Source organism: Rhinolophus sinicus, chromosome 12 (assembly GCF_057876585.1).
Source record: "Rhinolophus sinicus isolate RSI-liver-muscle chromosome 12, RSI-T2T, whole genome shotgun sequence".
Taxonomy (NCBI): domain Eukaryota; kingdom Metazoa; phylum Chordata; class Mammalia; order Chiroptera; family Rhinolophidae; genus Rhinolophus; species Rhinolophus sinicus.
Genome location: NC_142512.1, coordinates 30,163,788 through 30,307,594, shown reverse-complemented (window position 1 = coordinate 30,307,594; position 143,807 = coordinate 30,163,788). Strand labels below are relative to the sequence as shown.

Sequence of the window (143,807 nt, the reverse complement as noted above, 5' to 3'; positions counted from 1 at the left end):
TTTGTCCCTTTGCTCCCCTTGTCCTGGGTTCCACCTCTGTTCAATCCCTGACACATATTTCAATCATTTCATTCCACTGCTTCTGATGACTCTGGGATTGGAGAACGGGGTAAGACGCAGATGTTTGAATCCTGCCAAATGGACTCCGTTTAGCAAACCTCCCGTGTGTTACAAAGACCTACAAACCACAGACCTTCTCCGAAGATTTAACACTTAGAAATTGCATTTATCTTCTTGTAAGAGAGACCTGATCAATGAGGCCTAAACAAGATAGAGATTTATATCTCACTCATGTGAAAGAAAGAAAGAATCCAGAATAAGGCAGCCCAGAGCTGCTCTAGTAGCTTCCAGGCTCCTTCCATGCTTCTGGTCTACCATCCTCAGCATGTGGTTCCCATTGGTGAGGTGGCTTCATTACGGCTTCTGGACGTCCAGTCATCGTGCTTGCACGCCAAGCAGCAGGAAATAGAAACAGCCAAAGTGCTTACCCTTACATCTCATTGACCACACGGAGCTGCAGGGAGACTGGAAACTAGTGTGTCAGCTGGACATGTTGTACAGGTTCCTGACACTAAGGATGAAGAGTAGAATGGACAGTGAGCAGACAAATGGGAGGGTCTTCTACAGAGGCAGTCAGAACAGTGGTCTAGAGAGGAAGCACTGAAATTAGATGTCATAGGTTCAAATCTTTTGCTCAACTAATCATCAGCCTTGGCAGGTTACCTAATCTCTGTTGTCCTTCCCTGTTCTCATGTATATCATGGGAGTCACCTCATCATTGGCAATAGCGTTAGTGGTTGATTGTTGGGAGGCTCCCGTGCTCTGGTGCATGGTCAGCGCTCGCCAAATGCTGGTTATTGTTATTCCTTGGCTTGTAGTTACATTATCGACACCCTGACTCTTACCCTGGATGGTATGCCCCTTGCCCATCCAACCACAGAAGAAGAACTGGGCTTTGGATCAGCTGAGGGAGAGGAAGGTACAGAAGAGTTGCAGTGCATCTCTGTAATTTCCCACTCCCAGGGTCAAAGGAACTCAAGTTATTTGGAGTGTCCCTTCATTTTCCTCTCTGTCCTCCCACAACAAGGTACGAGCTGCAAGGAGTACAGAGGAGGTCATACCGAATGACGCCTCTCATCCTTTCTACCCAAGTTCAGTACTGAAACTGTCAACCCTCCTACCTAGTGCTCAAGCCCCTAATGGTGCATAACCCCATTCCAGGATCTCGGGGGCATCTGCCTGACCCTTGTTCCAAGGAATTTACAGTCTAGGACAGGGGTCAGAAAACTAAAGCCTGCAGGCTATATCCAGCCTGACGATTGTTTTGATAAATAAAGTTTTATTGGCACACAGTCACATTCATTTCCTGACATGTTGTCTGTGGCTGCCTTTGCACTACAACAGCAGAGTAGAGTAGCTGCAACAGACATACAGTGGCCCACGAGCCTAAACTACTTCCTATCTGGCCATTCACAGAAAACGTTTTCCAACCTCTACTCTAGGAGGAAAAAAGGAACTTATTTTTGAATATAGCAGCAGGTATACATAATCAAATAGTACTTTGAATAAGTATATGTAAAGATACAAAAAAGGTGGGAAAGAACTTAAAGCCAACAGGTAGCACTGGGTATCTACACGGAAATGGGGAGAAGACAAGTGAGGGTACGGTCAAAGACAATGTCACATATGGTCAACGCCTGATCTGTGACATTGTGTTTCCTAAGGAGAATAGACTTGAGCAGTTAAAAACTAATTTTGAACACGGTGTATTGATTGCTGGAAAGAGTGTGACATGTTTAACACTTTTATAGATTCCTAATAAAGTCTAAATTTATATAACCCTTTTGGAAAGCAATTTGGAAAAATATATCAAGACCCTTCAACATGTTTGTACTCTTGGCCTCATAATTCCACTTCTGGGAATCCATCCTAAGGCCATAAACGAAAGAGTCAGAAATCTTTATGCTCAAATATGTCCATTGTAATATGACTGATAGTAGCAAAAAGCTAGAGCCATTTAGATAGTCAGTCATATCAGAGATAAATTATGATACAGCCACATGATTGAATATTATATAGTAATTAAAATTATGCTCACAAAAAGTTTGTAATTTCAGAAAAATCTAAATGAATGAATAAGATACAAAGTTCAGTGCAGTTACATCAAAGCTGTATATAAAAAAAATTTAACATTACCACCTGGGCATATCCAAATGTCACAGCAGTTATTTTTGAAGGAGTGGCTTATTCATGTTTCTATTCTTCATATATATATATATATATTCACACACACATACACACTCACATATACCGGGGGTGCCAAAAAAATGTATACCAGTGGACACTTTGGTCAGCATTGCTCAAGCAGTAGCTCGCCATAATCAGAAGGGTCTGGACACTGATGGTAACCTCTTTGAGCACCTCTTGTAATTGCAGAAGTCAAACGTGACTTGTATTCCTCTTTTGTTATATACTGAGTATTACAATTAATACAATTTTTTTCCTTTCTTAAAGTGTGTATACATTTTTTGGGCACCCTCCATATATAGATGACAGATAGATAGATAGATAGATAGATAGATAGATAGATAGATAGATAGATACACACACATTAGAACATGTTGGTTTTATTTTCATAATGGGAGCATGTATATCTTCTTAAACTATAGGGGCTTTTGAAAGGTTCATGGTTAGCCAAGTGCATCAGAGATTCCATGGGAGCAGAGAGGAGGAGCTGGGAGTTAACGTCCTTATTTCTGTGGAGTCAGGAAAGCAAAGCAGAGGAAGGGCAGGGGTTTACACTCCACTCTACCCGACTGAAGCATGCTCTGTGTCGGCAGTGGGACAGGTGTCCCTTCCCTGCCCCCTGCTCTGCTGCTGAGGACCTGATGGGCAGAGGTTTCCGTTCCCTCCAGGAGCTGGAGTCGGGCTCATCAGTATCACATTGGTGGGTGTCAGCAGAGAGGGAAGGAAGAGAGTGTCAGGATGGACAGGAAGCCGGGTGGGGGTGGGGGAGAGTCCATTCATTTGCCCTCCAGGGGCCTCTGGGTGCCTGAGATCCCTGCCTTCTGAACATTTTCCTCTGGCTCAGACCCACCGTCCAGTTCTGAAAACTCCCTCGTGTTTTGTTTACATTTAGCAGTTACGATATCTGTTTGGGCTTCTCTTCCCTGATCCTAAAAAAAGACAAAATAATACCAAAGCTGGATCCTCAGCCCATGCAGTGTTTTAGGAAGTCCCCAAGGGACCACGACTTCTTGAAGGCAGGCAATTAGGCACTAATATGGGAAACTCTTCAGAAAATAGCTTCGAACTGGGTTGCTTCTGCAAATCAAAGCCCATCAATTTTGGAATCAGCTACAACAGGCGTGGTTCTGACTTAGCTCCATGACCTTGGGCAAGATACCTACACTTTCTGAGCCCTGTTTCCTTCATCTGTAGCTTAGAGTAAGAGATGGCCTTCTAATGAGTGTTGTAAATATCAGAAATAATTTTTTTAATGTGCCCTACGCAATGATTGGCACATAGTAGGTGCTCATAAAAGGTTATTCTCATTTATCAAATTACATATTCTGGGCACTCTGAAGATGTTAGGGACAGTGCCCTGGAATCAGGCACTAAATCTAGAAATGATGGTTAGTCCTGTATCTTTACCAAAGCAAAAAAGAAATCGCTACTTCTCTTAATAATGTCTGATGTACTCAGCCTTCAAGAAGCAACTCAAATCCAGTCCTTCCTCCCACCTGCCCCAGTGCAGCCCTTCCTGACCACACAGGTCTGCAGCAGTCCCCTCTCCCCTGGACCAGAAGAGCAATTACTGTCAGAGCCATTCATCTGGTAATTAATCACATAGGGACCTGTGACATCTCTTCTACTGTGGTTGAAACTGTTACTTACACCGTTCCCGCTGTACTGCACTTCCCATGTGTTCACATCTCATCTCTTCAACTAGATTCCACGCCCCTCAAGGGTGAGGCTGCTTCCTCTGTTTCTGCTCTATTTCTCTCTTCAGTAGGCAATTGATACTTGACGCACATCGGAGTTTTGAGTTTCTTTAGGTCTAGCCCACAGAAAGCACAGCTATACTTCGCTGGTGCGAGGCAGAATATTTGTAACTCTAAACACATCAGAACAGCTCTGGGACAGGCCGCTTCCAAAAGGGAAATGCAAAGAATCTGCAGCAGGAGGGGGCTTCCTATGTCCCTCAAAGTGTGGCTTCTCTGATTCTGAACAGAAGGGAGGTGAGGGGTGGGGAAAGCCAGTGATGCGAAATCAAGGGCTAGATTTGTGCCTGGGGTGATGGCAGGACACTGGTTGCTTCCTGCCACCCACCACTTCTTCTGGGAGTCCCCAGGAGCCACTGCCCTGGAGAAGCTGGACTTAATCAGTGAGCATAGGGGCAAAGGAGCCACGCAGCCAAGCCAAATCTGGAATCATTTAGGACAGGGAGTATCCGGTACCTCCTCCTCCCTCTCATCTTTGTTCTCTGGTCTGGGTTTGGGGGTCCCATAGAGGGCTAAGGAGTGCGTGCTCCCAGCGGGAGCAGCTGTGTCCCCGCCCTCCCTCTGCGGCCTGGGGCGCCTCTGGTCAGGACAGGAACAGTCACATGCAGCTGACAGCTGTGGTGGCGCCAGGACTCAGGCGCCCACCACCTGGCTTCTTTTTTTATTCTGGCCCTCCTCTGGGCTGGCTGCTCCTCCCCTGCCACCCGAGCAGCAAATGGCCAGTGGGGTCCTCAGAGAAGGAGGGGAGGAGGGTGCGGAAGGGTTAACAGCACCTGCTCCCTTTCCACCCTTCTTCTCGTGACATTTTACTTCAAAGTTACAGGAGGTGCTTCCCGTCCTTTGTTGGATCCCTGCAGACATGGGACTCCGTTTTTCCCAACTGGGAATTCATATTTCAGCGTTTCTGATGGTTGGGATCTCAGAAAGGACCTCGGGAAGGAAAGCTGATATTTGCTGAATGCCTGCCAAGCACCAGGTGCACACCATTCCGTGCGCTGGCCGGACACCGGTTAGCTGGTCTGGTCCTCTCCGCTCCGCAAATATTTTGACATCATCAGCCACTAGTCAAGGGCCAGCACGTCTATCCCACCCCTTCACCAGGGCAGAGGTTTTACACGAACCTCCATAGAGAGGTTCTTCTGCTCCTGTGAAAGCTTTGCAATACGCTCTGACTGGGAATTGAGCAGTGGAGGGGGAAAACCCGGTTGGTAGCCGGCGGTGGGTGAAGGAGTCCTGTTTTCCTCTCTGCACCTCTGCGATCCGGAGCTGTGGCGGGTCCGTCCGCCTCCTGTGACAGGAGAGCGCCCCCTGCTGCTCGAGTCCCGTCGGTGCCGCGCAGCCCGACGCTGGGCGTGCATCAGGGCTGTGTCCCCGCAGAGCCGTCATTCGGGAGTGGCACCGCCGGCCTGGCAGGATCCGCTTCTCTGTCAGCCTGGCCGAGGAGGATACAACCTCACTGCACGACATCCGCCTGTGGCGGCCTAGGGCCTGGACCAGCCCCTCCTGGGGAGGCAGTTCTCTAGGGCGGCCTGGTTAGGAGTGTAGGACCTGGTTCCGAATCTGGCTGCACAACGCCCTGCCTGCCTGACCCTGGGCATATGGTTTTAACCGCTGAAGCCTCAGTTTCTTCATCACTAAAGTGAGTTCATCAGTAGTATGTATATCACAGAGCTGCTTTGAGGAGATAATTCATGTAAAGCACATAGCAAGCTTTCAATAATAATAACTATTATTATTATTGATCCAGCTGACACCTCTACAACTAAGTGATAAGAGAATAACTGACAAGATCCCACGGACAAAAGCCAGGGGATTTGTTTTTTCAAAGCGTTTTCATCATTAAATGGATCTGATCCAGTTCCATGGGCATATTTGAGAAAAACAACTTTGCCTAAAGGAGAAATAAATGCCAGAGACAGTCACAGAAACATCAACCACAAGCAATTACTAAACACATTGATCAACGCTCCAAGCTGTGCAATAAAGAAAGTGGAGAAGAGTTATGTTTAGGGAGACTCTGGGCTGCATTATCAATTTTTCCCACTTTGCGGGATTATATCCATTAACTACAAACATGCTGAAACATCGCCTAGTAAAAAAAAAAAAAAAATGACTCCACTTCCCCCTTCACCCCAAATTTCTTTCTTTCCCTATATAGTCCATTTCTTGAAGTTTGCTCAGCAACTCCACTTCTCCTCTGTTAGCTCTTTAGCTCTTGAACCCACTCAATCAGGTGTTTGTGCCCATCACTCACTCCACTTTACCTGCCCTTGTCATGGTCACCAGTGACCTGCACACAGCTCATCCAGGGGTCCATTCTCAGACCTCATCATTCCACCCATTAGCAACACTGACGTAATTGATGGACCGCTCCCTCCTCCTTGGAACACTTTCTTCCTCCCACTCACTCCTGGTTCTCCTCCTACCTCGCTGGCCTGTCCTTCTCATTCACCTCTGGCTGGATGCTCATCTTCTCAGTCGGACACTTATTAATGGCAGGATGTCCTGGGCTCAGTGTCCAGGTCTCCTTACTTACACTTACTCTCTAGGTGACTTCCACCATCCCCAGACTTTAACTACAATTCGCTGATGACGCCGGCAGCTGTGTCTCTAGCTCTCCCTCTTCCTGAACTCCAGACTTGCACATCCAGCTGCCTTTTCACCATCTCCACATGGAGGTCCTACAGCCATCTACCAGGACGTGTCCAAATGGAGCTCTTGATTTCTTCTTCTCCCTCTTTCCCACCTAAATAAAGGACAACTTCACACTTCAGTTGCTCGGGTCCACCACTGTGGTCATCCTCATTGCCTCTCTGTCTTTCACACCCTACATCGGGCCATCAGCAAATCCAGTCTTACCTTCAAGAGGCATCCAGAATCTGACTGCTTCTTGAATTCTCCACTGCTACCTCCAGTCCAAGCCACTATCACCTCCTGGCTGGTCTCCCAGTTTCTATTCATGCTCCCCTGCAGCCATTTCCACATAGCAGCAGATAGCTTTTTATAATAAAAGTTAAGTCATGCTAACTCCTTCGCTGAAAAATCTCCAAAGGTTTCCCTTCTCACTAAGAATAGAATACAAGGGTCTACAAGACCACACATAATCTTGCCCTACCTCCATGTTTACTTCACTCAGGCCACACTGGCCTTCTTTCTCTTGCTGGAGAGTGCTGAGCATGATTCTGCCTCAGGGCCTTTGCACTCTCTTCCTGGAATGCTCTGACCCCAAGCCACCATGGATCTCCTTCCCTCCCATCATTCAGTCTCTACTTGTGTCTGCTTACCTTAACAGCGAGGCCTTCCCTAACCACTCTATACAAAATAGAAACCTCACCCAACCTTGATGTATTCATAGCATTTATCGCCACTTGACATATACATTTAATAGTTATTTTCTGTCATCTCCAACTAGATCCTAAGCTCCATGGAACAAAGACTTTGTTTTGTTCACTGCTATCTCCCCACTTTCCAGTACAATGCCCAGCACATAGTAGCTGCTTAGTAAATATGTGTTGATTGCAGGAATAAATTGGTCCACACCAGCTATCCCTTCACATGACTGGAAGGCAAAAAATCCAAGGTTAATCTCAGCACCGATTTCAGAGATGTAGTCATGGCTCTGGGCTTTGCCTGTCACCAAAAACCTCTATCTAGAACACGAGCAATAATGTCTCAATCTTCTCAGTCTCAAAAATATTGATTATGTAAGGCTTGAAGAATTTGAGAAAATACGGCCTCTTCCACTTCTGAGTTGGCCAGTTAATTTCTTTTTTCTTTTCCATCATAAGAACAGAGCCAAACTTATTAAATAATCCACCCTAGATTTTCCCTCTACTATATCATGTCATCAGTCTCTATCATTCATTGTTCTAATGATACAGTCAAAGAAAAGAACATTTAGGGTAATGCTTCAGAGTGGTTTACCCACTCTGGCTTCAAGTGGAAATTCCTCTCCTTGGCTGTGACTTTATTCTTTCATTCAACTAACATTTGGCCAGATGGATGACTATATAAACTCATAATTACCAACAGTGTGTAAAATACTAAATATAAGTATTTACCGAGTGTAAGAAAATCTAAAGAAAGATTGCTCTGGAGAGGGGGAAGAGCATATAAAAGATGGTTGGCTCAACAGGTGGGAAGTTAAGGCAATAGTCTAGGCAAGACTCAGGTAGAGCCGTGGTGGGTGGTGGGACCGGTGCTGTGAGATGGACTGGACTTAAGAGAGATTAGAGGAGTCACAGGAGGGGAAGGAGAGGTGCAAGTCGAGGGAGACTTCCAGATTTAAGGCCTTGATGGCTGGGCACCCAGATATATCGTTTGCCATTCCTTCTTCTTGTCTCTTCCATACCTTCAGGCTCCAGTTCATCTAATTGTCCCCAGTTTATTCACAGATGCCATCGGTCAGCCTCATCACATACCCTCTCCATGCCTCAGTTTCCTCATCCATGAATGAGGCCAATAATGGTCATTCTCACATGCTTATAGTGAAGAATAAACAGTAAACCCATGGAAAGTGATTCGGACAGTACCTGGGACACAATAAGCCCTCAGGAAATGTTAGCTGCGGTCATCACCATCACTGTTGTGCCATCGTCACTGTCATTCTTACCATGATCATCACCGTCATTTATTTCCCAGCCTCCTACCCTGAGCCACCCTGCTCCTTTCTATTCCCAGGAGCTATCACTATGTTCCTGGGCCTTCTTCCCTAGGCCAATGCTTCAATTTTCTGGTGTTTTCAAGACCCCCGAATTTCTGGCCTGGAGGAATTTTTTTGCCACAAGGCCTTAACTCACTCTCCAAGTAAGTCAAATTAAAATGGAGAATCCCTCCCTCAAACCCATAGCATCCCCTTCCTCCTGCATCCACAGCTGCTCTCCCCCTCCCCTGGGCAGAACTGGGCAGAACAAAACAATATCAGGACAGACACTCCATCCCCAAGGTGGGCCTCTGCCAACCACCTGACTGGCTCCGATTGAAACCTGCTTGTTTCTTTTTCCGCTCTCTAAATGCTCACAGATGTCTGTCTGCTTTCCTCTATTATGTGCCTCCCAAAAGAAGGGGGCAGATCAGATACTTGTAAATATTTTAATCTCTCTTTTCCTTTCTCTCTTGTATCAAAAGAAGCAGGGGGTGAGTGAGGGGATGTTTTTCTCCCTTGGGGGAGTTGAAGTTGGCAAAGCCTAAAAACAACTTCATTTCCTATCCATGGTGAATTAGCTGACCAGGGAACCAGCGTGAGCTCTTAATTCTTGCTGGGTGCTAATCCCTCCCACTTCACCAGACTCTGAGAGGTGTCAGAAGGAACCAGAACTAGGGAGTCACCAATGTGGCCTCAGACTAAGTGCGGACTGGGCAGGGTCCAGAGTGGGCAGTGATTTCTGAATTGCTGCAGGACCTTTGGATAAGGAAAGCGCCCCCAGGAGGAAAGGGCAAGAATGACCACTGGTGACCTAAGACGAGATTGGGAGAACAGGGACATACTGCAGAGGAGACTGCTTTTGCACACATTTCAGGAAGGACAGGGAGGCTTGAAACAGGAGGGGATATTGTCACAGGTGTCAGACCTTTAAAGTTGGTATCTGAGCAGGAAAATATTTACTCTAGAAGGTGTGGGGCAATGTCACTCAAAATTTAAAGGCTCAAATCAGGATTCCTGTGGGAGTGTAAATTCATGCAAAATCTTTGAAAAGCAAATGGGCTAAATGAGTTAAGAATCATAAAAATATCCATCATCTTTGACTCAGAAATGGGATTTCTGGGGTTGGATTCTAAGGAAATTGTTCCAAATACAAAAAAAGATGTTTGCTATGGTGTTATTTATACACGTACTAGCAAAAATGGAAACATCCCGTCTGCCCATTTATAGGGGTAGAGGCAGAGAAATCACGAGCGTCATCTGTGGGAACCATCTGGCAGCATGCCTCTTAGGAAGAGCATGTGATAACATGGAGGCGTTTTATAACAAAGTTGAAAATGACAGTGATACAAAAATTTGTGTGTCCTAGACTTTCCACTATTGGCACAAGATGATCGGGACTGTGAATTTAAAAAAAAACTTGGAATAAAATAGGCATAAATGTATTAATGTTTGTGTTTGGGTGATGGGACCATGGCTAGGATTTTTTCCCTTTTTTGTTGTTTTTTTTCTTTTATGCATTTTTCAAGAATTTATTTTCCATTTTTAAAGTAGAAAATAATTATTGGTTTTCAAATTAGAAAATCCATCAAGAGTTTTTGCTTTAACAGCTAATTGAAAAGTTTTGCATGGAAGTACATTTTTTACATGGAAGAATTTTTTCCATTCCATTTACAATCTAGTGGTGCTAAAATTCTGCCACTCCAAGCATATTAACGCATCTTTGTTCCCTCAAAATGCCCACGTTCCCTTAGCTTTCATCTCCAAGCAAGGAGGATACTGGGTGGGGCAGAGGCAGCTGTGGCATACACAAAAAGACCCAAAGGAAGTTCAGATAAAATCTTCCACTGAATGACCTGATATTCCTAAACACCACATTCTCCTGGTCAGATCTTCCAGAAGTACCTGCCTTCTGTGTTCTGGGAGAGCAATCTGTAGAATGCAGATATGGCAGGACAGCAGACGTGGAGAAGGAGGAGGTTCTGAGTATGCGAGATCATTCCCTTCAGACCCCTGGGCTGAGAACAGCAGGACAAGCCTGGACTGGGCTTTCTGTGATACCACTAACAAGTCCCCTCCCAGCAGCCCCTGCAAAAAGTAGGAACACAGTCAGAAAGGACTGGTGCTCACCACCTTGAATCCTAAAGACAGCAAGCTGCTGTCAGGGAATAACTAGGTGGATGTGAGACAGGAAGCTCCAACGGTGCCACCCGAGCCCCTGGTTTGAGTTCCTGTTTCAGATGGCTGACACCCTTGTGTCAAAGAAGAATCAGCAAGTCACCCAGAAACCCGGATGAGTGAGCTCCTGGAAGTGAGGATTGTTGTTTAAAGGGCATTTTTTGCATCCTGCCTGAGATAGCCTGTAAAACTTATCCCTTAATTATTACTGTTCTGCTTATGAAAATGAAAGGGATTGGTTGATAAATACACAAGAAAACAAATAAACTAAAAGGAGGCCATGGGCATGGCAAAAGCCCTTCACTTTGTCAGAGACAGCCCTGGTTTATCAGCCTCTAGGAGGCTTGGAGGGCCCTGGGTCTTTGAACCCCCTGACTTTCTCCCCATCCACACCCCTCCCATACTGAACACCCATCCCATCTCTGCCCATGTACCTTTTGTTCAACCAATCAAAGAGATGGATTAAAAAACAAAACTTATAAGAAAACATTTCAGAGTATAATAAACCCCATATATCCTTTCCCCAGATTCAATAATTGTCTCCTCATGGCCAATCTTGTTTCAACTGCATTCCCACCATTTCCTTCTTTCCCATCAATTATTTTGAAGCAGATCCCAAATATTACATTATTTCATCCATAAAGAGTTCAGTGGATATATATGACATTTTAAAAGCATTGTCACTATACCACGCTCAACCTCAAAAAAGTTATTAATTCCTCAACATCATCAAATATCTAGTCAGTATATAACTTTTCTTGATTATCTCATACATTTTTTGTTTGTTTGTTTATTTGAATCAGGATCCAAATAAGGTCCTTATAATTGTGATAGATTGCCATGTCTTAAGACAAAGAACTAAATTCTGAACTCTGAAACCACAAAATCCAAATTTAGGGCAGGTAGCAGAATGGCAGCCTTAACAGGTACCAGTCATCAAAGCCAAGCATTCATTCATTTACTCATTCAACACATATGTGTCAAGAACCTTCAGTGTACCAGGCCTGTGTGCTATCTTGGGCTATGATCATTCCTACGGTTTGTACCATAAAGGCAGACTGGTGAGGAGGGCAGGCATTGATCAAATGATCACACAAGTAAATGTAACATTTAAAAGATTGAGAAGTGCTATGAAGAAAGGTGTTATAGGCATCAATAACACAGAATTTACATAACTTTAAAGCACACAATTAGGATAAAGAGGTTGAAGTGCTGGGGAATCAGATTTTGGCACAGTAAAGGGAGGAATTCAAAACTTACTAAGCATGAAAATAAGCAGGAACATATGATCCATAATGAAGAGAAAAATCAAGCAAGCACCAGAAACAGATCCAGAAATGACACAGATGACAGAATTAGTAGGCAGGGTGTTAAAATAGCTATTACTCTATATGTTCAAAAGGTAGAGAAAAATGTGGTCACGCTAAAGATAGATATGGAAAATCTAAAAAAAGACCCAAGTCAAACTTCTAGAGATGAAAAATACATCTGAAGTCAAAAATACTCTGGGTGGGATTATTGCAGAGGAAAAGATTAATGAACTTGAAGATATAGCAATAAAAAGAATCCAAAGTGAAACAAAGAGGGGAAAAAAAGATTTAAAAAAAAAAAAAAGACCAAAACTTTGAACTAGATGGGTACCAGTGAGCTGTGACACTACATCAAACATATGTGTAACTGGAATCCAAGAAAGAGAGGAGCGAGAGGAAGGGACAAAATTTGAAGTAATTATGGCCAAAATTTTTCAAAATTTGATGAAAAGAATAAACCCACAGATTCAAGAAGCTCAATGACCCCCAAAACAAGGAACTTGAAGAACACTACATCAAGCCATATTATGATCACATTACTTAAAACCAGTACTAAAGAAAAAAATCTTTTTGATGCTGTTATAGATGTTTTTAAAGATTTCAGTTTCCAATTGTTTGTTGCTAGTATATAGAAATATAATTTATTTTTGTACATAATAGACCTTGTATCTTGAAACCTTTCTAAATTCACTTATTAGTTCTCAAAACTTTCCTTAGGATTTTCTACATAAAAATCATGTCATCCGTGAACAAAGATCTGTATGCATCTGTATGCATGTTTTTCCTCTTGTTTGTTTGCTTTGCCTTATCACACCTGCTAGAACCTTCAGTACAATGTTGAATAAATGTGGTGAGAGCATTCATCCTTGCCTTTATCCCATTCTTAGGGAGAAAGTATTCAATATTTCACTATTAAGTATGATATTAGCAACAAGTTTTTCTTAGGTGCCTTTTATCAAGTTGAGCAAATTTCCTTCTGTTCATAGTTTGCTGGAAGTATCTATCATAAATGGGAAAATTTTATCAAAATTTTTCTACTCAGATAACCATGTAGCTTTTCTCCTTTACTCTGTTAGTAAGGTTAATTACATTAATTGATTTTCAAATACTAAACCAACCATGGATTCCTGGTATAAGCTCTACTATCCACTAGGTCATGATGTATTATTCTTTTTATATATTTCTGGATTTGATTTCTTACTGTTTTGTTAAGAATTTTTGCACCTATGTTCACAAAGGTTGCTGCTCTATAGTTTTCTTTCCTTGTAATGTCTTTGTATTGGGTATCAGGTAATGTATCTTCATAAAGTGAGCTGTGAAGTCTTCTCTATATTTGAAAAAAACTTTGTGTAAGATTAGTATGATTTCTTCCTTGAAGTCTGATATAATTCACCAATGAAGCTGTGTGGGCCTTGAGTTTTCATTATAGGAAGGTTTTCCTAATTTTAAATTTAACTTCTTTAATAGAAGTTAGGTTATTTGAATTTTCTATTTATTTTTGAGTTGATTTTGGTACTTTGCGTCTTTGTAAATCTGTCTTAAGTTGTTGAATTTATTGGCAAAAAGTTGTTTATCTTATTTCCTTATTACCCTTTTAATGTCTGCAGTCTGTATAATGATGTCCCCTCTTTCATTTTTTTATTGGTAATTTGTGTCTTCTCAATCTTTCCTTGATCATTCTAGCTAGAGGTTTATCACTTTTATTCATTATTTTTTAAATGTCTTTTGTTTCCATTAATTTTCTCTACCATTTGTTTTCTATTGCATTTATTTCTGCACTCATCTTTATAATTTCTTCCTTTTACTTATTTTGAGTTTATTTAGCTTTTCTTTTTCTTCTTCTTAAAGTGGAGCCTTAAGTTATTCATTTTAAACCTTTCCTATTTTCTACATAAGCTATATTTTAGTTATATCCTAAGTATCCTGACATGTTGCTTTCATTATCACCCACTTCAAAATATTTGTGATTTCTTCTTTGACCCAAGGATTATCTAATTGTTGTTTAATTATCAAATGTTAGGGAGATATTTTGGATTCCTCCTTATTTTTGGAATCTACATTAATTTCATCATGGTCAGAGAACATACTCTATATTGTATCAATCCCTTCAAAATCATTGATTCTTGTGTTATTACCCAGTATATGGTCTGTTTTGATAAAGATCCCTGTGCACTTGAAACAAGGATCAATTCTGCCGTCGTTCAGGATAGTGTTCTATAAATATCAATTATGTTGTCAATTGGTTGACAGATTGTTCAAGTTTCTAGAGCCTTACTGATTTTCTGTCCATTTTTTCTATCAACTACTGATCGTTGCTGATTATCAGTTCTGTGAGTTTTGGGTTCATGTATTTTGCAACTCTGTTGCTAAATGCATTCAGATTTAGAATTGTTAATGTCTTCTGCGTTTAAGCTATGTTTTCTCCATACAGCTGAAGCAAAAAAAAAAAAAGCACCAAAATACCTATGATTGCATTTTTTTCATAAATTCAGATTTTTAAATAGTAATAGAGATGAGCAAAAACAGAGATTAAAAAAAAAAAAACATAATCCCACCTCTAGAGAGATAAGCAGCATCACCATTTTAGAATATGTTTAGTTTGTCCATGAATATTGTAACATCCTTTTATAAGCAAATAATCATGAACATTTTTCTGTCATTATTGTTATTCAACATTATTTTTAGTGGCCATATAATATTCCATTGTGAAATAATGAAACTAACTTCACATTATACTTACATTTATCTCTTTAATTTTAATCTTATAGATATCCATTCATTGGAATCTTCTTTTCAACTTTTTTTCCCTTTTGTTCTATTACCTTTCCTCTCAGTTTAGGGTAATCTACAAATTTACTTGGATGAGCTCCATCTGCCTCTAAGATGTAGATATAAATGTTTCATAATACGGGAGCCCTGTGGTCTACTCCTAGAGTTATTTCCAACCAACAGTCATTCATTTCATACTCTCCTCCTGAAATGTGTGTTCAACCAGCTCTGCATCCACCTAAATGAACTATCTCCTCCAACACCATTCTAAATACCTCGTTGTGGGAAGTTAATTGTTTTCACCAATTTTTTCTTAAGGTTGAGTAAGCCCTTATAGAGCTGTTTGTACCATACTTGGCATCCGTAAAGGACTCCACTGAAACCCCTCCTAGATCCTCCTGGATCCCTTTCACCAGCTCTATATGCCCACTGCCCACTCTGGGTACTTCGCTGCTAGCAGTTTGCATTGACGACTTTCAGAGGATTGACCTAGGACACCAAAGCTGTTTCACTCTGGGAACCTTACACTTTCCCCTGGGCAGCCTATAGACAGTAACTGACTAGTTTGAGAACACAAGAGCCCAACAACTTTGATTCAAGGTGGTAAGCTCTGAAGTGTAATTTAGGCCCCAGAGCTCCCCACTAGATCAGGCTGAGTGTGGGACCTGAAATCTGACTTTCACTTCGTTTCCCATCCCTCTCCTGCTCTCCCATTCCCCTACAGATTTCTTCTAAGAGCAGTTCCTTTGTAAGTCATTTTGCACCTGAAGCCTTGGCCCAAGCGCTTCTTTTGGCAGAACCCAACCTAAGACAGCATCTAAATCCCACTTAAAGTATTACTCAAGGTAGATTCCTCCCCAAGTCTCATCCACATTGCTATCTTCCACCTTCCAAACCCCAAAACACTGGTGTGCCAAACTTGGAACAACTTGACATCTGAACATCTATGCTTGTACTAAAAGAAAACTAGGGGTTTTTATTCACTTTACAAAAGAATTCACAACAGGGCTCTCAATATAGGGAACTCTACTTGTGCTGTTTAAAATCAAATTACAAAATTTTACCCCCAAAAAATTGACCTGGAGCAACTTTTCCAGAAATAACACATCCTATATAAAGCAGTGCCCCAAATAGCAACCTAATAGTTGAGGCTTTGAAATCCCTCTCTGTGAAAGTGGATTTCTCCTGGGGCCACCTAATAAATTTCTGACTCTTTTCCTCAGCCCCCTCGGTCAAACCCTGAAGGGAGTTGCCATGGTGACTGTGGGACAGTGACCTCTGGGGTAGCTCAGGCTCAGAAGAAAGGGTTTCCACCAGCCAAGACTAGGAAGCTGGGAGCTGAGATGCAAATGGCATTCTCCTTGGTCAGTCAGGCAGATATTTAACTAGTCGAGCCTTGGAGACGTAAAGAAGGTGCTCAAACAACTTCAGGTGCCCGGGCGCTGACACCAGGCTCACCCTGCTATTCAAGAGTAAAAACATTCACAATACACTTTACCCTGAGCCTGGTTTAGACAGATTCGTGCACCCAAAGAAAGGCCATCCCCCAGGGAGGCCGGTTGGGACTGAATGGCTCTAATTAATTTATTATTAGAGTTCACTGATATAAAGAGAGGGTCACTACATATGCAAATGATTCTGTTTTTATACCAAGATCTAAACGTACTTAACGAAGGAAATGAAAGCTATCTCACGTTTGTTTAATTAGCTCATTTGAATAGAAGAGAAGCCAGGGAGGGACAAATAGGCCTGAACTCAGGAACTCACCCACAGGGATCATTCCTCACCCCCTTAACACAGAGACCCTGCTGAACTCTTCCTCAGTACTTTTTTTGAAATGTTATTAATATGTGCAATTACAAAAATAGCTTGTGCTCATTGTAACAAGTCAAACAATACAGAATTTTTCAGTTACCATCTCCTCTCCAATTCCAGTCAATTGAGTAATCAATGTTAACTTCCTAAACGGTATATAGCCTTCTATACCTTTCTTTTTGATCATTTATATATACAAACCATTCTCCATTACGTCTCCCCTGCCCCTTCACATGCTTTAACATTGCTCCAGCTACTTAACATTATACCATCATATCATGGGGATTCTTCCAGGTCAACATATATGGATTAAATTCATCCTTTAATACCTCCATAATATTCTATAATATTCTATTCCATAACATTCTCTGGTAGTATAATTTATTCAACATTATCCTATTGATTGGCAGTTGTGACTGGATTCAGCTTTTGCTACTATAATTGGGGTCAATCTTGTAAATATATATACATATATTTATTGTATATATGTATATGTACACATATATAGTATTATATATCGTATTGTGTCTATATCACATATGTGTGTATACTGATGTTATTATTTCTATAGGATGAATTTTCAAAATTGGAATCAAAGAATGTGTTCATTTTTACGTCTAACAGCTACGTTGAGATTACTTTCCCAAAATGGTTTAGCAATTCACGTACCTATTAGTAATATACAACAGTCCCTGTTTACCCACACACTTGACAACACTGAATATTATCAGTCTTTAATTTTTGCCAATCTGATGAGTGGAAATAGTATTAATTGTTGTTTGATTTGTTTGATTTTTCATTTCCCTGACTACAAGTAGAGTTGAGTGTCTTTTCATATGCTTATCAGCCATTCATATTCTCTCATCTGTAAAATGCTTGTTCATATCCTTTGTCCATTTATTTTTTAAGATTTTATTGGAGAAGAGGAACAGGACATTATTGGGGAACAGTGTGTTTTTTCCCAGGATCCATCAGCTCCAAATCAAGTTGTTGTCCTTTCAATCTTAGTTGTGGAGGGCGCAGCTCAGCTCCAAGTCCAGTTGCCGTTTTCAGTCTAGTTGCAGGGGGGACAGCCCACCCTCCCATGTGGGAGTCCAACCGGCAGCCTTGTTGTTGAGAGCACGCTCTTAACCAACTGAGCCATCGGCTGCCCCTCCAGAAACTCAGCAGCAGCTTGTTGTCTTCAATCTAGTTGTGGAGGGCGCAGCTCACTGGCCCCATGTGGGAATCGAACTGGCAACCCTGTTGTTCAGAGCTCACGCTATAACCAACTAAGCTATCTGGCCCTCCCTCCATTTTTTTTTTTTTTTTAATATTTGTCTTTTCCTTATCAGGTTATATGTTAAGGATAATATTTATTGTTTGTCATTGGTATTACCATTAGTTTTTTGACTTAGTGGGTCTTGGTCATTTTTATCCTTTCCCTGTCAGTTTCACTTGTGAATGTCAGTTTCACTATTTTTTTCCAAGTAAATGGGCAAATGTGTGAAACTAGGAAAAAGCACCAGTGACTCTAGAACAGAGAGGAGATTCAAATGAGCAGAACAGCGAGTTTGTGCTGGGCAGCTGGGAAAACGAAGTTGGACAGCATTTAGCATCTGTAATACTCTTGTATCTGGTAGAGAGAGAGATAGCAGCTTTTCTAGAATTCATTCAATCTCTTTCTTCTGCTTTAAATGTTCCTCCTCCTCTTGGAATAGAATCCGTCTCCCACACCCCTTTATCTAGCTCATGCCTGCTCATCCCTGAGAACTCAGCTCAAACATCACCTACCATGAAAGCCTTCCTTGATTCACCCACAAGATGACCTAGAAGGCCCTCCTATATATAATTCTATTCTAGCTCTTGTCACACCATATCATAACCCACTGGCTTGCCTGTCAGTCTCCCCCTCCAGATGAGTGCTCCTTCAGAATAGGACTCCCTTTGGGGCACATGTCTATTCCCAAGGTCTAGCACTTTTGCCAGTGTTCCATTTGTTTAAAGAATGGCTGGAAGAATTTAGAAAACTTTTCTTTGGCACCACTGTGCCAGGTGTTATGGGAGTGACAGGAGATGTATAACGTGATTTCTGGTATCAGAGTGATTAAAAACTAACTGAGACATAAGAACACACTAAAATCAAGACAATATCGCATGAGAGCAATTTGTTAGTACACTTAAGTAGAACACTGTGTAATTGAGAATAGAAGCCCCGGGTAATGGGGGGCAGGGAGGAGTCATAGAGGACATGGGACTTGATCTAGATTGTTTGATGGGTGAATGGGATTTGGGCAGGGAGTGAGATGAAACAAGGGCAACCAGGTAGGGACAGCAATGGGCAAAGGTGTGGGACTTGAAAAGAGCATATGGTGATTATGAAACAGCAGAGAGGCTAAAGTGACCAGAACAGAGAGTTTGTGCTGGAAGCAGGAGGAAAATAAAGTGGGACAGCATCTAGCTTCCCAGCAAGGAATTTCTGGATTATCATGAACATGCATGCTGCCTCCCCAGATCTGGCTGGCTGATTACGCTACTCCGTCATGTGCTCTAAAGCTGTGTTCACACATGAGGTCTGACAACTAAGTTCGCGAACTCATCCTAGCAAAAGTGCTACATACCTCATTGCCGAATATCACTATGGTCACCTTCGAAGTACTCCCCTTGGGAAGCTATGCACTGACGCCAGCGCCTAGTCCACCCTTCAAAGCAATTCTGGAACTCTTTTTCTGGAATGGCCATGAGAGTTGTCCTCATATTACCCTTGATGTCCTGAATGTCATCAAAATGTCTTTCTTTCAATATTTTCTTTATTTTGGGGTAAAGAAAGAAGTCATTTGGGGCCAGATCAGGTGAGTAGGGAGGGTGTTCCAATGCAGTTATTTGTTTACTGGCTAAAAACTCCCTCACAGACGGTGCCGTGTGAGCTGGTGCATTGTCGTGATGCAAGAGCCATGAATTGTTGGTGAAAAGTTCAGGTCATTTTCATCTAACTTTTTCACACAGCCTTTTCAGCACTTCCAAATAGTAAACTTGGTTAATTATTTGTCTAGATGGTACAAATTCATAATGAATAATCCCTCTGATAGCAAAAAAGTTTAGCAATATCATTGCAACAAAGTTTGCGAATTTAATTGTCAGACCTCTCTCTGTCTCACTAAATTGTAAGCTCTTGGTCTGGAGTATGGTTTGCAGAATAATTCCCGCCCACGACCAAAAGACGTCCATATCCTAATCCCCACGTGAATATGTCATATCACATGGCAAAGGGGAGCTAAGGTTGCTAATCAACTGATCTTAAAAGAGAGACATTACAATGATATATCTGATAAAGGATTAATATCCAAAATTTATAAAAAACTCATTCAACTCAACATCAAAAAAACAAACAACCCAATTAAAAAATGGGCAGAGGACATGAACAGACATTTTTCTAAAGAGGACATACAGATGGCAAACAGACATATGAAAAAATGTTCAACCTCATTAATCATTAGAGAAATGCAAATAAAAACCACAATGAGATATCACCTCATTCCAGTCAGAATGGCTATCATCAATAAATCAGCAAACAACAAGTGCTGGTGAGGATGTGGAGAAAAGGGATCTCTCCTGCACTGCTGGTGGGATTGCAGATTGGTGCAGCCACTATGGAAATCAGCATAGAGGTATCTCAAAATACTGGAAATGGAACTACCTTATAATCCAGCAATTCCACTCTTAGGTATCTATCCAGAGAAATCCAAAACACTAATTAGAAAAAATTTATGCACCCCTGTATTTATTGCAGCACTATACACAATAGCCAGGACATGGAAACAACCAAAATGCCCATTGGTAGACGACTGGATTAAGAAACTGTGGTACATTTATGCAATGGAGTACTACGCAGCCATAAAGAAGAATGAAATCTCACCATTTGCAACAATATGGATGGACCTAGAGAACATTATGCTAAGTGAAATAAGTCAGACGGAGAAAGACAAATACCATATGATCTTACTTATATGTGGAATCTAAAGAATAGAATAAAATGAACAAACTAATGAGAAACCGTCTCAGAGACATAGAGGAAACACTGAGGGTTGCTAGACGGGAGGGGGGTAGGGATGAGGGAGAAAGTGAGGGGATTAGAAAGCACAATCGGTAACCACAGATTGTCACTGGGATACAAAAGACAGTTTGGGGAATATAATCAATAACGTTGTAGAGATTTTATAGGGTATCCGATGGACACTTGTCTTATTAGGGAGACCACTTCATGGACAATGTAGATGCCTGACCACTGCAGTGCACACCTGAAGCTGAAGCTGAATAATAATGAATGTCAACTATAATTTAATACATAGATAGTCACAGGATGTGGAGTACAGCATAAGGAATAGAGTCAGTGGAACTGTAACAGCTATGTACGATGTCAGTAGACTGGGGAAGGAGGTTATCACTTTGTGAGGGATATAAATGTCTAACTATTACATTGTTTTGTACACTTGAAGCTAAGAAAGGAAGAAAGGAAGGAAGGGAGGGAGGGAGGAAGGAGGGAGGGAGGGAGGGAGGAAGGAAGGAAGGAAGGAAGGAAGGAAGGAAGGAAGGAAGGAAGGAAGGAAGGAAAAAGAAAAGGCGAAAACAATTGAATAAAAAATAGACAAAGTACATAAAGAGTTCACAGAGGAAAATACAGATTGGTTTACCATTCCATGGAGTTGCCCAATCTTGCTTAAAATAAAGATATAGAAGATAAAACACCAGAATATCAGAGTTCAAATTGGTTCAGAGTACGCAAAGTCAGTAAGCGTATAAAACATGCAGTGTTTCAAAGAGCAGTTGAGAGAAAGGATTGAAAATGGAATATATGTTATCGGAACCCCAATGTTTTCCCTTGGCTCCACCTGCCTGAGCACAGGCCCCCAAAAAATGCACAAGAAGGAGTTTGTATACAGAAAGATAAAGTAGTTTGATATTCAATTGGGGCAATACAAAGACGGAGAGAGTTTGCTCTAAATAAACCGATACCCCATGGCATATGGGGTACAGATTCTACCGGGCAAAATCATAAAAGAAAACGACAACAAAAAACAGGGACATTATCCTGTATTACCTTGGTGGGTCCAGTATCATCACATGGGTCCTTAACAGAAGAACAGAGAGGCAGAAGAGAGTCACAGGGAGCTGTGACTATGGAAGAAGGTCAGAGTGAGGCAAGGTGAGAAGGATTCGGCTCACCATGGCTAGCTTTGAAGATGGAGGAAGAAAGCAATAAGCCAAGTTCTGCGGGCAGGCTCTAGATGCTGGAAAAGGCAAGGAAACAGTTTCTCCCCTAGAGTTTCCAGAATGGAACACAGCTCTGCTGATATACTGACTTTTAGCCCAGTTAGACCCGTTCTAGACTTCTGACCTCCAGTTTTATCAGATAATAAATACGTATTTTTTAAGCCACTAAATTGAAGATGATTTGTTACAGCACAATTGGAAACTAACATAGGAGAGACCGTGTTTATATACACACTAAACCTAGCTCCATCTATTAAGGTGCTCAGTCATTGCTTACTTAGTAAAATTGCATAAAGAATTCCTCATGACCTAGCATCCCTCCCAGAAAACACAAAGCAAACTCTGTCAATGTCCAGAGGCTCAGGGCCACATGCTGTAAGTTTGCTCCCAGCACAGATTTTGCTTTTGCTAGAATAAATAACACCAGAGTAAACATCTTTCTTGTTTTTGAAGCAATTCGCTTATCCTAAGCAGAATTCCTGGGTCAAAGGTGATGGGCCATTTTTTATGGCTCTTGGTTCATTTAGCCAGCTTACTTTCCAGAGAGTTCGAGCTAATTTACACGCCCAGTGAGCCCAGCAGGCCCTCTGGCACACACCCCCCTCCCCTCCCACACACACACAATAAACTTTTTCCTGCTCTGATATCAACTATACAAGTTCTGGCCCCTGAGACTCGATGGGACCTCCCACAATGAGCAGGGATCCTGACCATTTTGCTATGGTGGCTTCATGGTGGCAAGAGCAACTTCTCCACAGTCAAGAGGAACATTCCTCAGAGATAATGCTGGTCCAGGAGGAAGGAACCTGACACATCCCTGGTTTATTTTTAGTCAGCAATTACAATGAGAGATTTAAAAAAAAAACAAAAAACACAGTTACAAGAAATGATCTGCCTGTGTTCAGGAAGCTGGTAATTTTCCAGTGTCCCCAAATCGGTAGCCTGGGAATTATAGCAGGCTGACACCAAGGGAAAAGCTGGTTGATTTAAAGGTCTGGTTCTTTATTCCCTTTTTGCACTATAGTGGCCATTGTTTTGTTTTTGTTTTTAACGAGTCTTTTGCTGATTCTGCGACTAAGAGCATCGTGGAAGCAAGAATAAGATTATTCGTTGTTGCACCTGCTTCCAGCCCACAGGACAGAGGCAGATCTGCCGGCTACATCTTCCTGTAGGAATGACTATCTTCCACTTTGGGGGAAGAAAAAAAACCACGTGACAACTTTGCTCGCCTCTGCCTCCTCACTCACAAAAGTCTTACTGGGCTTACATGTGGGGAATATTGTTCAAGCATGAGGAGGTGACGAGGTCGGGGTGGGGCCAACAGGGCCTCCCAAAGAGTTTGGAATTAGAGACTCCTGGGAAAGTGGGCCATGTCTGTCTCAGCCTCTCTAAGGCGGTCTGGTGGCTCTTCCCTCCCGTTTTGCTCTTCTCCCTCTGCCCTTTTCAACCCACCCAGCCCCTATTACGGATGTGTCCTTGCGAAATAGGGCCATGAGAAATGTCCTACTGTACCCACAGGCACAGTCGGGGACTCTGTCTGGCACAAAGACCCCTTGTCTTTGGCTGCACAAGAATGGGAAAAGCCTTTGGAGACCGTCATTGTAGTCCCGGCTCCTCCCCAGACTTCCCTCATGACTTTAGGCCTTCAGTCTCCCGGTCCTCAGGTTTCCTTTCTGTGAAATGGCCAAACAATCTTGCTTCTTAGGGAGAAAGCACACGGTGTGCCTCAGGAGAAAAGAGCAACGTATATTTATAAATCCATCACTGAGGTGGCAGCTGAAACAGCTGACAGGGCAAAGCCTGACCCAGTCAGGGCCTGGACCTTCCATGGGGCCTGCTTCCCCGCTGCCTCCCACCCACACCCTGACAAAACAGGGCCAACCTCCAGCTTCCCAAGGGGGCCCCAGGCGACTTTCCAGCTCATGAATTTCCTTGGGCACTTTGAGGCTCCCCTAGGAGGATTCTTGAGACCACAGCAGGAAATGAGGAACATATTTTTAAATCAGAAGGGGAAGCAATGTCTTTGTGTCAGATAAGTGGTCTGGATCCAGGACGGAGAGACTGGCGCATTTCTCCTCACAGACAGCAGGTGCTCTTCTAGATGTGGTTATGGCAACAAAATAAATGATGGATAATTGCTTTTGTGACAACTTGCCAATTAAATTAGACTCAGCAGAATAACATAATGACAATTTGTTATGCTCCGGTGGGCACTAACATACCAATCATAATTAAATGCTATGACTGAAATAGAATACGGCTTGACGCAGGAATATATAACCCCAATTCCCTCTCCGTGAAACATTATAGGTTGAGGCTTGATTTTAATTTCGGGAAGATAATGGCATTAGTGCGTATGTGAGTGGGTTTGTGGAGAGGCCTGTGGTGAGGGGAGATAGGCCTGAGTGGGAAGACTAGGCCTGTGAGGAAATGCCCTGGGGGCTGAACTCCAAGGTTGTGGGGAACAGCTGAGGAGCCCCTGGTTGTGAAGACAGTGCTTCCTGGGCTGTGCCTGGTCCTGTCAGCCCAGCTGGGGAGGGAAAGCAGGAAGCTTTTGTCATGGCTTCTGCAGTAACAGGGCCTTTGCTGCGGCATCTCCAAGGTCTCCACACCAGAATGTTCCAGGGGCATGATCTTGAATGAGAAGCCTGAGCTCACACTTCATGATCAAGGGGCGTTGAAAGCCTACTTCGTGCCAAGCAGGTACTTGGTGCTCTTCAACCATATGGCATTTCCTCCTTATAACCCTTCACGAACGTGAGGAACCAGCCTCAGAGATAAGGGACCAACTAAAAATCACAGTCAATTCAAACCCAGATTGTCTGCCTTCAAAGCCCCTTTCTCTATGTGTTCACCATGCTCTTCTCCCCCCACACTTGCTGACGGCATGAGGCAGTTATGTCAATAAACATGAGGGAAGGAAACATGGGGAGAAGCATAGACGCAGGCACAGTGAAGGTGAAATGTCTGCCCACTCCACATCCACTCTCCTGGTCACGGCTGATTGGGCCAGGAGGGAACAGCTGACCCCACGTAGGCCAATCAGATTCTCCCTCTGGGAACTTTGCAAGTGGGCTACTTCATTTCCATAAAATGGTCATAAACATACCCATCTGTCTCAGTCCACTTGAGCTGTTATAACAGAATACAATAGACTGGTTGGCTTATAAACAACAGAAATTTATTTCTCACAGTTCTGGAGGCTGGGAAGTCCAAGATCAACACGCCAGTAGATTCAGTGTCTGGTGAGACCTGCCTCATAGACATCTGTCTTCTTGAACTTCTGCCTCACATGGCAAAAGGGCAAGGGGGCCTTCTGGGGTCTCTTATAAGAGCATTCCACCCTCATGACCTAATCATCTCCCAAAGGTCCCACATCCTAATACCATTCCATTGGGGATTTGGATTTCAGCAAATTAATTTGGGGGGGACACAAACCTTCAGTCCATAACAATATCAATTTTACAAGAGCTTCTCTATATTATAATAGATGCAGCACATAAAGGCTACATCTCAACTAACAAAAATTTGACCTAAACTGGATATTCTGATAATAATAAGTATCAATTATATATTAAGGTTTTAATATCTTTATTGATGTGTTAATCCCAAACCATTCCATAAAAGATTGGAGGTGGCTTTTTAAAAATCAAGTAACATGGTTTCTTTTAAAGTTTAGCAAGGGGTTCTGCAGAAATAGAAAGGATGACTGAGATTTCTCTCTTTGTCTCTTAAAAAACTTTACTGAGCTTTTTTTAATGTAATAATGCAAACACAAATCATATAATACTGAAATGTTTAAAATAAAAATCCACCCTCATCAATCCCACTCCCCAACCGTGACTACCGACATTAACTTAGTGTATATCCTTCGAGCCTTTCTTCCCGGCCTGCACCACCCTTTGAATGTTTACATGGACCCAATGTATTTATGGATATGATGATTGGATATTTGGGATTTGCTTCAAATAATCCACAGGTCGGGGAGGCAAATGAATGGGATGGAAAAAAAAATAGCCAAGAGTTAAAAATTGTTGCAACCAGTTGATGGGACTATAGGGCTTTATCACACTATACTCTCTACTTTCAATGTGATTGGAATTTTCTACTGTAATAGCTTAAAATTCTAAATACTGTTTTTCCTTTTTTAATGTTTAAAAAATGGAATCATGGTTTCTGTAATATTCTCCAATTTGCTTGTTTCTTTAACAGCTTGTTGGGAACATTGCTCCAAGTCTGTACAACATAGCTCTGTTCTTTCTGACAGGTTTCCATTAAAAAGATACTCCGAAAGTTTTCCAAACTCTCTTACACTAATGGATTATTTGCAGTGTTTTTCTATGACAAATAACGCTCAGTAAACACACTTAAGCAGGCATCTGTTCTCTCCTGAAGGAGGGTTTCCGTATAAATTCCTACATAATTTCTGGGTCAAAGGGCAAATGTGCTTTAAATTGGGCTGATATTGCCTAACTCTTCAAAAATGTTATAGCAAGGTTCAGTTTCAACTGTGCATGCCTTTTTATTTGTATCCTTCCAAACACTGAGTACAAGCGGGTTAACTTTTGCTAATTTTGACAGGGAGAACACATCTCATTTTGTTTTATGTTGTTGTAGTTGTCTCTGAGGATGTGCATGTTTTCATGCTCTGTATGCCAGGTGTATTTCTTCCTCAGTGAATTGCCAGTTCATCGTCCTTGCTCATTTGTCCATAGTATTTCTCTTTCTTACTGATTTTTAGCAGCTCTTTGTATATTATAGATGTTATCCTTTGTCGAGTATATACGTTTAACATATTTTCTTCTATTCTTTAACTTTCACTCATGGTATCTTTCACCATACAGTAGTTGTTTTATGTTGTCATAATTTTCCCTGCTTTCTTCTGGGTTTCATGTCATGTTCAAAAAGGCCCTATATTTTCTTCTAGTACTCACATAGTTTTATTTTTATATTTTTAATCCATTTGGAATTTATGTGGGATATGGTAACAGAAAGAAAATTAAATCTGAATTTTCCCAAAAATTCACAAACTATTCCCAACAGTTTATTTAATAATCCATCCTCTTACTCACTGATGTGAAATGTTACGTTTGCCATATACAGTAAGTGTGCACTTGACGTAGTCAATAGGTTCTGCCACTTTAAGTGAAATGACATATAATGAAACCAATTTTACCATGGGCTAATTGATATAAAGAAGAGTTAAGTTTCTACATCATCTCATGATGAAACAACATTGTATGAAATAACATTATTCGAGGACCTGCTGCACTGAATGCCTATACATACACAGGTTTTTTTCTAGACTCCCTGTTGTATTCTCCTAATCTGATTTCCTACTTATCTACCTGTATCATGCTATTTTAATTACTGTTGCTTTATAATACATTTGACCGCTAGTCAATATATAACATTCTGATATTTCAAAATTTTATTGGCTATTCTCACATTTATCCTTCCAGGTGAACTTTATTACCAAATTGTTAACTTAAAAATAAAAACTGCAACGAGATCCGATTCAAATTGCCTGAACTATTGGGAACAAGTTGGAAAGGACGGTCCAAGACTCTGAGTGAAAGGGAAAAACAAAAACTATCCACGGAAGCCCATACAGACCCAGGATGCCACAGCCAGAATCCAACAGGCTCAGTATCAGCCCTAGAATAATACTGACCCGTGCCCATGTCCCCCTCCACTCAGCCTGCTCTGTATTCAACGCCTGCTTTTTATTCCTAGTGGGCTCCCACTCTGATTCCTTCTTATATGTGCATTCTGTGTTTGTCTGGCCTTCCAACCACCTTCTATTCTCCTAACATGGCATGGCTGGTCTCTCACTTAACCTTTCTGTAATCTGCTCCCTCATGCAAGCGAGTGGTCCCACCCCCTGAAGCTGGTCCCCCTGAAGATGGCCAGTAGGATCAGGATTGGACAATGTCTTCAATGCCATAATAACAGAAGGAAGCTTAGGGATCTTCTAGCTCAAACTCCTTCCTTTGATTTTATTTCCATAACACAGAGATCATGAGGAAAGGTGTTTTGAATTTTTTTTTAGCAATAGTAACAGGTAACACCTTTCATCAGTGTCCACCCTTCCCTGTATCCTGCAGAAAAATGTAAAGGAAACATTCCAGAACTATGTTGTCCAAGATTCCACCAGTTCCAGAAAGAGATTATCTTCATGTTGACTGGGAAGGTTATCCCCGTCAACTTGAAATTTCTACCATCTTCTGACATTAGATTCCCATGTTTGACAGCACCAGGCCTAAGGTGAGATAAGTGCCAAATTTGTATTTGGCTGACCTTGAAAGTGAGTGACTCCTTAAACTGGGGCTCTAGGTACCTCGTTTTCGTCTCCCTAGGTCCAGCACTGGAGTTTGATCCTTTGTGGTCCTCTGCCCAGACTACCTTTGCACTCATTCCAGCTGCTGGGACTATCAGCTGATGCTGGCTCACAGCTACGTCCCTCACTGGGAATTACTCTGGCCATAAGAAACTGCCTTGTCCAACATTACATGCCTGGGGGCAGCCTATCACCAAGGACTGGATGAGGCAGGGATGTAAATGCCCAGCCTCCTTGTCTCAATTTGGAAGAGCTCTACAGAGCTATGCCAGCTACAGAGCTCAAAAGCCTGAGTCCCTCCCACCAATCAAGAAGCACATGCTTGGTAGGCCTGTCAGGTTCTGGAGGAAGCACTTTGGAACACTACTCTGACCCATTTCCCTGCTAACATAGAAGGCTGTCAGCTTTGAGTAGGACCCACAGCAGGAAGGGGCTCCAATCAGGCTCAGGCAGCCATACCTCCTATGCTGTATGACCCGGCAGGCTTCACAGAACTAGATGTATCTATAGTGGGAAAAGATACAACATGGAGTTTCTGGCAAGTCCCAGGAAGAGAATAATATTGTCAATCCCTATGGTTCTGAAACAAGGCATGACATCTGCAAGAAAAACTACACGCCAATTAAAAAGCAGCTCCAAATGCTGCAGGACCCTGGTCCAGACGAAGTTTCTGACTGAGTGACACCAAGTGACCAGGCAACCAAAGTTGCCCACCATGAGCTGAGTTTTGCTGGATCTACCCAAAGGGCAGGCAGGTCCACCATAAGACGGAGGTAGTACATTCAGGATCAGCATGACTAAGCTGCAGAAACAGGTAGCCCAGACTCCCATGTCACACACCAGTGTTACCTTGGCCCCTCTCCTCAGCTCACACCTGTGGCTGCATGAGGGGTCCCTTGTGACCAACTAACAGAGGAGAAAACATTTCAAGCCAAGGTCATAGATGGGTCACCTCAGTACATGTCAGTGTGAGCCACAGCTGTTGGTATTCAGAGAGGCGAGGAAAGAATATGTTTGGCACCCACCAGGGCATTTATTGGTGTTTTCATACTCAGTTTTAATGATAAATGGACAAGTACAGCATCCAAGGCTTGAAAAGAACATGGTGACTAAAAGGTCAGAAGCCTCAGGAATGAGAGTCTGAGTCATTCCACCAAACCAGCCACTTAGACCAGCAGAGATGCTAGCCAAGGGTAAGAAGGAAAAGGGGCATATTGAGTAGCAGAGTATTGAGATCAAATGAGTATAAGGGGCTGTGGTTTGTCCCACTAACTCTTCTCTTGTCAGTTTCCCTAGGAAACAATCTACAATCCTAAAGAAGCCATGAGATGGGGCAACCTTACTATGAGAAGCAAGTGAATCTAAGCAGCTCAGAGGATGGTCTGTCATGGATACTATCCCCTGAGCTCCCACTCTTTGGGGCCGCCCAATACCAGCTGCTGACAGTTCAGAGCTTCCTCCCTCACTGGAAATTGCTTTTACCCAAGGTATATCCTCTCCCAGGGACAGCCCTGGCCTTTGATTGGCTGATGAGGGGATGAAAAGGTCCAGACCCCTCACCTTGAGACAATTTTGAAGGGCCATCCCACTTGCAGAGCTCCCTGTACAATTAGCTGAGGTCTCCATGGCAACCACATTGGGAGACATCTTTTCCCTCTGCCTTGTCCTGCCTTCCTCGCCCCTTTACAGACATATCTCCCCAAAATGCTCCTAATTAAAGTTTTGCATGCAGCTCTCCATCTCAGAGTCTACTTCCAGGGACCCCAACCTAAGGTATCCCCCAAGCTCAGGACAAGATATTGAGAAACTCAAATGATGCTGGCTCAAGGGACCATCAACAGTCGCACAGCGACCTACTGATCAATAGTTAAGCCTTAGATCGATCTTCAGGTTGGTTGTTTCCAACCTGTCCCCTCTCATCAGGGATCAAGGAAATTACCCAAAGAAAGAGAAACACAGCTTAAACCACACTCCATTTGTGACTTCTACTCATGTGCCCTTTTTCCTCACTTAAAATCATAGGATTTGGGAAAGTTTTAAATAATAATTGTAAAACCTTTAGCAAGACAAGGGCAAATCCAGGGACCTCTGCTAGGGAACACGAATAAGCTTATCCTTCAGAAGGGAAAGGAAGGGAGATTAGCATTTCTGATGTCTACAGGGTGTTCAGTGTTACACAGGAATATTTTTAGTCAATGACAGAGAAAAATGTAGAAAACAGGCTGATTGATTGACAGACAACGCAATTTTTAATCTGGACATCTTTAATAAATTCTGCAATGTAGCATTATCCATCTCTTCTCACCTGGATTTCTACCCTTCACAAGGAAACGGCCTTGATTTTAGAGGCCAGAATACGTAGCTTCTTTATCAAAAGACTCACTGTAAATAGCCAAGGCCCCACAGCCCTGAGTCAGTCCCCAGGAGCCACGTCTCATCAACTTTTCATGGTAAGAGACTTTTTCTGACTAGTCACACATAGGGAATCAATCTCTTTACAAAAAGCCTTCCTAGAGTTAAATGCAAGCAAAATGCAAATGCCAACTTCACCTGGATGCTGTAATGCTGTTCCAAGAAGCTAAGGTCACAAAGGCAAGTTTCATGCATTGGCCCAATACAAAGCTCTTTCTTTCCATCTAGGATCTCTTTCGACTCTGACAAACCCTTGAAGCAGGTGCAGTGCTATTCTTATCCCCATTTTGCAGATGAGTAAATGGAGGCTCTGAGAAGTTATGTAATTTGCCCAAGATTACAAAATGTTGTTAAGTGTCAGAGCTGGAACTACAACCCAGTCTATTTGAGGGAGAGCCTGTGTTTTTAACTATGATATTATACTCCAGTATCCTAAGGATTTTTAGCAATGTATCTATTCATCATAGTATCATAGCCACTTACATTTCAGATTTTAACACTTACGTATCAAATTTAATATTATACAGAGGGTGCCAAAAAAATGTATGCACATTTTAAAAAAGGAAAACTATATTAAAATTGTAATAATACATACCGATAACAAAAGACGAATACAAGTCACGTTTGACTTCTGCAATTACAAGAGGTGCTCCAAATGGTTACCATCAGCATCCAGACACTTCTGATTACGGTGAACTACTGCTTGAGCAATAGTTGCCATTGTTTTGGCATCCTCAGTATTTTCTATGACAATTTAAAAATGTGAAGCTCTATGCCCTGCTCCCTTTTTGCAGGATAGTGGTGTGGCATATTGCCTGCTGTCTATTTTCAAGACTTTTCAGTCAATTTGTCTAATGGTATTTCTTACTTCCATATTAATAATCAAATTCAAATTATAATTTTTTAAAGCCACAAACAAAAGCCCAAAGGAAGTTCTATGTTTGATATGCTTTGCTGAAAACAAACATATTGAGGGCAGGACAATGTCTTTTCTAGTTTGCCTAATACCAAGCCAAGTGAGATTTCCATAAGGAATTCTGCTGCCCAGAATGTCTTTCTTATTTGAGGGACAGGAGGGTGGAGTCGGAGGGGAGAACGGGGGCTAAATCACTGCGTATTTGTCCTATAACAGCTTCTTTTTTTATTCTTTTCTGTTCTCAAAAGATAGTTTCAAGCTTATCTTTCATTTGTTTAAACGTAAGAAACAAAAGTCGTTTATTGTCTGTAGTCTAATGGTTTCAATATCTAAAGTCTTTATAGATCTGCTTGTATTGCCTGTTTTTTTGCCGGTTCTCCTCACGGAGTTGGGTTTCTTTGTGTGCCTGTGTGCCTGGGTTATCATTGACCATAACCCAGTATTTAAAAAATTCTTTATAGGAAAACTATGAGGCCTCATGCAAAAGTGCCTATAACCCAGAGATCTTCTTCCCTAATGTGTTGGAGCCATATCAGTCTGGGCCAACCTTAAACCAAATTCCAGGCCTGGGATTTCCTGAACTGTGACAATCTGGGTAATTGGAACCCGGGTTGTAATTCTGCATGAAGACTGCTCCACTGCCGGGTCACCCTCCCCTGAGAATGGGGTCACCCTCATCTGGGGATCCCAGCTTACTGTGGAGAGGGCCTCCTCTCCTTGGGCTGGCTCCTGGCTTCCATTCTGTTGTCTCTGCCCAGTGGGCTACAGGTCCTGCAGGATCAGTAGCCCCCAGGGCAAAAGTGGCCCCAGGGTTCATTCACCTCTCTGTTTCCTAGTCTTGCATCTCTGTTGACCTAGTCATTTTTCTGCTGTCTTGTCAGCAATTGAATACTATTTAAGAAGATTTCAAAAAATATTTTATGCAGCTTTAATCGTTATCTCCGGGATAGCTGGTTAGCTCAGTTGGTTAGAGTGCGGTGCTCTTAACAAGGTTGCCGGTTCGATCCCCACCTGGGCCACTGTGAGCTGCATCCTCCACAACTAGATTGAAACAACTACGCGACTAGGAGCTGATGGGTCCTGGAAAAACACACTTAAATAAATAAAAGTTTTAAACAAAATAGTTGTCTCCAGTGGGAGAATTGGCTCAAAGAGTTTAGCCCGCCATTGCTAGGAAGTCTCATCCTATAAGCTTCTCAAGAAATAATCGACTCAGACCAAATTTGGGACTCCACTAATACCTGAAGTGTGATTTTTGTGTCTTAAAACCATACAATCAATTTTTCCACAAACACATCTTCAACTGTGCTCAGTGAGGTCTGCAGTTCACAGAAGCACTGGTTTAAGGTCCTCAAAGGAATGGGGGCTCTGGGGGTGGGAAGGGAAGAGTCACCCCAGCTTCAGGCTCACTGGCTCTGCCATTGAGCAACTGTGCAACCTTGGGCAATAATGCCAGCTCTTGGCTGGTTTTCTCATCTGGAAAATGAGAATAATAATAATAATAATGATGCCGATCTCACAATGTTGTCATATGTATTAAATGAGATTAAATAATACACGCGAAGCCTTTAGCACAATGTTAAGTGTCTGATAAACATGATGACGATGATTATCCCGAAGATGCTGATGTCCTCACACACCCACCGGCCCCCCACACACACACGTGAACACAGATCTAGTCGAGTTAACGGCCTTAGTTAATGATGATTTGAATAAATCACTCAAGTCTGATGGTTCAGTTGCTAAGGACATCATTCTGAAGGCCTTAAAGACAGGCCTCCTGGATTTGATCTCCCTTCACTTGTCCTGTGACTACACACTGAAAGGATGACAATAATTCAGGTGTGGACAAGGCCTGGAGATCCCCCTGCAGCCGCATAGCCAGTGGTGCGGTTGCGATAAAGCAGAGACTGTTTGAAAATCATCAAAAATTCTCTCAGGAAGCCCAATTATATTTTTACATCAAGAATCAAAATGCTGGTGCCGCCGCCTGCAGCCTATCATTCACGAACCTTTTATCCTGTAATTAAGCCAGATCTGCTGCTGGGCTAATTCTTCCCTGAATGACACCACCCTTTGAGCCAGCCCGTATGTCAGCAGAAGACTTCACTCTGATGATCTATTACACCAATACATCACCGCAGTGAGCTGCCTCCTTAATGATTTATCCATAACACATCATCAGAGTGAGGCACACTCATAATATATTGCTCAATAAGTCCATGGGGGCCAAGGGGAAAGCCACAAGCAGTGGCTGAGTCCATGCCTTACATGGTTGGTGTCAGCGCGTGAGGCCCATGCTGCGCTCTCCCTTCCTACACAAATGTTTATATAGGTGGGAGGGCTCTCCTGCCAATAGGCTTTTAAAACATAAAGAACCACGACCTTAAGAAAGGCCTATAAATCCAAAACAGAAAAGACCCTTCTTGTGTAGTGGGGTCTACCCCTCGAAGCCTGTCAAATAGGTAGAAAGCATTTCTTTAAGTTCTTACTTAGCAGAAGGTCAGGGCCACTGCACTGCATGACTCAAAGGGGTGCCATCACATTGTAGTCTGTGCAAATGGTGCCCCCTAGAGTTGTGCAACGTGCCATCTGAGTCACCTCACCGAGTAGCAGGCCTGTAGGAGGCCCTGGTTAAGAACATAGACTCCAGCATCAGACCACCTCGTTGGGATCAAGGTTCTGGGAATAATGGTCCTATTCCATGGGGTTGCTGTGAGATTGGACAAGATACTGTATGTAGAACACCTATCACATAGGAAGCACTCAGCAAGTGTTAGCCACGACTAACAGCAACCTGCACAAATCCTGAGAGTCAGGAAACCTGTAGGACCAGGGCTGGCATAGCAGGCAGCCCCTGTGTATTTTGCTCTTCATTCCGTGGACCCTAATTTTGGGGTATTTAAATCCTGCTTCATTCATAAGAAAAAGGAAAGTGAATAGACCAAAGAATGCTTAGAGAAATACGTACTAGGATAAAAATAAATAGCTGGGGACATTTGCGCAAAGGGAAAGAAAGATCAAAGAAAGTTTAAGCAAAAGTAATACACAAAAACACCCCCAAGAATGGGCCAGGGTGGGAGCAATGGGCACACTTCTGCACCCAGGCGGGAGTATAAATCAGCACAACCATTCTAGAAAGCAACTTGGCATCACCCAGAACGCTAAGGATGGGTGCACCCTACAACCCCACAATCCCACTCCTAGGTGTATGCCCTTGCTTGGAGGAACTCTTTCCTGTACGCATGCACAAAGAAATAGGTATAATAATGTTCTCTGCACACAACATCCCAGAGACAGCAAAAAACTGGAAACTTAAATGCCCACCAACAGGTTGATAAATATATAACAATGATAGCCAGCTCTTAAATAGCATACACAATAAACCAGGCATATTTTACATGTTTTACGTCTATGAAGTCATGTAATCTTTACATCAACTCTATGAGGTGCGTGCTGTCATCAGTCCCATTTTAGAAATGAGAAAACTGAGGCACGGAGAGGTTAAGTAATCTGCCCAATGTCACAGAACTAGTAAGTGTCAGAGCTAGGGTTTGAGCCCTGGCACTCTGCCCGAGGGCGATGCTCTTAAACACTACCTAATTATTTGTTTAATCTTATAGTAGAATACGATACAGCAGTGAAAAATGAATTAACTAGAGTTGCATGTGTCAAACACAGATAAGCTCTAAGTAAAATTCTTGAGTAAAAAGAACAAATTACAGAGGGATACAAATAGTATGAAATCACTTATACGATGTTTTAAGACATGCAAAACAATGTACTGTACATTTGTTATAGATGCAAACATTTGGAGGAAAATTACTGTTTTTTAAATGGGAAGGATAAACACCAAGTCCAGGCAGATATTTACCACAGGGGCGGGAAAGAGGGAAAATGCGATCGGGGCTGGGTACACAGAGGGCTCCATTTGTATTAAGTTTTACATCTGACATTGGGTGGTGAGTATGTGGATGTTTGTGCTATATTCTCGGTAATGTCCGTATTCTCTGTAATGAACTATTTCACAATAATCACAGCGAATGCCATCATAATCGCCTATATCAGAGCTGCACATGACTGTAAATTTAACTCTGAATTTCCTCACAGCCAAAGCTAAGAGAGAAGTTAAGATACCAGATTTGCCAAGACCATGAAAGTAAACCATCCCAGTTGCTCAGAAGTAGCACAGGTTTTCTTTGAATTAAGATGTGAAAGAGGAGCGGCCAGATGGCTCGGTTAGTTAGGGCGTGAGCTCTTACCAACAAGGTTGCCGGTTCAATTCCCTCATGGGATGGTGGGCTGCGCCCCCTGCAACTAAAGATTGAAAATGGTGACTGGACTTGGAGCGGAGGACTTGGAGCTGATGGGCCCTGGAAAAACACACTGTTCCCCAATATTACCCCCAACCCTCCCCAAAAAACGATATGAAAGAAACCTCTCCCATGGTCTCCATAGTGGGAAAGGTGGTTAACAGCATTCCTACAGGAAAAATAAAATAAAAAGGGAGCATCACACAACCACTTGCGAGCATCTCCCAATGCATGCCAGTGGCTTACTGTCACAGCAGAACTCAGAAGAAGCTTCTCTATGAGGGGTGCTCCTCTATGGCCAGTGTCTGAGACATTTTCAGAGGACTGTGTGAAGCAAGAGGAAAGCAGGCCGATAGATCCTGGGGCTGGTGCCTGGAGAGGCATGAGGTGACCTGAACTCTGGGCAGGAGGCCCGCAAACTCCTGCTCCTGGTCTGGGGCCCAGAGCTGTGGACACACCTTCAAAACCCTCTCCAGGCTTAGAAGATGGAGCAGTTCTGGCCCTGGGATCAGCAGGCACCCGGCCTCTGTCCCGTGCTGCTTCTGATTTCTCTGCCCGGACCCTGTGTCCCTCCTCGGCTGTCGATTCAAACGTTTGGTTGTTATCCTCATCTTACCAAGTAGGGAGCCAAGAGGTAGTTCATGGAACAAGAAATGGAGGCGTATTTTATGTAATTGTGATGTGTAATAAGAAATGTATGTTGGTCTCTGCCCCCAACTCCTGACACAGGGCTCCTGAAACCCTTGCAGGTGCTGGGAGAGCAGCGCACCTGGACAGGGCGTAGGAGCCCCGCGCCCATGCCCACATACCTTGCCTTACACATCTCTTCCCTCTGGGCGTTCATGTATAGCTTTTATAATATCCTTTAATAAACTGATAAACATAAGTGGTTCCCTGAGTTCTGGGAGCTGCTCTAGCAAATTAATCGAAACCAAGGAGGGGTTGTTGGAACCTCTGATCTATACAGCCAGTCAGTCAGAAGCCTCGCGACTGGCATCTAAAGTGTGTGTGTGTGTGTGTGTGTGTGTGTGTGTGTGTGTGTGTGTGTGTATTTGGGGGTGGGGCGCTGTCTTGTGGGACTGAGCCCTTAACCTATGGGACCTGACATTATCTCCAGGTAGATAGGGTCAGAACTGAATTAAATGTAGGATACCCAGCTGGTGTCACAGAGAATTGCTTGCTGTGGGGAAAACGCCCCCCCCACACAGACACACACACATACACATTTGGTGACTGGAAGGAAAGTGTTTTATGTTAGTAAAGGAGACTCACAGGGAAGAAACACGCAGTAGGGAAGGACTGGATTCTTCCTACATAGAAGGTAGAAAATCGAGTTTTTCCCTTGTAGTAATGCTCCAAAGGCAGAGGAACCGTATTAGTTTCCTAGGGTTGCCATAACAAATTACCACAAATTGAGTGGCTTAAAACAACAGTAATTTATTCTTTCACAGTTCTGGAGGCCAGAAGTCTGAAATCAGGATTATCAGATCGACTATTGTGGGATCACAGTGCTTATGCTCAAAAGTAACCCTGATTTTACTTAATAATGCCACATTTACATAACTTTTATTATAGTATATTATAATTGTTCTATTTTATTAGTAGTAGGTGTTGTTAATATCTTACTGTGCCTAATTTATAAGTTAAACTTTGTCATGGGTATGTATATATAGGAGAAAACAGAGCATATATAGGGTTTGATACTATCTGTGGTTTCAGGCATCCACTGGGGGTCTCAGAATGTACCCCCGCATACAAGGGGGAGCTTCTGTAGCTGTTCAGTCCAATCTCTTCCTTTAGCTGTCCTCCCTCTTTGTGTGTGTCTGCTTCCAAATCTCTCTCCCTACAAGGACTCTAGTCATTGGATTGAGGGCCCATCTTAATCCAGGATGACCTCATCTTAATTTGATGACATCTGCAAAGACCCGATTGCCAAATAAGGTCACGTTCACAGGCACTGGCCATTAGAACTTCAACATATCTTTTGGGGGGACACAATTCAACCCCAAACAGAACCTTAGTTAAGTGTTGTTACACACAAAGGCATTCAGGTGGAAATATACCACCATGGAAGGAAGGAAGAATGTAAGTTAGCCAAACCCTCATCTACCATAGCAGAAAGCCAAGAGACAATGACTGCTGTTGGTAAAGCAAGCAGCGGTGGTATAAACTGCTTATTTGTGTGAAGGTAACCACCAGAAGCACCAAAAACAGAAATGATTAACAGTGGCTGGCCCCAGGGACAGGCTTGGGGTAGGAGGAGGTGGAAAGCCTGTTCAGGAGACTATGGGGAAATTTGAATATGGACTGGTATTAGGGGATAGTAAAGAATTACTGTTAATTACCATTTTGGGAGGCTTAGTAACGGTATTGTGTTGATGTATAAGAAGGTTTTCTTTTTCAGAGAAGTCATGTCTGGACTTGCTTTATAATCCTTTAGGAAAAACATAGATGAGCAAATACGGCAAAATATTAATAATGGGTAAGTCTACATAATGAACCTCTAGAGGATCATTCTATCCTACCTTTAGGAGTGTTTCCATAATTAAAGTTTAAAACATGAGAAGATTTTAAATAAGTATGCAATAAGTCTTGGAATGTGCTTATTCTCCCCATCTTTGCAGCTCTTCTTGGACTTGTAGACCCAAAGAATAGGACTTCGGAGGTCTTACAGGTCAAGCCCCTTATTTTATAAATGGCTAGAAAGATGTAACGGCGTTCCAAGTCACGTGACCGATTAGCTGGAGCCGGGCTGGGGTCTCCAGGAGTCTTGCCAGTGCTGCATCTCCTGTCCCATGCCATTGTCTGCCTCAGTGTGGGGCTAAAAGAGTTATTTTTAAATGTCAGTAAGCGATGATGGAACACTCAGTTCTTTTTTGTTTAATGCAGACATTGCCTATGGGTCACTGAGTTCTCATGTATAAGCAATCTTGATTATACCCTGAAAGTTTTATTCTGTTCAACGTGACAGTGAAGTACATTGAAGTCCTTTAGATCTTAAAATAACCCCTTTGGGGCTTAGCAAGGCATGTGTTAGCTGAGCAGTAAGCATCTGTCATCTATCTTTCATTAATATTAATTACAAGTGGCCGACAACTCAGGGGAACTAAGTCCTGCAGATGAGATGTTCCTAAATTTGACCTTCTTGGCTTTACAGGTATTCAAAGTGGTTCTTTTAAGAAGCCAGTCGAGGCACTTCAATAATCAAAAGGAAAGGAATAAATCTTGAGAACATGCTGTATTGGAGGTGAGTTGCCCAGAAAACCAGGAGAGACACGGCTGCAGGACCCAAGGCACACATTCCGGTATTCTGATGTCCTTTGTCTGCCTGCAGCTCAGGTTACGAGACCCCTCCCACCCATCTGGCCGGTCTCACACGGCCCCTTTCTCTTCTCTCACATCCCAAAGTGGGAAAGTTAGGGATGTGGCAGGGTTGCCAAAGATGGGTTTTGTCTTGTGAGGATTTGAATTGGAACTTTTCTGGGAGTAAGATGACTGCCTCTTGTTCTAACCTCAAGAGCCCCGTGAGTGTGGCTAGACAGGGAAACCAGGAGACAGGGCTCAGGTACACTCACTGAGGTGAGCCAGACTTCGACAGGGCACGGAGCCCTCCCTCTGCTCAGTCTGAAAAGGGGGACCCTGCCGGTGCTGAGTCCAGCAGCAGTGGAAACACAAGCCAGTATCCCTTGAGCTATATCCATAGGAGGCCAGAAGTCTTGAGGAACCAAAGTGACATATACGCAAGGGCAGGGGAATGGGTCCCAAGGGGAAGCCAGGCCTGAGGAAGAGGATAAGCTCCAGGAGGGTGAGAGGCCATGACCCGCTGCTGAGATGGAGCAGGGCCATTTCACCTCACCTGGCGGGAGTCAAGGGAAGCTGGTAATAAAGTTCAGGACTGTCCTCTCTTCGTGTTTTATATTCAAGAGATAATCCTGAGCATGCTTAGGGTTTAAACTGGGCACCCCAGGAGCGGGATTGAAAAACAACCCGGCATTTCCTGCAGAATTCGGTGGCAGGCAGAGACTAGACCAGTCATCTCGGCTACTGCACCTCTCCTGAGTCCACAGCCCCTGGCCCTGCTCTCCTTCTAGGGGAAGCCGAGCACCGGCAGCTCCACAGCCATTCTCTTCATCCCTACATCTTTATTTTGAGTAACTGTAGAAGGCTTGAGAGTTTATAAAGTTCTGCCACAAACAACCAGCATCTCATTTGGGTTCTGCACCCCAAAACGTACTTGCTGCGGATTATTTATCCCCGTGTTTTAGATGGGAAAAATCACTCCTTTGTTTATTCATTCACTCAACAAATACAATTTCAAAGATCTATTAGGCTTCAGACTCTGTGCTGGGACTCAGTGTGGCTCAGAAGGGTTAAGGGACTTGCCCAAAGCCATGGTCAGACAGGCAATGGCCACGCCAGGATCTGAATCCGGTTCTTTCAACTGAGACCTAGAGGGGAAAGCGGCCAGATCTCTTCCTCCGTAACGTGCCTGGCTGGCAGCCTCTGCTCTTCTGCTCTCTGGCCCAGCATTCCAGAAGCAGAGGGGTCCCACTGCCTACCTGCAGACCGACCAGGGTCAAATGGAGTGAGAACATACAGGACAGTAGGAAAGACATGAACAGATCTTTCTGGCCCTCCAGACCTCTCTCCCATCCCACTCGCCATTTCAGCCCTGGGATCCCCACTGCCTTTTACTAGGAAGACCAGAGTTCCAGAAACTCCTGCCTCAAATGCTGGGCAACTCAAGAGCCCCAGGAACAAGGTCTCTGATGTTGGACCCGTTTTCTTTGTTGGATCTCTAGGTATTGACCCTCTGGCTTCCCTCCACAATCTGGAGCACAGAGGGGAGAAAGGAGAAAAATTTATCTCAAGGAGGGCAGGGGGAGCATCAATAAGGAAGGAAAGAGACAGAAGCAATGTCATTAAGATACTGGTTTCTACACACACACACACACACACACGCACACACACGCACACAATCTGCCTCAGAAATAACTATCAATAAATAAAAGCAAGTTTTTCAGTGAAAGCTACCAGCACTGGTAAGTTCCACTAATGAACAACTTCCCAAGACGTTCTTTGGTTTCCTCCTTTGTCTTTTTTTTTTTTTTTTTAATAATTGATTGATTGACTGATTTGGTGCTAGAAGGTTTGAAGAACAGAAAGGAGAAACTGCTAGGGGAAGGGATTGAAAAAGATAAGCGGTTAAACAAGCGGCTGGTGAAAAGGTACACAATGCCATGTGTACGTTTCTTCTCCATTTTAATCTAATGCACATTCGTCTCCGCCCCCGTGCGAATCAACAGCTGCCGAGCGCCTCCCCAGCACTGAGGGCAGAGGTGCCAAGAACTTGGTTCATGCTCTCATTGAAGCCATATAGCTATGAGGAGGTAGATGTTAGTATTCTAGTTTTACAGATAAGGAAATTGAGGCTCAAGTTATTCACTAACTCACCTGATGTCACGAGACAAAGCAACTGATCAGAGTTTCAAACCCAGGTCTGTCTCTCCAAGACCTGGGTTTTTTCCACTACTCCCCACTGCCTCCCTGCCCGCACTGTTCTCTCCGTCTCCACAGCAAATTCACAGATGTGTCATTGACGGGAGAAGGTAAGAAAACACTGCTCTGGGCAGAGTCTCCAGGGGCTCAGCACAGTTAGCTCCTTTCTCTCCTGCTATTATGGTGTAAACAGTGCTGGTTCCACCACCACCTCCCCGTTCTAACCCCTGCCTTTGTCATTTGTCCTGCGGCCTAACTGCTTCCATCTTCACCCTATCCCCAGCACCCCAGGACCTCAGCTTCCAAAAATCTCAGCCAGAACATTATTTTACAAGGGCACTCGCCAACCTTGAAAGGCAAGGTACCCAGAGGCAAAGAAATAAAATTATTGTGGTTGAACAGCACGAGAGTGCAGCGCCATCTAGTGGTGCTGGGGCCAATGGTCCCAGGCGGTGACATTTTCAAACAATCAATATCTCATCATTAACCATAATCACAACGTGATGTTTACTTTTGGAGAAATGGTCAGTAGCGAGGGATGCACATGCACTTTTCTGCATGTTTCAGAGGTCTGCGATCCTAAATGCCACAATGACTATTAAACAGTGTCCTGCCCATGAGCAAACAGGAGGGAGAAGGGATTGATTGTATATCTTTTTCATCTAAGCTGCTCACCAAAAACAAAGCATCTGTGGAAGCCACTGACCTTTCACTAACTGCTGGAAGGAAAATGCTTGATAAATAATAAAGAGACCACTACTGGATGTTGCTTAGAACCATCTTTTAATTAAAAGAACTGAGCCACTAGAAGGTCAGGTGACTGACATTTAAGTTCCAGTCCAAGAAAAGCATCCATCGGGGGCAAAACTAGACTCAAAATGTAATTTCATTGTCAGCTAGAATTCAACAAAAATCCTCTCTCTGTAATCTGCACAGATGGAGGGAGGCCAGTGGCAGCAACATTTTACAGGGGACATAACACTTAACTTCCTGCCTCCTTTGCCTTCCCCTAGCAACCTTCTCATTTTCGTGCTGCAGCAATAACCACTTGTCTGGCTCAGCATCTCCACAGAAACTGTTCCAGTACTGGAATCATCCAATCAGAGACCTGCCTACCACACTGAGCGCTACCCTAGGAGTGACATGAAAGCCATTTCCTGTCTTTTCCACAGGAGAGCAGGTGCCCTTCCTCCACCAGCCAAGGTGACCTCCACCAAGTTGCTCACTGAACCTGCTCAGGCATCCATCTCACTGAGTACCGTCAAAGACCCAAAACACATGACTAACCCGGCCAGCCAGTCCTCCACCTTTTGGCTGTTCTGGAATAGCGCTCAGGAACATAGAAACCAGAAACAAAAGAATAACATCACCATCCCCACACATACCCACCCAACTCACCTTCCCTCGTTCCTAGCTCCTCAGTCCTCTGGCTGAGGCCAGCTTGCTTACACTGTTGGAGCCGTGTCATATACCCTAGCTCCTATGTAGTCAGGAAAACGGCCAGCTCAGTTCTGAGTCAGGCTTGGTCATAGCTGAGAGCCAAGAAGGATGGATGAGGCCGCACAATTCTGGTGTGCCTTGTCTGGATTCCCAAGACAAGAGGCAGGTACCAGTGCTAGCCTCAGAGAAAATCTTATCATCCCACTGGAATGACTCTGTTTAAAAAAAAGAATCCATTGAACATTTTTAAGTGGCGAGCCATCATTTATTTAGAGAATCATTTTAACAAAATTAAGAATTGCTTGGAGGCACAGATTTTCTGTAATACCACTTTCATTATCCAAGAACACAACACTAAATATTATACAAAATTACAAGAAGAAGTGGGCTTGCCTTTTAAGGGCACATGATTAAGGATCAGGTCTACCCAACAAAAGCAAAGGAAGAATGCTATGAAATCTGGTGAATCCAACCACTTATGGGCCTCGCGATTTAGGTGTTGGAAGATGTAAGACCTGTTTTCCTTTGCCGACTTTCTTGTTCCTCCTGTCCTTTAACTGAGAGCATTCACCTGGCTCAGCCCCCAACGTCTGGGTCTCTCCACACTCCCCTGGGAAAGCTCGGTCAGTCTCCTGGTTCCAACGCTTACCCTGTGCTAGAGATTCCCTCCCCTTCTCCCAGACAGCTAAACTGTCTCTCTGTCTGCCACTTGGACGTTGCACCATCACCTCTCAGTATGTTAAAAACCGAAGCTCTCGTCCCCACCTTGCTGCTGTTAGAGAAGCTCCTATTGTTCTGGTCACTTGGGTTTGTCATCTTGGAACCTCTGCCTCCAACTGGAATGGCTGCTGAGAGACCAAAGTCTCTCCAACATGTCTCCTCTTCCCTCTCTCCTTCCCACTCCCCCAACCATCATCTTTGTATCACATCGGGCAAATCTTCCTGCGACCTGACCCTGCTTTCATGATTTACTTCCCTGCTCAAACTTTCTTACACCCAGCTGAACTAGTGTAGTTACTGGGGCTACCACGATCAGACCCCATCCTATTGAAATCTGTTCCACTACTACTTAAGAGTAATAAAAGCTCCTGTCGCATACACCACAAGTGAGCTTTGCATTATCTCAATTCTCACAGGACTAAATGGAAGCCCCAGAGGAAAACATTATCCCTATGTTGTAGTCTGAGACTGTGACAGGCATGAGGCCACACCAGCAAACACTGGAGTAACCAGAACTAGAATCCAGATCTTTAGGCCTGTCTTATGCAAACTTCACTGTAACCTGGACACGTGCCTTCCTCTGTGACTTCCTCGGCTTCAGCTCAGCAAACCCACATGGCGGGTCTAGTCCTGAAAGGCTGCTTAATGCTTCAGTGGAGATAAATAAGAATTTCTGTCCTTGTTTACACTCTGAAGTGGGAGAGGACAGTTACCTCTCCAGAATGGAAGACCAGGGTAAATCAGGCAGGAGCACTAACAGGGGACCAGGTGTGCCAACTGCACGCAGTGAAGTGCGTGAGTGCAGTCTGGAAGCAGCTTGAGAAGGGCTTTGAGGCTTGAACATTAGGTAAACGTCCAGCAGAGTCTCTATGGAGGATAACATCAGAATTGAAGATGAGCTATTCCTTGACCCAGCAATACCACTGCTAGGAATACACCCCACAGCTACACCAGCCTATTTGCAACACAAGAAAATATAGAATAAAACACTTTTGTCAGCTGGGCGCTGATTAAATCACTGTGTGTCCACACAAAGGATCTCTGAGACATATTAAGTGGGAAAACAAGGTACAGAACAGTATATATAGTGTCCCCATACATATGCCCAGAATATGTCTGGAAAGGAAATGGTGATAGTGGTGGCCTCCTGGGAGGGAAAATGGTGGCTGGGGGGCCGGGGGAGAAGGGAGACTGGCTTTTCACCTTTATATTATGAACCATGTGCATTTATACATTTTTTTAAGAATTATGCAACAAATAGCTTTTTAAAAATCTCTTCATCACTATGACAAAGAAACTGCCTCAGAAACACACAGTTTAGAGAGGTAGTAAGTGACCCCAATTGTGCCTCTGAGAACAGAACTGTCTCCTCTACCTGCTTAAATCCTCCTCCAAATACTGTACTGGCCCAGCATTTGGAACCTAACGGCTGCCTAATATTGTTGAATGGGTGAAATTTACTTCCCCATCTAAAAGTAAAGCAGTCCCCAAAAAAGAGAAATTGTTTAAAACAGTGGTAAATGGGGGTGGGGGGGAGAGAGAAACAGCACAGCTGAGAACTGCTTTTGCCTCTGTACTCACTCACCTACCATTGTGTGAGCACCCATGGGAAGGGGCACAGAGGTGTACAGGCTGTGAGATGTGTGCCCCACCCTTAGTCTACCAGGAGACGGAAGAGACTGTACACAAAGAACATAGGGTAGAAGGGCTACACGAGTTTTAAAATAAGGGATATTTTATTTACTTAATAAAAACTACAGAAATAAAGAAAGCAGGACAGTCAGCAAGGACAGTCAATAAGCACACCTGGACACCAGGAAGGCAGGTGGATGCGGATGGAAAGCCATCATCTAAACTAGCTGGCCCTCTCTTGGCAATAGTTACCTACAGAGATGTCATCCCGATTCAGTCTTTAGCTGGATGTAATTATTTATTCAACAAATCTTTACTGAGCAGCTTACTATGTGCAGGCCTATGCTGTCTCTAGCACATTCAGTTCATATAGTTTTGACCTTTGGCTGTCATCAATGATGGGTCCCCACTCTTGCCGCAAAGCACACTTCATTTTGGCCTCTCAAGTTGAAGATCAATATTCTACAGCAAAAAGTACAAAGATTATTTGCAGACAGAAACAGCGGACGAAGGGTCACATTACATGTGCAAGTGAAAGTCTGGTGGATCCAGAGAAGAGAAACATACCAGAGAACCAAGTGTAACCAGCCCACGTGTTAACACCAAAAGCCAAGCAAACCTCCTCAGCATGAGTCTCATTCAAACAATACTTACAAAGGTTTCCTCATGCTATTTACAATTTTAAAGTAAATTTACTTTATAAGCAGCTAGGGAATTCTTTATTTAATACCACCCTAACATCAAAGTTCACAGAACTGCTTCTTTCAAACCATGATACTGAGCTTTATGACAACCTAGGAATCAGAACTAAAAGAAGGCAAACATAATGCCTTAGAGATTCAGAAACATTTACACAGCTCAGCTGTTAAAAACAGTTCAATATTCATCTAGTGAATACAGTTTGGATGTCAGGATACATGGTATACAAGCTCTTCAGGGAGGTGAGAGACCTTTCGACTGTTCTTCAGGTGCCTCCGAATGCTGGTCCTGTGGAACTCCTTTCAGAGGCTGTTTTTTTTCCAACACAGTTTGGGGTTTGACACCCGTGGGTTCAGATTTCCAGGAAACGTGACTACCTTCCTGTTGCTTAGAAAACCAGACAAAAAAAGTACGTCACACAGATGCTATCATTTTCACTCAAGTAATTGGCTGAGGCTATCTGACTTAGACACATTCTATCACTGAGTCAAAAACTTAACATTAGTATTTCAGGTCAAATTCTGTTATAACAAACAATAAACATGATAAGAATCTCCATAAAAGCACAATTTCAAAAGCCCTAATGACAATCCACTTGTTCCAAGTCTCAAGTCATTACCACAAAATTCCAGTATATTCCATCTAAGACTATTTGACCTAGAGTTTAGGAACTAAGCCAAGGTTGTGAAAAGAAAACCAAGCTTTCCTTTCACCTCTAACAAACAGACAACTAATCCTAATAAATAAAATACTATTTAATAAAATACTCACAGCTCTTGCTTCTCCTACTCGTCTTAAAATGACACCTTCTGCCAATAAAGCCTTCCCTGTTTCCACAAATAACTTCTCTTCATCTGTTTCTCCAAGTTTCTGTAGCTCAATGTACTTCTCCACAAACCTGGAATTCCAAGGAGTCACATCTTAGGTGTATATACCGAGAGGTGTCAAGACATGGTATTACACAGTAGCAAGCATTCCTTTAACAGATCTTTCCATAGGAACAGTTTTTCCCCCCCTCAAATGGAATTCAACAAAACTCCTCAAACTGATAACTAAATCCTTTAAAAGACAAAAAAAAAAGTCACCCAGGACTTATAACATGGCTCACCGTTGACAGGTAGACTTAAAGTTTGGATTGAACAGATCAAAAGCTTTTTGACCAGATCCATAGGCTGAATAAAATTTCCTGGGAAATACAAACAACACAATGTAAATCTCCAATTATACATCATCGCCAAGAACAGAATAAAGAATAACTGCTAGGCCCTGAGGAAACATGTATAACATGACCTACATAGCCTGGGCCTAACAGTTTTCATTTTTGTTTTTAAATAAGTAATGCACGCACATGGTAAATACATCAAATGTTACACAAAGGTATCCAGGGAAAAGTAACATTCCTCCTCACGCTGTACCCCAACCCCCCCAGTCCCCATCCCAGGAAGTAATCCTAACTAGTTTCCTATGTATCCCCAGGAAAATTCTAATATACAAGCATATATGCATCTATCATTCCCTGTCTCCAGCCACACTGTTTAACCCCAAGCAAGGATAGTAAACACTATTCTGCACCTTGCCTTTTTTACTTAATATTTCTTAGGAATCATTTAAAACCAGCAGTGCATGTACTTTGTTTCCAGTCTCTTGCTACTCTTGACAGCGCTGCAATGATTGCCTTTAATTTCTACTGGACTGTACAAATAAAGCTGTGGAATAAATTCATAAAAGTGGTATTATTGGGACAAGGTATCTATATTTGTAATTTGGCCTTCCAAATTGCCAAAATGCTTTCTGCAGCAGCTGTGCCAATTTACACTCACACCAGTAATGTATGAGTGCCTACTTCCCCATACCCTGACCAAATTATATTTTCCAACTTTTTGATCTTTGTCAATTTGATAGGTGAAAAATCATAATCACAGTAGTTGTGCTTTTCTTATGAAACAAACTGAACATCTGACCACGTCTGAAAGAAAACTGAATATCCTTTTCTCTGACCTGTCCATGTTCTTTGCCAATTTTCCCACTTGGTCTTTTTCTTACTGACTTATAAGCAAACTTTATAACAGTGTAAATAGCTCTTTGTCATATGTGTTGCAAATGTTTCCCCCAGTATATTAGCTAACTTTTGATTTTGCTTACGGTAATTTTTTTGCACAGAAAACTTTGATGTTTTCACTTATGGCTCCTGGGATTTATGTCATCCTTAGAAAGGCCTTCCTCAGACTATTTAAAAAATTCTCTCATGTCTTCTTCTAGTACTTTTATGATTTCACTATTTCCATTTAGGTTTTGATACATCTGAAATTTAGTTTGTTGTTATAAGTTCTTAAAAATATAAAATACACCAAAAAAAGCAACAATGATTCAAAAAACAATTAAAACACAAGGTGTTATTATTTTGGCATTAATAGTAATAAAAGAAAGAGCTATAAAACATTCCACATTGTCTAATGACCTATCACCCAGTTCCAAATGCTATCCACACTGGAGTACAAATGATCTTAATGTAGAAATGAACCTGGAAAGCATCCTGACCAAGTGCATCCAATGGACTTGGGCAGAAAAGTGCTGAAGAAGTATTTAATGCTTCAAAAATCTTGCGTCCAACCCTGAAAAGTTTCAAGTAGAGTAAGACCATACTTGTTCTACCTCAAAGGAGTGTTGTGAAAAAGAAAAAAAAGATTCCTCAAATGAAAGGTGCCTGAACCTCAACAGAGAACATAATTAATTTATAAATTCTGCTTTCTTACATCCAGGAAGAGGGGTAAGGATAAGGGATGTGTATTAACGTCAATTAAGCACAAACTTTGACCTTAACATTTAAGAGAAAAGAAACCGTATAAATTCTAGATACTGAACACTAAGCAACATCAGTATTTGAGGGAAAGGGCTTAGTCAGTGAACTCCCAGTGAGCTGATGTCCTTAAGCCCCAGAGTCCTCATGACTAAAATGGAGAGGATACCGACGTTGCAGGTTAGAGTTAAGGCCTAAAAGAGATAATGTTTGTTAGGGCTTAGCATCGTGCCTGCTGAAAAACAGACACACAGAAACAGGTAGCTATAATTGCAATGACCAGTCAATTACTGGGCTCCAGATTTCTACACTTGATCTTAGCCAAAAGGCCGAGAAGCGATGGGCTCCAGATTTCTCAGAACTTCTATCTCCCTCACACGGTGGAGTGCACTGATTCCCTAATTTGGCGAGATTTACCAGATCTTCTCTGCAGGGCAAGCCCCAACTCAATTCCTATGTTACCCAACCGCTAGTTAAACCTTTCCTTCTGCAGCTCTGCTGCCTCCTGTCCACCATGTGGGCTTCGCACTCACGCTCTAATTAGATCCTCATGGTAGAAAATGTCCTGCACCGGAGCTTTGGCTTTGCCATACCGCAGGCGGGCCCTTCGGAAGACCGGCTCCCTCAGCGGGGGAAAGGCGTTATATATGTCAAACCAGAGGGGCTTCTCCTTCAGAACCCCAGCCCGAATCAGGTCCCGCGTCCTTAAGGAAGGAAAAGAAGGAAAGGCAGTTACACCAGCTTGTCTAAGCCCCTGATTCAGTCCAGCCACAGCTGGGACATCAACGGGATCACGGAATCCGCAAGACAGAACCGGAAGGAGGGCAGAACAGGGGTGTTTCCCACCCACAATGAGTGATTTTCATATTCATAACCAACCTAACAATGCTCAGCGCTTAAGTCCTTCTATCTTCTTATATGCATCCCACCCCTCCTCCCGGCCTCCGCCCCATCAAGGAAAACGCAAAGACGGACCAGCCCAGCCATTCGCTGCTTCCTCCTTTCCTCTTCCTAGAGACCTCCAGTCGAGGAGGGGGAGAGCTGCAATCTTGAACGTGAATAAGTTCAAGGAGTGAAGTCAAGCACAGCTCTTCAGTAGCAGGAGAAAGCACATGAGAGCCTTCCCGGCTCAGACACTGCACCCTGGAGAAAGTCTCACCCCGCTCACACCCACCCAAGAAAGGGCGTGCCTTGCTGAGAGGCCCCTCCCGGGCGGAGCATCCTCAGCGCACCCCGGCTCCGAGTACTCACCGCGAGAAAATGCTGCCCACGGTTTCCAGCCGGGTGCCCGCCATGGCGAGCGCCTCCGACCCAGCACAGTTACTGGCTACAGGAACCGGAAGCGCCAGCGGCAGGCACAGGGGGAGTAAGTTGCTAGCCGAGCCGAGGATCTCGGTGCTTACACCACAGCCCCGAAGGGAAAGCGGAGCCAGGCAGAAGCAAAGGATGGGCCGAACTGGCGCGCTCCTCGGCCGCTGGCCAGGTTCAGACCGGAACAATCGATAGCCGAGCCGAAAAGGAGGGAGCGAAAGCCCGGCAGAAGCAATACATGACCGATGTAGGAGAGGGATTTATTATGCTGGTTGCTTTACCCTTTCTGGCTTCACTGAGCCAACTCCTCGAGAAGGTGGGGCGGCGCGGAGGACAGATGACGGGGAGCGAAGAGGGAGGCGCAGCCCACGTCCTGGGGGAGCCAGCCCGGAGGTCATCAGCACTAGGCCCCGACTGCGCCTACTCGTTGTTGGAGCCACAGACTACGCAGAAGGAAACCGAGGCCTGGGGAGGAGCAGGCAGACACTTGCCCAGGGTCACAGCGCTCCCCACTAAACCCTTGGGCCCTGGAGCTCCATCTGCATACGCTCTAATAGGGGTGCTGCAGGACACTAGTATTTTCTCCCCGGGAGGCGTCGCTGGCTAGCTCCTCCTTGGAACTTGAAAAGTGAAAGTGCCCGGAATAAATTCCGAGAAAGGAAACCCAAAAATCTGGGGAAAGTAACCTCTCAGGGCTACCTTTTGGCCCAACAATCATACCTCGGATAGAGTATCCCCATAGACATTAAAGCACGATTTCGTGAGGATATTTGTGCAAGGATAATCATTGCAGCATTGTTTGTAGTGGCCAAAAAAAATAATAATGTCTAATGGCAAATGGCTGGAAAAGTATGGTTCACATATTCTACAGAACCCTATGCAGCTATTAAAGTAAACGGGTTAGATGCATATGAATGCCCGTTACTTATAGTTAAATGAAAAAGGATGTTGCAGAGAAATGCCTTTAATGGTATCCTAACCTGTTAAAAAAGAAAACAATTTACAGTGTATGCATTTGTGTTTGTATGAGGATACAAACTTGTGGAAGGACACACCAGGTTGTGAACATTGGTTATCTCCAGTGAAATCGCAGGAGGGGAAGGGAGAATTATTTATCCCTCAAGAGTTTAACCTATAAAGAGTTTGTATTTATATTTGAACTTTTTGATCCAGTGTTTTGAATCACATGCACACAAAATGTCTCCCAGGAGCCCATTATCTTTGTCAGCAAGAAAGCGTGCCAAATCATCCAAGAGTTCTCCTGCTCTGTGGGAGGCTGGTGAGGAGGAGGAAAGGAATGTGTGATGAGCAGTTACTGCTTGTTTGTGTTAGCTCACTCAATCCACACACCTACCTACAAGGTAGCTATTATTATCTTCTTTGTAGATTAGAAAGTGAAGCCCCAGGGGCTTAAGTAACTTGTCTGATAGGTAACTGACAGAGCCAGGCTTTCAGCCTAGCCTGGGCCCTTTCCAGAACCCCACAGTGCCTCCATAGCTCTGCTTCAAGCTGGAGACCATGGAAGGAATAGGTCAGGCAAAACTGACCCCAGGAGAAAGGGACAGGGTGATTTGAGGCCCAGGGCTAAACTGATAGGTGGGTGTCACTGCTGCCTCAGGGCCCTCTGGAAAAGGGAAGAGAGAGAGACCAAGTGTGTGGAGGCTCCAATCTCCTAGTGCTAGAATGGTCTACAAGACTTTGCTCTAGGAGAGCAAACACACTTCCAGCTAAATATAGTCTTCCCAGACCTCATAACAAGTTTCTAATTCTGTCCAAGTCAGAGCTAGTTGCCAACACAGACCACAGACACACTTCCCTTCTCCCACTCCGGCCTGTCCCAATAGGCCACTGCAGTTACCTCTGCTAAAGAATTAGAAGGGTTTATTCCAAGTTCAGGGAGGGGAGCCAAAGACCCAAACCCTCACTGGGGGTGGGGGGGAGGAATTTCAAGGCAGGAATTTTCTCCCTAGATCTTTTTGGGGAAGTCCCTTCTCTTCTGGCCTTTAAAGTTTCCCCTCCAGTATCATAGCTAATGCTTTTGTGACTTGAGAGAGCAGAAAGTTGGTGGGTAGCGTAGGGGGACATGGAAATGTGGAAACAAGATGGACTGGAAAACTTCTGAGCCTACAACAGGAAGTGCACACCCCAGGGGGTGTTCATTCACAATATAGGAGGAAGCTGTTGGGCAGCTGAGGGCAGGTAGTAGAGGCTTGCTTTCTTCTCACCACAGCCTGTCAAGGTTGCAAGGAGCTGATATACTCATGCCATGCACTGCACCAGGGACCTGGATTATCTCATTCAATTGTTCAACCACCTGACGTAATGTCCTGTCAATCTTACAGATGAGGAAATAGAGCTTGTGAATTCTCCAAAAGGCCATATTCCTTCCATGATGCCACTTGGCCCCACTGTAGTCCCACCGCGTTACACTGTAGATGTGCCCACTAATCGTGTCGTCTTGGGCAAGTTACATCACTTTTTAAGCCTGTGTTTTCCCATATGTTAAAATGTGGGTGGCAATACCCACTCTCTCTGCATGGCTTGTGCAAGAGTGAAAGTGCTCCTTCTTAAAAAGCACTAATTGGTGCACACAGTGAGCCCTCGTGATTAACAAGTCTGAGGTCTGTTACTGCATCACTATTGCTGTTCTGTCCTGTAAACCACTGATTGCCACCTGGGACGGCAGCATTTTGATGATATTTCATAGATTGCCTTATTGTTTTATTTTCTTGTGCAGTGACCCATTTACCCCACAAACATGTAAGCATCTATCTGACCCTGTGCTGAGTCCTGAAGAAGTTGACTATCCAGTGGGGGAGACAGAGAAGCAATTCATAATTGATGAGTTATGTGCTGAATAGCTTGTTAATTGTATTCGTTTGCTAGGGCAGCAATAACAAACTGCTACCAACTGGGTGGCTGAAACAACAGAAATTTATTTGCTCACAATTCTGGAAGGTAGAAGTCTGAGATCAAGATGTTGGCAGGGTCGGTTTCTTTTGAGGCCTCTCTCGTTGACTTGGAGAAAGCTGTCTTCTCGTGTCTTCACATGACCTTCCTTCTGTATGTGTCTGTGTCCTCTTCTTCTGACACCAGTCACCATGGATTCGGGCTTAACCTAATGGCTTCATTTTCACTTAAAAACTCTTTAAAGACTCTATCGCCAAACACAGTCACACCCTGAGGTACTGGGGGTTAGGACTTCAACATATGAATTTTGGAGGGACGTCGTTCAGCCTGTAACATTGATTGATAAATGTTTGTGCTGAATAGCTTCCGTTTGCCCATCCAGTTTTACATGTACTCTGTACCCTTCCTCACTCTGCTCTGTGCCCCAGGAGGCTGACTTATATGGACTGACTTATATGGACTTATATGGACTGCACCCCCAGCCCCTTGCCCTCTGCTTCTAGTTGAGTTCTAGTTGGTACTGCCAATGGGTGGCATTGGCAGGGAACTCCCAGGAAGGAGGGGAGTGAAGTCAGTCTCTGTTCCCCTGGCTCCCTGCCTGCACAGTCCTGGAGCATAGTCTTAGCTCTCTCACCAGGTTCCAGTTCCGGTTCCTTCCCTTGCCCCTTCAGGCTTAGACACAGCAAACTGTGCCCCTCTATCACTAGCCTTGGGGTCGAGGCTATCTTTCGTGGCTTCCCTACACTCTGCCCACATATTCATAAATAGTGCCCTTATTTAAATAGTGCCCAGGAGCTTGTCAGACAAAAAGAGGAAAAGCATCCCCAATAGCAGAACAGCTGTTTTATGTACAAATCCCGCAATATTGATGAAGTCATCAATACTGCTACTCACCTTTGGCACGGAGCCAGGATCGGGGGAAATCAGCTGTTGCTTTCAAAGAGGAGGAAAGCAGTGGTACACATTCAATGCACAGCCCAAGGAGCAAGAGGACAAAGGGCAAGGAGGGAGGTGCTGAGGGCGGTGTGAGGACCACCTCTCACCCCAGACTGGATGAATGCGCCCCCAGGACCTGCTCCCTCCCTCCCTAAGCTTATCTCTCTCACAACTTGGTGGTGTAACTCTGTGTACTTGTCTGAGTCTGTCTAACTGCACCTCTCCGAGGACAGGAACCAGGGCACTTATATCTACCTGCCACACCCAGCTTGGCGCTTGGCCCAGAGCTGTCTCTTAGAAGGAGTTTTCTAGTGAGCAGCATAGATGAATAAAGCCAATTTAGGACAAATGAGAACGCAGCCATCTCAGCCCTCCTTTGCTGCCTGCTCACATCCAGCCCTCCTTCCTGGAGGCCTTCCCCAGATATATCCCTAGGGAGAAAGCTGTGGTTGAATGGAAATAACCTTCCACCTCACCATGCACCTGGTTGTTGTCAGTTCTGGCTGTCCTCGGTGCCTCCTGATGGATAGATTTATTTTACAAATCTCTGGGCCTCAACTTTGTAATCTGTAAAATGGACATATTTATAGCACCCACCATATAGCTTTGTTGTGAGAAATCAGCGAGTTAATACCTGCAGAGTACTTAGAACAGTGCCTGCTGTATAGTAACAGCTCAATAAATAGGAGTGATGATGATAATGATTTCTGACCATTCCATGCTTAAGAGCAATAAATCACAATTTATTCAATCACACCTACAATTAAATCACAACTAACAATTTGCATGGCTGCCCATTCATTTCTTCAGCAGACAGCAGCTCTGCCCCCAAGGAGAATCAAGTTCAGGCAGAGGAGAGAAAAGCACTTTATGCCTACACCTGCCCTGAGAGGTCTGTATCACTCTGGTTCTTTATGTAGCCAAGGAAACAGGAGCCAGCTGGGCCTGGAGCAACATTCTAGCCTTTTATTATTGGAATCACTCTGTGGAGTTTTCCCAGTAGTGGATGAGACCCTTGAAGGCAGACATTTCAGGGCTGGTATGGCCCTTCTTTTCTTGTGGAAGAAGACACAGCAACTCAATCTTTAATGTGGGCCTGAACCTCTTGGGTTTGTTGGAAAATGCAGATTCTGACTCAGTAGGTCTGGAATGAGGCCTGAAACTCTGCATTTCTAACGAACTTCCCGGTTGATGCAACGGGGAAAATATCCACAGACCACACTTTGAGTAGCAAGGTGATAGCAAGGCAGGCTTGTGCTGTTTGTACTGAGCTTCACAGCTCCTCACTTCAGAGTCCCTGGAACAATCCTCGTGACCTGATAGGGAATTGTGATTCTTTACTCTCTAGAAACGACAGGCAGGGTAAATGCTCGTTTTGAGGGGCCTGAAGTTTATATAATCTTACTGGCCCTTTTAAGAAAAAAAAGTTCAAAAATATCTTTGTTTTGTAAATTTTATGAAACATAAGACCATGTGAGTAAATTCCCCACCCCCCACCCCCCCCCCAGGCCAAACAGGTGCTCCTTTCTCTCTTCTGGGAAAATGGGATTCGGCCTCTCAGTGGCTGACGACTGCCACTTCTGGAGATAACCACCAGGTGGCAGTAGATTTCCACAGCCCCCTTCAACTTTCTGCCCCACGGGACTCAGGTCCAGAAATTTCCAAATCTTTCTCCAGCTGGCCCAGCCAGCTAATCCAACAAATTAATCTATGCTGTGATAATGGGCAAAAGGAGTTCATGTGCTTCTCTCTCAGTAGCATATTTGCTGTTTAATGGAAATACTAAGAGATTGTTTTTAAAACCAGATAAAGAATGCTAATAGGTGAGTTCCAAGCACGCTGTGGAGATGTTTTTTAGCAGGTGGCCCTTTCTGTGCGCCACAAATTGCATCTATGCAGGGGTTCTGGGTCTTACCACCTGTTTCCCCCACCCCAATATATAACTTAGTGTTTAGGCACCAGTTCTAGAATTCAACTGCCTGGGTTCAAATCCAGGCACTACCACTTACTAAGGGTGATGTTGAGTAAGGACCTTAACATCTCTGTGCCTCAGTTTACTGATATGTGAAATGGAAGTAACAATACTGATTTCACATGTTAGTTGTGGGAATTAGGTAAAATAACATATTTAAAGCACCCCAGAAAAGTGACTAGCGTATAGTAAGCACTCATAAGCAGCTGCCATCTTTATCATCCCATACCTTGCCTGCCTTCTTCAAACCAAGTTCTCCTCCTGTCTTTCCTCTAACCTCAATCCCCTATCAAGTGACTCAGAGAAGAAAGGGATGGAGGGTTGAGACCCAGTGTGGTAATAACCAGGCCAGTTCTTCTGGACACAGCATTCTCCAGACCCATGACCTCCTGTCAAGTTTGGGCTGAGCCCTGGGAACAGCAAAGCATACCAAAGGGGGAGGGGCAGTGGCTGGACCAGACTCCAGATAGCCCGGCTCAGCATTTTTGCAGGAGATAGTGATAAATCTGTATCACCGGATAGATACCAAGAGCCCAGGATCTGCAGATGAGCATGGTGTGTGGAGGTGGATGGCTAGGGTAGTCATCTGGCTTGGCCCAACCCCTTCCTGGGTCCTATACACGCTGTTCAGGAGGGAGGGACTCATCATGGAGCAGGGGCTTCATCTGCTGCACTGCTGAACCTGTCTTTCTTTGCCTTCTCTCCCCACGCCCTCCTCTCCGGTTCCAGTGACCATTAGTCTCATCTATCCTACTAGGCAAAATGGTGAATGCTCCTCAAACTTTGCTGCATGTATAGAATCACCTAAGGAGCTTTTTCACAAGCTGATTCCCAGGCTAAATCCCAAACCAATTAAACCAGAATCTCTGGGAATGGGACCCAAGTATCAGAGATGATTCCAGTGTACAGCAGTTTGAGAAAGTGTTCTAGAGTAGTGTTTCTCAAGTCTTAATGTGCATACAAGTCATCTAACAAGTTCCCGGATGATACAGTTGCTGCTGGTCCACAGACTAACTTGTGAGTAGCAAGGTTGTGGTTCTCACACTTGAGCATGTATCAGAACCCTCTGAAGGGCTTGTTAAAATACACGCCAGGTTCTGATTCAGGAGATGGGGAGTGGGGCCTGGTAACATGCATTTCGAACAAGATCCCAGGTGATCAGTGCTGCTGTTCACAGAGCACAATTTGAGCAGCGGGGGGTGGAGGATGGGACACAGGTTTTGGAGTTAGGCAGCCCTGGGCCCTGTTTTCTGGCTTCACACCTCTGTGATCTCGGATAAGTTACTTAACCTTTCTGAAGTGTTATTCCGTCATCTGTAACGTGGCCATTATTGAGCAAGAGTAATTGGGCTAACAGACGGCTTCATGTGCTGGTCCGCAAACGTGACTTACCAGAGGAAACTGTAAAAGAAACCATCCCATGGTGGTTGACTTCATTGGTCTGGGTACTTACTGAGCATTGGGATTTTCTTTAAGCTACTCAGGGGATTCTTCTGGGTGGCCAGTACGATGTACTGGCCTGGCACCATGGCTCCCAAACTTGAGTGTACATCAGAATCACAGGTTGCTGGGCTGCACTCCCAGAGTTTCTGACAGTCCGTCTAGGGTGGGGCTGAGACTTGGCATTTCTAACAAGGTGCTGGTGCTTTGCTCTGGGGATTATACTGGTCCACGGGTGTCAGGAAAGAACATACAGAGTGGGGGCTAGAGGATAATCTTAGTTTGTCTGGGTCCTAACAGCATGTCTGGAATATCCCCCTGCTGTCCCAGGTATGCAAATCTACAAGGCTACCTGGACCTAACTGGGGGTGTGAGGAGAACCTCTTTGTAGGGAAGGCAGGAGGAACCTGAAGGAGACTTGGGCCACTGAGCTCAAACATAGCATCAGGGGAAGAGTGGTGGCCTGGGCCTGGGTGACCTGGAGCTCAGAAACAAAATGTGCAGGTGAAAGCCACAAAGAGACCTTTCAACTCAACACAGGAAGAAGTTTTTAACCTTGAGAACTGCCTTGTGTGGAAAGGGTACCAGCTTCCTCTTTTGGCAGTGGGTTCCCCGGTGTGGGAGGTAATCCAGCTGAGCTGGGGAGTAGGGAAAACTGGAGATATTCGAACTGGAATATCTCTGCGGGCCCTTTGAAGTCTTAGATTGTACATCCCTCTGGCCTCCAGTCTGGCTCTTACGCCACAAGCTTTCTGTTTATTTAGAGAGGTGACCAGCTGGAGCTTTGGCCAGACACTGGCTTTCCCGTTGGTGTTTGGTGTATCAACAAGCGGTTTGCTTTCCCAGGGTAAACAGGAAGGCCTCCACGCTGAGCAAAGCCAGCAGGTCGGCAAGGTGGCAGGGCGGGCAGCAGGTGTCAGCTTGTGAGTATGGTGCAGAGAGGGCTGAGCCCTTGGTGCCACTGACGCTGCGGCTTAATGGGGGCCGGCGAGGCAGGTGGCCCACGGGTGCAACGCGGAGCTTCAGAGACCAAAACCCCGGGAAAAGGGAGAGAAGAGAGAGGGTCCAGCCTAGGCAGCCGGCCACATCAGAGCACCAAGAGAACACCAAGTCTTTATTACAGGAATTTCTATGAAACAGCCCCAAGAAAAAAACCCACACATAGGAGAAAACAAACACTAACAAAGCAACACACAGGGACGTGGGGCTGGGTCTTCCCCGCGGTGCACCGGGTCCTGGCGCAGACAGGAGTCAGGGCCGTCCTCTGACAGCCGGCCCCGCGCGCGCTTCCAAACTTGGTCACACGTGGCTGCGGTAGCGCGTCCCGGCCCCTCCCGTCTGAGTCCGGCCAGGCCCTCCTCTAGCAACGCGAGTAATGATGAGGTGCGATAGCAGAGTCGCCTCTGCAGCGGCCCTGAGCACCCGCCATGCCCTCATTATCTCGGGGTGATTTGAGGCCACCAGGGCCCCGCCAAGGCTTGGCTCCCACTCCCAGCCCCGCGTGGTTGGGCTGGTTCCACATGCCGGGGGAGGGGAGGGGGGACGGGGAGCCAAGCCTGGGGCCGCCCAGGCTTTCAGGGTCTCTCCAGAGAGGTCGGTGTGTTGCCATCATGAGAGTGGGGCCAGGGAGACCAGGCAGTCTCCCTCCCGTTGGCAGTGGTTAGTGCCAGGTAAGGTTTGTAGGACTGGAGTTTTTCTCCTCAGATCATTTACCTACTTGCTCTTGGCAAGGGGCACCCAGCAAGCCCTTCTGCATCAGGCGCTCCCACCCAGGCTGGCAGCCTCTCCACCTTGCTCCTCAGGCCTGTACCTTCTCAAGGGTCATTTCAGAAGCCACCACTGCCCACCCTTGGTGACAGCAGAACTTCTAGTCCAGCTGGGGAATCAGAGCCCCTGTGAGCCCCCACTGTTGGGAGTGCAGGGTCCCATTCAGAACTGGCTTTTTTGCCGTGTCAAAGTGTGGACTACCCCTGTCTCGCCAGAGTCCTCCAGCTCAGGGTGGCCACCCTCCCATCACTGCTGGGGGCCATGCCAACCCCTAACAAAGGCAGCCTGAGGGGCCCAGGCAGGGCAATCAGCAGATACTTCTCTGTGGTGGCCCATCACTCCTCAGAGCGTCCCCCCAAGTGCCTGGGGCTCTCCCACCTGAAGCTCTGTGCAAGGGCTGTGCTGAGGGTCAGCAGCCCTGGGGAAAAGGCTGAGATACAGGAAGTGGTGGGAATAAAGAACTCAAGGTGCCCAGTAGGGAACTGTGGACAAGGGTAGGGGATCCAGCAGGCTCTGTGGCCCAGCAGGGGAGACGGGCAAGGATGGGAGGCATGGGCTCCACATTTAGGCCAAAGGGCCTCAGGGTCATCCTGCCCTTTGCCTGCTTTCTGGGTTTGTTTTTGTTTTTGTTTTTGTTTAAGAAGGGAGGTTGGATCCTGCATTTCCACTCATTGCCCATAGAACATCCTGGCTACAAAAGGGGTTCTGGTTGGCTATCCCCCCACCCCATCCCAGGTCATTCCTCCAATCACAGCACGCAACTTAGTCCGAAGTTCTAAGTCCCATGGAAAGTGGCAGTGGCTGGGCTGGACTGTGGCCGGAGAATCAGTGGGCCTTGGTACTCAAGTACCATCTGTCCGGCTGCAGCTGGGTTCTTCAACTGGGGGCCGGTTTTGCTCTCTGGCTGCCTCTAGTGAGTCAGATCATCTCCAGCAAGGAGGAACTGCTGGCATCTGGCAAGGGAAAGATAGAAGTCTTTTTCAGTGGAGCCCAGTGGTCTTTCATCGCTGGCTCCTAGAGAGATGGTTTTGGGTAGAAGCTACCAAAGAAAGGAGCCCTCTCTTTCCTCCCGGGACTCTCTGTCAGCCTTGGAACTCTGCCTGGACACACATACACACACACACACACACACACACACACACACACACACACACTAGCAGTGCAAGCTCCTAAAATGTTCCAACATGCAGAACAGCAGGGACTCTGGCAGCTGGAGATGGGAGGAGGGGCTGGAATTCTGGTGGAAGCAGCTGTATTGGGAAGGGCTGAGAGGTGGGGAAGTGCCAGCGCATTCTGTGATGCAGTAGTAGTTCAGATGAACCAGACCAAGGGCATCTGTAGCATCAGAAAAGTAAACTGGGGTCAGAACTTGGTGGGTCCCACACACCAGCCTGAGAAGTTCATAAGCCTTTAGTACTCAGAAGAGCCACTCAGAGAGCAAGGGAGAAATGGAACTACAGTGTTTGGTGATGGAGTGAACAGAGTGGAGACAGTGAAGAGACTAGTGGCTGTTAAGCAGGCGATGAGCGTCTACCAGGGCCGTGATGGAAGAAATAAGGAAGAGAAATGAAATGGGGAGGTCAGGTAGACTGTCTGGCCTTCAGTGAGTTGGCAGCCAGGGCTAGAAAGACAATTGTGGGCACAGCTGGGGCTAGAGCAGATTGGGGATACTGACTGAGGTGGAGATTGATTTCAGAGCCAACCGTCCAGAACTAATGCTCAGTGCCAGGAAGAGTTGGGAGTGAGACGACCTCGAAAAGGGTCAAGAGCAGAGCTACCAGGAAAGCTGGGATTGAAGGAGTGGGAGGAACAATGGGAGCCTCCAAAGCACCCAGAGAATAAAGAGTTGAGAAGACGAAAGTCCAGGATTCTGGGGCCACAGGAGCCAAGAGAGGGCCGTTTCAAGAAAGACAATGGGCATGGCATGCAGAAGAGAGCGCCAGAGGACACAGAACAGGAAAAGGCCCTAGACCTGGCAGGGGACCTTCTTGAGTCAGTCTGGGGGTGGCGGAAGGGGCTGCCAGCCTGTCATGGGTGAAGGAGGATGCCAGTTTTTTGCAAGTTGGGTGATGAAAGAAAATATCGAGGACTCTTGGTTTTTACGATGGGGAGGAGGATGTAGACTTAAGGAAGGAGCTGGAAAGGGGAAAACTGGAAGACTCAGGAGAGAAATAAATGATGGGCAAGGTCCTGATGCCAGGGGGAGCTTTAGACGGGACACATTGAGCCTGGGGATCCATGGGAACTAGATGGCAGCAACACTGAGTGGGAGTGGGGGCCTTTCCCTGGGCTGGCTTTATTGGAGCCTTCCGGATTAAGTGGGAAGTGTGGGTGCAGCTCCGTGGGTGAGGAAAGCCTGAGAGAACAGAGGGGTGTGGAAGTGTCTGGTGGAGGATGTATTGGGGAGTCAACCAGAGGTGATGTGAAGGGCAGCCGCTGAGGCTGAGAGGAGAGGGCACTTGTATTATTCCTGGCTGTGTCCCCTGCAGGCTGGTTTACCTCACCTCCATGACAACCATCCTGAGGGAGCAAGTATTTCTCCACAGTCTGAAACGAGGCCATACCTGCCACACCATCAGCTCAAGAAAGCCTTGCAAATGCTGACCCCTGGGACCAGGACAGCAGCTAGGGGAAGGGCAGGCAGGCAGCTTCCTGATGAGGGGAGGGGCTGGAAGAGTGACAGGTGCAACTGAGTCCAGAGGAGGTGTTAACATTCCGTTTTCTCCCCGGGAGTGCACAGGAGGGAAGAGGAAAAGCAGCCTGGGGGCCAGGACTCCAGCCAAAAACAGAGCTGCCTTGAAAAGGGCTGTTTCCTCATCTTGTTGTGGCAGATCCTATACCACCCAACCCAAGCAGCCAATGGGCGAGTTCTGTGCAGGCACTGCCAGGGTGAGGCCACTTCAGTTTTTCTTAAATTAGCCTTTCAGTGTGCTTTACGTGTCCTGGACTGTCTTCTCAACTAGGCTGTAAACTATTCAAAGTCAAAGCTGATTTCTTTCCATTCCCAGCATCTGGCAGAGGCAGGTGTGATGCTCTTTTGTCAAATGCATAAATAACCAAGTGAAAGAAATGCAAAACACGAGTTTCCCTTGCAGAAGACCATGTCCCCTGCCACGATGAGGAAAGAAACCCAGGGCCTGCGCTATCCAATTTCCTGAGCCCAATGCATCTGGACCCCTGGGAAGACACTTGGGACAGGGGCACGGCAGCCCCGGCCTTGGGCAGTCTCTGGGCAGCTGTGGCTTCAGGCCTTACCTCTTATTGTCCTTCCCTTAGGGTTTCCTCCACCTTGAGCACTTCCGGTCGCCTTCCCCGGAAGTCTTCATCTGAAAAGCAGAAGAAAGCTGCTTCATCCTCCACCCTGTAGGGCTTCGCTCAGGCATGTCCCCCAGGCTGGGCAAGAGAACACCCTGTGTCTGCTGGGGCACATGCTGGTCCCTGGGGGGGCAATGTGTGGGTCTGGTAAGGCAGCAGGACACGGTGCAAGGTGAGGACACCTGGCTGCTAGCCTGGCTCCATCACTGAGCTCCAAGACCTTGGACAAGTTCTTCCCTCAGTGTCCTCATCTATAAAGTGGGACAGGGACCAGATGACCTCCAAGGCCCTTCCAGCCCTCGTTTCCGATTGTCTCCTGACCACTGCTGCTCTGAGACATGGGAATCAGGACTGAACGGTGGGCCTGGCAGGGTCTGAAGCAGCGTCTTAGAAGACGCTGGAGACCATGTGGCCTTTGGAGGAGCCTGGATAAATGAATGCTGAATGGCCTCTGGGCCCCGAGACTGAACCTGCACAGACCCTGGTTCTCACGTTGAGGCCCCTCTGCGTCGGTAGGACTGTCTGCCCTCTCACACCCCAGAAAATAGTCACTAGAAGCAGCACCCAGCACTTGGTGCTCCAGATGGAGATCTAGGGGGAGGTGCGGCTGGGGCCCCCTTTCAGGGGGAGAAGGAAGGGAGAAGCAATATGGTCCGAGTGAAAGGACCAATTTCTCTGGGAACCCCTGATGTGTTCCCCACATGGGGCCCACCCATGAAACCCCCAGGCCTTCCTCTTGTAGGGCGACTGATCACAGGCAACTTAGAGCCCCAGCTTCCTAACCCTCTGTGCCTCACCACAGGTGTGGCCCTCCACGTCATCCAGGAGGTTGGCCGTTGATGCAGCAGCCCCCAGCCTGCCCAGCCATTAAGGAAAACTGTCCCAGGGATGGGTGGGCACTGCCACAGTCCTCCCACTCCCTGCCCCTAGCCCTCCACTACCCATTCCAAGCTCAGGAGGCTTCCACCACACCAGCCATATCCCTGCAGCGTTCCCCAGGCCTCTCCCAGCTTCCTTCTCTTGAAGTCAGCTGAGCAGCAAGGCCCTGACTATCACCCAGCTCCCATCCTGGGGACAGAGAAGTGACTTTCTCCCTCTTCCCCTTTGGCTGTTCAGCTTCTAATGTCCTGGGCTCTGATTGACAAGCATTGAGTGAAACACCTTGTTTTTACTTGAGGAACTGAAAGTAAGAAGGCAGGGCCAACATGCTGGACGTGAGGAGGCAGAAAGATCTGAGGACCAGTTCAGCTGGAGGAATTAGGGAAAGGTTTGCTGATTTCAATGAAGAACCAGGTTTTCTCCCAAGATGCAGATTACGCCAGACGAAAAGTACAAAAGCAACTTCTGAGCCTGCAGAAGGAAAACGGGAAATACGGGCCCTCTCTCAAGCCTGGTCATGGTGGTTAAGATTGGCACAGAGAGATGGGACAGCAGGCTGGCAGCAGGGCTCACGGAGAAGGGAGGGTCACAGAGCCTAGTCCCAGCCCTGAGGGAGTGTGAAGCCTCAGGGAGCCCGGGGTCTCGATGCCCTTAGCACACACTGCTCCCGCTCAGTGCCAGGCCAAAAAGGATATGACTGGTGCTTCAACAAGTGTTTCCTCTTTGACTTCCTCATCTTGGTCTTCTCTGAGAAGGCCCTGGCCAGTTCAAACAGTTTCCTCCGGGTGGCTGGGGACAGAGAGACCTGTAAGCCAGCAGCCGGAGTACAGCAGCAGGTAGCTGCCCACCGGGGCTCAGGAGAGGCTGGGGCAGGCCCCCCATCCCCACCAGGGCTGCAGGCAGGTGGGCAGGCTGGTGTGAGAGCCCCGGGAGCCGGGGAGGTGATGCCAGGCTGGTGCCCTGCGGGAGTGAGCCTGCCATCCTGGACCAGCCTGCAGGGGCAGCACAGGCCACTACAAGCCAGACCAGGGACAGCTGGCAGCCGGAGAGCTGGGTATTCCTTCTCAGCTGCGACAAACAACAATGCATCTTGGCTTTCTTTCCTGCCGCCTCCCCGCCTCCCCTCACCGCCTCCGGAGTTGGTGCTGGGATTTCCGTGACTAATCTCAGATTTTCCCTGAAATGGAGCCTGAAGGATGGCAGCCTCATTCACACATGGTTGTGGGGTGGGGTGGCCTGGGGAGGAACGGTGGAGGGGAAGGCGAGTACCGGCTGGCAGGACTTTGTGGGAAGAGGTCACCAACCATGCAGGCCTCCCACCCACAGAAAGTAGATTTAGCAAAGTCCGCCCCACTCAGGCCCAGCTAGGCCCCCTCAAGTCACCGAGAATATGAATATATGAACACTAAAACTCGGGGCGGGAGGGTACAGCACATTATTTTTCTGCAGACAGCTGGCCAAGAGGATTTAAAACTTAATTTGTATCCAGACTCAGCTGCAGAGGGAAATGAGGCAAGAAGGCTGAGGGAGCCAGCCTGCGATTAAAATGTCACTTCGGTTCACCAAGAGTCAGCTGCATTCAAAATTCCAGGGGGCTCTCTCCCTCCCATGAGGGCCTGTCTTAGAAGAGTTGGGAGGGGGATGTGGCCTGGACTCACATTTTCCCATGTGTTTCAACTTGTCCCTGAATAAGGCATCTTCAGACACAGTGGAGCTGGCGTCACTGGTTCCTGGAAAGAGGAGACAGTCCTGAGGGCCAGCTAGAGAGGAAGAGTGGGTTAGGGCTGCCCCAAAGGACAGGGGATCAGCCCGACCCTGCTGTTTGAGGAAGGAAGCAAAGAGCAGGCTTCTTATGTAACCAGGATGGCGCTTAAAGCAAGGGCACTTGGGGTTCAAGTGCCCTTTCCCCACCCGAGTTGCGCTTTCCTCTTCTGTAAAAAGAGGGACCATCCTATGGTCTGCTGTCTGTGTGGAGAACTGGCTCCCATGGGCTCCCGACTGCTTCTCTGACCAGCTCCATGTTGGTAAAGTTATATTGGTAGCTTGAAATCAGCCATGGGGGTAGTTTTTCACACCCTGTAAGTCACCAGACACAGCACATCCGGCCTTCTTCTGCACCCCAAGACCAGCTGTTAAACATTCGCCAGCATGTGGATGGCCTGCCTGCATCCCACAGGGTGTGAGAGTTAATGAGGTAACGGAAAGAAGGTGCAGGGCACAGAGGCGTTCACCCGTAGTGGTTCCTGTCTCCTTCCCTCCAGGGTCAGCCCCCTCCATTACTCCCTTCAGACAACGAGTAGGAATGAGAAAGGGGCTAGTCCTACGGTCAGAACTCAGCTGACCACCCAGAGTCTCCGTATTTACTCAGCACCCACTTGGGTCTCCTCCCACCCTTCTAAAGTCCCTGCTCTCTCCTCTGCAACTCAGCTAATCCCGAGTCACCTTGTTTGCTAAGTCCCCTGTGAGTCATTCTGATCCATCTCAGCAGCCCTGGTGTCTATAGTTAATTCAGGATCAAGGACAGAGGCTGCTGTTAAAACCTTCAGATACACATCTGGTGGGGCCTAAGCTCCCAGCAGCCCGTTGCTTATGAGTCAGGTCCACGGGATTTTCTCTCTTCAAGCTGGCATCAGCTGAGCTCCCCATCTTCTGCTCCCCTGCCCCCACTTCACTCCACGATGTAAGGTCTGTTTGGGGCAGAAGCTGCTGATTCTGTCTCTGAGGGGGGCAGCCTGTGTGTATGCAGAGGTCTCTGGCTGACGAGGAGCCACTGTGCACACATATAGGCAGAGTCCAGATAGCAAGTGTCTGTCCCATGTTCCCAGCTTGACCCTGCTCCGTTCATCCCAACAGGCCGCTGTCCACCCTGGCCCTCCTTCAGCTGGTTATGGCTCCTGGAGGGGCCTGGCCCTCTCTTGAGGCAATTCTTGCTTCTTACCATCTTGTACATGAAGCTCAAAAGTCTCTTCCTCTAACACAAGGGCAGGGCCTGGCTCAGGGTAGATAGTCCCCAGCTACTGAATATAAATGAATGAGTGACCCCTTCCCAGATTGATCCTGCCCTTCTCCTCACCATGCATTTACTATGTTCAACAAACGTGTCCTCAGCTTTGCTGGTTTGCTCTCCCCGTTTCCTGGATATATCTCTGTAAGCTCCGCCGGAGCAGAGACCAAGACTTGTAAGTCTCTGAGTCCTTCTTTCCCCCTTCCCCACACGGTGCGTTATGTGATGTGGCATGTCCCCTTCCTGCCCATGTTCCAGGCACCTCTGAGTTCAGCCAGCCTGTGAGCCAACCCCAGCTGTGGTCTCCAGCAGCTGCTGGATTGGTAAGAACCCAGGGCTGCTAAGTGGAGGGGCCATCTCACTTGATACCTATTTCTAGAACCCTCCCCATCAGCCTCTTTCCTCACCCTACCCCCCCCCCACACACTCCAAATATGCAGAGCACAGCTGGGGTGTGAGCTCCTGTGCCCTCCAGGCCTCTCTCCCAGAAAGGCAAGGTTACCTGGGGCAGGAGAGGGAAAGTTAAAGTCATTTCCCACAGCCACGCTGCTGGATTTGGATTTCTGGGACTCGTATTTCAATCGATCTGGAAAAGAACCACATACTGGTCAGGGAAGGTAGCGCCTGGGCTGAGACACAGGTGGTGGTTGGAGGCCAAACTCCCAGATGCGCACGTGAGCACACACAAAATACAAGTACACACAACGTCTGCTGGCTCTCAGAGAACCCGCGATCATAGAAACGACTGCCTGACAAGCACGGGAATGGCAGAATGGCAGAATTAGAAGGACCCTGGGTAGTCTTGTAGTCCAACTCCTTCATTTAAAAGGAACCCCAGCACCTTTGCTACAAAGCTGGGGCCAGCCCTCTCCCTGCACACCTTGCCCCTCCCCCATGACACACTGTCAGCACACACACACACACACACACACACACACGCACACACACACACTGTGACCTGCACAAGACAGACCTCCCACAGCCCCCTTGCTCTATTCTACCCCAAACACATTCCCATCCTGAAGGGGGAAAGGCAGCCAGGCTGGACAGCAGGGTCCCCAAGCCAAAGACAACCCAAACACCCAAAAACTTCAAGAACCCCTGCTTTAGCATCCTCCACTCAGGCAGGCTCCCGCTTTGGCACCCACGGACCCAGTCACTCTATTTCTGGAGCTCCAGACTCATCACGCCGAGGCCAGTGCCCGGCAGCAAGCAGATGTGTGGGGGGAAGGAGAGGGTCTAAGAAAGCACGCCTCTCTTTCTCTGAGTATGGGGAAGGGAGGAGTGGCTCGTGACAGGTTCCCATTGGCAGAATTCTGGGGCTCCCACAAGGACAATATGGGGGGGCCATGTCTCAACAGTTCAGAGGTCAACCTTGGCCTCCAGCGCCCTGCCTCTCCTGAGCCCCAAGGCTGCAGCCAACATCAGCTCCCTTCTTTAGCCACAGAGAAGTGGCCACAGTGCCCCCACCCAGTGGACCACCTCTCTCCAGGGCCAGGAGGAAGTCGCGATTGCGTTGCAGCTCCTTCATGAACTCTTCGTTCTGCAGGAAGAGCGCGATCCTCTCGTCCTCCAGGTACTGCTTCCAGCGGCTCTCCTGGTCCCGGGGCCCCGGCCCAGCCACGGGGAGCAGGCCTCCCTCTCCACTCACGGGCTTGGAGCCCCCAGGGTTGCCCTGAGGAGGGGAGCAAGCATGTTGAATGCCTACTCACAGGGCACACGCTGCACAAACATCCGTACACATTGGTGTGCACGTTCTTTCCCAGGATCCTCCAGCCACACCCTCAGGCCTGCACCTCCTTCCTGGTGCCCCCAGGGCCCTGAATAGCCCCCAGGAGCTAGTCAGAGGCCAAAATCCAACTGAAGAGGCCAGGGCCCTCTTCTGAGGAAGTAGCAAGGGCTGAGGAAGCAGCCAGGGGTTAAAAACAATTTTTTCCTCCCTCTTAGACCACCCTATCCCTTTATCTACAACCTGAATAGCCCCGAAAAGTGATCTGCAAACTTCTCAAGAGCCTACACACGGATTCCCAAACTCAAAATTCTCCCTGCACCAGCTATCTCAGGGTGATACCCCCCCGTGAAAGAGCCCCTTGGGACATGCCAACATGTGGGGAGAAGCCACTTCTGGCCCTTTCCCAGGAAAGGGAAGGAAGATGCTCTGGCCGCTGCCATTGGCTGCCTCCATGCCCACCTCCCTCAAGCTTGGAATGATGCTGAAGCCTGAGTCACCTCAGGCCTGTCACCTTCCCTGGTTGGGACAGGAAACCTCCAGGCCCCGACGGGAAATGAGGCTTTTGGTTCCGCATTTTTTCCCTACAAACCTAGGGCAACCGAAATAGCTCAGCCTGGGCTTGAACATCAGGAAGTGAAACTGGCTGGCACGGACTGTGTAGGCAAGCAGAGAAGCTGCACGGGCAGGTGGGGACAGTCCCCTGTTACCTGTATGCTGTCCAGCTGCTGGGGCAGGATGCGGAGAAAGTCATCCGGGAGGTTGCCCAGCAGTGGTGGGTTCCAGTTCCGATAGCGTCTCTGGCTGGAAGGGGGCGCAGAGCCCAGCACATCGATGCTGGAAGACGAGAGGTGACAATGAGGAAGGAACAGTCAGGCCCAAACACAGGTGACCTGGCCCATCACACCAGGATCCTGCTCAGAACGGCACCCCTGATTCCCATGGCCTCCACTGCTTCCAGCACAAGTTAGGTGGGGCGCTCTCACGTGTCTTTCCAACCAGGCCTTGGCTAACCCCTGCCTCTGGCCCCGGGCCTGGGTTCCTGCTGCCCCAGAAGCTCACTGCTCTCCAACCATTCAGTGCCCTCAAGGTCTCTAGGCCTAGAGAGCTCTCTGTTCATGGCACTCAGGGTGGGAGTCGTGGGTTTAGATGTAGATGTTTATGAATGTCCTCTAAAGGCATCAAGGATCGTGACTTTCCTGCTTATATCCCTAACACCTAGCTCAGTGCAAGCTCATGGCTGCTGAGTAACAGGTGTGCTCCAACAGACACATAAGCCACCAACAGCCCAGTCTACCCAAATGTTGGTTTGCTGGGGTCGGGGGGCCATGGGGCAGCCAGGATCCCTACAGAGTAGAGCAGATCTGGGCTCCAATTCTGACACAGCCACAGCCAGCAGGGTGGTCTTGGGTGAGTCCCTGTTCCCTTCTGGGGCTCAGCAGTTTCCTCATCTAGAAACTGCTACCTCCCTGCCAAGGCAGGTGGGAGACCCCCGTGCGGCTGTCCTGAACGATGTTCTGAAAAGGTTGAGACGTGGAGAAGGGAAGGGTTCTTGTTCCAGGGGGCACTCAGGGGCCACTTTTCTAGGCAGGATGCCTGGCATGAGGTCTGTGCCATGGCAGAGGCCAACAGCAAGGTGGGAAGGAAAGGAATAGAGCCACCCTCCCTGACCCCCAGGCTCCAGCCCTACCACCCTGGGCCTGAGGGCTGCCTGGGGCCAGGCCAGGAGCTCCCCACAGCTCCCCGGCAGCCTGCAGCGTGGCAACCGCAGGACACGTGTTCTGCTGAATCAGGGAAGTGACACACACAGAAGGCAGCTGAGGGCCGGGGGGGTGGGGGGGCCGCTCTGGCTCTGGGGCCTGGCTTTGATTTGGTCTCCATCTCCAAGAATCCCGCAGCCCCCTCACTGGAGGAGAGCTTTTCCGCTGGGCTGCCACTGCCCGTGGAAATAACTTCCTTTCCTTTTCTATTTTGGGCAAGTGGCCTGGGGGGGTGGGGGGGTGAAGGGGTAGGGAAGGGGAGGGAGGTGAGGGGGCGGGGGGGGGCAACAGCAGACAGGATAACAAGCTGCTAAGTGCATGGTGGGAGCAGCACACGCAGACTGGAGCCAAGGGAACCCCAGCACGCCTTGCTATACAGATGAGGGGATGGTCTGGAGCAGAATTTGCATCACAACCCGGGACCTGATTCCTAGGCAGCTTTCTCTCTACATCACTTTGCTGACTTCTGTCACTGTCAGAGGCTTCCTTTTTCCCAAGGGCCTGAGAGGCAGCAGAGAGGGTGCCCCATCTCTCAGGGACCCGAAGACCACCTTTGGTCCGTCCAGTAAGGAGAAATCCTCTCCAGGGTCACCCCCCTTTCTTGGGCCTCAGGGTCTTAATCTGTCAGGGGTGTGCACACCGACTCAACCACACCTACAGCCACCCAGGACAGTGAAGGGAGAGCCCTGGCGTTACATTTGGACCCCACTAGCTATTTTACTGAGAACCTAAAAGGGAAAGAGGGCGAAGAGCGGAGCCCCGTCCTCAGCTGAGTTTCCCTCGCTGTTAGGTCCAAGGAAGGGCAGGCCCAGCCCCCTCTGGGCCCCTTGCCCTGGCACCAGTGGAGATGAGGTCAGCCCGCAGCTGCAAGAGACAGGGGGGCCCTGAGCCCAGGCAGCCCAGGCAACTCCATTGTGGTCGGAATGGAATGTCAGAAATGAGCCGAGAGGCAAATGAAAAACTTCCAAGGCTGTAATTTCAACAGAAAAACAGCAGGTGGCCTGTGCGGAGGGGTGCCTCAGGGTTTCAGAGCAGGCCTTTCATTCAGGAGATAGAGGGACGGACCAGCTGGGGGAGGGGAAGGAGAGAGCCAATTGGGGAGGTTCTTTCCTAGCCCAGAGCCTACCTCTGGACCCCAAAACTAGAATTTCACCCTCCATCAGACTTCCAGGTTTATCCATGGAACATCAGACCCCAGAAAGATTTCAGAGACAAATCTTCTGGGCAGGATTTTTGGTAAAAAGTGGACACTGAGGCCAGATGGGGTCAGGCTCTGTCCCAGGGCACACAGATGGTCCAGGCAAAACCAGGGATCCTGGCATTTCAGGCACGCTCCCCTGGGATCACCCTGCCTCTCTGCACCCCAGCAGGACAAGCTCCCAAACTCTGCCCCATCTGCAGTCTCACAGGCACCCCAGTGACTGGAGGTGGCAGAGAGGCACCAGGCCATTCATCCTCCAACCCCCTCCTCAAATCTAATCTCCCCCAAGAGCCAGAGGGAGATTCTAAAACACTAACCTGATCACATCACTCCCCAACTTAAACCCACTGTCTGCAAGATAAGGTCAAAGCTCCTCAGAGGGCCCACGAAGACCACTAATCTGCTCACCTCTGCAGCCTCACCCAGCCATTCCATACTTCCTGGAGTTCCCCAGATGGTTCTCTCTTTCCTGCTTCCAGGCCTTTGCACATGCTGTTTCCTTTGCCTGGAATGCCCTTCTGTCCTCTGCTTCATCAGGTCACAGCTTGGACATAAGCACCTCTAGGCAGCCTTTCCTGTACCCTTGCCCCATGTCTACATGTCCTCCAGACTCTGGTCTCCTTGGTGGCAGTGGTGGTGGGGATGGCGTGTCAAGGCAGTGCTGTATTCATCTCTGCATTACACAGAAAACGTTGCTCCCCTACCTCCCCCCATAACGTTCCAGGCCTGTATCAGCTCCCTGAGCTGCAATCACTGATAATTTTCTCATTAGGGAGGCAACAGGGCGCAGCACTGAAGAGCACTGGTTTTGGAGTCAAAATGACCTGGGTTCAAATCCCAGGTCTGTAGTCTTGGGGGAGTTATGAAATCTCTCTTAGGCTCAGTTTCCTTATCTGTAAAATGGGGATGGCAACAGTGCCTATCTCATCAGCTGTTAGAGGATTTGATGTGATGGTTTCCAGCACTTAGTCAAGGGTAGCTGTTATTATTGTCTACCCTGTATGATAACTACTACTATATATAACGATAACTATCCTTACTCTTCACTACCACTGTCTGAGGCTCCCAAGATCTCCAGAAGGGAAGATCCACTGGAATAAGTCCCCTGCCCCATAATTTCACCCCACCCATCACCACCCCAGGCCTGAATCATTCTAGCACAGCAGCCCTAGCACAGAGAGAACCTGGGTTCCAGCAGCCCCACCACAAACATGAAGCCCAGAAAAAACAACCACCTCAGCAACCCATGGGACCCAGCTGGCAACCAGTTTCATGTCAAACAAATTACAGCGTTCCTGACCCGGAGAAAGTCTCCGAGGATGTAGCAGTTTATTCCCCTGCCTCCAGTTATCGAACTATCACAGAAAAAGAGACTTACTTGCTCCCATTGCTTAAAAATCCCCACACCGTCCCCAGAGCAGGGACGGCAAACACAGATCCATCCATCAATTACTGATGACTGTCTGGGAGTGCTGCATTGAGGAGAATTCTGAGATTCTGTCTCAACTGAGCAGGAAAGAGCACAATGATCAAGTAGTAATGACTGGCATGGGCTCAGGAGAGGAAACGTCGGGACACGTTGCATGTGTTTGTCATTCTCATTCTCTATGTCCCTTGACTACAGCTCCCAGAAAGCAGAGGCTGAGCCTTACTTGACTCTGTGCCCCTGTGGTGTTCGCATAGCAACTAGCCTAAGGAAGGAATTTAGTGAATGTTTGCTCTTGAAATCCTTGCAGTTCAAAAGTTCTCTTTGGTATCTAGCTAAAATGTCTCTTGCTGCGGTAGAAACCTGTTCTCGCTGAGGGGTCCAGCCCAAATTCCCACTGTGTTTGTACCCAGTCCCAACCCCACAGCGCTGCACTCTGAGAGGAGCTCCATTCTCACCGGGGAGGTGGCGTGGGGGGAGCCAGAGGGTAAGGCCTGTCGAACATGTGCATGTGGTAGGCTGGTGGGGAGTACACAGGCGGGGGTTCTTCATCGGAGCTATCAGGTTCCAATGTCCTTTCCAAGATCTGTATCAGAGAGAATAAAGAAAGAAATCTTAATGACCCTTCCTTGAACTTAAATAGCATTTATACAAAACCCAGTGTGGGTGAGGCTGTTAAGGGAACCCTGCTTTGCTGGTGAGAATGTAAATTGCTACAACCAGCACTTTGCAAAAATGGTTTGGCTTCATATACTGAATGGCTACCCCTGACTCGACAGTTCCAACATACTCAACAAACGTGAAAGCACATGTCCCCAAAAGAATGTTCAGAGCAGCATTATCCACCCAAGTAAGGTTTAGAAATAAGCAAAGCGAATTGCGGTGATAGAAGTCAGAGAAGCGTGACTCTGTGAGGGTGGGGAAGGTCGAGAAGGGGTACAAGGGGCTTTCCAGGTTCTGTTGATGTTTCTTGATCCAGGAGCTGGTGACATGTCACTGAGCTGCACACTTGGGATTGATGGATTCTTCTATGCTTGTGTTATTGTTGATAACTAATTTGGACATCATTCACACCCTCTCTCAAAGTACTTCCACATGGATTACCTCACCTTAACCTCAAACAACCTGGCAAGGTAGGACATGGATTGTTACCCCATTTTACAGATGAGGAAACTGAAGCCCAGGCTGATTAGTGGCATAGCAAAAGTCACATACTCAGTTTTTAGAACTGAGTCTTCAACTTGGACTGGTCTCTGCAGCCACAGTCCCTGCTTCAGGCAGAATGCCTGCATTCCCAGGGTGAATTCTCGGGGTGGACAATGGCAAGGGGTGTGCCCAGGATGTCTCTCTCCCAGACTCCTCTCTTCATCCAAAAGCCAGAAAGAAGGACAGGGCGAGGCCAAGGGCTGGGCAAAGGCTTGGGTTCCTGCTATGTGGACTGACCTGGACCCTTCCCCAAAGGTCCACAGAGGAGTCTGGGGCAGGAGGCTGCCATCAGCCAGGACACACAACCCCAACCAGCCTATACCTTAGCGTCCTGCTTCCCTCTCCTCTCCTTCCCAAGTTTGTTCCCATCTCCTCCAAAACCAAGGAACTTGGGAAGTGTTCAGAGACTGTCTACTGGCCCCAGGGTCTCCAGGCCCCACGTTTTAACCCCAAGTAAATTTGCAGAAGTCACTGCTAAACTGCCTCTGCAAGCCTGGGCTGGGCCAGGCTGCACTGGCACACCCCTGCTCTGCGCCCAGCCATGCCCAGAGTCTCACAGGGACACCTGGCAGATGGGCAGGTGGTGTGTGAGCACACACACGAGTGCACACATGTTCATGTACACACACACACACACACACACACACACACACACACACTGCCACGCTCTGTGCTCACACAGCCAGCTTGACCCAAGGAGGCCTCCCGCCCTGGAATGTACTAACGTTCTTTCCTTTGAGGCGGAAAGTATTTAAACAGATGCTTTTGAAGAAAAAGAATGTAGCTGCTTTGCGGGCCACTGTTCTGCCTACCCCAAATTTCCACAAGAAAAAAGAGAGAGAGAAAGAATACTGTGAGCTCCATTCCTATTCACCAGTCAACCTCCAGTACCTGGCGCAGGAAGTGGCTCAGCAACTACCTGGCACAACCAGAGACCATGCCGGCGCTGTCCTCCAGCCCCCACTCCCTAGACCCCACTGCTCCGAGGGACAGGACTCCAGGCGGGGGCCTTTAGGCCAACTCCTGGAGGCTGAGCCTCTCCTCCCTCAGTGGCTGGTCGTCTGTCCCCTCTGAGGTTGGTCTGAATGAGATGGGTGAGGAGGGGAGAGCTTAGTGGGAACTGTTCCCAGAAGGAAGCTGCTTGGGGCTTCCCATGACTGGCCTAGCAGCTGGCCCCCCAGACGCAGGGAGCTCAGGCCTCCACGACTGCCTCGGAGGGCCCCTTGCCTCTCAGCTGCTCCTGCGCCTCAGTACCTCCTGCGCGGCAAGAACCAGACGTTCATCAGAAGCTCCTGGAGCAGAATGAGGAAACGCCAAGGAGGCAGGCGTTGGGCCAGGCACGCTCCGGAAAGGCTGATCCCGTCTCCAGGGAGAGTAACCCCAGCCATGTTTCTGGCCTCCCCCTGCCTCTCTCCCCACAACCCCACCAGCCACAATGAGGTTGTTCTTCTGGCTCTAAAGGTGCTGAAGTTTTCGGCTCTGCGGCCTCCTGGCTTAATTCAGTGTGGGTGATGAATGTCTGCCAGGTGCTCTGGGGGCCAGGGTCTGGCCATTTATCTGACAAAAGATGTTTCTCTGTGGCAAGGCTACCCCTCAGGCCAGCCCACCATCCATCAGTCCCCAGAGAGGGGGCTTTTTCCAGTCAGCAGTTATTGTCATTCCAGCTGCTGCTCATAAATTTTCCGAAGCACTTTCCGCTGGCTCAGGAACTGCCTGCCTATGGGCCCAGGCAGAGCTCCAAAGGTGGGGGGTTGGGGAAACAGCTGAAGAGGGGTGCTGGGGAGGGGCTCAATCTGGAAAGCATGATTCTTAGAAAAACAGAAGCACACACAGTGCGGGCCTATCGAGGGGATGTTGAAGGCTTGCAGGGGTTCACAGAGCTGTGGGTGCTGTGGACAAAGGAGGAAATAGTATCCTACCTGCCAGACTGTCAGAACAAATGAGACTGTAGGCAGGTAAGAGTTTGCAGAGAACTTTCCTTCCAGCTCACATTTAAAAGATGTATCTGCTCTCTCTCACTCTTGCTCTCGCTCTCTCTCTCTCATACATACACTCACCCCTCCTTTTCACAAAGACAATCTGGGTTTTCCAATACTCCCTCCACTTTCTAATCCAAGCAGGTCAAAGGAGTGGTCTCCTGGGGAAAGAGACTGAAGAAAGCTGCGTAAAGACAGCAGCAACATTTATGCATTCAACAACATTCCCTGAATGCCTACTATGTACCAGGACTTTCCCAGATGCTACAGGTGACACAAGGATGAGCCAGAGGTCATTGCCCACAGAGCTTCTCCTCCGCCTGGGGAGAGAAATCCCAAGGAGGGAGAGCAAGTGGGCTTCAGCCTGTGGGATGACACTGACTGACGGACAGTGGCTGCCTGCAAGGGCTGAGTTGAGTAGGACTCTGAGGCCATATCTGGGCTTAGGTCAATGAGGGTAATAATAATGGCACCTCACAAAGTTTGTGACGATTACAAGAGATGATACATCTAAAGCACAAGGATGGTGCCTGGCATAGGCTGGGACTCAATGAAGAGCAGAGTCAAATCCCACCCACTGGATCCTTCCGTATTGTCCACGGCTGCATGTGCCACATGCCCCTGCGGGCAGTGACCTTCTCACTGAAAGACTCTGTGTGCCTGTTCTGCATCCAGTACTGTAGGCCCTGAGGGGCTGAGGTGCCAAACATGTACTGAACTCTTGGCTGGTAGCAGGGAGGACTGGCCATGCCCAGCAGGTGGGTCTTGATGCAGCGGGTTGATAACATCTCCCCCATCCACCCCCCTGGAGTGAGAAGAGAGCGGCTTGGGTATCTATCGCTCATTACCACCTTCATCATGCCTCAGTCAGAGGAAGTCTGATGTCACCCCTCTTCCATGGCTCCCTCTGCTCTAGCGACTCAGCCCCACTCTGTCTCAGCAGTAAGGCCTTGTCAACCTCCTGCTCTCCATCCATTCTAGGATCCTGTCAGATGGTCCTGCTGTCAGTTCCCTAGCGACTCAGGCTCTATTTCACCTCTGAGCCTTTGCCCAAGCTGTTCCCTCTGCCGCACACCCTTTCCCTCACTCTCCACTCTTCCTTCAAGTCTCAGGTTAGCCGTCCCCTCTCTGGGAAGCCATCCCCTCTCTGGGAAGCCATCCCCTCCTCTCCTCCTTCCGTTTCTACCATCATAGCACTTACGACTCCAGGCTGTCATGGTCTGACTCTTGCCCCCAGTCCCCACTGAACTGTGAGCTCTGTGAGGGCAGAAATTTTGTCTGACTTGGCCCTGGGAAGTACCCAGAGTTTCAAGAGTAGCCTTTCTTTGAAAAATATAGACCAGAGGGCTCCAGTTTGGATTGGCATTCACTATGTTAGATGGGGCCCAGGTGTCTGCATTTTTAATAGTTCTTTGATTCTGATGACCCCTGCCCCAGGGCCTAGTACCATGACTGGCAAACCACTGAGTAGATGCTTGGTGCTTGTTGAACGACTGCATGATTCCTGCCCATAAAACAAGGCCACTGACCGACTTGGGTACGGTTTCCTTAGGAAAAATAAGACTGCTCGCTAGTTAGAACACAGACAGGGGTATAATCCAAGTCCTCTAAGGTCAAAGAGCGCTGGAGCTCCTGGTGAATTACCAGGGCCTCGCCCCTACCTCTGGGGGAATGCTGTCCTCGGAATCAGAGCTGTCCTCGTAGACACTGCCGCCACTCCCCTCCAGGTTCATCTGCAGCAGCTGGTCGATGGTGGCGTCCACTGCGCCGCTGTTGGCGCGCAGAACGCACTCGATGATGTCGTAATCCATGTTGGGGAACATGGTCTTGAAGTCGTCCATGGCCTGGTTGAACTCGAGGCGGCGCACCTGGCGGGCCGGCCGGCTGTTGTTGAGCTCCTGCGAGGCAGCCGCCGCCGTGCTGCCCCCGGCCCCGCGCGCCCCGGCGGAGCCGCCCCCGGCGCTGCCCCCGCTGCTCCGGCGGAACAGGCTGGTCATTTTGCCGAGCCGCTGGGCGAAAGTGCTGCCCGCCGGCGCCGAGCCCCTTCCCCCGGGTCCCTGCGCCGTCGCCGCTCACTCGGCGGGCTCGGGAAGCTATTCCCGTGCTTCCCCCGGCCCCTGGGCGGCCAGGCGGGGACCAGACCAGTCAGGAGACTAAGGCGCTGGGCCACCGGCGGCCCTCGGGGAGCGGTCCTCGAGGGGCGGCGGCATCCGGGCCTGGGCCGTGGGGGGCTGGACGGCTGGTCATCCACACCCACGGAGCATCCTGGGGCCGGCTCCACGGAGGTCGCACCTGAAACCGAGGGAGACAGAGTCAGGGGCAGCACGCAACAAACTGGAGCTCATCAGGGTGATGGCTGAGGAAATTAGGGTGACTCCTGCCACGGCCACGGGAGAACTGCTTCCTTCTGCTTCCTCTCCAGCTGCAATAATTAAACAGCCATAGTTCTTCACTAACACAGGAGAGCTATACCAGTTGGCAAGGGCCTACTCTGTGCCAGGCACCATCCTAAGCGTTCTGTGTTGGCTAACTCAGACACACTTATGAGGTAGGTGCTAGTGTCCCCTTGTGGAGATGGGAAAACTCAGGCATAAACGCTAGGGAAGTGGCAGGGCCGGAATTTGAACCCAGGACTATGGCCCCTGAGCCACTGGTCTCCACCACTACACACACTGCAAAGGATGCTTGAGGATCTCATTGGGGTAGGAGGGGCTCTGTATAGGTGATGTCCTGCCCCTCTGGTCTCCATCCCCATCCGGTTCTTGCTTTCCTCATCTTCCCACACCACAATCCCAACATCATGGTCCCACCATCATGGCATCCAATTTGTACAGAACTCCATTAAATCTGTGACAGAACACCAACCAGCCCACTCAGACGCAGGCAGGTAAATCACTGCCAAGGTCACATTTCTGTTAGTGCAGTCAATTGAGTTGTCTAAAATCATCAAGTTCTGACTGTCTCGTACTTATCCCAAGTTTTACAGTAATTTTACTAATTATAGAAAAGTGGCAGCTTTAGTTTAAGGGACTGTTCTATCAAAAGATATTCTTAAGTTTGATGAAACAGGTGCAAACCTGTTTTCCCTTTTCTAGGCTTGTGTTATAATCTTAACAGCTGATACAGTAACGTTTGTGTGAGCAAATCAACGTGCTGATCTTCCTTGCTGTAATTTCAAAAGTCAAATAACTGATGATGTAAGGAAGATAAGACCACGGGGGTGAGGAAGGTGCAGTGGCCCTCCCTCGCCCTGGGGTCAGAAGACCCATCACTACCCATTCTGTCTGTCTCGTTAGGTTAGTCCCCTCACAGGAAAATGGGACCTCATACTGTCCCCCAGTGCTTTCCACAGCCAACATGCTGAGATTCTAACCTCCTCCAAACCTCTACTTCTTTGGAGGGATGTGGAAGTTATCCAGGCCTCATGTTCTGGGCCTTGCTGGGTAGGTGTGTGCCTAGTCCCAGGGAGGTAGGCTGTATTCAAGAATGGAAAACTAGAAGCACATGGCCTCCATGCAGCCCCCTGACAGTGATGTTACAGAATTACAATCCCCTCCCACTCCCGAAGAAAACTGGTGAACACTGGTATAGCTACACCTCGATACTTTTGCTATGCATATACTACCATATGTATGAATTTGTCTTACTGAAATGTGATCAAACCATAAATTCTATTTTGCATCTTGTATTTTCCACTTAATACTTTATTATAGCCATCTTCCCAGGTCAGGACATACAGATCTACTGCGTCATTTTTCGTGCCCACGTAGTATTCTGTTGGCTGGTAAGGCATGATTTATTATTCAACCTCCTCCTCCCCATCACTTACCAGATGAGCAAGTCACAGCCCAGAAAGACCAAAGCCATTTCACCAGGAGACACAGAAGAGTGGCCTCAAATGATCAGGCCAAGAATTTTGTTATGAGAATGAACACAGGAAGGCAGCCAAGTATGAGATGGCCTCCCACAGCTGGCTTTAGACACCCCAACTCCCTGCACCCACACCTCCCACCACCAACACACTGGAAGGTTGGAAGATGCTGCTTTGACTTCCAGAATGCCCTCCAAGATGGGGCTCCACCCTGGTGACTGCCTTTGTCCTGGGCTCTGGAGACTTGCCTTGAGGCCTCTAACAAGGGCCTTAGAGCCAGGAAGCCCCAGAAGCCAGTGCCCTGGGCTGCCACCTGATTTCGTCACACATAGGGATCAGTGCCTCGTGCTAATGTTTTTGGGAATAAAGCCACCATCATCCTGCCTCTCAAGTAATTTAATAAGAGAGATGGAGGGACCCTGCTCTCACTTCACCAAGGGCAGTCCCTTAGAGAAAGAAGCCAGGACCTGACCCACCTTTGGCGGAGGGAAAAGGAAAATGGTGGGCCTCACATTTTCCTCATTACTAGCCCTCTGGAATAGTCCCTCAGGCTCTGGGCTCCTCTGAGTATCAGGAAGCCTCCAAGAGTCACTCTCACATGTTTACTATTTACAGTAAGTGCACTGGTTCAGGCCTAGGCTGCAATTCCTGCTCTGTCACTCCCTGGCTGTGGGGCCTTACACAAGTCTCCTCTCTTTTTGTGCCCAGTGCCCTCATCTATATGTATGGAGCTTCAATGGAAGTCAACAAAAAATCCTCAGCCCAGTGACTGAAACATGGTTAGCTGTGTGACAGTTGTTGCCACTGCCCCGGAAAGCTGGTGAGGATGCAGGAGTAATCGGTATACTGGCCACACTGCTACCTGGAGTGGATGGGGCGGGGGGATTCTAATAGAATCCTTCCCTACCAAGTGGATGTCAACCTCTGGAAGGGGATACTGGAAGAAGCCTCTTCCATTTACCCCAGGTGCAAAACCTTGAAAAATAGTATTTTGTGTGTGTGCTGTGACATGGAAACGGCTGAGAACTCTAAGCCAGCCCCAAACCCTGCTCCACATTACAGATGAAGAGATTAAACCTAAGACTAAGAGGGAGTTGCCCAAGGATACAGAGCCAGTAGTGGCAAAGCCCAGACTTTTCTATCAAAGGGTGGTTCTGTGGATGAGGAGAAAGTGGCTCAGAAACAGCAAAGGGAAATAGTGTTTGAAGTACAGAAATCCATTTTCACGGGACGCTGCAAAGATTCAGACCCCCAAACCAGGCTGCCGGTAATTAACACCAAGTGGGACTCTGAGACCCCCCACCTCACAGAGGACCATCCCCCTCCTCGCTCACTAAACTCAAGTGCAATCTGAAGCCAGGGCTGAGGTGTGGCTAGCGTGGCTGGGAGCAGGGAGAAAGACTGTTCAGGGTCAGAGTCAAATGTCCCAGGCTGCCTGTCTTGTAACCAGCACGGCTCAAATGAAAATCAATTTATGACACATGAAAGAATTAAGGCAGGAGACTTAGGTTTACGAGCTGTGCCAGGCACTTTCACATTTAATCCTTATTACAACTCCAGAGATAAATGTCATCGTCTCCATTTCATAGCTGTGGAAACCAGTTCAGAGATGTTAGGTAACTTGTGCAAAGTTACACAGCCAGTATATAGGGAGGCCAGAATTAGGAACCTACTACCTAAAGGCCAAAAACGCCAAGTCAGGCTTGCAGGGCTAAGAGCCAAGGAGCCTCAGAAATGCAGCCATGTGTGCCCCAGGCTCAAGAGACCGGGCACAGCCTGGCTGACATTCCAGCAGAGGAAATGTGACCCAGACAGCACTGAGGAAGGGAGCGGGGGAGGCGTGTCTGTTGGCTCTGCCCCAGAACTGTCTCTGTGACCTTGGGGAAACCACTTCACCTCTCTGAACCCCAGCTGCTGGACACTGGCTGGGAAACAGGGAGATAACCCCTGACTGGTTTCTGAAGAAGGAAGTGAAGCAAACCCGCTGAGTCTGTTATAAGTCTTGGAGGCTGACTCAGAGGCTCTCCTGAACTCAGAGTTGTGAGTGACCTGGGGATTGGGAAGCAGAAACTCCACACCTGTCCTCCCCCAGGTCCCAGGGAACCAGGCCTTCTACTTCCTTGTAAAGGAATCCAGGCCTGGCAGGGGGCGGCAAACCTTCACTCCAAGCCTGAGGAGACAGCCAAGGCCTGAGTCACTCCCTCCTGGCCCAGAGAGGTGGGCACGCTGCCCTGGTGTTGTTCTCTTGACCTTGCCCAAAGTCTTCCTCGTCCGTCTCCAGCAGGGCCAGGTAGGGCCCACGTGGGGGGTGTGAGAGCCCAGGAGGAGCCAGAGTCCTCGGTTCCTACTCTGACTGGGCCTAGGAGATGGTGTGACTTGGAGAAATTATTTCACTTCCCTGAACCTCAGCTTCCTGTTTGTAAAAATAAGGATAATGCTGACCTGGCAGGGGTGTTGTGATTAAACTTCTAAGGGTGCCTGGAGCATAGTAAGCACCCAATTAGACAGGTTGGTGTGATGTCAGACACAGGCCTTGGCCCTTTTCCTGGAGTACGCTCACACCCTGAGCGATCTTATCCAGTCCCACGGCTTTAAATACCATCTGTACACTGAATACTGTCTTCCAAATTTCTCTCGCCCGGAGGCCTTCTGGGGATACACCCTTCTAACTCCCCACTTGCATATCTGACCTGCTGCCTCCACTTGGATGTCCAATACCAGCTCCAACATAACACGTCAGCTGCATTCCTGATTTCTTCTGACCCCAACCTACACCTCCTGGCCTTCTCCATCTCTGCTGATGGCAATTCCATGGGGCTCAGATCAAACACTTGGGAGTCAGTCGCCCTTGGGTGCTCACATTCTTACTCTCCATATGCAGAAGACAGTCTCCCCTGTCTTCAAAATGAGTCCAGAATCGGGCCCCTCGTCGACCTCCACTGTTACCACACCTGCCTAGCTCCCCCACTGCTTCCCTACAGACTCCTCATCATGGTGGTCATGTCATGCCTCTGCATCAAACCCCTCAGTGGCCCCGTGTCCTCAGAACACAACCCAGAGCCTCATCATAGCCCACCAGGCCCCACATGGTCCTGCCTGCACCACATCTCTGACTTCGCCGTCAAGCCACGCACGCGCACACACACACACATGCACAGACCCTCATGCTTTCCCCTCCCCTCACTCACACTGGCCACCCTGGATCCTTGCTACTCCGCCAACAAGCCTTGCATGCTCCCATCCAGGGGCCTCTGAACTTACTCTTTCTACTGCTTTCCATGTTCTCCTAAATATCTACATGGCTGCCTCCCTCCATTCCTTCTGGTACCTTATCAGAAAGGCAACACCACCCACCCCATCTGCTAGTGTTCTCTAACCCTTTATCCTTATGAAATAGACCATTAGCGAGATTATATACTTAATTGTCATTGACCATAGTCCCCGTTCAAATGTAAGCTCCATGAGGGCAAGGTCGTTGCTTTATTTGCTGTGCATCCCTTAACCAGTACCTGCTCCGTCACAGGTATTTCTTAGGTGGGTAAGTAAAGAAGGGGAGACTCAGGAGCACAATAACTGGATTGTCTTCCATTCTCTTCCTCCACCGGCTTCATAGCATAGGGGTAGGGGCTTTTTCGTTTCCAAAGCCCTTTCTCCTCTATGTTCTCACTTAGTCCTCGCAACAAAACTATCATTTACATAAGGGCACGCATTACTATCCCACTTCACAGATGAAGCTACTAAGGCCAAGGCAGTCGAGTGACGTGGTTAAGGTTCCGTGAGCCTTCTGTCGCCTGGCCTGAGGGCCTCCTCCTTGGCCCACAGACTGATGTCAGGCTGGTCCCTTGTCCACGCCAGCGCCAGCTCCAGGAGGTAGGAGGTCGACCCTCTTCAAAATCTGACTTGACATTGCACTCCCATGAGGACCAGGATCCACCTCTGAAAGGTGGGAGTTAGGAAGGTGTGAGGCTTGAAGTCTCAATTGCCAACACTTCCCTGCCCACCCCTTATTCTTCTGGAAGTGGGTGGGACCACCCAAGGCCAGCTCTGTCTCCACACACCCCTGGCTTCCTTCTCTGAAAATCCCTAGGGATCGGATCTTGTGATCCATCTACAATTGCTTTGATCATGGCCAGCAGAGGGACTAGTTGTCACTTATCTAAGATCTGGGCCCAGCCCAGTGGCACCACCATGCCAGGCCACTAGGTGGTGTCCCAGGGCTCAGGCCATGGCTGCTCCCAGGGAAAGGGCAAACAGCAGCTTCTCTCTCAACACAAGAATCTGCCCCACCCCATCCTCGGACTGACTAAAAAGGAAAGGACCGGGGGTCTTAAAAACCAAGATTCAAGAGTTTCAAAATAATTTATTCCCGAGGTAGGAAATACAAGGCACACTGGCCATCAATTTATATCCCATGTCCTTGGCAGACATCACTAATCCATCCAGGTATTATTGTCCTGTGGAGCCTATACAGTCTCAGAACTCTTTTCAACACAGCGCTCTGAGCAAGCCACTACCAAGTGATTAGAACTGGTGAGCAAGACACAACCCACTTGCCAGCCCTTTCATTTCCCGTATGAGAAGAGGAGGCCTGGGCTAACTTTGTCTCATCAGGAATCCAGGCTGCAGAAAGCAGCAGGGCCAGAATGAGGTCATATGACCCCTGGGACGCTTGTGTAACCACGGTTAAGTCCTGGGGAGACCTCAAGTGGGTAATGGCAGTGTTAATGGAGAGGCTGCTGAGCCCAGGGCAGCTGCATCCTTGTCCAATTGTCACCTCAGACACGGTGGGGGCGGGGTGCAGGGACGTCTGCTTAGTTTCTTGGCTTCTGAGCTGGAGAGGCCCCAAAAGGGAGAGAAATGCAGGGCGAGTGGGACAAGAGACAGAGAGAAGCTCTCAGCGTCTGTGTGTGTCTGTGCGTGTGTGTGTACAAGTGTGTAAGTGTGTGTGTATATGTGTGAGCTTCCAGAGGGCTGGAGGAGGGGACAGTACTGACAGAGGCGCCTTGTCCTCCTGCCCCTGCACAGGCTTGTTTTCTTCCCAAGCTATTAATGTCACTGCAGCTTCAAAAGCCGGGTGACCTTTAAATGCCGAGCCTCCTGCTCCTGCCCCAACGCTTGGAAATGGCTTAATGGAAACCCAAACCAGCTGCTGGGGATGCAACAAAGCCAGCCTCATTCCCTAGGTGCCTGGAGCTCCTGGGCAGCCCACCTGTGCCCACCCCCGGAGCAGGGGGGACTGGGATTAGGAAAGCAGAGAGGACCCTTGGGTACAGCCATTGGGGAAAGGAGGCGTGGCTGGACCTAAGAGGAGGAGGAGAGAGAAAGAGACAAACTCAGCTCTGGCATGCCCTGCTGTGTGACCTTGAGTTAGCCACTTACCTCTCTGGGCCATCCCCCATCATTTGGTCTACTCTGAGGCTGGGGCAGAAAGAAAAAAAAACCCTCTCCCCCAAAAAGTCTTTTACCCATCTGTAGAAGAAAAAAGGGGGGGGACATTTTCTGTCTTAATTTTTCTCTCACCTCAACTTCTGTAGCCTGTAGCCTATGGGGGCTGTTAAGCAAGGACTAGGACAAAAGGTTTCAAAGGAAGTTAATAAGGTCCCTCCGCTGTGGAAGGATTGCCCCCAGAGCCTCAGTCCTAAGGACACCATTGTTCACCTCTGCTCCTGAGGCCCAAATATCAGGTTTGGCTGCCATAAAAAGCACCGTCAAGAAGCCAACTCTGCCTTCCAGCTGAAAAGATCCAAGATGAAGCGCCTCAGGTACGAGTACCATGACATTTGTTTGGCTCATCTTGGTAGATAATGGTAACAATAGGAATAATGATAACATAACACTATTGCCTGCTTCTTGACGTGCCAACCACGATTCCAAGGCCCTTATCCATGTTACCTCCTTTCACCCTCTCTACAGCCCTATGAGGTTCATATTACCGCTGCTATTTCCACTTTGTATAGAAAAATGAGGCGAGCAACTTGTTCAAGGCCACACAGCTAAGTGGCCAAGCTGACAATTGAGCCCAGGAAGTCTGGTTCCAGATGTGACACTAAGTCCCTGGGTTTGACCCCCCTCTGTATTCCCTGGAGCTGAGCACAGCGTCTCAGCAAGAACTCAGTAACTGTGAATTGCATTGAGTCCTAATGGGGCAGAGTCCCTGGGGAGGCTGGGGGTGCGTGCTCATGTCAGGGAGCAAGAGCAAAAGGGAGGAGTCTTCAGGCAAAGCCTCATCTGGAAGGAAAGACAGAACCCTGGCAGTTTCCTTACAAAAACCTTCTCCCCACCCCACCAAGGTTATCAAGTTGCCAGGGCAACCAACTGTTTTCCACCTCTACCTGAACTGGTTGGGACTATTTCCACAACAATCCCTCTGTCCATCAACAAACACCACAAGCTCAGCCAAGACACTCAACCCAGGTGCTTGGGAGGAGATCAAACCTTAGTGGATGGAGTGGAACTGCTCCCCACTGTCCCAGCTGGGAGCCACAGCTCTGGGGGCGCGCTCTGGGCTGGCGTGAATGTGTTTGTACCTGGGACTGAGTGCAATGGCTCAAACTGGGAGAAGGAGGCCACTGAGCTCAGGTACATGGCAGTGAAGCTGGGCTGGCTCCAGGCATGAGCTCATACTGGCCCAAGTCCAGCCTCTTGGGAAAGAGGATCCAGCTGTTCCTACCTGGGCCTCTCCTTCAGGCAGTGAGGCGGAGGGCCCCTCCACAGGCGGAGCCTGCATGGTCTGGGGCTGAGCCCTGAAGTCTGGACAGCCACAGGAGATGTCTCCGGGCCCCTGACACAGGTGGTCAGTCAACAACGCCACATTCAATATTTAACTTAGTATCTGAGTATGCCCCGGGAATCCAGGCCAAGGAACCAAGATTAGGGAGGGGTGCTCGGGGTGAGCAGACGAGGGTCCAGGGAACAGAGGTCCCAACTCCTACCCCTTACCCCCCACACTAACACATACTTTGCACCCACCCATTAATCCTAATTCCATTTCTATGGAATTCGTATAATATATATAATGGAATACTCTACAACAGTAAACAAAAATGAGGCATCTCTGTATGTCTCTATGCCCAAGACTTAGGGCTACGGGGAACAGCGCAAGGCATGAAACCCGAGTATCATCACTACAGGCAGACCTCGGAGAGAGTGTGGGTTCGGTTCTGGACCACCGTAAAACAGTGAGCATCGCAACAGTGTTGTAATCTGTTTGCTGGGGGAGATTTCTCCGTCAATTTGTAAAAACCACAACATCTGTGAGGTACAATAATACATGCCTGTATACTACTGCACATTGTGGTATGTGTATGTCTGTACGTATGAAGAGGGAGAAACAGAGAGAGAACCAGAGAGACGACTCCGAAAGGATTCGTAAGAAACTGATAATATTGGTTGTTACTGGGAAGAATTAGGTCATACGGGACAGAGCAGGGAAACTTCTCCGTCAATCCTTGTGTATCTCAAATTTTGCTTCATGTTCATTTATTCATTTAAAAATAAAATAAGCAAATAACCTATAAAGAATACCAAATGTCAGTCTTGTCAGTGGTTTTTTTTTTTAATGTTCTTTTTGTTTATGTACATTATCTACAATGGACATGAATTACTTTTTAATAATAATCACAGCCCATATCTATGGGCACTTTCTATGTGCTGTGCACTTTTCAAGCACTCGGCATATATTATCTCATCAAAGCCCCACAGTAAAGCAATTATTATTCTCTCTGTACAGAAAAGGAAACTAAGGCTCACAGAGTTTAAATATCTCATGTAGGGTCACACAGTCAGTGACAGAGCCAAAATTTGAATTCTAACAGTCTGTCTCAGAGTCCATGCTCTTCTTAATCTCCACCTTATACTGTCTCTCTAATTAAAAAACAGACAGAGACAGCCGGATGGCTCAGTTGGTTAGAGCGCAAGCTCTTATGTAACAACAGGACTGCTGGTAGATTCCCACATAGCCAGTGAGCTGCGCCCTCCACAACTAGATTGAAGACAACGAGCTGCCACTGAGCTTCCGGAAGGGCAGCTGGATGGCTCAGTTGGTTAGAGCACAAGCTCTCAACAACAAGGTTGCGGGTTCAATTCCCACATGGGATGGTGGGCTGTGCCCCCTGCAACTAAGATTGAAAATAGCGACTGGACTTGGAGCTGAGCTGCGCCCTCCACAACTAGATCACAACTAGATTGAAGGACAACAACTTGGAGCTGATGGGCCTTGAAAAAACACACTGTTCTCTAATATTCCCCAATTAAAAAATTAAAAAAACAACAACAAAAAACCCTGAATGATGACAGAAAAAGAAATCTTAAGAAAAGAAAGTGAACCCTAGGGCCTCCAGGGGTTTGAAACTTTTGTAAATCCTTAGAATCCCAACTCAATCCTTCCTGCCTCGACTATTTTAGAAGCCATCTTCACTCCTGCCTCAGTGGGAACGAGGTACCACTTCTCCAGTGGTGCTTCCTTGCTCCCTCATGGCCAGGGACCTGCCCACCTCCTGGTGGGGCTGCCAGGGAGAATAAGGCCCAGTGGGCAAGGTGATGTCCGGGGCCACAGCTCTTTTGGAGGTCAGACTACAGCGTGCAGGGCCCATGAGGGCAGAGCAGGGTCAGGTCTGGCCAGGAAGCTCCTAGTGGAGAGGAAACCACAAGTTGGTTTTTACTGAGGCTGAATCTGGGATAAGAAGCCATAGAGCACAGTTTTAAGGTGGGGTTTTAGCTCAGGGCCAAGCTCAGCTTCCATCCTGATCCCCAGGATGTGTGTGAGGGTGGGGGGACCATCTTCAAGTGAGTGTCCTCATCTGTAGAACGGGATACCTACACCTCCTCAAATCGGCTCCTGCGGGGGCCTCACATGATGGGCACACACCAGCTCCCCACCCAGACGGTCTCAGTGAGGGGCAGCTGTTAGCAAGCCCTAAGGCCATGCAGCTCTCAGGGGCTGAGTCTCCAGCCAGGCCCAGGGGTCCGGCCTGAGGTTATGATCTTCAGTCCAGCCCTGAAGGGGAAGCATGTTTAGCACAAAGGCCTCTCCTCAGGGGTCTCTGGGACCTCAGGCTGGGGGGGTTCTGGGGCCTCTAAGTGGAGCAGAGAGCTGGCCCAACAGCCCCATTCCTGCCTACACTCTGTGCCTTGAGAAGCTTCCTAGCAGAGGAGAAGTGACTGGAATACTACACTGGCCCTGGGTTGCCAGGCCTCCCACTCTGCTGGGGGCTGCGGGGTACGGGGTGGTTTGATAGGGGCCTGCCTTCTCAGGGAGAGGCTCCCTGGGCCCTGTGCAGCGGGGAGCACAGGCACACGGGCGAGTGGCCTTCTCAGAAGTGCGGCCTCTGGCCGGTGAGGAATGCAAGCGCAGGGCTGGGAGCAGAGGCTTCGACAGTGAGTGGTTGGCCCTGAGCTTCAAAAGAGCAGGCGGCAGCTGTGGCTGGTAGGGCCATCTGCGTGTGCAGCCAGGACACCCTTGGGCAGCCAGAACGCCATCAGAAATTCCACCCCAGCGAGAAGGGCCCACCCCAGACAGCAGATGGGATTATTTAGAGCCACTTACCAGCCCAGCTACTCCCAACCACAGGCTAGTCCCTCCTCCTCGCCTCTGTCCCTTCCTGGCTTGTGTAGCAGCAAAGCTTCCCTTCCACAATCACAACTGAGGCGTCCAGAGGCTAGCTGCCAGCTCTCCCCTCCCCACCGGAGGCCCTCACTCATCCACATGACCTCACCTCTACATACCCACGTGCCCACACATGCCCTCTGGAGATATCACAGTTGGGAAGGCAGGAAGAAATCTCATGTTCTCACTTCCAGATGGTGCATGTTGCCAAAGGTCACAGAACTCAATAGCCACAGAACTGGGATTTGAACCCGGATCTCCAGACTCCTGGGCCAGCGCTCTCTCCTGGTGCAGGCGCACACACTAGCATACTCCAAAACAGCGCATGTGCCTGTGTGTGCCACAAGCACCAGCTCACTCAAACCCATTCACTCACACCGTGCCACATGCTCGTCTCAGGCCCCCAGCCACAGGACACAGACACCTTCTTAGGATTTTTCCTGAACTCTCCCATCCAGCCCAGGAACTCAATCCACTTCTCTTTCCATCCAACTCTGAAGCTGTGTTTTTAAAATTACAGCCATACTCTCCTAAACACACACTAGGGTGCACTAACAGCACCCTTACCCTCCCATAGCCCACCCTGCAAGCCACTCCCTTCACTACACTGATGGCAGAGCCAAATGTGGCCCGGAATCCCTATCTTTTCCCCACCTTTGCCCAGAATGATTTTTACAGTGTCTGGTGCAGTGACAGTGAGGTTGGGCTGATCTGATTTGCAGCAAAACTGGCCAGAAGTGGCACACCCTGGCCAAGATACCAGCTTCCTGGTTGCCTGCAAGACCAGCTCCTGGAAAGGAGTGCAGAGAAGGGCCTGGCCCTCAAATGTGACAGTCAGGGGGAGGGCGCAGGAGCTCCTGGGGGGGGGGGTTCCCATAACTAGCTTTCTTTGCCTACAGGGGGCTGCAGCCTACAGCTCTAGAAAATGGAGAGAAATTCCCTACGTAGTCCCAAGTCGGACCTTTCCCATCACTGAAACCTCCCAGGGATGCAGGGACACAGGTGGGGGTGGTGGATGGATTGAGATCAGAGAAAGGCACCAATTACTGTATGAGATATTAAACCATGATGACGCCTCTGCAGAAGGAGGTGGCTATATCCCAGCCCTCCAGGGCTGGAAGGACCTGTACCCTTTCTTCAGCTATAGAACCAGACCCCTTTCCACAAATGAAATCCGCAGCAGAAGTCCATTCTATAGAGACATTAAACAGAAGCCTGCCCTCTCCAGCTCCCCCAATCCAGCAATTATGTGTAATCAAAGAACCTGCCACTTACTGACAGCTAGGCAGTATTACTGGGGCATGACGTCAGTTAATCTTCACAATAATCTAATATTGTAGATGATTACCTTCTACTTTTATCAGAGCCATTTTACTGGTAGCAACACTGAGTCATGTGTGACCTAGAGGCTGTCCAGGATTGCACCACGTCTGAACTACATGGCCATTCAAGGCAGAGACCAGTGTACTTGTCAAGTCTCCTCACACACCAGTTACTTGCAAGTGTTTTAAAACTTGCAAGTGTTTTAACCCCACACGCTCTCACCTCCCAAGCCGTTTGTACCTCTGCCTGTTTCCCCCATGGCTACCAAGCTGCTCTTTGGGAAATAAAAATGTACTTCTCTATCCGTCTAAGAAGCAAATGCTTTTTGCACTATAGCACGGCATCTCAGAGGGTGGTGAGACTTCATCAGACTCCTCTGAGGTGTCTGCTAAGAACACATATTCTCCGTCCCACTATTAAATCAGAATCTCTAGGGATATGGCCAGGGAATCTGCATATCAACAAACTCCCCAGGTCAGTCTGAGTCAGTCTGAGCCCAGTAAAGTATGAGGACCATTATCTTACAGAGTGATGCTGTTTGAAACCCTGGATTCTTGTTTCAGCTCCATCATGAACCAGCCAAGTGACCTTGGGCAAGTCATTTTACCTCCTGGACCTTCAGGTTCCCATCTGAAAAATGGGCACGGAAGACTATATGATCTCCAAGAGCCCTTTTACCCCTGACTTCCTCTGAGTCTTACCTGAGTCCCCAGATGCTATGAACTGAGTTTCACAGACTGTTCAGTCTCTGTAGCAGCCAAGGTACGTTGTAGGCACATGTTAAAAAGAGTTCCTATCTGTTTGATTTAGGGAGATCTGCAAAAATACCGTACCTCTGGCTCTAGGCCCTAAACAAATGCCTTTTGGATTATCCATGACACCTCCCTGCCCCCCTAAATATCTATTTTCTTCATTCCAAACTAAGCCAACCAGATTCTGTAAACATTGGGTCCCACACCTGAGCTCAGTCAACAGCCATCAAACAAAGGCACTGCCAAGTCACCCCACAAGCCCAAACTCATCCCGCTCTGTGTCTTACAGGGAAGCAACCAGCCTGGGCTGTGTGGACTCTGTACCTTCCTCCCATCACACAATGGGCACGACGGGCGGGTCGGATAGAGGATGTAGCTGGAATGGTCCCAGCCTGTTTGTACAGATGGATTACAAGGTTATCCAGACTTAAGGGCTATGAGGTGACAGCATGGAAAGCAGCCACCCAGCAGTAGCTGGGACCTTCCAAAAGCAGCCAGACATTTCTCAGTTCCTTGGCACCATGTATTCAGCTAGTGCTCAAGCATTGCTTGCTAGTGGCAAATATGACTCACTCATCCTTCAAGGTCTATGAATCCTTGAGTGTGGAGTGTGAGGGTTATCAGACCCACAGCCGATGGACATGGGGTGAGTTCAGATTCATGCTACCGTACCTTTGTGTATGGTGAACGTGTGTGTGCACACGTGGGCAAAATAACCAAAGAGGAAGGACAGTGGGAAACCTCTGTGAATTGTACCCAGGGTCTGCTGATCCTTGTCTTTTAAGAATCCCAGAACAGATAATTTCCACACGCTGAGCATATTCACTGCTCCAAATGAGTGTGATTTTCGTGTGCACAGCACTTAACAGTTTACAGTGCTGAGGGAGCATCCACAAGCCTTTTCCATTCAGCCTGGCTCTAGGGTGGGCATGTACCCCGCAGCAGGGGACTCTCCCTGGCAGTATGCGAGGCACTTTACCTATCTGGCACCCTCACAACAGAACCGCAAGGTAGGAAGTGTTATTTTGCAGATGAGGACATTGAAGCACAAAGGAATTAAATAACTTGCCCAAGGTCTCACAGCCAGAAAGTAGTAGAGTCAGGATTCTACCCTAAATCCCACACTCCCAACCACTCACCGCACTGTCACCCCACTTAGAGTGGTGAGCCACTGCAGCTGTGCCGGGGGCAAAGAGAGAAAGAGGGGCTCCCGAAGGACTGGGAACATGGGGTCAGCCTGGCAATGGTCCCACCGCCAGGCACCCAGCAGAAGAGAAGCAGCTGTGTAGAGTAGGCCCAGCAGCAGGGAGATGGAAAAGTGGGTGCCCCCAGCTCAGTACCACCACACGTCTCCTCGGCGCCGCAGCCATCCCAGACCTGGAAGGGAGCTCTCCAGGCTCCCATTCCCACCCCAGCAGGGCCTCCCTGTCCCAGTCTGGGCTCTCATCAAGTTTGTTTCCATCCCAACCACACTGGGCAGCAGCCTGAGTGAGTCAAGGCCTGGCAGGAGGAAGTGGCCACACTTGAAAATCATTAACATGCAAGGCTGAGCTTGGGCCCTTTGTTCTTGAGCAAGGACTGTAGCATTTCACTTTCAGGAAGGAGCTGGGAAGGTGGGGCAGGCTCAGAATTGTACAATCAAAGGCACAGGTTCAGACAGACACAGGTCCCACATGGAAGTCGACTTAAGCGGCCCCTGAGGGAAAACACCGGCAAACCTGTGGCCCTCACACCTGGCGGATCCACGCAGAGTCTGGGCCAACCCAACTCCACTGCTTTTCAAATCAAAGAGGCCTTCCAACAACGGGTACATCTGGCTCGGTGATTAATCGTCTACCAAGTCAGGGAAGCCAAGTACAGGAAGGAAGCAGAAGGACCGCAGAGGGATGGTGGGAACTCAAGCCATGGGACCACAACCATGGTGGGAGCCCCAGGTCCCAGAGATGAGCAACGCCCCCCTTACATCCAGCTGGGAAGGGCAGCCCTAGCTCTGGGAAGACTGCCTTCCTACACCCGCCTTCTCAAGAGATGGCATCCCTCTTCCAACCCTGCAGGTGTCACGTGTCCCCCACGTCTCCCAGATGCAAGGCAAGAACAGCAAACAGCCATCCCAGGTATCCCTGTGGCCCTGAATCACTGTGTCCGGGGCGACTGTCAGGGAGAAAAGTCAGTTGACAAGGAAAAATCTGTTTTTTTTAAAAATGCAATACAAACAACAAGAATAAAACAGGCTTTGAGCAAGCCCCACAGGTCCTTGGAACCAGGACTGTCCCTACATCCAAGGGACTGGGCCCTGCTCCCCTCCCCACCTTGCAGGGGTCAGTCAGAGGCTAAGATTTCACTCTGCTCCCCTCCTGCACCTCATTAGAGCTTAACCTCCAGGCCCTTGAGGAAACTGGGAGAAATGGGACCCTGGTCTTTTGTCAGTTTCAAAGTAAACAGCTCTCTGTGGGATCTCCCTCCTCTGGGGGTTCCTCTCACACTCTGGAACCACCCCTCCTTCCCACCTTCCTTAGGCTCTGGGGGCTGGGAGGGGAGTCCTGGTGGGCGGGCTGCAGTGGCGGCCTGTTTAGGGAAGTTGCCCTTTCTCTCCACATGGCAGGGACAGGCCACCCACCAGGTCTAACTTACCCCCCTCAAAGCTTCTCTGTTTGTAAAGAGCTTTCAGGGACAGGAAGCAATAAACAGAGTCAAGCGGCCAAGGCCAAGACGCAGAGGCTGATTATGCAGTTTATGGATTTTCCAGGCCTCTCTGTACTCTCCCACCAGCGGCCTGGGGCTCTGCACAGAAAGGTGCTGGAGAAAGATAGTCTGGTCCTTGGCTTGAAAGGCGGCCTTTTGGCAGGACTAAGCTGGGTCTTCCCGAGCATATGTGCGTCTGCCTCGATGGCTCTGCAAGCACCTTCTCATAACCCCAAAGAGACACCCCCACCCTGAGTGCCCCATATTACTGGACCCTAGCCTGCTAATGGCTATAACTTCTCTTTCTCTCTAGCGCCTGCTCACCTCTCTGCCCAGCTCTAAATTACTTCCAAGGAGGCTGAATCCCCTATTCCCAGAGGGGAGAGTGTGCCCAGTGAGGCTGCCAGCTAGCTAAGGCCCGGTGGGTGGCCCTCCTTCACAAAGAAGTTCACAGCTCAGCTCAGTTTAGCGCCCTGGGAGTGGAGAGCAACTTGAGAAAAGCTTAGACTGGTGGAGAAGATGGTCTGGGCTGCATGCCCTCCCCAATGTCAAGCTCAGCTCGCATTCTCCAAAGGGGCTGAGAGCTGGGGAAATGGTGACCCATGTGTGCAAAGCCATGAGTGCACAGCGGTTTGTAACAGCAAAAAGAGGAAGCTCCCTCTTATCTAGTCTCAATACCCAGGAACCAATAAATAACACAAGGTATTTAGCACAACGTGGAAAATCATGCAGCCACGACCTTCGGGTACCAACAAGGAATGACATGAAAAACCAAGTTGCAGGGCCATGTGTACATGAGGATTTTTGTTGAAGTATCTGAGTGTATGTTGGTATATTTGGATATGCACCGGAAGATGTCTGAGTAGATATGCATCAAATACTAAGCAGCAGTTGCCTAAGAGTCAGGGTTGCATTCGGGCTTTGCTGTTTACCTCATGTGTACCTCTGCATCCTTTGAAGTTTTTACCAACACGCATTATCTCTGTAGCTTAAAATTAAGAATTTTTTGAAAAGTACCTTGCTGGTGCAAATGTAAAATGGTCCAGCTGCCGTGGAAAACAGCTGGGTGGCTCCTCAAAAAGTTAAACACAGAGTTACCATATGATCCAGCAATTCCACTCCTAAGTATATACCCAAAAGAACGGAAAGCAGAGATTCAAACAGATATTTGTACACCCATGTTCACCTCAACATTACACAGTAGCCCAAAGGGAGAAACAACCCAAGTGTCTATCAACAGATGGACAGATAAACAAAATGTAGTATATACATATGGAACATTGGGATATTACTCAGCCTTAAAAAGGAAAGAAATTCTAACATATGCTACAACATGGATGAAACTTGAAAACATGCTCAGTGATAGAAGCCAGCCACAAAAAGACAAGTACCGTATGATTCCACTTTTATGAGGTACCCAGAATAGGCAAATTAGGATCCTAGAGACAGACATTAGAATAGCGGTGACCAGGGGCTTCGGGGACAGGGGCATGGAGAGTTATTGTTTAACGGGCAGAGTTTCTGTTTGGGATGATGAACAACTTCTGGGAATGGACAGTGGTGACAACTGTACAACACTGTGAATATACGTAATGCCACTGAATTGCTACTTAAAAATCATTAAAATGGCAAATTGTTTTGTTACGTATATTTTACAACAACAAAAATAAAGTGCTGTCAGGCTGGACGAGGCACTGGGGTGTAGGAGAGGCGGGGAGTCACCAGGCAGAAGGGGGCACTACTTGGACTATTCCGAGAGGGCAACCAGCACACAGGAAATCCTGCCCTCACAGAGGAGCTCTGTCTCCTTCTGCATGCAGTGGGCCAGGGGACAATGACAGCCCTGTTGATGAGGACTGCTCACATGGTCTGTAGAGTCACACATGCCAGGGCTGGGGGGAGATGGCGGTACAGGGATCCTTTCTGGGACATGTGGAATACTTGGCTTATGATGCATTAGGAAACAGCTATTAGAAAAGGTTCATGTGCCCGAAAATGAAGCATGCATCGGAGAGCCTTGGATAGAAAGGGAGGGGAGAGGAGAGATGGCATGCCTGTACTGCAGAAGGAGAGGAAGAGAAGGGCAGGAGGAGGAGCAAGGGTAAGCAGAGGTCCGTCCTAGAGGGCGCTCTGGCAGGCAGAACTCTCTCATTCATTCCTCACTCATTCAGCAAACATCACAGAACACTGCCAGGCGCTTGGCAGTGGGAAAGTGGGAGTGAGTGGGAATAGGAGGACCGACTCCTCTGATAAATATCTCAGTGCACTTTCGGTTCCACCACCCACCTTGCTCAAAAATAATATACACATATATAAAAAGGAAACCAAAAGCTGTCCCCCACCTCCATCTTCTCGCAGAAGGCAAAAAACCTCTCTTACTTAAGGCCAACCATTTCCATCCAGAATAAGAAATAAGATCAAAACTGCCAGTGTGGGCTGGCCTCCCTGGTGACTAGGCCTCATCATACCAAGCACCAGGCATTGACCGATACCAGATTCTTCCTTCACAAAAGGGAGAAGCAAAGAGAGGCGCGTGGGCATGCCAGGGTGGGACACCAAGTTCGGAGGCCCCCGTGATTGCTGAATTCAGACGACTCAGGTGCATGGTGTCCTGAGGTCTTATCCTGCTTATCTCCAACTGCGCAAGGACAGAGGAGCCATGCGGCGGGGCACATCTGTGGTCAGTGGCAGCTCTGCCTCTCTGGAGATAAGAATATGTAAAAAGTGGACTTTGTTGTAAAAGGACCTTGTACCCAGGGCTTTCCTGGAATGTGTAATGTGTGCATATGCGCGCATAGGAAAGGGGGCGCAGGCCGATCTGAAACATCGCCACTTGGCGCATACGGCCTTCTCAGAGACCCACTAGTCACACGTGGCAATATAAATTTATATATTAATTAATTAACATTAAATGAAGTTTAAAACACAGATTTTCGGTTACACTACCACATTTCAAGTGCTTAAGAGCCACCTTGGCTAATGGCCGTCATAGTGAACAGTACATCCATTTCCAGCATCGCAGGAAGTTCTATCCCAGGGCCATTCTAGAACCGAGAGGGGAGCCCTCCTCCTTAGCAGTATGAAGATGGGAGGGCTTTATTACAACTATCTGGGGAGACCAAGCACTGTGGACAATTGATCCCCAACAGAGAAGCCCTTCCACATCCTTCTGGGATGGCATGTGACTGCAAAGACCCCTTCCGGGCAGGCAGAGGTAGGGTGAGCTCTAGGCCCTCTCCCCAGGTGTGCTCAGGCCTCATCCAAGATCCAAACATTGGCCTGGTTTCCCGTGAACCTTGCCACCCCAGGCAGAGAGAAGCAGGAGTCCAGCTAGGAGCCCAGGTTCTGGTTTCAAGCCTTGCAGTGCCCCTCTCCAAGGACCAGATTCAGAAAAGGCCCTCCAATTTGCTTTGCCAGGAGGAAGGGGGTGCTTACCATCATGAGGGCTTATCCACTGTCCCCTCTTCAGGGTGTGTCCCATGGTGGCCCTGGCACTGCCACCTTAGGCTTTTCCAGAGGAATGGGAAAGGGTCAGAGGAAAAGGGCAACTGTGGCAGGGGTATGTGTGTGAGGGGTGGGGGTGGGGGTATGTGCTTATTAAAGGTAAAACAAACAAACAAACAAACAAAACCGAAAACATCACTTCAAGGAACCAGATGGGTCAGGCTACGGAAATGAACTGAAACGGATTCATGCAAATGATGACTTAGGTGTTTGGCTTGTGTTTTTTAATAACCAGAGACAAATAATGGTCCTGCAAAACCCACCACATACGATATGAAATGGCTGAGACACCTTCACTCTTAACTTAACTAATCTCCTAAGGAGTTTTCCTATTTGAGTCAAAGGGGCATCACCATTCTCCTCCTAAATTGTCTCAGCTTGGTCCTGAAAGTCAACCAAAATGAGCTGTAAATCTGCATTTTTTTCCAGCAGACCACAGACTGGGGGCTGTGGGCTGGGTAGTGAGTGAGCAGATAACCTACAAAGTATGAAAACAATGGGGAATGAAGACCTGAGGGGGAACCTGGGAGCCTGGGTTCTGGTCCTGACTCTGCCACATGGATCCCTGAGCAAGTTCCTTTTTTCTTTTTAACCTTTTTTAAAAAATAAAATAAAACGGATATGGAAAACTGCATGGAACAGATGTAAGTTTAATGAATGAATTCAATGAATAAGGCCAACACCTTGTAACAACTCATGTCAAGAAATGAAACTTTGCCAGCCATTCCAAATCCCCTCCCTGTGCCTGCCACCAGCTGATTTTTATAGTAATCACTCCCTTGCAATTCTTGGTCACGTAAGTGTACATTCCTGGACACTTATACTTGAGTCTTGTATGTTGTTTGTCTCTTAAGTCTATTTTAATCTACAGGTTCCCCCCTTTAACCCTTCTTCCCTTATAATTTATGAGTGGAAGATCCTAGGCCATTTAACTACTATAGACTTCCCTACTGTCTGAAGTTCAAGGAGTACGTCTCCTTTTCTTTCTGATCCTCAGTTACTTTTTCCTGACCATCACTGCCCTGCCCACCTTATGGGACTCCTGCGACAATAAAAGAGACAGCCAGAAAGCACATCAGGAAATGCTCATGATATTTTGTGAAGCAAAGCATCCAGGATGCAAACTGATACATATGGTATGCTTTCAACTACATAAAGGGGAAAAAAAAATGCATAGGAAAAAGTACCACAAGGAAATAGGCCAATATATCAATAGTTGTGCTGGATGGCGGAATTCTGCATGCCCCACTTTTTTCTTTGTTATATTTGTCCACGATTAGCATATAACAATGTGATAGCGGACAAGTCATTTTTTAGCATTTTAAAGACAAGAGTCTTCTTAAAGTGTGGCATGAGAGCAAAAGTGGTACCAGGCTTGTCCACTCTCCCTTCATAGGACCAACTTGCTTTGCTCTCTGTTCCCACAGCCACCACCAATCCAGCTGAGGTCCTCAGCATCCCAGGCCTGCTTCCTTTGATGCCTCCTAGTTTGTCTCCTGTCTCCCTCCTTTCTCCAATCCGTGCCACCAACAGAACTCATCTAAAACAGGCCAGGTCACTTCCCAGCTCCCCAGTCTCTCGTATAAAGATCAGACCCCTTCCTTTTTCTCCATCAGGGTCACCTGCAGGGCTAGCTGCACACACATTGCTGGGCTCCACCCCCAAAGCTCCTGGTTCTCCAGGTCTGAAGTGGAGCCCCAAATTTGCATATCTACCTAGTTCTCAGGTGATGCTGATGTCAGGGGTTCAAGGCCCACTCTTTAGAACCCTGATTTGCACCTCTCTTCTGTCCTCCTTTCCAGCCCTGTCCAGCTTTCAAGACCTAGCTCAAGTTCACCCTTTCCACGAGGCAGTTTCCGGAAACTTCAGTCAATGTTGATCTCTCTCTAAACGTGGTGTGGAAGAGGAGAGACAGCACTTCGTGGCCGTAGTGACGGGCAATGTGGCACTTCATCGTTTGCTGTCTTCCTCCGTCATATCAGCTCTTCAATACGGAGACTGGGAGGGACACTTCAGTGACCCCACATTACCCAAGAGGTATTCTGCCTGTCCCAGGTGAAGTGAATTGCTTCATTCGCAGCACCCCAGTGACATCACACATAGACTTGTAATTATTCACCCATTCATTCACTGTCCGTCAAAAAACACTCAGTGAGCAACAACTGTATGTCAGGATGCACAAGATAGAGACAAATTTCTTTTCTTCATGGAGAGCAAGAATTACAATAGCATGAATGACAACAGAAGCCCGCAGAAGGATCTCTGTGAGGGACCCTTCCAGCTGCAGTGAAACACTACCCCACCCCTCCAGCCCCAGAGAGCACTACACACACACAACTTTGGCTGAGATGCAGGTGTGGATGGCTGCCAGCAAGGACACACAGTTGTGGTCACACCCTTGTGTAACCACGGTGATGGTTTGGCGGCCAGTCGTAGGCTTCATTGTTCCCCAGCAAAGACACCCTGGACTTGCGAATAGGATTTATGGGCAGATACTGTTAGGAGAACAGATGTCCGGGCTAGTGTGCAGAGCCGCTGGGAACAATGGTTGTAACTGAGCAAGCCTGGACCCAACAGAAGAGGCAAGAAGACACCACCTCCTAATGACAAGGCAGCAAGTCTGAGGAGCAGACCCCTGCCCATGTCCCCAAACATCTAGGGCTCTGGACACTTAGGCCTCTGCTCACCAAGACATTTTGAGCAGGCTGAGGAGACCACAGCTTCTCTGGGACCTTGGGCAACTTTTAGTTCACTGTGACCCAGTTTCACTATCTAATATCTTTTTTTAAAGCAGTAAAGCCAAAAAGAAAAAATGAGATAATAGAGATCCCTTTTGGAAGAAAAGAAGGAGATAAACAACAAAGAATAATGACACTATGAAAAGTAAAAGAAAGAAACTGCATGGAGACGGGCAGGGAAGACCCGTTAATGCCTGGTGGGGAAGCCCAAAACGTACATAGGCCTCCCTGGAGCAGTGATGTCAGCTGGAGGGGTGCAGCAGGATCTCTGGGGAGCTTCTGAAAGACAAAGGTCCAGGGCCTCCTACTGAATCGGAATCTCCTGAGGTGCACACAATCCCCATCCCCCAAAGTCCAAGCAAGTCGGAGAGGTTCAGATATTCTGGGCCACTTCTACTTAAGAGACACTACACCAGAGGTGGGTAGCAAATCATCATCTAAGAGGGGAGGAGGGAGAGACAGTGGCTGCAGGGACTGTAAAATGTCACGGGTGCCCAGAAACCAGCTGGGGAGGAGAAGGAAGGGAATCGATGACTGTTTCACCCTGGACTGCCCCCTCCTGTGGCTACCACCAGACCTCAGCACATTGCCCTGGTCCCTCACCCTAAAGCCGTGGCCCCAGCAGCCTCTCCCTGACTGACTGTGACTCTTTATTTCAGGATTCAGACTTCAGACCTCCTCCTCCAAGAAGTCTTGCCAGATATACTCCTTGGCTCACCCCCAAACGGCCTCAGCCTGTTAGATCCTTACTCCTCCTGCACAATCAGCATGGCAGCACTAGTCACATGATATCACAATTACTAGTGTGCCAGTTGGCGGCCCTCCCCAGACGGTGTCCACGTGGAGGGCAGGGATTGGGGGGGGTGGGGTGGATGTCATTTAGCTCCCTGTCCCCAACACCTAGCTCAGTGCCCAGCAGAGAACAGGAAAGCAATATGTATACTTATGCTGATCAGGAGAAAGGGAGGGGAGGAAAGTTTAAATCAAACAGCTCCACTAGGCAACTTTTTCAGAACTCTAGGGAAATTAGAGCAAGTATCTTTTTAAAGCACAGAGAAGACTGAGGCACCGGGAGGTAAGCATGCCCCCAGTGGCAGCGCTGGGCGAGAACCCACGCTCTCAACCACACTGCTATGGTATCTGTGGTTCAAAGGGAGAAAGATTTTTTTTTTTTTAAATCGGGGGGGGGGGGAAAAACAGCTGTCCCTGAAGTCCTTGCTCTCTGTGGCTTTGGGGTCACAGTGAGTCCATACTTCACCCTCTGGACACAGCACAGACCCAGATTGCTGTCCACAGGAGCAGGACCAATGTGTCTCTGCTGCAGGCCCCTCTCATGAGGTACCAGGGACACTGCTGCATCCACCGGAGAGAGCCCAGGAGTCAGCGGTCCCAGCTAGGAGCTCTTGGAAGTCAATCTAGAAATCGGACAGACAATGTCATCCAGGGCCTTAGCGTGAAAAGGCTGCTCTCATCCATGCTCAAGTCTCCTGGTCTGCTGGTTCACGAGCAGCAGAAAGGTGTGGCCCTCTGCTGCCCCACCTGGCTCCCCTGGGTCCACCAACAGGCTACTGAGGATGTCCCACTAGCTCAGGGGCTTTACTAAGAAAAAGCTGTGAAGAAAAGCAGGAAACCTGAGTGGCATAAAAGGGAGCAGGAAATAAAATGTATTCAGAGTCAACGAGCGTAACTGAAAATGAACCATATGCCAGGCACTTGGCGAGGTGGGTCCCCACAGTCTTTATTTAATGTTCATAACAATGCAGTGAGGCAGCTACTCTTCTCCCTGTCCTACCAACAGGAAACCCGGGCATTGTGCTGCTGGAAGGAGGGAACGTAAGGAGGCAACCCTCAAAGATTAGGAGTGTTTGGCCAAGACTGAGTAGCGATTTAAGGGTCTCTGAGTAAAGCACTAAAGATAATTGCACTTTGTTCTCTATCTTTCTTAAAGACAGACAAAATAAAATGAGATTCAGGTTAGGTTCCAGAAGACACTTCTTGATTGTAAAGAGGCGTTACAGAGTTCACTTTCTGGGATAAAGTGGCAGCTCCATCAAGTGCCCATTCTGCAGGCAGAAGTCTGGACAACTTGACCTTTAAAACCATGAAAGCATCACCTAACACGCTCAGAGGTCTCCTCAGGCAGCTTGGCTCCAGCGCCAGTCTCGAGGGAGGCGTTTAAACAAAGCAAAATCTGAGGCGAAACACATCCTTTGCAACATTTAACAAGCAGGTCGGTCTAGAGAGTTCAGCTATTCAAATGAAGTGTGGATTTAACCACTGAGGTTAGTGTGACTGCATTCAAGTTAGCACGAGTGCGGTATTGCTAAAAGTCTACTACTTCCCTGTTGGATAATGTGGTGTGTCAATCCAGCACTGACAGAGATGAGCATGGAAGAAAGTATGGCAGGCAAACAGCTCAGGCGGAAAACTGCTACTTGGCCTCAGGAAGCCCTGTCCTGCGTGGGCCGTCCTTGCCCATTGGCCACTGAAACACTGGGATGCCGGTGAAGATACAGAGCATATCTGGACTGCCCAGGACTGCTCAGGCCAACACCTGTGCTTTGGCTTGGAGCAGAAGCCTCCCCTAATAGGCTGTGATCAGCTCTGAACACACAACACCCAGGCCAGAAGGAGGGGAAGCCTGGGGGCACTGGATTATAAGCAAGATGCTCAGTCTAAAAGGTTCCTTTTTCTAAATGTTTCATTTCAAACCAGTTCACTCGCTGGTTTGAATCAAAGGCAGGATTTACTATTCACCGTAGAACAATCATGTGACAATAACTTTGCAGAGTTTACACAGATGTAGGGTTTCCTTAAAGTAAAAAATATCACACATTACCAAAGAGGTTCAAAACCTGTCACCCCTGCAGGAGAAACCAAAGCCTGGAAGGTTAAAGGCCTTACCCTCAAGGTCCCGCCAAAGACTCAGAGCTGGTGCCAGCTCTCCCCCCAGCCACCGTCCCCAGGTGGCCAGCCGCTGCCTCTAAGAACTGGAGGGGGGTGCTGAGACTGTCTATAAACCACTGCACACTCTGCTGCATCCAATGGCTTCATGAGGCACCAAGGCTCCCTGCCACAGGGTCCCTGGCTGGAACTGAGTCCAGGGCACTCCAGGCCACCACAAGCCTTCCGGTCAAGCCCCACGCTGCCCCCCCGCCCACCTCCCCCTTTGATCCCAGAGAGGGGAAGGGGGTGAAGAGCAAAGAAAAACCCTTGCTCCACATCGATTTGCCCAAAGTAAAGGCAACACAAAGCCTGCACCTGTTTCCATGGAGACGTGATTGGCGAAGCAAAGAAACAAAACAGAGGGAGAAACACAAACCCGTCACCACCTTCCGGGCCAGTGTGATCGATGTTGGCCAGCCAGGGCCCTGACAGGAAGACAGCGGGAGGATTAAAGGTAATCAGAAGATCTAGAAGCCATACCAGGAGCCCTTTCAGTTGGTAGAGAGGGAGGCCCCCACTCTTGAGAAAGATCCTGAACAAAAAAATTCTGAAGGGAAATCCAAAGTGAGTGATTATTCACTTTACAAAAGGATTCTTTGCTTGACAAAGGGATTCCTTGAAACAGCAAAACCCCACGGTGGATTGGAGCACTTGTTTTGTTTCATTATTTGCTCCTTGGAGGCTAAGGAGGAAGAGGAGGAGAAGGGAGTAACTAACTTCCAGTTGAAAATCTGTCATGAAAGATGACAAAATTCCTAAGCGGGAAAGATGGATTGGTGGGCACAAGACATCTGTTTATAAGACATCTGTTGGGAGTGGCCCACAAGAAACTGAGACAGGGCAGCTTTAAAACAGAAAGTGAGTGCCTGTGTCCTGGTCACCGTGGAGGGCCAGGGACCCCAGGTTACAGTGGAGGAGGCTGGGCAGCGCCAGGTTTCCAACAGGTCCCCCGGCAGAGTGGCCCGCCACTGCACTCTCAAAACCATCAGGCTGAGAGGAAATGTGGGGAGCAGAATGGGGCAACCCTCATCCTCCCAGGGCATCAAAAAAGCCAGAGACTTGAAATGCTCTGGGGTGAAGGCCTGAGGAAAATGCCAACAGTAGGCTCAGCAGATGGCAGGGGCTCAATAGGAACCTCCTGGCTTGCTCTCCCCGTTCATCAGGTGACATGTGCTAAGCGCTTCTTCACACATGTTGTCATCCTGGGAACAGCGCCATACATCAGCACAGCCCTGTCCTTGGAGAGTTGCAACCAGGCCTTCCCTCCACTCAGTCTTTTCCTGACTCTAATTCCTACAGAGAACAAAAAACAAGCATAACAAGAACAATAATATTTACTGAGCATGTTGTGTGGGTCAGACAATAAATAGCCATTGTCTCATTTACCCATGAGGGAGAGATTATGCTTACCGCCATTTACTGATGGGGAGACAGGTACAGAGAGGTGATTCACTTGCCCAAAGTCACCCAGGTAGTAGGTGGCAAAGCCAGCACACAAACACAGGTGTGCCCAACATCAAAGCCTGGGAACACTGGGCTAAATGCCTGCCACATCAGCCCATTTAACAGATAGAGATGCCGAGGGTTGACAGAATGCATGCAAATTGCACTAAGGCCGAGGACGGACTCTGAAGACCCACTCTCCTGACCCACCCAAGGCTTTTCTGTCTTGCGATGCCTTCCCGGGAAGGCCAGCCGGCTTTCTTGGTGGGGTACATGCACTGCTCTGTGGCCACGCAGTCCTCTCCAGTTCTGGACCTCAGTTTTTCTATACCCAGGAGGTATCACATAGTGTGAGCTCCTGCCATCTCACTGAGAGAAGAGGAACTGGGAAGAAACATAACGCTTACGTCCAAGGTGTCACCAGGGAGCCCACAGAAGGACACGGCTCAGTCCCAGCTCTAGCAGAAGAGTCCCAAAGATCCACAAGCTCTGCAGTGACAAGTGTAATGTTCACAGAGCAAAATCTCTAAGGGGCATTCGGTTCAATGGTCGTCCCACCAGGGTATATTTGGGAAACTGGGGGACTTCTTGGGGGTGTTCATACACAAATGGTTTTCAGGCAATCAATTTCCAAAGCCTCCACTTCCACGTAGCGTCCCTCCTTAAATTGTGCTGGGAACCGTCTGCTCTACTAGCTCTCTTTTACAATTGCCCCCCAAATTCTTCCCAAAGGAAAGGCCACACAACTATACCCTTCTGCTCTGCCCTGGGGTGTAAAAGCCACCAAACAAAGAGACAACTGGAGAATGCAGCATTCCTGGAAGGAGTCCCGAGGGAGGATGGACAGTGATAAGGGGCCTTATCTATCTTATCTACCCATCTGTTTATTTTAGGATTAGAGTTAGGAAGCAAGGAAGCTAACAGAGGAACACCTCTTTAACACACTTATTCGAATCAAAAATGGAGTTGACTTTTTCTGACCTGAAGTAGGATTTGTCTGATGGCTCTAACAATGAGCCCCAACTTTGCCAGTCAGAAATTATGGCGGATATTTTTATAACCACATGGGCTGAGTTTGCCATCCTAAAGCTGTGACAAAAATGTATTTGAAGCAAGTATAAGACATACAATAAGGCTGGAAATACACTCTACTTAAAGTTACAAAAAAAAAAAATTTTGTATGTGAATTTTAAAATGTGTCAGGGGATATGATTTTTCAAAATCCTTTTGACCAGTGCGGGAGCAAAAATCGTGTGAAGCCTGTCGCTTCACTTCCCTTGGAGCCCTGCTCAGCGGCTGCAGTTTCCATGCCACCGACAGACCCACTGGGCCACGCACGTAGTAAGTTCTCACAAGAAGACGGCTGCAGTGTATATAACAAGCACTAGACATGGGTATAAGTTTGTTTCCACTCCTCCTTAGCTATGTGGATCTGGTTAAATCACCCAAACTCCCTGAGCCTCAGTTTCCCCATAAGTAAGTGAGAATAATACCATATGAGGCTATTAAAAGTCCTGATAATGACAATGATGATGATGATGACATTAAATACATGATGGAGAAATGCATCAGCATAAACAGCCCCAAATTGTAGCTGACCAGCCAGCATTTTCTGTTGGGCTTGGACAACTTTATGGTATTTGTCTCTAGAGGATACTAATAACTGGTATTTATTGAGCACTCACTATGAGCCAGGCACTTGACTAAGTGCTTCTTCACGGGCCCTCGCTCATTTTGTTTTCACAACAATCCTTTGGGAAAATGTGTCTTTCTTATCCCCGATTCCCGATTTACCAGCATGGAAAGCTTATACAGTTGCCCAGCTCAGTCAGCTAGCCATGAAAGGTCCAGGGGGTCTGTTTGATTCCAGACCTTGTGCTCTAAACCCTCCCTACTCAAAGTGTGGCCTGCAACTGGCAGCATCTGCCTCAACTGGGACCTTATTAGAAACTCAGTGTCCTAGAACCCACTCCAAACCTACTCAGTCAGAATCTGCATTTTAGCAGAATCTACAGGGGACGCACATGCACACCCAAGTTGGAGAATCACTGCTCTAAATCACACATCTGGCTTATTTACCGTCCCGGTTTTATTTTGTTAAAGGTAATATTAGAATGTTTGCTTTCCTTACACACATGCACGCGTATGCGCGCGTACACACACACACACACACACACAGCTGGCAATTAAAGCAAGCGAGATGGTTAGGGATTATAATAGTCCATCAGTAACACAAACAAAATGCATTTCGTTAAAAGGGCTAGGAAGAGTCACATAAAATTGTCATCATTGGTTACCTCTAAGGAGGAGGGATGGGGAGAGAGGGCAGTCAAAGGGGCTTTCTATTTGTATTATTTAAAATCTTTAATAAAAAGAATGTAGTTGTGTATTGGTTACATAATTGAAAAGGGAAGCATGTCTCAAAGCACAAGTAAACTTTAAAGTACTTTACGAACTACATCTGTCCAAGGCTATTGACAGTTCCCAACTCCAGACCTTGCGAGCCAAGGGAAGGAGTCAACAGGGAAAGGTCAATGGACAAAAGGAGTGCTGTGCTGCAGTCAAAAGACCAGACTCGGCCCTTCATTTGCTGTGGGACCTCAAGGCTCACTTCGCATCTGTGGGCCTGTGTTTCCTCCACGGTAAAATGGGGGTCACCGCATACACCTTTCCAACCCTATAGCGTTGGTGCAGGGACCAACCAAGCAGTGAAATGCATGAAAGACCCCCTACGAACTGCAGGGCTCTGTGCCACACTAGGACCAAGTGTTTCCTTGAAAAAAAAAGAAGCGATGAAAAAAAGCAGTGAAACATTCACCCTCACTCATTCCATTCCCTAAACACAGATATTCCATGACTTTATAAGGAAGATATACAGAGTAACCTGGATTTAGATTCTGTGGGAGCCTGAGGCTGACTTTCAAATCCTTATTCGAACTTAAAAGTTAGGTTTGGACGTGGTTCAAAGCAGGAAAAGAAAGGGCTATTTCTCTGTCTGGCCCATTTTCTCTGTGCTTGTCGCTGGCTTTCTCTGCAGGCTCCCAACTCCCGGGAGGTTCTGTTTCAGGGTTCTGTGTACTTCCTGTTTGGGCACAGCGGCTGCACTCTTCTGTACTTTCTAAGACTCTGACGGCAGCCATCTCCAACGCTGCTTTTAGCACAAAAGACTTGGGGTCTGCAGTTTGGCTCGCTTCTGGCCAGTGCCTTAGTTTCCCCACTTTTATCTTACAACTCAGATTTGCAGACCTAGCAGTAAGAACCACCCCCTTGCTCATCTAGAGGGCGTGGAGCTTGGGCACAGAGGGATAAAGTGACATGCTGAAACCCACACAGCCAGTTTAAAATAAACAGAGCTGGGTCAGTTCTCTATGACCTTTGAAGATCCGGCTTTTCCTTAAGATTTCTCTGTCATTCGCTTGCAACTTGTCAGTAACTGATCTCGTCCCTCTGCCCCTTCATTCTAGGAGACACGGGAATCTGAGGACTAAAAGCCGCTTGATTTTCATCAAACTGAATGATCCTAAAACCACACAATCTGAAAGTGTCCTTGACACTGAGCCAGAAAGGAATCCCCTGCCAGATTTTCCAAGGAGAACCAGGCCTTTCTAAACCATTATGAGTTTCAGTCCTGATTAAAAATGACAAAAGACACCTCAGGGCAGACAGTTCCAGCCCCACTTGCTTACGTGGCCTTAGGTACCTCACTTCACCTCTCTGGGCCTCAGTTCTCTCATATGTAGGACAGGGAGAGGACTACCACCTTCCAGGTTTGGAAAGAAGATTCTAGATAAGGATGAAGCCCTTCTTGCGGACTAGGAGCTCAAACAGCAACGACCACCATCATCCTCCTCCTCCCTCGGGATCATCCATCCCAAAGACAGGAGTCTAAATCAGTTCACCATTACAGCTGCACGTTAGAATCACCCAGGAAAGTTTCTTCTTTTTTTAATACCAATGCCCAGATCTTATCCTCAGTGATTCTGATTCAGGGGTCTGGGGTGGGAGCTAGGGAATCAGTACATTTTTCATAGCTCTCTAGGTGACGCTAACGTGCACCTATGGCTGAGATCCATGATCTAAATCAGCACTTCTCAGCCGTTAACACGCACGAGTCTCCCAGGGATCTTGCTAAAATGTAAGTTCTGACTCAGTAGGTTTGATGTTAGGCCTGAGAGTCTGCATTTCCAACTAGTTCCCAGGGGATGCCAACGTGGCTGGTCATGGCCTCAGGAGAAATGGCACCTAAAACTCAAGATCTTGGACAGATGGCTAGAAAGCTTATAAGGTTCTTCTCTGCAGTCTCACAGGCCGGCTCTGTCTAGCTAAGCTAGAGCCCACTGCCTCCTGGAAGCAGGCAGTCAACTATGACCTTAGACTGGGGGCACAAAGACCCAGAACTAACGCCTGTCCCCAGATGACTCTGACTTTGGCTTCCTGTTGGCTTTTTGAGTTCTAGCAAGAGCCTGCAGACAAGTGTGGCCACAAAGACACACTAGCAAATTAATCATGACACCACACCCTGCATTCACACGGAGTTGCCTTCTCAACACCGTCCAAGGGAAAAGCCAGAAGGAAAGGGCCCTAGTTACTTTCACTTGGATAAGCGGGGTGTAGGAGAACATGGTCTGACTTGGCAGGACGTCCCAGCCAGAAGGAGCTGAAAACAATAGCAACTCTGGTCAGCCAGACTCCTCTGATCAGCCAAGCAGGAAAGCTTCCTGCCTGGAGCTGGCTAGGTAAGTGCACAGTTGAAGGGACTCCAGGAAAATGTGAGCAGGGAGAGGGCTGGGCGGGCAAGTCCCTTCTGGCTTTGAGGTTGGTGTATTTTGTGACCTTGAACAACATCAACAGAACAACACTGACTGGGCACCTACTTCCTATGTGCCAGGGAATATCACAGAAATACTCTCATTTGATCCTCACATCAACTCTGCCACTCAGGCATCACTGTTTTCATTGTATAGACGACAAAACAGAGGCTCTGTGGATAAATGACAAAGGAAACGACAGAGGACAGAGGACAGAGCCAGGACTGGAACCCGCACTCGGCTAATCCTTCCCACTTCCTTCCTTACGTTGCTGCTGAATACTTTTCAATCTCTCAGTGCCTCAATTTACCCTCTCACTAGGGCAAGGAAGAAAGGAAAAAGGACATAAATGAACAGAACTAAAGTTGGCTTTGGGGCTCCAAGAACAAAGGAAAACGCGTATTATCGTCATACTGATCGTTAATCATGATCATCAGGAGTGTAATTAAGAGACACTGCGAGAAAAGATGGGTGTTTACCCTGACATTTAGGGTGGCTAAGCGAAGCACCGGCTTTAGGCAGTTGCCAGAAGCCCAGGCGACTACAGCCCTCAGTCCCTCTGAAAAGGGGTGAACAGCACCTGATGACTCCAGGGTGAAAGCCCACGAGACTCTGGGGGAAGTCCCTGGTTGTGAGCTAGAGAGAGTCCAAAAACCCAAGGAAACTCAAGGAAGGAGACAGCAGGATTACAGCAGCATGTTCCTGGCACCTGGGCCACCACGCTAGGCTGCAAATGAGATTCGACCAATGTACCAGCGGACTCTGAGAGCCAACCTGAACCAGTCTCCCATCACTTCACCCCTGCACAAGCCACAAGGAGCCTCCTGAAGCAACCGAAGGCCACTTGGATGAGTGCCACACTTTCAGGACTACAGAACTGAGGGCTGAAGAGGCCATGCTAAGTAAGACCCTCAGTCCCATCAAGGACCCAGGCCCCTTCTTGCCAAGGCCCTGGCCCTGGATTAATATTATCCCAATAGAACCCCCCAAAATGACTCCTGACTCTCATGCTCCATAAAGTTCTAAAGCTTAAAATAAAGATGAGTTGGGGAGGGCGTGGTCAGCAGTAGGGGAACACCCCAGTAAGCAATGGTACGGCCAATATTTCGCCGGATGAAATATTATACAGCCATTTAATGTAATGTTTTAAAACCATACCGTTTCATTAAAAATGCTCATGACACAGCATCACATGAAAAAGCTATAGACGAAAATAGGTAATCAGTAAGATCGCAACTATTGTTTTAAATCTATGCACATAAAAAAAAAGAGCAGAGGGAAATACAACCAAATGTTATCAAGTGGCAGTATTTAAATGATCAGAATGATCATTTAGAATTAAGCATTTTCCATTTTTTCTTCAATGAACATGTAAACGACTCAGAGCAAGAGGAACACAGTCTAACTAAAACCAGTATGTCTGAGAAGTGATGGCATATACCCCACCCCCACCGCAGGCAGCCCACAGCAATGAAATGGAACACAGCTGCAATCCAGAGGTCTGCGGGGCTGTTGTGGTCATACCTGGACCAGCAAGCCAGTGGGGTACCTATCCCAAGGGGCAGAAATTCTACAGGGAACATAAAAGCCTATTAGCCCTTAAAGTGCTCTAAAGGATTTTGGGGAGAGATGCCAAAGTGAAATAGTCCAGTCAGGTGCTCTGCCCCAGGCAGAGAGGCAGAAGACAGCTGCCACTGTGGGGTCCAATGTCCCTCAGAGACCCCTAGCAGATGAGGATTCCTGCCCACTACACAACCCCCACCTCAGCACAAGGATATAAAAGAGACAGGCTTCACCATATGGGGTTCAGGGGCCTCCTGGGAATGCCAGCGGGAGGGAGAATGGCAGGTCCCTAAGCCATGTGCAAATGTGAGGAAGGAAGGAGGTTTAAAGAGAAGGAACTGCACCAGCTGTCTCTAAAAGAGCGCTAATTACAGGGGCTGCTCCGTCTGAACAAGGCCTAGTACTGCAAGCAAAGATCCTCCCAGGGGCCCAGCAGTCCCCCAGCCGTCTGTGCTCTGCGGCCTGTGGCTGCTGGCTCAGAGACAGCGAGCAGGAATCTGGCTGGGGCTGCAGGCATGCTGCCTCCCCCAGCTTGACAAGGAGGCCCAGGTCCGGAAAGGAGCTTCCATAGGTCCTGCTTACTGAGAAGTCTGCAGGATACGGTCAGGAGGCCTGTGCCCAGTGCCAGGCTGGGAGACACTGGAATTTTGAGAGGACTAGAGAATTTCGTTTGCTGGAAATTTTAAAGACCTAAGCATCTGGAACAGCTCAACATTAAAATGAAAGAAAAAAAAAAGTGACGTCCTTGTCCCTTGAACCCAGGAAAGGGGCAGGATCAAAAGGAGAGATTAGAAATGCAAGTTCTGAAAAAAAAAAAAAAAGAAATGCAAGTTCTTAGGGGTCGCTCACTCAGGACTCAGGGCAAGGAGCTCAAGTTCACCATCACTGATGGCCCCTCCTGGATGTCCTGCTGCCAGCATTTCTGCTGAGACACTGGGGAGACCTGAAAAAGGCCCACACTCATGAAGCTATGGAGGCAGGAAAGGCCTTGGAGTCAGACTGGGTCTTGTCCGTGTTCTGGGGCTTCCTTGCCGGGGGGGCTGGGGCAGTCCCTCGATCCCCAGAATAAGGTGCACGTGGTATCCATCCTATCAACCACATGAAAAACGTTTGCAGATCCATGAGGGATGTATGGGATGGTCCTCCTAAAAACTATCCAATTCTAAACAAATGGAAGGTGTCATTATGATTAGTGGGGTGTCACTATAAAGTGGGGGCATTTTGCTTCCCTTCCATGACAACATGCAAATGAGTAGCAAACTCACACGAGCACACACAAATTTTTTTTAAACCATTCACCAATCCATTCTAAAACAGAATTGGATGGGACTTCCTCAGGAACATATGAAATGGGGCTCAGAGGCTGCGGTCCACACGGGGCCTCTAGAACCAGAGGGAAAGGGGAGAGAAAGGAATAAACAAAACCAGGGAAGAAGTAAGAAGGTTAGAACCGAGATCCTACTCTCCTGGGAATGCGCCCACATCCCTGGGAAAGAGGCTGAGATGAAAGGGAGACGCAGCTGGGGGAAAACAGGCCGTGAGAACAGAACAGCAATTGTTCCCCAGGACTGGCCAGGCGCTGCACCCGAGCAGCCGGCCAGCACTGTCGCTTTGTGCCTTAACGTAATTAAGGGGCCAGTGGGGGCCAATGTTTGGAATCCTTTAACTCCTTGCCATTCTCACACAACAGCTGAGCCAGAGCGTGAGGCTGTAACTGAGGGCAGCACTGGGTTTCTGGGCAGCTCAGCTAAAAGGGGGCAGGCAAGGGGCAGGAGGGCTAGGGCGGCGAACCCTTCATTCAGCGCCTGCAAAGCACTTCCTCCTCCTGGGCACTGTCCCCAGGAGTTCCCTGAAGCCCTGCCCTGACCCCAGTTAACATGCCCACTAATTGCTGGGGCTGCAGAGAACCCGAAAGCCTGGGGAGCAAAAGCGCCAGAGTTAATTAAGGAGAGAGAGAGAAAAAAAAAAAGTCGGCTTCTCAGTTCTTCATTTCCCTCCTCCCTGAACGCTCTGAGTTGGGCGTCTAGTTTCAGGGAAGCTCCGGAGGCAGGGATATCCACGCCAGGAGCCAAAACCAACAACAGCACATGGAAATTATTGAACAGGAGCAGCTGGATCTAAAGAGCTTCTAGTAGCCTTGCTCCAAAGCTCTCCAACCCTCCAAATTTCCCAGAGATATGTTAAGAGGTCCACTCCCCACCCATCCAAAGGAAAACCTCATGTTCTCAATCCAAATCCCACCAAGGTGGGATTCCTCCAGAGGGCAATGAGACATTCTGTAGGCTAAACAATAATAATGCAACGTAAGCATCTGACAAATATCACCTTATCTAATCTCACAACTACCCTATGAGGTAGGTACTATTCTTATCCCCACTTTGCAGATGGGGAAACTGAGGCTTAGATGAGATAAGTAACTAACCCAAGATCAGCAAGCTAGCAAGTAGCACAGGAACAATTCAGACCCCAGCACCCTAACACTACAGCCTGTGCATTTAACCCCTACCATGCTGAGGGTCACTCAGATATTCTAGTACACTAGAAACAAGCCCTGCTTACCAGAGCTTACAACCTGGTAAGAAGTTCTCAGCCAAGGGTCCTTTCAATGAGGTCCATGGATGTCCGTTCCCTCCCCCCGAAATCAAAGGCACAATTTAATGTGTTTGTGTGTGCATGTACTTTTCAGGGTAGCAGGGGGGTATCAAAGTTCTCTTTAGAGTATCAAAGGGATCTGGGACCCGAAAAGAGGTTAAGAACCATGTGCCAATGAGGTAAAACCGCACTGCTTGCCAAGTTGACTCTAGAACAGAGACCTTCTAACTTGAGAAAAAGCCTCTACTTTTTCATTTCACCTCCTTGCTCTGATGAAATAGCCAAGAAGACCGCCTGAATCTCTCCAGAGAGGATGCACTGAGTTAGGCAACTTGGCACTGAAAACCCATCCAGACTTCTTGGGAGAGGGTACCAGGAGATACACTGTGGGAGAGAGGAGGGAAAGGTTAAGGGGGTGGAGGGGGACACCTGCAAATAAAAGGGATTTCCTACATAGTGTTTATTACTTCCTTTTTTTTAGATTTTTATTGGGGAAGGGGAACAGGACCTTATTGGGGGACAGTGTGTACTTCCAGGCCTTTTTTTTTCTCCCCCCAAGTCAAGTTGTTGTCCTTTCAGTCCCAGCCATGGAGGGCGCAGCTCAGCTCCAGGTCCAGTTGCCGTTTCTAGTTGCCGTTTCTAGTTGCAGGGGGCACAGCCCACCATCCCTTGCGGGAGTCGAACAGGCAACCTTGTGGTTGAGAGGATGCACTCCAACCAAGTGAGCCATCCGGGAGCTCAGCGGCAGCTCAGCTCAAGGTGCCATGTTCAATCTTAGTTGCAGGGGGCGCTGCCCACCATCCCTTGCGGGACTAGAGGAATTGAACTGGCAACCTTGTGGTTGAGAGCCCACTGGCCCATGTGGGAATCGAATCGGCAGCCTTCGGTGTTAGGAGCAAGGAGCTCTAACCGCCTGAGCCACCGGGCCGGCCCTATTACTTCTTTTCATCATTTAAAAACAAGTTGCAACATTGTCCCAATTCTGATCCTGGGTTTTGCCTGGATCCACATTAAGGAAAATTCTTACCAGTGGTCCCAAACTATCAGAAATTAGCAAGGGGAAAAAAGTTTCCATTCCAAACTAATCTGCTACAGTTTTAAAGACCACTATCTGTCTAAAAACAAGGGTGTCCCTTAACTGGGGTCATTGGTCCTCATTTTCAGATGACCCAAGACAGCAAACAATAGCAATGGTGCTGCTGCTCACATCTGACGGTCAATATTATCAAGTGCACATTCTGTGTGCTGGGCTCCGTGCTTTACTCCCACTGATTTCATTTAATCTTCCCCCCAGCCCTAGGAGGCAGGGGCATTATTGTCTCTGACTTTCAGATGACAAAATTAAAGCGCACAGAGGTTAAACAGCTGTCCAAGAACACACAGCAAGTGATGGAGCCAGGATTCAACCCCAGGACTACCTGACCCTGAAAGATGGGTCTCTAGACCAGGGCCACTAAAAGTGAGTCCACAGACTATCCACACACTGTTAGTTATGGGTCCTTGTTAAGATAAGTACAGAAAACGAAAATAAGGGTTTAAGCACATTTCTAGCCATTTGTCATTGCCACAGCATCCGAGCACGTGACAGTGAACGTGCCTCTTTGAACAGGGTACACATAGATCAGTTTGGACATTGTCACACTTCCGCAGATTGGTCACACTCCTTGGGACCACATATGAAAATTCATCGACGAATGAATGAAGAAAACAACCTGTCCTTCACTTCAGATAGTTTGAGAAGCACTGCTCTAAAGGATTCTGCAAAGACAGGAGCATATATGACACTTAAACGAGGCCTCCAGCCATCCCTCCGTAGTCCTCTCAGCATGCAATTTCTTCTAACACAGCGCTTCTCAGACTTGAATGTGCATAGGAAATACCCAGGGATCTTGTTACAATGCAGACTGCCTTGGGCAGTCTGAAGGGGGGCCTGAGACTCTCCAGGTTTAACCAGGTGACGTACGGTTGGTCTGGGGACTGGATTTTGAGGAGCAAGACTCTAACTGTACAAATGCACGGAGGCAGATGGGGCTGGTGTGGGAAACTCCGCCTGACAACACCAGCTAGAGCCCGGCAAAGGGTCCAACCACAGGTTCACCACTCAGGACTGACTGTGAGGAGGGCAGAAGGCCTTGCGATTGGGCTCAGCTCACAGGCAACCCTTGCAACACCCCTTTCCCCACTCCAGCTTGAGCCTGGGACACCCAAAGGCCCTTTTTTCCTGAGTTGAAGAAACAGAAGCCCTCTCCATCCCAAGGGCTTGACAGAAGGCAGAGAAAAGCAGCTCAGAAGCATTTGGAAACATTCAGGGGAATCCAGCTACAACCACACCCTAGAAGAGAAGGTATTCTGAGAAAACTGTGCTGCCTGCCTTAATTCTGCTCAGGCCAGACTATAACTGGATCTCGGACTGGGACGCCCTGGGAGGACTACTACACACACGTGTCAGTACCGCCCTGTTTACTTCCTAAGAAAGGATATTCATGTCTATGGTAAAAGCTAAGAAATCGAATTAAGAACTGGAAGCGACAGAGGAAGGGGTGTAACGTGGGTCGTCCCCCAGAGGTCAGAAATGGCCCCTCCATGGCCACTCCTGCAGACAGAAAGGGCCACGAGCAGCTCACCTCCAAAGAAGAACGGTCCCCACATCCCTCAGGTTTCCTGTTCTACTCCCTGGAAATTCTTGACAGTGGAGCCCTTCCTCCTTATTACGGAACTTAGTCTCTCCTAATTCAACTTACGGCACAAGGACTGAAGACTATACTTATTAAAGGGGCAATTCACAGTAAGAGCTCCAGACCTCCCGTTCATTCAGGGTGCTCAGGCATCCATTCAGAAATATTTATGGAGCAACTGCCACGTGCCAGGCACCATCAACACGTGGGCATATAGCATGGACTTGGAAGCCAAGGGCCCTTTGCCTCCCTTCTCTAAAATGCAGAGAATACATGACAGAAGGGGCCATAGAGCTGTTAACTAAGGCAAAGGGCACTGCCTGTTCCTGGAGCCAGAGGGCAAGTGAGTTCACATATGCACAGACTTAGGGAAAGTCGGCCCCAGGATGGGACTGGGCATTTGAAGTTGATGTACTTGACAGGGGCGCCTTCACTTGACATACACTAGGCAGAGAAAAGCCTGAGGGTTACCAACACACAAAGCAAACAAAATCAGAGGGGCTTGATGTCACAGCCAAAAGCATCTGGACCAGATGGCAGCCCAACTCCAGGGAGCATCAGACTGAAAAGCTCCTCTGGATCTTGGGTGACTCTCGTGAAACCATGAGCCTCTGTTTTCATTGCATAAACCAAATCACATTCTCCAACCTCCAAACCATGTCATGTGCTATTTCCCCGTACACGATGGCCCCACCTTGCTCCTCTCCACCCAACCATGTCCTTCCCTCTCCCAGAAGTCTGCTGAAAATAAATCTCCAGAAGGTCTGGTCTAGGCACTAAAACAGGGTTTCTCAACCTTGGAGACCACTACTGACATTTGGGACCAGAAGACACTCTGTTTGGGGGGTCGTCCTGTCTATTGGAAGACGTTTAGTAGCACCCTTGGCATCTACCCACAAATTCCAGTAGTACCACCACTCCCAGTTGTGACAACCAAAACTATCTCCAGACACTGCCAATGTTTCTAGTGCAGTATTTCCAAATCGTCCCCATTTGGAAATACTGCACTAGAGGGATTGCCCACAACCCTTACTGCACATGAAAAACACCTAGGGAGAGCTTATAAAACTCATCTACACCTGGGCCCCACCCCACACACGTTCTGATTCTGGACTAAATGCTGCAAGTAAAGAAGCATGTCTGTCACTTCACAAATCTTTAATGTTCTTTTAATGTGGTGGCTGGGTCACCTCTCCAGAAGCATAAACTGTATCTTCTTTTTTTCCCCCTCTCTTCACAAAGTTCCAGAGAGTGCTCCATGCAGTTCCTCCTATTTTATGCTAATCAGAAAAGTTTGGAAAGTTACTGAGCCTCCTTCACCCCCACTTCTTCAAATAAAGAAGCCACTTTAGCCCAAATTCAACAGCATATGACAAAGAAGAATTTACAACCTTCTGAACTACAAAAGGAGGTGGGGACAGAAGAGATGGGGGTTGGTCCATGAGAATCCAGCTACCTGTTTTTGGTTCCAGTGTCCATGAAGAATCCCCATCCATGCTCTCCCTGGGGTTGTGAGAGAACTTTGCTGAGTGACCAGGGTGCCAGCTATGTGTACCCAAGTTTATTGAGCTCCATACCTCCTGACAAGAATGGAAGGTATGAGGCTGGGGGTCAGCAGCAGTAGCAGAAACTCCAGTCTACAGACTGAATGCTGCTGGTTTCCTCAGGCTGACAGTGACTTGAGAATAAATGACACAAGCCCAGAATCAGCTCCTTTCTGAGTTGGAAAGTCTAGGATCTTTTCCCATACCTCCCTTAAGGATCCCCAGTAGGATCTTGGAGAGCTGACTGAGAGGCCTGGCCAGCGTTAAGAGATGTAGTCCTGCCTCCCTTCCTCCCCACGCCTGAGGCTGCCCCTTCAGACAAAGCCAAAGAGGAATGCAGTGTCAAGGGAGAAGATCTGGTTATTAACTCCTGTCTTCCCTAAGAAGTGGAACTGCATTCATCATTCACTCATTCAGTAACCATTATAGTGAATACCTTATAAATGTTCTACCATGTTTCCCTGAAAATAAGACCTAGCCGGACTATCAGCTTTAATGCGTCTTTTGGAGCAAAAATTAATATAAGACCCGGTCTTATATTATAGTAAAATAAGACCGGGTCTTATATTAATTCTTGTTCCAAAAGACGCATTAGAGCTGATTGTCCGGCTAGGTCTTATTTTGGGGAAAACATGGTAGATGCTTAGAGAGGGAACATGCCATCCTTTGTGATGTGTAACTTGGGTTAGATTAAGGACAAAATGATGAGAGGAGAATCCCAGGACCAAGCTCCTGCAATGACAGCAAAGGCTATTCAAGCTCCCAAGATCAGCGTTCTCACTAAAATTCACTGGCTAATACATAAGAATGCAAATTGCAATGGTTACATTACATCTAATGAATGATTTAGAGCTTTTACTGAGATTATGCTTATTTGGTATTCATTGCCAACAGGACGAGCAAGCAAGCCTTAACATCTGCTTCAGGTGGCCCTGGCTAGTGTGTTGAAATAGGTCTAGGGCACTGAGGCCTTCCATTCTGAGGTGGCCAGCAGGACAGCAATTTTTTTTCAAGCTTCCTTCCCTCCCTCAATTACACACATACACATACACCCTGTTGCCTAGAGACTGAACACATTCCTGATGCTTAGGCTTCTTTTCATGCTCCAGAAGCAGAAGCTTTGGAAACTGGGGCCTCCAGGAAACATGCCTGGGGCAGGGGAGAGGAGGGGAACCCGGAGTGACATTTCCTCACAACAGGCCTGCCCCGTCCCCTCCCTTTCCTCCCCAGGTTTGAAAAGCCCCAGCAGGCTGGAACTGAAGGGCTCCCACAGGGAACAAGGCCCCCTTTGAAAGCCTGTGTTTACCACAGCCCAGGGCAGGGGTTGCCATGGCCACGGTCCACCTTGGCAGCCCAGAGCAGGCCTCAGTGCCAGGAACTCGCCCTGACCCCCTTCTAGGGGACAATACTGGCCCCCCACACCCCTCTCCTGCACACCTCTCTTGAGCTCCCCCCCCTCCCCGCAGCTGTGGAAACGCTGATTTTCATCAAGTCCTCGGCAGCACACATAATCCTGTAGGGAATGAAAGCAGATTAAGGCTCCTGGACCCAGAGCAGGCCAAGCAGCCGCCTCCCTCAGGGGCTGTCCAGAGAAAGACCTGGAACTTGACCTCCTGAGAGACCACGGGCCTGAGGGAAGCGGACTGGCGGGGCCACACCCGCCTCCAGCGCGGCCCTGCCTCCTCGCCCCGACCCGTCAGGCTGCTAATGACGCTGACTTATTTATGTAATTCATTATCGCTGCATCCCGGAGCCCAGAAGGGCCCGGCCAGGCGAGACCTCAGCGGAGGAGGAAGGATGGGAGGGGCCGCCTTCTGGGCTTCAGCCCGAACCTGCGGGCCGCGCGGGCTGCGGCAGCCACCACCGCGCAGCCCTGGGACAAAGACGAGGGCCAGGCCTGCGGGAGTCGGCGCAGGGAACTTCAGCCCTCGCGGGGCCCCACATTCCTCCCTTGTCCCTTCCCCCAAGAGGAGCCAGAGGGAGCCGAGCCTCTAAATAATTCAGCCCTCAAATTGCTCTGTGGTCAGAAGGGTTTCTTCATTTATTTTTTAACTCTCCAGGCTCTGCAGTTTCACAAGGGCAAACGCTTTAATCCCAAACCTGGCCCTGGATTTAGACTCAGAGCCCTCCCAAGTTCCTAGCCCAGGACTGAAGTGAAAGAGCCACTAAACTTCTAAGTTTCTAGGGCGTTATACCGAATTCAACAAATTGCTGGAGCCCAGGTACAGTGGCTGGGAAGCAGATGGGGGCACTAGGAGGAGAGGCCACAGTCGTTGCACGGGCTGTGCCTGCTTCCAATTGCACTTTGCAGTGATGGCAGAACGGAATAAATAGAAAGACCTAAGGGCAGCCTGCTATACCTACCTCCCTGTCAGTGGGGTCTCCCCAACCTCCAGCTTCCTATCCCCTCACAGGCTTCTTCCTGCACCCCCCACGCACCCCTATACAGCATTCATGTTCATTCTAACTTTTTTAAAGGGCCAGGGCACACAGTATTACTGCACAGCCGAAGGTCCTTCCTTCGAATTGGCCAGCTTTGCCTTTTATTAATAATATTAGCTGGTATTGTATTGAGCACTCATTTCACGTAATCCTCACAATAATCAGATGAGGCAGGTACTATTAATATCCTCATTTCACAAGTGAGGAAACCGAGACCCAAGGAGGTTAAGAAATCTCCCCAGGTCATACAGCTAGCAAGTGAAGAACAAGGATTCAGAACCAACTGTCTAATTCTGGACTCCATGCCTCAATCCCCACATTACACGATCTATACATATGCTGCGCACACATTGCCTTCAAAGAGCAGAACTAACTAAGCCTAGAGAGGTGAAGTGACTTGCCCCGTTGAGGCCATCAGCTGGACAAGGACCAAAGTGCCATAATCTGGACTGACATCCTTTCCACATCACACAATTTGAACTACAGAAGCATCCATATTTACACAGGTGAGAGCACAACCAAGGTACTCTCTCTTTTACAATGTTATGATCTTACGGCCTATAAGCGTAACTTGACCCCTGGCAATGCCCCATGCTAGTCCTGTCTACTCCCTCTGGTCCCTGCTCCGTGACCTACCAACAAACAGCTCCCCTGCTTCCATCAAGACTTTTTGTTGTTGTTGTTAAGACTTTTAAATTCTCTCTCAGTGTTACAATCTCTCCTATCCCTCTTCAAGCAGTGCAGTCTCCAAGTTTCCTAAAGAGAAATCCCATGCCACCATGCCAGCTCACATTTATGTAGCACTTTACAGTTCTCAAAGCTTTCTTACAGACATTATCCAATCGACTTGACAACCCTTGAACCAGGTAAGCATGGGCTCCTTTTTGAGGACTGCCTCCACCCTCATTCACAGGGAAAGGCCTCCCAAGCCATGGTGGTACTATATGACCATGTCCTCCAGGCTACAGCTGATTGGACCAATGGGAGACAGCTGACACAAACAGGCCAATCAGATTCTTTCCCCAGGAATTTGAATCAAGGTTCTGAGATACTATTCGGTCTGGAATGAGGTGGGTATAATTAGAAGCTGACAGGCCATGACATCTGGCGCACATCCACAGAAGCAGTGGCATCCTGCAGTTCTAGACACTTAGGAGGCCAGCCATATTTCCTGCTCTTGATTCTTCCATTCCCCTGTGGCTTCAAATAGTTCAAGCTGGTTTCTGTTACTTGCAATCAGAAGAGTCCGAACCAGAAGATGGGCTGAGTTTTTGTCCTCATTTTATAGATGAGGAAAGAAGCTCACAGAGGTGAATTGACTAAATGAAGGTCACATTACTAACATGTCATAAAGGAGAGGTTAAATCCCTGCTATTTGGCTTTCCTTCAATACCATCCCAGATTAAAGGAAGTGGCAGGTGTTCCCTTCCTGTCAGTGTGAAAACATGGTAACTGAGGATAAGCGATTAGGCCAGAGGAGCGCCAATGGACTAAAGCTTGGGACAAGAAATACGAAATGCTCTTCTTTGAAATCATGATGACGGCCCTTTGCCCCTCTGCATTTCCCAGCCTCCCTTGAAGGTAGGTTGGAACCACGTGACTAGTTCTGGCCCATGAAATGCAAATGGAAGAAACAGGTGTCAGTTCCTTGCCAAGGCTGTTAAAAGCCAGGAGCTGCCTCCATCTCTCTCTCTTCCCTTCCTGTGGTCACCTGGAAGGCCCCACATTCCAGATGGCTACAGCTGTGTGGCTACAGATGGAGAAGAACAGCCTAACCCACATCAGACTTTCCATGAGCACAAATTAAACCTAGATTGTGTCAAGCCCCTGGGATGTCAGGATTTGATTATTACCACAGCATAGTCTAGTCTCTTCTGACGGAAGCATACCAAGGATTCAAACTGGGCCCTTCAGCATATTGCTCTGGTCTGCAGGATGCTACATTCCTTTAACATGTATCTGTTTAACAAATATTTCTAGAGCACCAAAGACAAATGCTGTAATGGGTACAGCCAAGAGCACAGGAGTAAAAAAGACTCAAACCCTCCCTGTAAGAAGCTCTCTATCCAGTGACCTCTAGGCCCCACTTTGAGGCTAAAAGGAACTATTCTACAGGTGGGAAAGCAGGACCTCCCACCTGGCCACTGGCTAAATTAGGCCCTGAGAAAAGGTATGCTACCAGGAAGCAAAGACGGCTTGTCCCAGCGACTGAAAGAGGGTGGCAGCCAAGAGTGAATTCGTACCTGGCTTTCACACCCTGGGCTTTACTAGCTCCCCTCCTGCCAGCTTCATGGCCACACACAAGTGTTACCCTTGCCCTGGGCACAGAACAGAGGAGAGAGGGCATCAAGGAGGAGTTATCAAGAGAACAGGTGGATGGCAGAAAACAGAAGCAGTAAAAGACGCAGCTCAGGTGCCCTCACCCTCCTCTGCAGGAGAATTATCTCTACCGGGAATCACCTGCCCGCTTAATTTATTTTAACCCAAAAAGACCCTACAACTGAGCTTTTCTCCCCGGACCCCATGTAGTTAAGGACTAACTAGAGAAACCATCACTCTGTCAGGAAGTGGTGTCTGGCTACATTCTCCTTTATGCCAAAAGCTAGATGAGAAGTTAGGCAGGCAGGGTCACCATATACAGTTGTGTGGCCTGTTCACTGCACAAGGTGTCTATACAAAGGAGTGAATGGGCTGGAATCCAGCCTATGCTCTGCTTACCAAGCTGTGTACCTAGGAAAAAGGGTCCCTACTAATTCACACCAAGGTGTCTGCTGCATGCTGGAGCCATAGGAGCACTGGAGCTGGGGCTTCTTCATAAGGAATGAAGTTTGGTGATGGGTACACAGGAATTTACTATCTAGTCTCTCTAGCTTTGTGTCTATTTGAAATTTCGTGTCTATTTGAAATAAAAGGTTAAAACAAAAGATGAAATAAATCATCCCACCTGGTAAGTGGCTGTTACTTAGACAAGTTACAGGTAGTCCTTGATAACACTGTGATTCTGTTCAATGTCATTTCGTGATAATGTTGATGAGATGCCATAGGAACTTAACTCTTGTTTATGTTAATTAGCCTGTGGCAGAATTGATTTCGTTATCCATTGCTTCACCACAGTTCCAAGAACCTATGGACGCTAAGTAGGGACTTACTGTACTTTACCCCTTAGGCCTCAGCCTCAGTTCCCACATCTCAAAAGACAATAATCCCTAGCTCATAGGGTTGGTATAAGGACTCAATTAAATTAAGTGAAACGCTTGACACAGAGTAAGTCCTCTTATACATGGAGCTATTTGCTGCTGATGGCTGGGGGCAGGAAGGAGAAGGAAGCAAAATGGGGGCAGAGGGACATTGTCGACAAAAGCAAATCCTCTGGGAAATGTGTGCTAAGAAGCCAGCTACAGTCTGAAAACATAACCACCCTATTAATGTGCCTAAATTGGGCTTCCAGGGAGTTGGCTGGAGGGAGTTTTCTTGCAACCCCTCCCTCCAAGGCAGATTTCACATTCCTCTGGGGACACCAGCCTCAGCTCAGAATCCAAACTAAAGTCCACAGAAAGGTCACAAAGAGTAGCTCAGAAAAGGATGTGCTCCCCAGCCTCTTGGCAAACTTAAAGTACTGCTGGGTGGGGTGGGGCGAGCAGGAAATGCTCACTCCTGGAAGGCTCCTTACTGGTTGTCCTAGAGGAGAACCAGAGGTCTCCAAAGATGTCCCAGGGGTTAAGCATTAGCACAGAAAGGGCCCCTGCCACCTTCACTGGGACAGGGTAAGAGTAGCCATTCACATCCCTGAAGGTCAAAAGCTATTTTTGAAGGTCAAAAGCTATTTTTGAATTGCCTACCTTTATGCAATGAATTTTTATGTTAATATTCTTCAAAATGATCACTGCTGTGTGGGAATTTCACCAGTGGTTTATCATTAGAAAATGAAACTTACAACCCATACTCCTTTCCCCGTAAGGCCTATCCACAGGGATGGAGAAGGCTGAGGGTGGCAGTGACAGGAAGCTGGAAACTCTTCCCAAAGCCCCTGGAGGGACCTCACCCTTGGCTCAAACCATCAAGGCCCTGTGTGTCAGCCTGGCCTCTGCCCCGACACAGAAGGCTTCTGGTTTCAGTCAAATGCCATCTCACTCACTCACCCTCTCCTTTCTTTTTTTCTTTTCCAGGATGAAAGCAAATAGGATGATTCATTCTCTTATTAAGTCAACTCATAAGAAAAAGGGAGGTCACCCAAGGTCCCAATCCTCTGTTGAACACAAGCTTCTCCATGGCTCACCCCCATATACACTTCATAGAAAGGCATAGAAATGACAGCAATTCCACAAAAAAGCCCATCCTTCACCTTCTCTTTCATGTCTTAAGAATTCACTATGCTTGGCAGCTTTCTAAGTTTCTAAAGCTGTCACAGCTGAGGGCTGAGGTGGGCTTTAAAGACAGGCTACCAAACAAAATGTGATAGGAAAGAGACACGTGGCTCTTAAATCCTCAGACGGCGAAATCCTTCACAGCAGATAGTAAAAATCCACCCCAAAAAACGTCCTTCTCTGTCCTGCCAGCTCTCTTCAGCTCTGTCCCAAACTTAGAAACAGTTGTTTCCCTGCAACTCCAAAAAAAGCTCTCATATGTTCCGTCTTCTCATTCTTTCCAACACTGTGATCTGTACACTTAATCTACCTCCAGGCTCAGCTTATCCCTCCCTCACCTCATGAAGTAAGAAGAGAAACAGTCATAGAATTAGAAGTACAACGCTACAACATCATAAAGCCCTCTTGTAAACACCATGTACTGACTCAACAGCCTCGCTATCTGAGTTCAGACCCCAGCTCCTCAACTCATTGTGGCCTTATGCAAGTTGACTTAACCCTCTACACCTCAGCCTCCTCATATGTAAAGCGGTGATAATAAGACTATATTCATATAGGATTGAGTAAATAAATACTCTTAAAATGCTTAGAAAGGTTCCTGGCATGCAGTAAGCACATAATAAATGTTAGTTATTATTAGACCATCACAACAATCCTGTGTGTAGGGATGATTATTACCAGCTTTTTTAACAGATGTGTTCAATAGCCACTTCTTATTATGGGTATAATAATAGATTAACCTCAAGAAAAGTACAAATTAAGAAGTTAAGTAATCTGCTCAGGATGACCCAGTCCCTAGGTGGCCGAACTGAGACTGGATCTCTGGTCTTGGACTCCAAATCGCACACTCACAAATTTCATACTTTAAAACGCTCCCTCCCTCAGGCATGGAAATTTGAGAAGTCCCATGCATCAGCTCAAGCACACATTTCAATTCTGTAACCCTACAGAGTGGCAGTATCTCAAGAAAAGTGCCGCAGGATTCGCCAAACAAAATTAATTCTATTTGTTTTCATATTCCAAGAAAATATACCAAAGCAGCCTTCCCGAGAAGGTCCCACCCCATCGAAGGTGTCAAAAGACCTCACAGGGCTGAGGATCACACTGGCCTCAAGACTAAAAGGGCTCCCTCGGGAGGCTCCTAGGCTGTCAACGATTTGCAAAAAAGGTCAGTGCAAATCATTTGGGAGCGCGTTGTGCAGGCATGGCCTAAGACATGTGGACTTCTGCCAAGCCCATTTTTATTTAAAACATGCACTGTCTTCACCCTTGATATACAGCAGCCAGGCTACAGAAATATTTCCATTACAGCCAAAAGCCTGCATGCCACCACAACTCACTGAAGTGGATATTTCCAATTGGAGAACTCCTCAACAAACACATCTAAAAACACCCCAACCTTTCCTACAGAGGTAACCCATCTGGCATTTAGGAAACCTCTAAACACTAGTAAACGGTATTTGTGGAAACAAATGGTTTGGGGATCATACAACCCCATGCCCAAGTCCAATCAGATCTAATAAAAGGATTGAGCCCATTTCTTCCAGCTCTATGATGAACATTCATTACGAGATTTCTACACAAGCACTTTCAGAAACGCTCTTCACATATTTCAAGACTGTGATGAAATCACCTTATGACCATGCTGGAGAGGACTAAGAACAGCGTTTCGCATTGTAGTCCTGGTTCTACCACTAACTAGCCCCATGATGTCATGAAATGATGATGGTGATAATAACAAGCACGGCAGCAGCGGTGAACATTTATTTAGGCCAAACATTATGCTAAGGTCTTAATGAGTATTTGACCCTCATTAGCAACCATTCTGGATTATTATTACTCCCATTGCCTGGATCAAGAAACTCAGAGAGATTGATTAACTTGCCCCAAGAACACAGCAGCAACCAGCAGAGGCTGGATTGAAACGCAGGAGGTCTGACGTGGTGGTGCTTAATGACCCAGCACCACAAATTCCTCTAGGAGCCGTCTGGATGATCTTCGAAATCCTTTCCGGCTTTAAAATTCAATGAGCCTCTCTTTTAGAAATAAAATGAATTTATGACTGTGAGAAATAACATGCAATGATGCTTTAGCACTGCTAAGGTGGAATGAAACATCTGTGTATGCCTCACCCAGATCCAGCCAGGGGAGGAAAACTGATGATTTTCTAGGATAATGATGCCCTATGAAACAACCAGACTGGCCCCAAACCATCTCAGGAAAAATGACAGCTTGAGGTTCTCAGAGGATGCATCAACTTGCAAAGGTCTGCAAGTTCTCAACTATCAGCTCTCAAACCTTAATTTGACTTTTTTTTTCTTAAGGAAAGTCAGATGCAAGAAAGTGCTGCACAGTGGGGGCTAGTGTTAAGGATAGCACAAGATGTATGTAGGCCTTGTGGCATTCTTACACTTTGCTTTCCTCTCGGGTCTACACCTGCTCATGGAACACCCACCTCATTCTGGTAATCTGTGTTTTGCAGCTTCCCCTATGCCCTCCTAGCCCGTGGCTCAGCAGTCCTGTAATTAATTGCACAGGGCTTTAGCCTAAGCACACCTGCTGATATCTTCATACACTCCCTCCCTCACCACCTAGCCCAGCCTCCAGACACGCAGACATTCAATGGCTGCCTTCCCCGACTCCAGCTCTGATTCATCCTCCAGGAGCTGAGCACGGGAGTTCCCTGCCCACCCACCCTGCAATTAGCGGACAGAGCCAATGGTGAAACTCTCTCCCATCTCACCCTTCTCTTGCTCTCCCCCAGCTCGCTCTCTCAGCTCCTGGTACAGCCTGAAACCGAAACTAATCTCAGACCTGAACGAAGTGAAATCATTTCCTACGCCTGATCACCCTATATGAACATGACCACAGAGAATCTTCTCCTCAGAAGAGCTCCAAATCCAGCTTGCTAGTCACCCAAAAAAAAAAAACACAGAGCTCTGTAGGTGTCCCCCTAGAACCCAATGCTTCCTTAATGAATAGGGGATGGCAGGGTCAGAGGAGGAAGCAAGAGTTCTTGCCATAGTGTTTTCTGCTGCTTCTCTTCAATTTGCACAAGTCAATTTAAATTCACCCCAAGAACTACAGTTCACGACCCGGTATTTTAAACTCATTGTCAAGCATCGGTTCATATTTGGCTCATTCTTAATCAGATTCTCTTTGAGAGCAAGCCTTGTTCTCTTCAGAGATCTCTGTGGCCATCTTGCTGAATGCAGCTTCGATTGCTATACCACGTTTTTCCTAAATTTGAAGAACGCAGCCTTTACTTTTGTGCAAGGAAACAACAACAAGAAAACTAAACCAAGCAAAAAAAACCAAGTTAATATAAATGAACAAAACATCAGCCGTGGATGATCTTTCAAAGAATTATAAATTTTGAGAAAGATCATAAGCTGTTTTGTTAATTACCCTTGGCCCCAGCACACTTTTGGGCGTCTTTCTCTGTTGCTGGGGGCATTATGTAATGGTTCTACTGTTGGCTTAAGCAAAACAGAATTGAAAGGGTAAATGCATTGACCCAACAAGTGGATGGTAAAAGAGTGATAGCTTTTGGATTGTCTGCTCTTTACTCTTCATCCAACAAAGTTTACTGAGGGCTCCATATAGGCGCCCAAAGCTCTGCTAGGTGCTGGTCCAGCGGGGTGAATAAGACGACCCACTAGTTCTGACTGGGCATGACATTCTCAGGGGCATCTTCCGAGTAAGAGCTGAGGCTTTCTCTAGTTCTAACAGCCAGACAATACTTGCAGGTTTCTCGCAACCCTCTTCACAAGGCTTGGACTCCAACCTGTCAGGCTGTAGGGCACTTGCAGGAAACATCACCTCCGACCAGGACCAACGCAAGGCAACACGCAGCTGTAGGGCAGATGTGGTTTGTGTCTTGGTTCAGTAATTAAGGGGTGAGCCACTCAATGTTACTGGACATTCTTCAGGCACTTCAACAGTACAATGAGCAGTTAGGCCAGATCTGAGCAACCTTCTAGCTCAAAAATCCCGGTTCCTTTGACCCTCCCATTACTGAGCTGACACAGACCTCTTGGGGCCTCTACCATATCTTCCTGTCTCCAGATGAAACCTCATAAACCACAGAAACAAATGGAACTGGTTCCCATTTCTAAAGACCTTCGTGGGAGGCCATTCCACTGCTCTCCTATGAGTCACTTGTTCTCACATCCTATCTGGAACGTTGTCCCCGTACCTAACTTGAGTCCTTCCTCCGCAGCTTACATTTATTTGCCTCTGGTTCTGCTTCTAAGTATGAAGAGGCAAGAGTGAATCACTGTTCTGAGCAGTACTCTTACGAGACTTTTATTTCTTCTTCAGCATGTTCACTGCAGGCATTCCAGGAGGTGACGATTAAAAACCACAAAAGCATCAAGGAAGCCAACCACACTTCCCAGTTCCTGCCTTACCCTGGCAAGAGTGTTGCAGGATTCAGAAAATATGACTGCCCATTACACTCCCGAGTTCAAAGAGTAGGAGAGTAATGTCACAGCAGAGAGAGCAGCCACTTTGACCATCACTAAGCTTAAGTGCCCCCTCTTCCAGGTAGCCTTCCCTGCCCCGACTCCTCTTCCAGAAGGCAAAGCACCCCTTTCCTCAGTGCTTCGCCTCATCACAGCACTTGCAATGGCAACTGGAGTTCTAAGCGAACATGTTTGTCTCCTCTACTGGACGGTAAGTTATCTTTCTTGCAGGCAGGGGCCACGCATGTCTTAGTGACCTTTGTACTTGGACACAGGCTCCAGTAGAGTATCTGGTACTTGGCCAGGGGTTCTCAGCAGACAGTGCTAGCCTGAACCTTCCAGGCATGTTGCAAAGATGTCTGAGCGTTGCACTGGCAGCCCTTGAAACAGAGCATGAGCCCTCCCAGCCCCCCCTCCCCCCCACTAGCACCCTCACCTCCTTCCACCCCCCAGCTCAGTAGGGGTCGCTCTGAGAATTTCTCTAAGGATATAAGCTCTGTAGCCAGGCCTCTTAGCTTCAAATCCTGTCTCTGCCACGTGATCTTGGGCAAGTTATTTAACCTCTTTATGTCTCTGTTTCTTCACTGAAAAAGAGAGATAAGATCTCAGAGGGTCTTGAGAGGATTAAATGAGCTGGTCCACGGGGAACACTTGGAACAGGGTCTCACCCATAGCAAGTGTTCAGTGAGCGTTGGAATTATTATTTCCCAAGCCTGTTACTTCACAGAACCCTCACCCACCCCCTGCAGCTTCCATTCTTATCTACATATTGTGCTCCCCCACTAAAGGGGTCCGTTTCTCCAGGCCCCCTTTGCCCTGTTCCTCTAGGACCAATGTTAACATTAACATAAAAAGTCAATCACGGATCACGATCCTCCCTACACGCCAGCTCCACCAGCTTATAGGGCAAATGCTCCAAAGAGAAGGGACAAGAGTCCCACTCAGCAGGGCTACAAATGCTGAGTCATTATGCCCCCAACTATGCTTCTCACTCCTCACCCTGGACGTGATACCCTCTGCTCATAATTTGAGAGTCTCACTCCACCCCATCTCACCCCTCCAAAAGCCAGCCTCAGCCTCTATCGTTTTTACCAAAGACGGTCCTTAACAATAAGGAGCCTCAGAACATTAGCAGCCATGTGCAGAAATAATAATAATAATGGCGTCTAAAGAATGCTTAGTCTGTCCGGTGTACATGTTAGGTCTCCTTTAACTCTTTCTAGAGCTGAGAAACTGAGGCACGCACAGTCATAGAAGAAGAAAGAGAGATGGGATTCTAGTTGGGGATATGTAATTTCAGATCCTATACTCTAAACTACTAAGCTATATGGAAATGGGCACTAAGTGGCCAGATTGCCTCCTGGGGGTGGAAATTAGACCATTGGAGCTGGAATTTTTTTATCCCTCCAATCATTCCTCAAAGACACTTGGTGCTGTAACAGGAATGAAACGGTGACATTTTATGAAAAGGGAGTTTATGTTTATAGACATTGTTATCATATTTATCGTCATGACCTGTTTTAAAGAGAAGAGCAATCAATGGCTGCGTTGAGTCCATATATTGCTCTGACACATCAGAAGTACTTACTGGGAGGCTAGAAGCAGAAGGGATCAGAGAAGCGCTGAGTGAGCCAACATAACCAGCATCCTAAACTCCCCAACCTGTGGCAGCCAGGGCAGCAGCGGACAGACAAGTCCTGGCCACTGAGGAATTTGGATCTTTACTCACTGCCACAGGACCCTCACATTTCACCAAGAAAACTGCCAAGTCCTAAGGCAGGGACTGCTGGACCACAGTGTCTCCAAGGCCCTTTATGGTTTTTACTTCCCATAAGTGCAAGAGCCAATAAAAGATGCATCACCTCCTCCAGGCCATCTTGTTTAGCCCCAGGTGATCCCTATCTGACTCCCAGCTTCCTGCCCCCGAGGCTGTAGAACACGTCCTACCTCCCTCAGTGTCAGGATGGGAATAATCCATCAGGCTGAGTAAATGTAGGAAGCTCTGCAGGAAGAAACAAGTGTGAGCGGTACTATATGCCAAACACTGTGCTTGCTAGGTAAACATAGAACAATCCCCATGAGATACCTTGTCTGGGGGCACTTGAGTCTGAGCAGGGTTTCTTAATACCAAGCCAAAGACATTGCAGGTGCCAGACTCTACCAAAGGCTCTTCCATATCCCCAGTAAGTGTAGATGCCACAAACACCTAAGCAGCAGCTAGGCCCCAGTGAGCTTTGACTTAAGGAAGAAATGGCAGGCCAGGCCGCCTCAGCGATGCACTGGGGATGGCGATAATCACCATCTGGCCGCCACTTGCCTTTTAAAGTCTAGAGGGATCTAAGGAACCTACCATACCTGGACCTTGGCTTTGGCCAACTCTGCCCCAAGACCTCCTAAAGAGGAAGAGAATCTTTCACACTTAAACTCTCCACTGAAGCACCTTCTCCCACCTCAACCCCTTTTCCCCCAAGAATGAGCTGGGGCTCTTAAAGTGCCTGGTTTTATATTCAGCTGAAACACCAGAATATCCATCCCTTACCCTAACCCCTGTATTTACCTCTAATTCAATAGCCCTAAGGCCCTGGACCAGTGCCCAGAGCCTTCCCACCACATAGACAGCAGAATCAGCCCCTGGAGGAAGGCCTCCATCTGCCCCATCTGCCCCATCCTGGCTAACTATAGGGAGCTGGGATCTGGTCCAGAATTTACAGGTCTCCATGGCCACAAATCCAAAGTGGTGTTGGAAGGTTATGAGAAAAGACTTCTTGAGAGGTCTGCTCTTCACACCCTGGGATCACTGACCAGCCACAAAGGAGAGAACTGTTCTGATGGACGTAGGCTGAACCACAGACTGTGGATTAGGGATCTTTATAGGGGTCCCAGTTCTAAGGAATATAGTAACCCTCTGATATCACATACAAAACATGTCCCTGCACACACACGCATGTTTGAGGGGGGAGGGGAGGAGAGTTTTCATCTGGTTCTCAAAGGGGCCCATGACCCCAACCTCTGGCCCCAAGTTCCCCCCAGTCATCGTATCATCTCTAGGCTACCCGAGCTGTCCAAGGCCTTTCTCCTATCCAAGGATGTGCCCAGACCTGAGGCACCGCTCCTATTGCCTTGTCTCCTGCTCCTTCCAGCTACAGAGAGTAGACAGGAGTTTCGAACAAACCTTCCTGTCCACACCCGCCAGCTTCCTGCTGACCTGAACCAGGTTTCTCTCTCCATCTCAGAGATGCCACCCTCCACTCAAATTGAGATCCTGAAGGCATCAACCCCTAACAGCAGAGAGGACCCAATTTCACATTTAATTGCACACGGGCTAAATCTCATCGTGAGATGACTTTCTGCATCAGAGAATTCCTGGTGTCCCTCACCTCCTTCAGGCACACCTAGCTAACTCTGCCCAGCCAGTAAAGATGAGCATGCCTGGCAAAAGAAAGGGATAAAAGGCCCAGAAAAAATCTCCCTAAGGCCTTTCTCCTGGGCCAGGGTGGCTCAGGGTGCGGCAGGATCACCAACAGGAAGGTTTGCTCCCCATGCCCCATTACCCAGCATCGTAGGGCAGGTTCCTGTCTCATGGTCCTCTTGTATGCTGTATCACCTCTAGGACACCTTATTTCTAAATTCCCAGTCATTCCCCTCACCCTCCACTCAAAAAAAAAAAGGAAGGAAGGAAGGAAGGAAGGAAGGAAGGAAGGAAGGAAGGAAGGAAGGAAGGAAGGAAGGATCTAAAACCTTCCTCCCCCCAAAACAAATTCCTCTCCAGGAATTTAATTTCAGTATACATTTCTTGGAGCTAAAACTTCTTTTAAGGGGAAAGAAATGGGCAAGCCAGTGCTAGGTGTAAGGAAACAATGCAAAGAGAAAATGAAGAGGAAAGAATGAATTGAAGCAAACACCAACCCCCCAGAGCTCAGAGCCCGGGGCCAGAGAGCCGGAGGGGCGGGGGAGCAGGGGCGGGGACAGTGCGTTCTGAACTTTCCCTAACCGAGACGTCGGGAGATGCAGCTCCCAGGGGACCGGGTGGGACCAGAACAGGCTGAGGCGACCTGTGACATCGGCTGGGGCAGGAAAGCGAACCTCCCCTCCTCCTAAAAGGAGCTCTGTCCGCAGCAGGCGCCCCCGCCAGCCGTCGCCAACGAGCCAGCGCCCCAAGGCCCGGGCAAAGCGGGGAGGGGCGCACACACAAAAGGGGGAGCGGCGGAGAAGGGGCTCCGGGCGGCGCGGGCTCAGGGAGGCCTCGCTGGGCACCGCCTGCCGCTACCCACCCCTTAATCCCGCGCGGCTCTCCCAACCCCCAGATGCCAGCACGCCCCGCGCGCCTATAGCCCGGGATGAGGTGGGGGATCCGGAGGGAATCGAGGCCGGGACCTGCCGCACGCGGCTGGGCGGCGCGGGCTCCAGGGAAGCCGCGGCAGCAGCACCGGGAATCAAACTCGCGCCGGCGCGGCCCTCCCCGCCGCTCCTCGGCGATCGGTGCCGGAGAAGGTGGGGCCGCCGGCCCGGGGCCGGGGCCGGGAAGGCGCGCCGGGCTGCCTGCTAGGGCCGCGGTTGGGGGCGAACGGCGCGAGGGGGCGGAAATCTTACCAAGCAGCCGCCACAAGCGTCCGCGCCCTGCGGGCCGGTGGGGCCGGCGGGCTGGGGGAGGGGAGGCAATCCCGCGGCGGCGGCTGCGGCGGGCCCGGCGCGGCCGCGCAGCTGGGGAGCGGGAGGCGGAGAATGCGAGGCGAGGCCAGCTTCCTAGCGGCGGGCGGCGAGAAATGCAGCTGTCCCTGCGCGCCTGCCGGCGGGGCCACAAGTGGGGCCGCGCGGGGAGGAGCGGGCTGCGGGCGGGGCGGGGGCCCGGCGGCAGCGCCCCCAGACCCTCTTCGGATACCCGATCCCTTTCGAGAGAAGAGGACAGCCGGAATGGAGTCCGAAGGCAACACGGTGGCGGGGGCTGGGGGACGCCCGGTGAAAATCAGGAAAATCCCCGCCGTGCCCACTCCCACCCCCCACACCAGCCGCAGTGACTCCCCCGCAGGCGGGCAGGAGGGCGTGAGCGAGGAGCCTCGGTCTCCAGGGCAGAGCAGGATGCCGGGCGTCCTGCCCCTCCAGTGTCGGGGAGCGGCGCCAGGAAGGCGCACCCGCGAGAGGGTGGGGCGGGGATACCCGAGACCTCGGCTCTGAGGGGAACCGAAGAGCAGGGCTGTCTCGAGAGGGTTCCGAATGTGGACGCACATCTGGGGCCTGGGACAGCTGAGGTGTGTTTGTGCGGTGGGGGGGTGCCCTGGGTCAGAGGAGATGGTGGGGAGTAGATCAGGAGATCAAACATGTTACCCATTCACACCATTAGATACTACCTGCCATCTCATCTCCTCCCCAACATCCCTGGCTATTTCAGGGGCTTCTGCGACCTGAGATTTTCCACGGAAGAACTTGTTCAATAAATGAGAAATCAACTTTGGCTATTCTTTTTCTCTGTGGTTTAGTTCAAACTACACTTTGGGGGTGGGTAGGTGGGGCAGGTGGTAATCAAGCAACCTGCTTGGAAGAGGTGCTACCTAGGGGATCTGAGGAGGGTGAAGGCCATAAACAGTTCTAGTTCTGCCCCCAGACCTCTTGCAAAGGGTCAGCGCCCTCCTCCTGGACAAGTCTGCCTTGGAGACCCACTTGCCCATCTGGGCCCAGCCCCCCTCCCCCCAGGAAAAGCCCCTCTGCCCTCTGAGAGCTTGCAATCGCCTAGCTTTCCTGAGGCAAATCAACACGCTCAGCCACAGAGACATCTAATGGTAAAAACCACAAACCAAAGCACCCAGATACCAATGTGTTTCCATCATGTGCATATCAAGGGTCAGTTTCTTCAGCAAATTGGGAACCTGGAAGGGGGAGAAACCTTAGAATCACACCCTCCTCGGGGAGGCCCCAAATTAGGTTAGTGTGTTGTGTGGAGCATCAGGAATGGGTTCCCAGACCCCTCTGGAGATCTCCTCTCTTCCAACCCCTTCCCCAGGCTCCTTCACTTGGTGGTACATTTGATTCTGGGGGTGGTGGTGGCTTGAAACCCTAGGAGGTGGTCCCCTCAATCCTAGCTTAAAGATTTTTAATCTAGAGGGACTGACCCATGCTGACTCCTGGTCTGGAACTGTGACTGACAGGTCAGGATTTATCCTCTTGCCAGTCATCTAGATTATGTTATATGTTACCTTACACTTGTCCACTGTGCAGCTCATCTGCCACTTTTCTGCTTACTTGCAAGATCCCTCTGCAGTTCCTCCCTGTCACCGAGGCATTTGGGGGGCCCAGCAAATGCATCTGCAAACTTGGGGATCTCCCTCTTTGTACTCACCTCCAAGTGCTCATAAAAGCATTTAATACATTACTAATATAGTTATCAAATGAAACCAATCACTGTAATAGACATTCTTCCTTGAAGAACTCTTCTTGAATGTTGCTAACATACTCTTCCTTTCAGAGCTGTCTTCCTAGAAGCTTTCCTCAGACCTATTTCCTGCCTCTCACACCCCCGCTAGGTAACCTCCCTCACTCCCACCATGGCCTCTGAGCTGAAAGTTCCCCAGAATTCCAGGACCCCAGGGTCCCAGGCCAGACTTCCCTCCTGTGCCCCAGCCCCTCACACACAGCTGCCTACAGAAACTTTCCACCTGTAGGCCCCTTGGACACCTCACACACAAGAAGGCTAAAAGCAAGCTTGGAGCCCTTCCCTCCCCAAGCCTCCTTCTCATCCTCTGGCTTAGCAGCTGGAAACCTCACTCCTCACTGTTCCTTCCTCTGCATCTTACTGGTTATTAGGTCCTAGTCATTCCTCCCTCACTTCCCTCTGCTCCCTTATTCTCCCAGCTTCTGCCCTGGTTCAGGCCTCTATCGTCTCTGTTCATCTCTGAGGATGAGATGTCTCTTTTGCTTTCGAGCCCAACCTTCCTGTTTGCTTCAGGAGACTCTATCAGTTCTTTCTTTCTCCCCCCTCTCTGCTTCACTATAGGTGCCCTTACCCCTTCTAAGGAACCCTTACCCCAACCGTGCCCTGCCCTCAGGCCATTGTCCTAGTTCTCTCTTGTCCATTCATCATAGACTTCCTCTAAGAAACCATACATACTCTCTCCGCTTCTTCATTCCCCCGTTTAATCCTGAGTCTTCTACAGTCCAGCTTTCTCCCCATCATTCCAGGGACCGTTCACAGCAGGAGGCACCAGTGGCTCCTAATAGGTTCAACCCATGGGCCTCCTCCTTGGGACTCCTTAGCCCCCTTGCAGCCCTGGTTGCAGTTAGCACCTCCTTGGAATGACTCCCACACCCACAGCTGGCTTTCGGCCCTCTTGGTTTTCCTACCACCTACTTCATTTCTTCAGCTCAGCCTGCTTGAAGAATGAAATTTAAACACCTTAGAGAGGCCCTGCCCAGCCTGCCCTTAGCTTATGATCCTGCCCCTCCCCTTTCCTATACTCTCCCCACCTGCCTACCCCCAGGCTAGAACAGCTAAGACCACTTGCTGTTCCCACAGAGCACATGGGAAGCTGAGGAAAGAAAGCCTCTGCTAAGTAAGTCTCTGGCTACATTAAGTACAGATAACTGGGGGCGTGTCTGCCATATGTCCCCTGCACCGTGGGGATGAGGCTGATGGGGAGCTGTAGGGCTCAGGCTTGAAAAGGGTGGGCTCCAGCTGGACCACAAGGAAAACAGGACATTTCGCTTTTGGGATTTCCCCAGCCCAGGACAAATGCCGAGGCACGAATGGTAGACAAGAGCACATGGTTGCAGCTTTGGAACTAACCACATTGTCACAGCCACCAGGAGACCCTCTCCTCCTGGAACCATCAAAGGCAGCTTGACAGGCCCAAGGTGGAAAAGAAAGTGGTGTAAACATCCAGATAATTTGGGTAATCCTATTCCTTTCTCCATCTTCACCCATTTGACAGAGAAACTCAGAGGAAACTTTGAAAGAAGTACTATCCCGTGGGAGGTTTGAAAGAACACATGGGTGAAATGTGGAAGCAGTGACCCCGCCACCCCATAAATGAGTAAACGACCCCCTTCTGGGACAATAACGAGATGGATGTCTGTGGGACTGGAAATCTCAGTTTCAGTTTAGAAAGGATTTCAGGAACCCTTACCCTTTCCGAGAGTGTCAGTGCCAAGGTCATGCCTATGGCACTTTCTTTGGACCCTGTTCCCTTGCATAACAAACTGCTCCCTCGCAGTCCCTTTGGCCATCCTGTCAGACTATCTATAGCACAGAGTATTATAGTTGGTCTGTGTGTGTGTTCCAGGGAGGTAGGGGGTGTCTTCTGTCTCAGTGCCCGAACCTCCCAGCCTAAGGCCTGGCAGGCCCACAAGTAAGTAAATATTTGCCAAAGGGCTGACTTCTGACAGGTGGGTGAGATATGCCTGGTTAGTCCTCACAAAACCATGTGTCTTCCCTTCACTGGTAATAGTTTGTGCGGCTCCAGGGGTCCTGCCCTCAGAACAGAGGCTGCCAGCTTGTCCTGTACAAGGTGGTGGGTCAGAGAGCAGGCATAGATAAGTGGAATTCCATGTAACCATTAAAATTGCTTTTAAAGAATATTTAATGCCTATAAAAATGTTACGATATGTTACGGGAAAGGGAAGCCACAAACCAGAATATGCAATATGAGCCTATTTATTTTTATTCAGTTATAAACATAGAAAAAAATATGCCAACATGTTACCAATTGTTAGATGAGGGTTTTATAGATAATTTTTACTTTGTTACTAATATTTTCCCAATTTCCTCTATTGAACACACATTCCTTTATAATCGTATGTATATGTGCCTATATTTAGCCTTCAAGATTATTATGATTGGAAGGAAGAAAGTTAAACATAACTAACTTTCTTCCATAATTATATTCAACTTAGGCTAGTTCCATACTGAGACCCCCAAAATGAATGATATGTAGCCCCTCTCACCCCCCAAGTCTAAGGCGAAGGGAGATGTGAAGCAGCTAGCAAGTAACACAAGGTAGAGTGTGACACTTACTAAAATCAAGGTATAAGCAGAGGGCTCGCGGGACTACAAGGGGAGGAAGTGGTTAATTCTTTTGGGGGAAGGTCAGAGAGGGCACCTTTGAAGAGCTGGCTTTTGAGCTGTGCCTTGAGAGATGAAAGGATTTTAACTGGGGTAAGGGCATTCCCATCTGGGGGCATAGTGTAAGCGAAGGTATATTTGGGTGTAGGTGAATATCCACTGTGGCGAGCGTAGGGTGGATGGCAACAGAAGTGACGGGTGGCGGGGGGAGGGGGGGAGAGCACAGGAACATGAGGCTGGAAAGGTGAGAAGGATGTGATAGTAAATTGCCTGGAACACCAAACAAAGGAATCTGCAGAGAAGCACTGTGTTCCACGCTCAGGCCTGAATTCAAATATTAGAATATTAACATTGACTTTGACGTTCCTGACACCACCAAGAGTTGAGGCTTGTGGTTCCTGCGTGCTGCCCCGAACCGGTTCTTGGGGAAAGCCAGCCTGGAGTTAAGCATTTGCTACAAATAGTTCACTGAGGCTAGAGGCTCAACTCCAGTTTGGAGCAGCAGGTTCCTTCTCTCTCCCAAACTCCTTCTAAACCTACTAAGTATAGTGTGGTGGCTTCATGCCAATTAGAGCAGGGGACAAATAAATCCCTGCTGTAGTTGCTTACAAGCTGGGTGAATTACTTAACCTCTCTGACTCTCGGTTTCCTCATCTCTAAAGTGATGATAAGAATATCACTTTTCTCCTCACTAGATAACAAATAGCAATAATAATGATAACGTTTCTTAAACATTTACAATGTGTCTAGCCCTGTTTTAAGCACTTTTGCACATTTTATGTCATTTAATCTTCAGAAAAACCCTAAGATATTTTAATGGTCTTAAAGTGTGTCCCCAGAGATGTCTTATTAGTTGCGGGGGGGGGGGGAGTAATTAATTACACAGTAGAGAAACTGGGCAACACCTAGCCTGGGTGATCTAAATTAACATCATCCAAGAGGAACAGAGGGACATCGTGTGCCTCCAGATATGATATCCTGAGGACACATTGCCTCAGCAATTTTCCAGCTGAGAATGCATAATCTCAATTTAATCACGGGGAAACATCAAACACAAAATGAGGATTTTTTTTTTTTTTAAGGCAGGGGTGTGTAATTAAAAAAAAAAAAAAAGAAGCCAGCTGTGTAAATATTCCAGACTTAAGGAGACTAAAGAGACCTGACAACTAAATGCAATACTAGACCATGTACTAGAGGGGAGAAAATGCTATCAAGGACAGAATTAGATCAACCGATAAGATTAGAATATGGATGGTAGATCAAATAAAAGTATTATACAAATATATATGTACAAAGTTAATAACTGGGCTCTGGTGTGAGAATGTAACTATTTTGAGGAAATACACACAGAAGTATTTAGAAGTAAGGACCATGATGTATGAACACCTGAAATGTTTCAGGAAAAAAATTAGAAAGAGAGAGAGGGAGAGCCGATATGTGACTAAACAAAGGATAAAACGTTAACAATTGTGAATCTGGGTGGAGCATACAGGTGTTTCTTGCACTGTTTTCATTTTTGCAACTTTTTGTTAGTTCAAAATTATTTCCAAATAAAGAGTTTTTCAAACATGTTCCAGGCTCACTTTGTGTTTTCCCTGTCCAAACCCTGCAATCAGCTTTTTCTCCAGAGGATCCTAATGAGCAGAAGTATTTAACCACATTAAAAATAAATAAATAAATAAAAATTAAAATTAAAAAGTAGGTGAATGAGAAGGAAAAGTATTTCTAGCATCTGGAACAGCGTGACTGAAGGCAAAGAAATGTGAAATATAAGTGTAGATGGTAGAAAAGACAGGTTCTGGCAAAACTGGGTTATCTGAAAAGCTAATCTAGCAAAGGGCATCCCAGGACAAACCTTGCCTCTCCCGGGGACGCAAAATGCAGCCTCCCGCAGCTTCCCACAAGGCTCTCCCCATTCACCCGCACAAGTGTGATTTGGATACAGGATACAATAAACAGACAGATTCGGCCATCCTTCGGGGGGCCAACACTGTATTCGGGGAAACGTCACCTGTGGAAAACATAGAACTGAATTTTATCTACTTACATAGAATGTGTACAACTATTGTGCAGCGTGTAGAAAGTGAAGCCACATGTAAAATGGAAACTTCAGCAGGTGCTCTCTGTGAATGAGCACCTTCACCCGACCAATCAGAACACAGGAGACATCAACCAATCCCGGCTCGGCAATGCTCTAGTAGGGGCGGGGCCGACACGCCCAGTGTGGTTGGTGTGCCTCCGCTTCCACTAGCCCCGCTCTAACTCTAGTCTACCCTGGGGGAAATCGCGGCTTGGAGGCCGGCAAAGTAGATTAAGCTAAATGGTGGAGGGCATCAGATGCTAGGACTGGCAGTAGTGATGCTAGGGCACCACAATAGGTTGACTGATCCAACCCTGGCAAAACTCACCTTTGCCACGTGCGCTACGGGGCCCCTCCTCAGAGCGCAGGTAGGAGTCCAAGATGCCGTTCGGAGAGTAAGTGGAGCTGATGAAGGCTGACTCCAGACTCCGCAGGTCTGAGAAGGATGTCAGGCTTCTCTTCCCATCCTGTCTAGGTAGGTGGTGGCGTTTCCTGTCCTCTTGGGAAGGCAGGAGGTCAGGCCTGTGCCAGGCTTGCAATAATCTCGAAGAAGAACTAACTCCGTCAGGATGGTGAGACTGCAGAGGGAAGCAGTACAGGCATCTCCTCTGGATATAGCACATGTGGGGGAGTGAAGCTGGGTGGAACGACTTCTCTGAAGCACGATGCACCATCCCTAGATAAACACACATCATGGCACCTTTTCCAGGTCTCCCAGCTTGGTGATTCTTCCATGAGTCGAACCTGAACCCTCCCTGACGCATCTCCGGCCAGCTGCTTTTGAGATGTGTCTTCCATCTAACTTTCTCATTCCTGGGATGAGGTTCTGTTTCCCATGCTGGATGCCCATCCTCAAAATCTCAGTCTGAAGTGGGGAAGCCATGCAGGAAGGCATTTGGTTCCTTTGCAGGTTTGGAGAATGGTACCTCTGAGCCAATTGGTGTTGCCCTTACTGAGGAAATAGGAGGACCAGTTGGGGGTGGGGAATGTTGAATTTGCAGCCCCTTTCTTTATACTAGGCTCTGTGCTAAGCACTTTACATCAATTAGATCCTCAAAAACTTTCCTAGGCTGAAACTATTATCCTTGTTTCAGCTTTGGAAACTGAGGCCAGAGAAGTTACATATCTTGCCCAGGGTCACACAGCTCCAAGAGGCACAGCCTGGATTTACACCCAGGCCAGGCCGATTCCAAGCCTCTGCTCTTGACTGCAATCCTGTGTCATAGCACCTCCCGGCCGGCTGGCCCTTATGTCAGGTCCCACCCTGATCTGGGTCCTCTGTCCTGTTGCTGCTTTTTCCGGCCTTGGTGCGTTGTTCCTTGTTGCTTTTCAGGCTTTCTCAACATTGGGACTCATCAATACAAGAGAAAGTCAGCAAAAACCACAGGCTGCCATGGCCCGACTAATTTGCAACCAGAGATTTAAGGGATGTGGCAAAACATTTGCAACTAGGACAGTTGAATTTACAAACTAGCCTTCTTTCTGGGGATGCTGGACTTAGCTTCACTTTATTTGGGTACTTCCCAACTCCTCCTGTTATACCAAGGAGGAATCAACTAACAGCCGAAAGTTACAGAGAAGGTTTCAGAGGGAGCAACATTTAAATTGGATTTTGCATGAGATCTAGAGATTCACAATGGAGAAAAGGTGTTGGGCGGTTGCTTGTGGGGCAGCCATTCTAGGCCTAGGGAACAGCACATACAAAGGCTGTGTCTCCTTTTCCTCTTTCTCCGATTCCACCCTTGCTCCTTTCTTTTCCCTCAGAGATCCTTAACAGCCACAAAGCTTCTGGCATTGACAAAGTGGCAGAACTTTCCTTGTATTGGACACGCCACCCTGGAGTCAAAGCCCACTCTCTTGGGATGAAGAGATTCCAGGAAGGGGGCCCCCCACTTCTTCTCTGGAAGGGACTCATGGGTCCCCACCACAGGGGTGATTCCCCACTTGAATCTTGTCTGTTTCTTCAGCTACTGATTTTGTCCTTTTTCTGGGTAAGAAGAACATGTCTTCTTTTCTGCCCATTGCCTGAAGCTGAAACTGTCACAGCTAGCTTGGACTAGCAACAGCCTGTCTTAGAGTCCCCTAAGTAGTTATGTTCAGCCCAGAGCAGATGCATGGAGAGGGAAGGATGTCAGCACGGGGGTTACACCACAGGAAATACAAGGGCATTTTCTCCTAAATCGCTCTCTCCCTTCCCTGGGCCTCATCCCAACTTCCCCCTTTTCCTCCTCCCTCTCCCCCCATAAACAAAGGTGATTTCTCTTGGGTTCTTTATCCATCATTAACAAAGCTAGGAATTTCTTGGCTCACAAGCAAGGACCTTGGGGATCCAGGCTTCTTCAAGCCAGATCTCTGAGTGCATTTAGGCTGATGCTATAGGGACTGTAGCTTTGGTGGCCCACAAGTGCCCCTAAGATTGACAGACTCAGCTTCCTGTCCCCGTCTCCAAGACTGCCTCCCCTCTCCACGAGCAGCTCCTAGAATTGACACATCTACTCCCAGCGCTGGACCTGGGCACTGAGTGCCAGACAGTGAGAAAACTCCATGAACAATGTGAATTTACCAAAAACCCCCTGAGAATTCTTCCTGCATGGTTGGTAGTTACATACATCAGAAAGGATTCATTCCATTAAGAATAGTGATTTTAAGTTCTTATTTTATATACTCTTCAAAGAGATATGTAGGGGTTGGAAGGGAAGTGGGATGTCAACTTAAAGAAGAAAATCAGGGATGAAGAAAAGTTCTGAAATTATGATGCAAATCATTGCTGATACAGAATCTCAAGTGTGAAAATCCGTTCCTTTCCCATGACGGCAGTTTTTGTAAAGTGAAATATACTTGACCCTCATGGTCCAGGGCCAAGATCGGGGTCAAGTGCCTGTCTTGATGGGTTGGTCCAAGGAGAGGGCTAGGTCACACAAAGATCCAAAGCAAAGCCCTTGATCCTCCCTCCATTCCTTTCTTGGGAACTAAATGAGCTTTAGTTTGCCCCAAAGTGGGCAGCCATGAGAGGCTGGAGTCCAGATCAATGCACTGACTCAGTCAGTATTCAACCCTGAACCATTACACACTGACCTACCACCCCCCTACTTTTACAGGACAGGAGATTATCCAGTAATCTGCCAGGGTCAGATTAGCTGTGGGGGAGACTTATAGGCCCAAATGAGGTCAAATGGCGTTCTTTCAGGCTACAGGACACTTTAAGGAGGAAATAGAGTGCAGGACTGGGGGCCAGATTAGGGCAGGGAGAGGACAGTGATTACCATGCCGTGGACACATTGTACTGTCTTTTAGTCCAACGGTCTTTGACAGGATACTATAGAGAAAACCTCCACTAACCCATCTGTATCTCGAACCCAGGTCTCTCCAGAGAGGACCAAACTGCAGGGGTCCCTGAGAAGAGTGGAGACACCTGGACAGCCAGGACTGGAAAGATTAACTAGCAACTCCGTGGAAAAACACTTCTGTTCCCAGACAACACAAGGAACACTTTTCCTCCAGCTGTTTTCAGTGAGTCAACAGCGACTAAAGCAATTATCAGAGGAAGTTTGGAAAGCCTCAATTCTATTAATATATAAAACAGATGTAGGTATCCAAAACATTTTCACTAAATGAAGTGTCATATTCATCTTGATTTGCTGTCTGGTGATACTCTATGTGTTACTCTCACTATGTCTCTTAAGAGCCTCCTTAGAGGCAGCAACCATGTTTTCATCACCTTTACATGCCCTTTAGTGCTTAACAGTGCCTGACGCATTGTTGGTACTCAGTAGAAAATGAATCTAGTTGAACA

General features: G+C 47.9%; 2 protein-coding genes and 1 pseudogene across 6 annotated transcripts; all 3 read right to left on the bottom strand.

Moving 5' to 3' along the window:
* Window positions 1-45,325: 45,325 nt before the first annotated feature.
* On the bottom strand, window positions 45,326-50,144 carry MRPS23 (mitochondrial ribosomal protein S23). Its single transcript, XM_088802142.1, has 5 exons — window positions 49,988-50,144; window positions 49,270-49,440; window positions 47,048-47,125; window positions 46,711-46,837; window positions 45,326-46,326 (listed from the first exon to the last, which is right to left on the bottom strand). The coding sequence occupies exons 1-5, from the start codon at window positions 50,029-50,031 to the stop codon at window positions 46,174-46,176; spliced, it is 573 nt and encodes a 190-aa protein (XP_088658268.1). The 5' UTR covers window positions 50,032-50,144; the 3' UTR covers window positions 45,326-46,173.
* LOC148756502 (U2 spliceosomal RNA) lies at window positions 48,920-49,077 on the bottom strand (annotated as a pseudogene).
* Window positions 50,145-58,399: 8,255 nt separating the features above from the next.
* Window positions 58,400-134,058, bottom strand: CUEDC1 (CUE domain containing 1). Of its 5 annotated transcripts, none has more exons than XM_088802138.1 (11): window positions 133,476-134,058; window positions 77,230-77,860; window positions 72,845-72,972; window positions 68,710-68,836; window positions 67,753-67,945; window positions 66,773-66,856; window positions 64,925-65,026; window positions 63,962-64,055; window positions 63,171-63,243; window positions 62,328-62,398; window positions 58,400-60,025 (listed from the first exon to the last, which is right to left on the bottom strand). In XM_088802138.1, the coding sequence occupies exons 2-10, from the start codon at window positions 77,563-77,565 to the stop codon at window positions 62,345-62,347; spliced, it is 1,191 nt and encodes a 396-aa protein (XP_088658264.1). In that variant the 5' UTR covers window positions 77,566-77,860; window positions 133,476-134,058; the 3' UTR covers window positions 58,400-60,025; window positions 62,328-62,344. The 5 variants fall into 5 exon arrangements, with proteins under 5 accessions (XP_088658264.1, XP_088658263.1, XP_088658265.1 ...); XM_088802137.1 differs by having other exon boundaries at window positions 63,185-63,243; window positions 133,476-134,055; XM_088802139.1 differs by having other exon boundaries at window positions 63,185-63,243; window positions 64,925-64,996; window positions 133,476-134,050.
* Between the last annotated feature and the right edge of the window lie 9,749 nt (window positions 134,059-143,807).

Excerpts from the sequence above, each read along its gene's own strand:
- MRPS23 (XM_088802142.1), bottom strand. The coding sequence starts at position 50,031 with ATGGCGGGCACCCGGCTGGAAACCGTGGGCAGCATTTTCTCGCG. Across the intron at positions 49,441-49,987 it reads GTGGGCAGCATTTTCTCGCG|GACGCGGGACCTGATTCGGG; the intron begins GTGAGTACTCGG and ends TCCTTCCTTAAG. Across the intron at positions 46,327-46,710 it reads GAGTAGGAGAAGCAAGAGCT|CAACAGGAAGGTAGTCACGT; the intron begins GTGAGTATTTTA and ends TGGTTTTCTAAG.
- CUEDC1 (XM_088802138.1), bottom strand. The coding sequence starts at position 77,565 with ATGACCAGCCTGTTCCGCCGGAGCAGCGGGGGCAGCGCCGGGGGCGGC. Across the intron at positions 72,973-77,229 it reads AGGACAGCATTCCCCCAGAG|ATCTTGGAAAGGACATTGGA; the intron begins GTAGGGGCGAGG and ends TCTCTGATACAG. Across the intron at positions 63,244-63,961 it reads CACTTGTTGAAGCACCAGTC|GCTGGGGGCTGCTGCATCAA; the intron begins ATATCCTTTTTG and ends ATGGCTGGGCAG.